The 121,896-nt window shown below is 43.1% G+C and overlaps 1 protein-coding gene across 1 annotated transcript; it reads right to left on the bottom strand.

Moving 5' to 3' along the window:
- Window positions 1-4,480: 4,480 nt before the first annotated feature.
- LOC124776054 (cytochrome P450 9e2-like) lies at window positions 4,481-68,427 on the bottom strand. Its single transcript, XM_047250896.1, has 7 exons — window positions 68,079-68,427; window positions 49,082-49,219; window positions 46,151-46,359; window positions 45,865-46,057; window positions 29,952-30,173; window positions 15,312-15,575; window positions 4,481-8,682 (listed from the first exon to the last, which is right to left on the bottom strand). Exons 1-7 carry the CDS (start codon window positions 68,320-68,322, stop codon window positions 8,516-8,518), a joined length of 1,437 nt encoding a protein of 478 aa, XP_047106852.1. The 5' UTR covers window positions 68,323-68,427; the 3' UTR covers window positions 4,481-8,515.
- Between the last annotated feature and the right edge of the window lie 53,469 nt (window positions 68,428-121,896).

Below are 121,896 nucleotides of genomic sequence, written 5' to 3'. Positions count from 1 at the left end.
TCTAAATGCAACTTGTCTTTATGTCAAATGCGCAACTCAAGTAAAACAGTTATTTGACTCTAAACAAAATTTACACTTATGTCGAGTCATGACAATACTGTTGGAGATTTCTCGAAAGCACAACAGCAAACAGCAAGCAGGCAGTGGCTAAGCAAAATTTCTGTTTCTAAATACATATTCAAACGACTGCATGAGGTAAAGCGAAATTATAGACTGTGAGGTGGGGAGAGTAACTATTCCTATGAAATGATATTCCAAGAAAACGATTTTAGAATGAAATATGTATTCGAAAGACAGAGTAAAGCTTCGCGTGATCTTCACGCATAGCATTGGTCTGAACAATAATATGCCTAAGAAAGTGAACAATGACTTAAAAAGGATGCACTGATAACAGCGAATTTCAATAAAAATCAAACAGATAAATCAATTAACATGTTGGTGCATGATTCAGGGAAGTGGGGTAGTCTTTCTGTCAGGTCTGAGCAAGTTAACTAACTGACAATAATCGTTCCTAGCTGTGCAATGTTGCTGTCTTTCCTCAAACTTCTTCTCTTCAAAAACAACAATACTTTTCGAAATACGTATTCCTTTCACCGCTCAATGAACACGTCATATTCATCCTTGCTGTTATTTGCCACATTCTTTATTTTTTTATTTATTTACATGTCAAGTTCCGTAGGACCAAATTGAGGAGCAAATCTCCAAGGTCATGGAACGTGTCAGTACATGAATTTACAACATAAAAGTAATAACAGATAAAAATAAATGTTCATGAACCTGAAAGAAAATCAGTCCATAAGTTTAAGCAAACGCTATCAGCAATACAATGAGAATCAGCTTAATTTTTCAAAGAACTCCTCGATAGAATAGAAGGAGTGACCCATGAGGAAACTCTTCAGTTTCGATTTGAAAGCGCGTGGATTACTGCCAAGATTTTTGAATTCGAGTGGCAGCTTATTGAAAATGGATGCAGCAGTATACTGCACACCTTTTTGCACAAGAGTTAAGGAACTCCGATCCAAATGGAGGTTTGATTTCTGCCGAGTATTAACCGAGTGAAAGCTGCTTATTGTTGGAAATAAACTAATATTGGTAACAAGAAATGACAATAAGGAATATACATATTGAGAGGCCAATGTCAAAATACCCAGACTCGTGAACAGAGGTCGACAAGAGGTTTATTGCCTGAACCGCCCGTTTCTGAGCCAAAAATATCCTTCTAGAATGGGAAGAGTTACCCCAAAACATAATACCATACGACATAAGTGAATGAAAATAAGCAAAGTAGACTAATTTACGTGTCGAAGTATCACTCGCTATCGATACCGTTCGAATAGTGAAAATGGCAGTATTAAGTCTTCGAACAAGATCCTGAACGTGGGCTTTCCACGACAGCTTCCTATCTATCTGAACACCTAGGAATTTGAACTGTTCAGTTTCACTAATCATATGCCCGTTCTGTGAGATTAAAACGTCAGGTTTTGTTGAATTGTGTGTTAGAAGCTGTAAAAACTGAGTCTTTCTGTGATTTAACGTTAGTTTATTTTCTACAAGCCATGAACTGAGGTCATGTACTGCACTACTTGAAATCGAGCCAGTGTTGCACACGACATCCTTTACTACCAAGCTAGTGTCATCAGCAAATAGAAATATTTTGGAGTTACCCATAATACTAGAGGGCATATCATTTATATAAATAAGGAACAGGAGCGGCCCCAACACTGATCCCTGGAGCACCCCCCACTTGACAGTACCCCACTCAGATCCCATTTATCTGGCAGATAGAATCACTACTCGACACACCACTACTGAATACGCCCATCACCTGCCACACTTCAGCTAAGAATGCATCAGACTGCGCAGAGGAAAAGACTGTGCCACAACAAGACCAAAGATTGTTTAACAGTAACGTAACTTCTTCCCTCTCTGATGTGCTCAACGATGACATACAAAAAACCAAAATGGCACAAACATCTAACATATCCTCCACCTCCCCCCCCCCCAGTAGAATTTGGTCTGAGGGTCATTCCAAATAGGGATGGGACGAGAACAAAATTATGGATATGAATATTGAAAACTTGTTAACAATACAAAGAGGAGAATAGTTTTACAAGAATATGAATTATAGAACTATAAGTAAAAAATTGATACAAAATTCAAGAACATATGAATGATTAATCTATAGAATTCACCACCAGTAGATTATTAATTTTTTTATAATGTCCATGAAACGTTCTGCACACAGTTATTTTGATAGTGTATATGACACATTTTGTACTGAAGTAGTTTTGTGATCTACACTGTTTTGGTATCGCACAGGAAGTAGGTCAGAGTGTCTATATCATACAAGGTCTACATTTTTGAGGCACACTGCCATATGGCAGTGGTAATTTCCATAATGAAAGTAGGCAGAAGCGTGTCCTTGTTAGAAACGACCAAACTTTCTTTAGCTCGTTGCAATAATGTCAGTGTTGTGCGACTTTTGTGGAAGCAGATTCACAATCAGTGAGACTAAACACAGTTCTCAGCTGACAACCCCACATACGCATAAACAATATAATGTCATAGTATCTGCTTGAATCACACTGTAGCTCCATTGATAACTCCAAAGCCATCTTGTAATGTCGAAGACTTGAAGTCAATTGCAGCTTGTATCAGTGAAGTATGCCAACATATGATAGAGTATTTTGGCGTATAATCAGTAGAAGTATTTCTTCTGCCCTAGCAGGTCCCAGTCATTTGTGGTGAATGGTCGATTAGTTACAATTTGTTACATTTACACTATACAGTTACCTATATTAAGACAGGCGTAATAAGATTTTACATCGTTGTATACATGGAATGTATATATAGTATAATGGCAATAACAGAGTTCTATGTCTATAAAAAAATTAAGAAAAAACTAGCGTCATGGTTTTACAATCATGGATAACAGAAACATCAGACAAGTAAATCATGTGAAACAGTGAGCAGTAAAAGGTTTAGTAGTAAGCAATTACGATAACTGTACAGAATGATCCTACAGAAGATTCTAACTCTATTCAAATTAATATGTTTGCTTGGACATCAATGAAATGCACCAAAATATAGGGAATAAGGTATAAAGAGACACATAATGTTAGTGATTACCCACAAGAAATAAACTCATAAGGATAGTGGTCCCACCCACAGATATATGAAGAACACAAATAGATAATTACGAAAAACATGGATTAGGTAGTAATCAAGTTTGACATCAAAGAATACCTTGTGCAGTTAGTCAAACGTCAGTCTATGTTTATACCTAAAATGGTCATAATTAGTATGCTATCTAGTTATATTTCATTCTTTAATTTGTGCACCTTTTAATCCTGTTCCCTATAATTTCATCAAACTTTCAACAAATACCACTCTTTACTGTACTCTTTACTTCTTTCTGTCATATGTTTCATACATTCTCATAAGTTCGTATTATTTAGCTCCATGGTGCTACCTAACCATTTGTCATCTTTGCCCTACCTAATCATTTGTTATATTTTCCATACATAACAATTTCCAAATTTCATTTTTGTAACTATTTCTTTGCTCTTTCTTCCCTTTTTCTCTTTTTTTCCTCCTTATACATCTTTTATGATTTCTTATAAACCGTAAATGACTTATGAGAGCTCCCAGCACTACTATATTTAACATAATTATAATGCTGATGGCGCTGCATTCTACAGTAAAAATGTATACAGAGAATATGCATGATGAAGAAACAACAAATGACATAAGTATGAAAGGCAAATACACCCTGAAAATTCCTGAAGCTAAAGCAGTGCGTATTATTACGTTACATCATATGTAAAGACAAGAAGACAGTCTATGATGTCATACAAGTTAGTAGAAAATAGATGTAATAGAATCCAACCCTATCCCATAGCAAAAGAGACTAAAGCTGAAAAGTAAAGAAAAAGAAAATCTTCATTAATATCCCATACACTTCCTGAATGTCTTTTCTCTTACTGTCCATGTCAACTTCATTTCAAAAATTTTCCAAACACTTCGATTATTATGACATCGTTTCATATAGTAATCTTTATCTGTCAGACAAAGAGAGGGCAGATTGGTTCTACAGATCAGAAAAAGTAAGGTTATTCAGTAATATAAACAAGAAAATAGACCCTACCACAAAGACAAATCTCATGAAATTCATCGAGCTACCATATATTAAAGAGTGTGTTACACTACAGAGCAGTAATCAAAACTGAACCACAACTTAGCAAAATATTTTCCATGGACAAATGGGGACAAAAATATACACTCCTCGAATTATTGAAACGTATAACTGTTACATGTTGTGTGGCTATGATGAAAAAAAGGACAGTATATGTCTAGTAAAAGGATTAGATAATTTCCTTTCCTAGATAATTTGCATCAGATAATTATAAGCTCCACATCAAAGAAGCAACTGCGTTGTCTTAAGTCACGTTACCTTCATTCACTATTATCATCTAGCTACTTCTTTTCAAAAACTTGCCTTTTATGCTTATAAACACGAAATACATTCACAGTGCATAAAATGAACTATAACAAGAAAAAGGTTCACTTTGGCCAAACCATTGCTCACTCACTCTTTCTGTACATTAATCATCATAATCATTGCCTCATTCTATTGCAATATGCATCATAAATCTCATAATTGTCATCTCATGTACCTTACCAACATAAATTTCATTATCCTATTACAACATTAATCATATTCACTGTCTTCGCCTCAATATAAGCTTAAAATAACAATTCCCTGCTCTGATTTCGTCCACTTATTTCCACATAAAGGACACTTCATAGCTATCATTGTAAATATTACATTTCCGTACACACAGCATCACTATCTCACAACCAGTCTGTATCTGTCATCAAAATTGGTAGACTGTGTTAAATTCTGTATTATTATAAATGTATTTCTCAAGTGAACAACACATTGCTGACTACCTGTGTAACATCTCAGAACTGGTTTAAAAAATAATCTAAATGTTCATTTTATTAGAAATTATTTACTTTTATTCAGTCTCTACGTGAAATTTCGACGTTCATAGCAGATTGTTTAGCGTATGCGTCATGGCAGCAAATCGCTCGAGTTGTTGAACGATAAATGAAGTTTGTTGCTCGAAGACAGTCGCCCGATTCTTGTCAAAAGTTGCCTGCTGCGCGACGGGAGTCGATCTGGCATCAGATGCAATAACATTGTTTACCGCTAACTGTTGCTGTGCGCTGTAGTAACAGGTGACACGTAGTTCTCTCGTCTGGGTCTAACTTTAGTATGTAGGAGTATTCTACATATGGTTTGATATGTGAGACATGATGAAGTCCCTTGCTCTTGTGTGCCTGAATCGGTTCAATTTCCACAACGTTGTCGTGTATAATTGTTCGTATCCTGTAAGGCCCCCTATATAAGAATTGGTTTTACAAGATAAAGAGTGAGATTTTACCAGAATTTTGTGTCCAACGTATAGCTATTTGATGCTTACTTGTCCCTACTGAGATTTCTTTCTTCTTTCTACAGCCTTTCTGATGTGTTTTTAGCGCTGTATCTACTGCTTCCTTATGTTGTAATGGTTTTGAAGCTGTAAATGGTATTAAATCCCTGATACGATCTTGTGGTTGTTGATTTTTGAGTGTAAGTAACGGAGATAACGATTTAGAATCGTGTGGCAACTCATTAAGGATATCTCGGAATGTGTGAATGTGTTTGTCCCAAGTCTGGTGCTGACGATGACAATATACTCTGCACAGCTGGTTAATTTATGGGCATAAAGGGTATGGTAAGGACTGGACTGAGGCTAATAGTGTAACATAGAGATGGGTCTAATTTTGTGATGTCGTGAAGTGCGTGCCAAATATTTGAGCGAAATTGTGGACCGTTGTCGGAAATGACTATATAAATGTGACCATCTTCCCGTAGAAAATTTCTGACAGAAGGTTTGGATACTGTTTTGGCAGTAGCTTTTCGTACCAAAAGAACCAACGAAGTAACTGGCAGAAATATCGACATATGTGACCTCCCGACTATATTTTATTTCTGTATGGAATTTAGCCCATCTTTACCTCCCACTCCATAAAATCTACGTATTACCAAAAATTATGTCCTCACAAACGGTTCTCCAATTTAAACTCATATGCTTAACTTTGACTAAAAAGAACCTAATATGAACTGTACTGTAACTGATTTGAATGCAACTTGTCTTTATGTTAAATGCGCAACTGAAGTAAAACAATTATCTGACCCTTGTCAAAATTTCCACTTACCTCGGGTCTTGACAATATTGTTGCAGATTTCTCGAAAGCACAACAGCAAACAGCGAGCAGGCTGCGGCTAAGCCGGATTTTTGTTTGTAAGTATATATTAAAACTGTTGCATACGGAAATGGATAATGATAAACAGTGAGGTGGTGAGAGTAGCTATTCCTATGAAACGATATTCCAAGACAACGATTTTAGAATGAAGTATATACTCAAAAAGATAGAGTGAAACTTCGCATGGTCTTAAAACATAGCATTGGTCTGAGAAATACTACGCTTAACAAAGTGAACAGTGATTTAAAAACGATCCAATGTTAATATAGAATTTCTATAAGCGTCAAACAGCTTAAGCAATAATTATGTTGACGCATGACTCAAGGAAGTGTGGTGGCCTATTTCTGAGCTGTGAGTAAGTTAACTAGCTGACAATAATTGTTCCTAGTTGCACAATGCTTCTATCTTACCTCAGACTACCACTCTTCAAAAATAACATTATGCAATACATACATATTCATTTCACCTTTCAATGTAGACGTCATATTCGTCCTTCCTGTTCTTACCATACCCTTTACTTAACAGATACAAGCACAAGTCAACGTAGCACTACTGAATACGTCCATGACTTACCACACTTCAACTAAGAATGAATCAGACTGTGCAGAGGAAAAGACTGTGCCACAACAAGACCAACTTCCTTAGCAACAGGAGATTTTTCGTGGAATTTCAAAAACGGCGCAGTAGATGGAGACTGCAGGGGAACAGGCAGTGTTCTGGCCCCTATACTCTTTAATATTTATATGAATGATCAACTACTCCCGCTGTACAAAAGGAGTTTTCTGTATACGGATGATCTCGCATTACCCATCCAGGGAAAGGATTTCCATGGCGCCGAAAATAAGCTGTCTGAAGCACTGGAAGCACTAGGACGGTTCTACAAAAATAATAAGGCCTAACCCCACGAAAACACAAGTCTGTCCTTTCCACCTAAAAAACAGACATACCAACCAACAACTAAATATTTCATGGAATGGCACTCAACTTGAACATTCATTTTCCGCAAACTATCTTAGGGTGACCTTAGATTAGACCCTAACGTTCAAAACGCATTGTCAGAACACCAAAATGAAAGTGTCCGCAAGGAATTATATTATAGGAAAACTAAGGGCATCTAACTGGATTGCACAGCCAGTCACTATTCGGATTTGGGCTTTGGCGTTGTGCTAGTCTGCGGTCGAGTATTCAGGGCCTGTCTGGCATAACTCCTGCCATGCTAGGCCCGTGGACTTCGCTTTGAATGAGACGTGCCGAGTAATCACTGGGTGCCTGTATCGTCTATCAGATATATCTCCGCCCGACATCAGGCGTCAAGCAGCTGCTCAAGCAGAAGGACATAGAGCCTTGACATCTGACACTCACCCATTATTTGGCCATTCGCCAGCACTGTCTCACTTGAGGTCCAGAAAAAGTTTAGTAAGGTTCTATGTAAACAACAACAACACAAACCAAAGGCTAGACATATGGAGAAAGAGAGTAGAGACTGCTCCTGTAGGCTGTAGACAACCAAAAGAAGAACTACCTCCCGGTGACAATGAGAGCTGGTGTACCTGGAAGTCCCTCAGCAGATTACAAACTGCTGTTGAGTGGTGTAAGAAAACTCTTGAAAAATGGGGATAAGCTGGAGGACCCTTAACTTGTGAGAATGGAGAGGAGCAGACGATGTCTCACCCGCGCAACTGCCGTCTGTGCCCGTCATCGTGGACCGAAGAAGAGTTGATGCTGGCCAGTTCTAGCGCACTGGACGTTGCCCGTTTCTGAGCGAAGACAATTTAATTCAATGTGTGTTAGTCTTTACTTAAGTGTATTTATGAATGTTCATTTATGTACAGTTACTTCTAACTGTGTGCTAACTGTAATGCTTTGAATGTAGCTCACGTTTAGACCGAAACAAGTTAGTTCTTGATTTCTTTGTCCTTTTTCATGTTTACATGTTAATGTCCACTGTCTACTTACATGTTTTATAACTGTTAATTTCTTTTAATTCTCTTGTAATTGATGCCTTTGACACGAATAAAAAATCTGAAGCCTTTACTTATGCACCATTGAGCAGTACGGTTTTGACCTCGCCTGATGTACGTTTGTGATTTGGATTACGCCCTGGATTGTCGAATACGCGGACTGCCACTAAAATTTAATGAAGTATCAGATTTCCTTTCCTCTCACTCTTCTGTATGATGAAGTGTAGGAACATTTTTCCTTAAGATCTTCGCCGAACGCCGACCCAGGCGCCACCCTTGATAGAGAGTGTCAGATTGTTTGGCTGGATCTGCAGAGGCACCGGCGTCTTGGCGACCACGTGGAAGCTGAACCTGGACACCAGGTACAGCAGCACCACCTTGGTCTCCATCAGCGCGAACCTCTGGGCTGGAAAAAATTAGAAGTGTCAAATACAGGAGACACACACACACACACACAGGCCCATCAGGGACATTTTCTCTACTGTTTTAGTATATGTCTGAGATTTCGTTTCTCCAAAGCAGTGTTGGTGTCAGCACAAACATTTGCTGCTCATCACATGTTTCACGTGACGGCTAGTTTTAATAGGAAAGTACAGTTTTTGGCAAAAAAAGAAAAAAAATATTCCGTCACTGACTGTCACGCGCACCAGCTAGTGACCAACATTTATTGCGTTTAACTCTTATCTCAAAAACTGAAACTGGTAATATCTTCCTAAAGACCAAAAAACACCTAGCAGAGGCCCTCAGTGTGTTCTTTCCACTTTCTACTTGACAATGAAATTCCCCTTGCACATTTAATGTTGACACCTTTGATTTTATGTTCTCTGAAATTTATTTTGACTGTTTCTGTGTGCTGAATCTGCCCTTACGATGGCTGTTTCCAGTTTCATCTCTTCACGGTTAAGGTTTGGTATTTCGATTTAGCGTCGTTACACTTATTACTTATTACACTTCTGTCTGTCTTAAACTGCCGTATACTTTTTTTTTTACTGAACGTATTTACATTCACTCCTTTAGTCAGTGAGTTGATCTGTTAATCTAAATACCACACGTATATATGGAGAACCGTTACTATCAGAATAGAAAGGAGCAGACAGAAACTTTGTATGTGTGCAAGAAGTTATTGAGAGCTGAGTGCAACTACTCCGTCAGATGGACTTTATGAAAGAATCGTGACGGAAAGAACTGACGCAGAAATAAGAGAACTTCAACACCACGGTGGATTTAGGGTTGGAAAATCCTGTGTGAATAAACTGTTTATTCTTAATCAACCAGCATAAAAGCTTTAGATACGTAAAATACCTACACTTGGTATTACTCGATCTAAAAAGTATATGATTGTGTACCAACATTCGAACTGTAGACGGCAATGGAGCTAAAAAATATACATCGAATGCCACAAAAAGCTTACAGAAAAATAATATGAGTAAAATTAAGACATTCACAGGAGTTTCGTATCACTTCCAAGAAAACAAGGGTCTAAGACAAAGTAGCTGCGTTTCTTCAAAATTATTCGAAAAATATGATAGCGAAACATTAAAACACTGTCTAGGAAGTGTAGGCAAACTTGTGTCCAACATCAGTAAAGCTATAAGCCTACGTAATTTGCTGTCTGATTATCACATGGTAGTCCCAGCACAAAATCGAGAAGATACTGAATGTCTTGTGAGGAAACCTCCTGAAGAACATATAAAGTTGGACCTGAAACTATACACCTCACACACAAAACAGAAATGAAATATTTGGTATTTAGGAGCCTCAGAATAGAAAAAATAAAAGCCTAAGGAGTTCTGATAGATGAGGAGAACTGTAACTGCAGAGGGAACAGGCAAAAAAAAGTGCTCTGTAACATGGTGATAGGAAATGCTACAGCAGCAGAAGTTAACCTTGTGAATCCCTAACACAGGCGAAAAGACAATTGTTCGTACGTTTTAACTACTCTCGGTAAAAAATTGAAATCAAGAATGAGCCGCGTAGAAAACAGTTATTTGGAGACAAAGATGCGGGGACATTGCACGGCATAAAGTTAAGATGACTGACATCAAAATAAGAATGAGAAGTGGAAAAAAAACCTTCGTTATGCTGTAGGGGAAAAAACGTTTTAGTTCTGTCACATGAAGATGCTGCTGGAGTAAGGGCTGTAACAGATAACTTGGGAATTGTGAAGAGGGTAAAAGCGATGTAGACCAACTAATTGATGGGTGAAATGAATAAGAAGAAGTTGAAAAATAGGTGGTTTTGTATCTGGGGGTATGACAAATGGCCTGCCCTGCTACAATAGAACTCGACTCGTAGGTAGAAAGAAAACATAACTTAGCCATCAGTCGTGTACAATACAAAGTAATAGCTGTCTCTGTCGATCAGCGCGTGCAATGAAACAGATCTTGGTGCCAGATTAGCACTGAACGGGTTGTCCGAAGAAATTGCAAACCGACAAGAGTATATTTTGCTTTACTGCGAGATATTTGGTTGAATACAAAAACACGAACATAAATACAATAAGATAGGGAAATTTATATTGTAGACAGCATTTTCTTGTGGTACACATAGAACTAGTTGTTACCAGCATGTGGTGTAGTCGAAAACGCAACACCTAACTGTGATCAGAATAATCCCTATTAAACTCAGGGTTAACACGTTCTTCCGCCGACCGCTTCAATTGTACGCTGCGACGGGATATACAACGTTGGCCTGGAAAGGCTGTTCAACCTGGAGGTGGAGTACATAGTTGTAAAATGTGAAGGAAAATTTCGTTTGTAAACTTCTCCACCGCTATCTGCGACCTCACTATCCGTCATTTTGACTGTTCGCCAAACTATTTCTACATTCTGCACATGGTATCCGCGATCACGTAACTCGTCAATTACCTGATAAGAGAAAGAAGTAGCTTTGTAGTCGAACAGGGAACGAGTGTAGGATAGCGGTGGGCTCTATTACCCGTGGAACGAAGTGAAAGATACTCAGGTCACATGGAAGTAAGGCCTGAGCATTAAGAATGTATTCTGGAAATGTCTCTCTACTGGACGGGTATGCCTTCTCGAACACTGAGTCCACAAAAAGAGCATCGAGACACTTTATTCAAAGAGATTTGAGAATGGTAAACTATTATTTTTGAAGCAATGGATATGGAGAATCCATATGTAAACCTTTTCTTAGTTCTTCTACAGCTTGTGATATAATTCTGATGGTGACGTTAGTTTCTATATCGAAAGATAAATAACAGTCATATGATTGATAGTTGTTTAATAAATTCTGTGGTTTTCTAACCTACAGTTAGTATGCTTTAAAAGTTGTTTTTGGTGTGGCACTGCGCACACTTTTTACTACAGCTTATGAATGAACCACTTTCTCGTATCTTTTATTATCAGCCGCTGTGTGCAGATTTACTTACACAGATAGCAACTTACAAATCGAGCTATCACTTTTGGTTCTCTTTTTATTGAGATCATGACGGAAGTATCCATTCCTTATCGATAGCAAGAAGCAATAAGTTTTGAGGGAAATGTTTCGTTAGTCAAAACTCTCCAAACCTGTAGTATGAAATTGAAAGTGGGTGTTTCACTTCTTCTAAACCGCCTTTTGAGGTAACTTAGTTCTTTTGATTGAAAGAGGATACCAAATTATTTGAGTTTTTCTCTCGAGAAGCAATGTTTTAATTAATAAGAATTACAACATAAATGTGAAATCATTAATTACTTTTCAAACACCTAGCCTAAATGAAATACTTCCTCAGATTCATAGCCACCAAAAAATGCTATCGTTTCATACGTATAATGACATTGCAGTTTTTATTCTGGGTACAATCAGGTTAATTTTGTTTTTTAATATTTCTGGTACTATAATCTCTACATATAAGAAAGCAATGTCCTGACTAGCAGAATAACATACATCATCGCCCAGTCCGAACAGCTAAGAATAGATACTTGAAATTAGGCGAAGGTGTGGTTTTTATACTGTAGGCGTCGCTTATGAAGGGATTTTTCGAAATTCCAACTCGAAGGAGGTTAAATAGGGGATGAAGTGTTCTTTTGAAAAATGACGTTGTTAAGGAAATTTTGAAGTTAGATCTATGAAAACTGGTATTTGGTTCCTACGAGTAGGTCAGAAATAAAGAAGTAGGTGTTGAACCATTTTTGGAAATTCAACCCTATGGGAGTGAAGTAGTAGGTAAAAACTTTTATTTGGAAATATATCATTACTGAAGAACTAGTTAAGTATTTTTTATGTCACATCTACGAACATTTGTATCTGACCACACGGTTACAAACTTTAAAAAAATATGCGTTTCACTGTTTTTGGAAATTGAGTCCCTAAGACCCTAATAGGGTCGGACTGAATCACTGACATATCATCGCCCAACCCAGACCACTAAGGACAGAATCTTGAAGTTTGGAGAGGGTGTGGATCTTATACTGTAGGCATTGCTTAAGAAGGGATTGTCCGCAATCCCACTCCTTAGCAGCTGAAATAGGGCATGAAAGGCGTATTGAAAATATGTCTCTCTTAAGGGAATTTTGAAGTTAAAAAAGTACGAAAACTAGCAATGGGTTTCTCAGTTCGAAAATAAAGAATATGCGTTCCAACATTTTTGAGAACTCAACCGCTATGGGGCAAAATAGTCGATGAAAGATTTTTTGAAAATAAATAATTACGAAAGAGCTACTAAAGGATCTTAAGCCTACGTCTACGACAACTGGTATTTGGCTTCTCGGTTAGAAATAAAAAATACGTGTTCCAGTTTTTCTGGAAATTCAACCGCTAACGGAGTGCATAGGGGACGAAAAGATTTAAAAAAATATTTCGTTACATTAAACAATATGTAAAGCTTTTCTTATGATACTTATGACATCTGGTATTTCACTTCTCGGTTAGATATAAAGAAATATTTGTTAGGGGATGAAAGTTGCTATCGAAAGAAGAAGTTGAAATTTGTAAAAAACAAAAAAATTCGATTAAAAGAAAAACAAAAAATTCTGCAGGCCATAGAATCTACGGGTTCGAAACAGCGGTCGGTAAGCTAGTATGCATATAAAACCAGTCCAATGATTATAAATGTGAATTATATTTTAAAATGGACTTCGGCTTAATGTAACAATGTATGAAATATTAATTAACGAAGGTACTGCATCGTCATTATGTTGCAAAGTTTGCCCGACGCACAAACCACAGCTTTTCGAAATCTGCCCTAGTTCTATCCTGAGATATGACGACACATTTTCAGTCATGTAACTCTTGGTGTACGCTACAATCTTGAGATCTGAAGACACGTTTGTTAGTCATGTAACTGCCAACGTGTGTCACAGAATGAAAGTTGCCAACACTGACTTCAAGTACGACCACTTTTCAGACAAAATTTCTAATAGTATCTGTTTTTGTTCAACGCGTTGAAACAACGCGTGTTTGGAATTTGAAAATCTTACTTTATTTTATTTGACTGACATAAGTGTTTATATAAGAAAACAAAACTCAAATGGGAAGAGAACAAGGTACCAGCACCTTTGGACTTGACATCAATGTTGAATAAGACATGTAAATATTTTACACAGGAAATAAGTGGGTGTAAGAAGGATATACATATACTTGGGGGCTCATGAAACATCTTACAGAAACGAAACGTGACGATATAAACGGGTGTACCTCAGCCGCTACGTATTTAGAGCCCGATGTAAGATGCTATATCTCTTCATACCACCAGAATATTCCTTATATTTCCTGACACCATGGTACAGTTTCTATCTATTTACTTACCACTGGCCTGAAGCTGATACTTAATAACCAACAGAAGCAGAGGTGACGCAGACATCGTCGAGCTGTCTAGAAAAGAAATTTGGACCGAATGTGGCCGGGTGTCAGCACTGTCGAAGACATCCCCTATTTCTAGTACACAGCCCACTGTGCGAAATGAGATGACGGGAGGATATCTGGATGTAGGGGGTATTCTGACAAGAACTGTGTTGCCAACGCGGAGAACTGTCGACAGTGACGTAGGAGTATCCAAAGGTATGCAAAGTGCACTGACTGTAATAAAAAAAAATTCCATAATTTTCACTACAGCAAACCAATTACCTCAGAAAATTTGTAAAATGGACCACGACAAGCAGCCAATCTCTAACTTTAAGAGAGTCTTAGAATGCAAATCCCCACAAAATGCTACACAAATACAAAATTTTGCTGAATGATAAATGACGTGAAGTCACGCAACCACGATGCCTATTACTTCAACAGAAAAAAATTATATTTTTATTATTTTGCTATTACTGTTAATCTTCTGTGAGACTCTTATTGAGATTCATAATTTCGTGATAGCCCAGTGTGACCTCTCCCACCTTTCGCTATAAAACTTTCATTTGTGTAAACCATGGCTTCGCCACAGGAACAGGCTTCGCTGTCCGATCTTGTACGTTTTCAGGCTCAGCAAATGCGCAGCTGCTTGCTGCCATCAATGGACTGGTCACGCTACAAACTGCGGCTACTTCGGCGCTTCCGACGCCACCGCCTCTACCGACGGCGTCGCCGCTTCGTGGCTTCAATCCTGACGTTGAACACTGGCCAGAATACATGGTCCAGCTCGAGGCACACTTCGCAACCTCGTACAGCGTACCAGGTACAGAGCGGCTTGCCTTTTTCACTGCCAACGCGGGTGTTGTATTGTACCGCGAGCTCGTCAAACTGTTTCCCAGCGCCCACCCAGAAACTAAAACTTACGACGACGTGGTTGATGCTTTGAACTGCCACTTCCGTGACAGTGTGAATGTGGCGGCTGCACGCTACAAATTCTTTCGTCTCCGGTGTGGCCCTACTCAGTCCAATAAATCTTGGTTAGCGGACTTTCAGGGACCAACTTCTGATTCTGACTTTAACAGCAAGGAAAAAAAAAAACAAAATTTTCACTTAGACCAAATGCTAAAACAGACAGCGGAAGACCAAGGAAATGCTATTAACAACGGTCTCTGTGACCGGAACAGACTACTCACCTACCCCTTAAACGAAGAGAGTGGTGAAGTAGTAATTTTCAAAATACACGACTTTGCTTACCGATACATACACGAGGTCCTGATCCGAAGGGCAGGAATGTAAAAGGCTTGATGCGGTGCTTGTTCTCTGGACTGAAGCGTTCCGGGTCGAAAGTTTCTGGGTCTGGATGGTACCTGGCGTCGTGGTGGATGCAGTACACGGGAATGCCGACGATCTCGCCTGGCCTCACCTGGACGCCTCGGCACACCTCCGTGTCCGGCAGCTGGTAGGGGTGCACACACACCCTGTCCAGCGCCACACCTGGCGTGTACATCCGTAGTGTTTCTGCGAACAGGAAAACAGCGCTGCCTTTGTCAAATCAAACGGGCAGTTTGCGCTTTTAGCCAGCATCCATATTAACTGTATGTCCATATTGTACATCAAAGTCCCACGACGCGTTTTTCTTTCTCTCTGCTGTGGGTAATGTAAGGAACGGCTATAGATACTTTGATAGTGTTTCCCTAATAGATAGGATGATTCACGAGGAAGGTTTGCACATACAAATTATTTCTAATAGAAATGACAAGTGTGCAATATATGCATTGTTATATGTTCCACATTTAACTAGTGTCCGGAGTGACGTATAGTGGCACTGAAGGAAGCTGTGAGCTGGTGAGCTCTTGAGGGGGCGGCATCTGGCGGGGGAAACTGTAAACAGCCGCCGCAACTCCAGGCAGCCACCAAGCTGGACCAGAACCTTTACACACTACAGATTAAATTACTCCAGCGCTTTTTTCTGTCTGCATGCGAAGACTGATCTCAGCAACTACTGATAAGGTTTTCATGAGGAAGTTTTATGTATGTCTGTACACATTATAAATTGAAGTAATCGTCGCGTTTCTCTGTCTCTATGTGGAAGATAATATTAGTGCTACTGTAGGGGAATGATGCAGTATTAAATGACAGATAGATTAATGCTCTAGAAGGTTTGTGTACATTACTAAGTACTATAAACAACTGGTCTGCCCATGGATACTTACAGTTAGTGACAACCATATGATGCCAAGGCAGGTTGATAGTTAACGATATAATTTGACAATAGTCCTGCATCATATGGATTTCTACTCTGCTGTCAACATTTCAGACTGTTATAAGCTTGCAATGTACACAAATGTCTTAAATGAATATTATTATTTGTATATTATTATTATTTTATATTAATTTAATGTATCTGGAGTTCAGTATGAAGACAGGGCCTTGGTCAACGTTTTTACCAATAATCTCGAAAAGTGGTTGACCAATTTACTTCAGAGTTTTACAAAATACTGTAATAAACGTTTGGACAGACGTAGGATCAGTATTTTTAAATACCTGCGATATGTAAGTATATATATATATATATATATATATATATATATATATATACATATATATAAAGAGGCCACATTATTAGCAAAAATATCGCTGAGTTCTTGACCGATTTACTTACACATGGTACATAAGTATACATTTAAAACATCTTCTATTAGATAAATACCAGCCTATTTAACGTTGTTACCAAAAATTTCGAAAAGTTCACGACCAATTTACTTTTAGTTTTTAAACAATACTCAATAAACTTTTGCGCTGACGTAGACTACATATTTTGGTATATATATATATATATATATATATTGTTTTATATATAGTCTGTCTTGCACGACGACGGCGACTGTATCTTCTGTATGGCATCTTGGCAGCGTTCAATGCAGTTGCCTGTGCAGCAGCAGCAGCGCGAATGATCCGCTCCGCGGTCAGCGCTCGCTTTTATGGCCGCGCAGTGGCGCGGCGAGAGATAAGGGACTTAGAAATATATATATATATATATATATATATACACTCCTGGAAACTGAAATAAGAACACCGTGAATTCATTGTTCCAGGAAGGAGAAACTTTATTGACACATTCCTGGGGTCAGATACATCACATGATCACACTGACAGAACCACAGGCACATAGACACAAGCAACAGAGCATGCACAATGTCGGCACTAGTACAGCGTATATCCACCTTTCGCAGCAATGCAGGCTGCTATTCTCCCATGGAGACGATCGTAGAGATGCTGGATGTAGTACTGTGGAACGGCTTGCCATGCCATTTCCACCTGGCGCCTCAGTTGGACCAGCGTTCGTGCTGGACGTGCAGACCGCGTGAGACGACGCTTCATCCAGTCCCAAACATGCTCAATGGGGGACAGATCCGGAGATCTTTCTGGCCAGGGTAGTTGACTTACACCTTCTAGAGCACGTTGGGTGGCACGGGATACATGCGGACGTGCATTGTCCTGTTGGAACAGCAAGTTCCCTTGCCGGTCTAGGAATGGTAGAACGATGGGTTCGATGACGGTTTGGATGTACCGTGCACTATTCAGTGTCCCCTCGACGATCACCAGTGGTGTACGGCCAGTGTAGGAGATCGCTCCCCACACCATGATGCCGGGTGTTGGCCCTGTGTGCCTCGGTCGTATGCAGTCCTGATTGAGGCGCTCACCTGCACGGCGCCAAACACGCATACGACCATCATTGGCACCAAGGCAGAAGCGACTCTCATCGCTGAAGACGACACGTCTCCATTCGTCCCTCCATTCACGCCTGTCACGACACCACTGGAGGCCGGCTGCACGATGTTGGGGCGTGAGCGGAAGACGGCCTAACGGTGTGCGGGACGGTAGCCCAGCTTCATGGAGACGGTTGCGAATGGTCCTCGCCGATACCCCAGGAGCAACAGTGTCCCTAATTTGCTGGGAAGTGGCGGTGCGGTCCCCTACGGCACTGCGTAGGATCCTACGGTCTTGGCGTGCATCCGTGCGTCGCTGCGGTCCGGTCCCGGGTCGACGGGCACGTGCACCTTCCGCCGACCACTGGCGACAACATCGATGTACTGTGGAGACCTCACGCCCCACGTGTTGAGCAATTCGGCGGTACGTCCACCCGGCCTCCCGCATGCCCACTATACGCCCTCGCTCAAAGTCCGTCAATTGCACATACGGTTCACGTCCACGCTGTCGCGGCATGCTACCAGTGTTACAGACTGCGATGGAGCTCCGTATGCCACGGCAAACTGGCTGACACTGACGGCGGCGGTGCACAAATGCTGCGCAGCTAGCGCCATTCGACGGCCAACACCGAGGTTCCTGGTGTGTCCGCTGTGCCGTGCGTGTGATCATTGCTTGTACAGCCCTCTCGCAGTGTCCGGAGCAAGTATGGTGGGTCTGACACACCGGTGTCAATGTGTTCTTTTTTCCATTTCCAGGAGTGTATATTACAAAAAGGTACGGCCAAACTTTCAGGAAACATTTCTCACACACAAAGAAAGAAAATATGTTATGTAGACATGTGTCCGAAAGGCTTACTTTCCATGTTAGCGCTTACTTTATTACTTCTCTTCAAATCACATTAATCATGGAATGGAAACACACAGCAACAGAACGTACCAGCGTGACTTCAAACACTTTGTTACAGGAAACGTTCAAAATGTCCTCCGTTAGCGAGGATACATGGCTCCACCCTCCGTCGCATGGAATCCCTGACGCGCTGATGCAGCCCTGGAAAATGGCGTATTGTATTACAGCCGTCCACAATACGAGCACGAACAGTCTCTACGTTTGGTACCGGAGTTGCGTACACAAGAGCTTTCAAATGCCCCCAAAAATGAAAGTCAAGAGGGTTGAGGTCAGGAGAGCGTGGAGGCCGTGGAATTGGTCCGCCTCTACCAATCCGTCGGTCACCGAATCTGTTGTTGAGAAGCGTAGGAATACTTCGACTGAAATGTGCAGGAGCTCCATCGTGCATGAACCACATGATGTCTCGTACTTGTAAAGGCACTTGTTCTAGCAACACAGGTAGAGTATCCCGTATGAAATCATGATAACGTGCTCCATTGAGCGTAGGTGTAAGAACATGGGGCCCAATCTCTTCTGTATGGCATCTTGGCAGCGTTCAATGCAGTTGCCTGTGCAGCAGCAGCAGCGCGAATGATCCGCTCCGCGGTCAGCGCTCGCTTTTATGGCCGCGCAGTGGCGCGGCGAGAGATAAGGGACTTAGAAATATATATATATATATATATATATATATATATATATATATATATATATATATATATATATACACTCCTGGAAAGTGAAATAAGAACACCGTGAATTCATTGTTCCAGGAAGGGGAAACTTTATTGACACATTCCTGGGGTCAGATACATCACATGATCACACTGACAGAACCACAGGCACATAGACACAAGCAATAGAGCATGCACAATGTCGGCACTAGTACAGCGTATATCCACCTTTCGCAGCAATGCAGGCTGCTATTCTCCCATGGAGACGATCGTAGAGATGCTGGATGTAGTCCTGTGGAACGGCTTGCCATGCCATTTCCACCTGGCGCCTCAGTTGGACCAGCGTTCTTGCTGGACGTGCAGACCGCGTGAGACGACGCTTCATCCAGTCCCAAACATGCTCAATGGGGGACAGATCCGGAGATCTTTCTGGCCAGGGTAGTTGACTTACACCTTCTAGAGCACGTTGGGTGGCACAGGATACATGCGGACGTGCATTGTCCTCTTGGAACAGCAAGTTCCCTTGCCGGTCTAGGAATGGTAGAACGATGGGTTCGATGACGGTTTGGATGTACCGTGCACTATTCAGTGTCCCCTCGACGATCACCAGTGGTGTACGGCCAGTGTAGGAGATCGCTCCCCACACCATGATGCCGGGTGTTGGCCCTGTGTGCCTCGGTCGTATGCAGTCCTGATTGAGGCGCTCACCTGCACGGCGCCAAACACGCATACGACCATCATTGGCACCAAGGCAGAAGCGACTCTCATCGCTGAAGACGACACGTCTCCATTCGTCCCTCCATTCACGCCTGTCACGACACCACTGGAGGCCGGCTGCACGATGTTGGGGCGTGAGCGGAAGACGGCCTAACGGCGTGCGGGACCGTAGCCCAGCTTCATGGAGACGGTTGCGAATGGTCCTCGCCGATACCCCAGGAGCAACAGTGTCCCTAATTTGCTGGGAAGTGGTGGTGCGGTCCCCTACGGCACTGCGTAGGATCCTACGGTCTTGGCGTGCATCCGTGCGTCGCTGCGGTCCGGTCCCAGGTCGACGGGCGCGTGCACCTTCCGCCGACCACTGGCGACAACATCGATGTACTGTGGAGACCTCACGCCCCACGTGTTGAGCAATTCGGCGGTACGTCCACCCGGCCTCCCGCTTGCCCACTACACGCCCTCGCTCAAAGTCCGTCAACTGCACATACGGTTCACGTCCACGCTGTCGCGGCATGCTACCAGTGTTACAGACTGCGATGGAGCTCCGTATGCCACGGCAAACTGGCTGACACTGACGGCGGCGGTGCACAAATGCTGCGCAGCTAGCGCCATTCGACGGCCAACACCGAGGTTCCTGGTGTGTCCGCTGTGCCGTGCGTGTGATCATTGCTTGTACAGCCCTCTCGCAGTGTCCGGAGCAAGTATGGTGGGTCTGACACACCGGTGTCAATGTGTTCTTTTTTCCATTTCCAGGAGTGTATATTACAAAAAGGTACGGCCAAACTTTCAGGAAACATTTCTCACACACAAAGAAAGAAAATATGTTATGTAGACATGTGTCCGAAAGGCTTACTTTCCATGTTAGCGCTTACTTTATTACTTCTCTTCAAATCACATTAATCATGGAATGGAAACACACAGCAACAGAACGTACCAGCGTGACTTCAAACACTTTGTTACAGGAAATGTTCAAAATGTCCTCCGTTAGCGAGGATACATGGCTCCACCCTCCGTCGCATGGAATCCCTGACGCGCTGATGCAGCCCTGGAAAATGGCGTATTGTATTACAGCCGTCCACAATACGAACACGAACAGTCTCTACGTTTGGTACCGGAGTTGCGTACACAAGAGCTTTCAAATGCCCCCAAAAATGAAAGTCAAGAGGGTTGAGGTCAGGAGAGCGTGGAGGCCGTGGAATTGGTCCGCCTCTACCAATCCGTCGGTCACCGAATCTGTTGTTGAGAAGCGTAGGAATACTTCGACTGAAATGTGCAGGAGCTCCATCGTGCATGAACCACATGATGTCTCGTACTTGTAAAGGCACTTGTTCTAGCAACACAGGTAGAGTATCCCGTATGAAATCATGATAACGTGCTCCATTGAGCGTAGGTGTAAGAACATGGGGCCCAATCAACACATCACCAACAATGCCTGCCCATACGTTCACAGAAAATCTGTGTTGATGACGGATTGCACAATTGCGTGCGGATTCTTGTCAGCCCACACATGTTGATTGTGAAAATTTACAATTTGATCACGTTGGAATGAAGCCTCATCCGTAAAGAGAACATTTGCACTGAAATGAGGATTCACACATTGTTGGATGAACCATTCGCAGAAGTGTACCCGTGGAGGCCAATCAGCTGCTGATAGTGCCTGCACACGCTGTACATGGTACGGAAACAACTGGTTCTCCCGTAGCACTCTCCATACAGTGACGTGGTCAACGTTACCTTGTAGAGCAGCAGCTTCTCTGACGCTGACATTAGGGTTATCGCCAACTGAACAAAGAATTGCCTCGTCGATTGCAGGTGTCCTCGTCGTTCTAGGTCTTCCCCATTCGCGAGTCATAGGGTGGAATGTTCCGTGCTCCCTAAGACGCCGATCAATTGCTTCGAACGTCTTCCTATAGGGACACCTTCGTTCTGGAAATCTGTCTCGATATAAAAGTACCGCGCCACATCTATTGCCCCGTGCTAATCCATACATCAAACGGGCATCTGCCAACTCCGCATTTGTAAACATTGCAGTGACTGCAAAACCACGTTCGTGATGAACACTAACCTGTTGATGCTACGTACTGACGTACTTGATGCTAGTACTGTAGAGGAATGAGTCGCATGTCAACACAAGCACCGAAGTCAACATTACCTTCCTTCAGCTGGACCAACTGGCAGTGAGTCGAGGAAGTACAGTGCATACTGACGAAACTAAAATGAGCTCTAACTTGGAAATTAAGCGTTTCCGAACACATGTCCACTTAACATCTTTTCTTTATTTGTGTGTGAGGAATGTTTCCTGAAAGTGTGGCCGTACCTTTTTGTAACAGGGTGTTACAAAAAGGTACGGCCACACTGTAGTGTCGGTAGCTGGACCGACACCGTGATGTGGATTGCTGAAAAGGAATGCTAAACTAACGCTGTGGCCGATAGTGCACGCTCGGCATAACGCAAACGGGCGTGAAGTCTGGAACATGAGAACTTATGAATGAATAAGAAGAAAAGTATGTAGATGCTTTTTACTTAACTTTTATTGATTCCTTGGAATACATCTCTCTTGAATACTCGTACGCTATAGGCACTGATACAAATGGCTCCTTGCTAGTTCGTAGCCAGTACTTAGCTGATGGCTATTCTGTCTCTCGGCTAATGAGAGAGAAAGGCTTCGTACAACTGGGCGGTAGCTTGGTTCTCGTACAACTGGGCGATAGCTAGGTTCGCGTACAACTGGGCGGTAGCTTGGTTCTCGTACAACTGGGCGATAGCTAGGTTCGCGTACAACTGGGCGGTAGCTTGGTTCTCGTACAACTGGGGTCGAGTCCACTCTCATATCACGAGACCTGCCTTGGTGGTGGCGCTAGGTCTGCGATCACAGTGGCGACACGCGGGTCCGACATGTACTACATGGACCGCGGCCGATTTAAACTACCACCTAGCAAGTGTGGTGTCTGGCGGTGACACCACATTCCTCCCCCGCAAATCGGCGAACGGTCGTGAGATAAGGCTTCCGCCCGCCGTGGGGAGGACCACATGTTGACGTATGCGATGAGGTGGGGAGCCTAACAACAGGCGAGGCTGTGCCACCCGCACCCGGCCATCCGGTCCGAGGGGAGCTAGGAAACGCCTGCAAAACTAGTCCAGGGTGCACGTCAACATGCGGTGTATGCGCCCGTAAAGAAACATGAGGGGCCGAAGTGTCGACCTCCATTGCGTCGGGGTAGCCGACGCGCGATGACGTCATGTGGTCCGGAGCGGGCGGGAGTTCCATGGCGGAGGACAGCTGGTCACGGGAAGCGATCGGCGGCGCGTGACCCTGGGAGGCGCCTGGCGGCTGCAACGAAGCGTCGAATGCGGTCGGCGCCGGTGGGAGAACAAGCGGCTGCGGCGGCGGCTGCTGCTGCAGCTGCGGCGGCGGCGGCGGCGGCGCGTCGCCATGGGGCAAAATGGAAGGCATCGTCGGTAACACCTGGGGATGAGGCGAGCCAGTAGATGGGTCCCCAGGGCGCTGACCGGACGGCACCGTCGCTGAAAGCAGACGGGGAGCGGCAGAACCCGAGCGACGACAGAGGCGCAGCTGATTGAGATGCCGACGCACCTCACCAGAGGCCCCCAAAACCAAATACATCGCGCGGCCGAGGCAGCTAAGAATGCGCCCTGCGAGCCAACGCCGTGAACCTCGATAGTTGCGATAAAATACAACGTCGCCTGGAGCAAAAGCAGGAGTCTGCCGCTGCACAGGAACCTGATGCGGCGGATGCATCAAAGACATCAAGGTGCGATGAGGACGACCGTGGAGCAACTCAGCCGGCGAGCGACCATCTCGGGGCTGAGAGCGATACGAAGACAAAAAGAGCAACAATGCGTCCTCCCGAGAGTGCGACTCTTTCAATTTCAACATCTGTGACTTGAAAGTCCGGACCAATCGTTCAGCGGCACCGTTGGACTGAGGCGAAAACGGCGCGGATGTCAGATGTTGAATACCATTGGCCTGGCAGAAAGACTGGAATTCTGCGGACATGAATTGTGGGCCATTGTCGGAAACAATAGTCTGCGGAAGACCTTCAATGCAAAAGATAGCAGACAACGCTTGGATGGTGGCGGAGGACGTCGTGGAAGACATCCGAACAACAAAAGGAAAATTACTGAAGGCGTCGACCAGAACCAACCATCGAGCATTCCAGAATGGACCAGCAAAATCAATGTGCAAGCGTTGCCAAGGGGAAGTGGCTTTTGGCCACGCAAAGACTTTCCGCGGCGGTGCGGACTGTTGTTCGGCACACGCCGGGCACGATGAACACATATTCGTAATCGCAGCATCGATTCCGAACCAAGTACAGTGCTGACGAGCAAGTTGTTTCGTTCGCACTATACCCCAATGTCCTTGGTGAAGAAGCCGTAAAACAGAGGACTGTAACGAACGTGGGACCACGACTCTGGACTGATCATTATCAGAACGCAACAACAAAACACCACGTCGAACAAAAAGTCTCTCCTTGTGAGCAAAAAATCGGCGAACCAACGGATCCTCGATCCGAGACTTTGACAAAGGCCATTGCGTAGCAACAAAACGTAAAACAGTAGCAAGGACAGGGTCAGCAGCTGTGGCTGTAGCTACACGACGAAAATCAATCGGAAACGATTCAACCACTTCATCGGTTTCCGAATCAATGAACATGCAAGCAAGTTCGGAAGAATCGAATGCTTGATCCTCAGCAACAGGCAAACGGGACAACGCATCGGCGTTTCCGTGCTTAGCAGTGGACCGATACAAGATATCGTAGCGGTACTGCGAGAGGAAAATAGACCAGCGAATGAATTTCTGCGCTGTACGTGGAGGTACAGGCTTGGACGGATGAAAAAGCGATGTCAAAGGTTTGTGGTCTGTGATGATGGTAAAGTGACGACCATACAAGAAATCATGGAACTTAGTAACACCAAACACGAGAGCCAAAGCTTCTTTCTCTATCTGTGAATAATTTCTTTGCGCAGACGAGAGCAATTTGGACGCAAAGGCAATAGGGCGATCATGTGAGCCAACTTTGTGCGCAAGCACAGCACCGATCCCGAAATCCGATGCATCTACCATCAACAAAAGGGGTTTCTGGGGATCGACTGGCGTAAGGCAAGTATTAGAAAGCAACGCCGATTTCAACTGGCGAAAGGCGCGTTCGCATTCCGTCGTCCAGACGAACGGAACACCTGTACGGCATAAGCGATGAAGCGGAGCTGAAAGGAAAGAGGCAGTGCGCGCATTCACTCACACCTTGTGATTCTACATTGTTCAATGTTCTTGCGACCCCATCACGCAATGCGTGGGGAACATTGCGCGCCCTGAAAAATTTCGGTTGCGCGTTTACCTTCAGTTCTAAATGTGCTTCATAGTTTTTAGCGCAACCTAAGCCCGGTGCAAAAATGTCTGCAAATTCGTCACACAGCCGAGAAACACTGTCTGTAGGCACAGTCTGATTCACTGATAGGACCTGATTTACAATAGACATGTTAAACAACTTAAATAAATCTAGACCAAACAAGTTCACTGCAGAAGAAGAACGAAGAACGTAAAATGACACAAGTTTTGTTTGCCCCTTGAATGTTGCAAGAAGGCTGCACTGTCCTAACACAGGAATTGTCTGTCCGGAATATGTAGTTAGCTGAACATTTGCGGCACGCAACGGAGGTTTGCCCAGTTGTTTGTACGTGTCGTGATTGAGCAATGAAACTGCAGCTCCGGTATCGAGCTGGAATGGTATCACTTGGCCTTCAAAGTCTAAGTCCACAAAAAGTTTATTGTCCTGCTGACGACAAGAGCGACAGTTTTGTGCAATTGGAACAGACACTGCTACAGAATCACTTGCTAATTGACGTGATTTCCGGCGACGTCGACGCACAGTTTTTGTGGGACGATCACTGTTACTGTTAGAGAAAGTGTCACTGGACGAAGTGGAATTAACGACATGAATGTCCATAGGCGAAGGTCCACGAGCCGGAGTGTCCTTGGTTCGATTCCGGCGCGAAGCAAAGGGCCTGGAATGATTGTGATTGTCTGATCTGAGCTTTTTCTGGCAAACGCTTTGAACATGTCCTTTCTTATTGCAGAAAAAGCAAATAGCTTGGCGTGACGGGCAATGTTCACGCGAATGTCTAGTAGCACACCGCGGGCATGATTTCACTGCATTTGTGGGCTGGCGCGGCACACCTGGCTTAGCACGCGGCGGCAGCCGTGCGGACGGCCGCGAGGGCAGTTGACCGGGCCGCGTTGCGCGAGCGCGCCCGGCGGGCCGGTTAATGTTACACACAGCTGGCGAAGTTGCAAAGGATTCCTGAGCACAGTCAAGTGTGTCCTGTCTATCCAATATGTCTATCACTTGTTGAAGGGAGGGATTAACTAGTTTCAAAATTTGCTCCCGTATGCGAACATCAGAAACGTTCTGTGCAATTGCATCACGCACCATTGTATCTGAATAAGAAAGACCACAGTCACATTCAAAGGCACAGTCCCTAGTAAGTCCTTGCAATGTTGCTACCCACTCCCTATTAGTTTGACCGGCCGTACGTTTTGTACGAAAAAACGTATACCGTTTTGCAACCACATTAACTGTTTCTTTGAAATAGACATCTAAGGCAGACAAAATTTCCTCGTATGACAAAGTTGCTACGTCGCGGCGGGGAAACAATTTCACTATCACACGGTATGTGGACACACCGACACAAGAAAGCAAAAACGGCTGCCGCTCATTACCTGGAATTCTGTAGGCAGCGAGGTGGAAGGCGAACTGACGAGACCACTCTTGCCAGGTCTCGTCGGCTGCCACGTATGGTCGAAAGGGAGGTGCAACAGCGTTCAGTGGCAGCGGTAGCGAAGAAGCGGCGGCGGCCGCATCGGTTTGAAGGGTACGTTGACCCTGGACGAGCTGTCCAAGGGCATCCAGTAACGCCTGCGTCTGCTGAGTCTGCAAGCGATAAAATTCGGACAGTACATCTGGAGAATGTGGCGAAGCCATGACACAAATAAATGTAAGCAATCAGAAATAAATGTAAGCAATCAGAAAAAGGTCCTTTTCCCTCGGCGCCAATAATTGTAGTGTCGGTAGCTGGACCGACACCGTGATGTGGATTGCTGAAAAGGAATGCTAAACTAACGCTGTGGCCGATAGTGCACGCTCGGCATAACGCAGACGGGCGTGAAGTCTGGAACATGAGAACTTATGAATGAATAAGAAGAAAAGTATGTAGATGCTTTTTACTTAACTTTTATTGATTCCTTGGAATACATCTCTCTTGAATACTCGTACGCTATAGGCACTGATACAAATGGCTCCTTGCTAGTTCGTAGCCAGTACTTAGCTGATGGCTATTCTGTCTCTCGGCTAATGAGAGAGAAAGGCTTCGTACAACTGGGCGGTAGCTTGGTTCTCGTACAACTGGGCGATAGCTAGGTTCGCGTACAACTGGGCGGTAGCTTGGTTCTCGTACAACTGGGCGATAGCTAGGTTCGCGTACAACTGGGCGGTAGCTTGGTTCTCGTACAACTGGGGTCGAGTCCACTCTCATATCACGAGACCTGCCTTGGTGGTGGCGCTAGGTCTGCGATCACAGTGGCGACACGCGGGTCTGACATGTACTACATGGACCGCGGCCGATTTAAACTACCACCTAGCAAGTGTGGTGTCTGGCGGTGACACCACACACACTTTCAGGGAACATTCCTCATATATAAATATATATATATATATATATATATATATATATATACTATTTAAAAGGGACACGTTATTGGCAAAATCAAGAACGATATCTTTTAATGTATATTATATACAAATAAATGCGTAATATACGTATAACTAGGAAACGTTACTAGCAAAAATCTTCAATAGTTCTTGACTGATTTACTTCAAATTTTTACACGATACGATAACGACATTCAAAAACCCTTTCTTAACACTTTCTTAATATATATATAAAATATAAATAAATGTGTAATGTATAAATGATAAACGTTGTTGCCAAAATTTCGAAAAGTTCTTGACCCCGCCGCCGCCGCAGTGGTCCGCGACCCCACGACGACTACCGCAGTCCACTTCACCCCTCCGCCACCCCACACAGAACCCAGGGTTATTGTGCGGTTCGGCCCCCGGTGGACCCCCCAGGGAACGTCTCACACCAGACGAGTGTAACCCCTGTGTTTGCGTGGTAGAGTAAGGGTGGTGTACGCGTACGTGGAGAACTTCTTTGTGCAGCAATCGCCGACATAGTGTAACTGAGGCGGAATAGGGGAAACCTGCCCACATTCGCCGAGGCAGATGGAAAACCGCCTAAAAACCATCCACAGACTGGCCGGCTCACCGGACCTCCACACAAGTCCGCCGGGCGGATTCGTGCCGGGGACCAGGCGCTCCTTCCCGCCCGGACAGCCGTGCGTTAGACCGCACGGCCAACCGGGCGGGCCAGTCAAAGTGTAACTGTTACCAAGTAAACACAGAAATCATTTTTCAGATTTTTACTCGGAAAGGTAGTAAAACATGTCGCCAGTGGCACAGAAATAGCAAAATGCCAAAGTTGTGAGCGATTGCGTTCATTCAAACGACGCAAGATGGTACTTGTAGTAACAAAACGTGAGCTGGCTTTGATATAGGGGAAAGTGAACAAGCCACCGAGTTACTGACTTTTCCTCTGTGGCCAAGCGTTCATTACAATGTTATTAATCCGGTATTAGTGTTAGTAGGAGTTCTTAGTATGACAAAATACCTCCGAAACCTTCCATACAAACTGGTAAGTCATGTTTTCCTTCTGTAACGAAATTTATTTGATACATTCAGGAGTAACGACTTCTTTTGCGTTTCATTAAGATCTAAGCGACTTGTATACTTCTCTTGTGCAGGCTACTTGTAAATGCAAATATAACTGCCGTAGTTGAAGAGAATGACGTACGGAAGCTGCACTCAGAGTTTTGGCACGAAAATTGGATAAATCAAGGTAATTTCTTACTTGGTTTAATCAACATTGCGCATATAAAACAAACAAGACTGTGTAATATCGACGATCCTGCTTTGAGCAGAAGATAAATATCTGCCCCTGACTCTGGCCATGACTGTATGGTTTCGGATGGTTTTAAAGGCTTTTGTCTACGCAGTGGTAAACAGTATAGTTGATAATGTCAGTTTGAAATTTCAGTGTCGGGGCACTCGTACATGCCTTGTGATCTATATTTCAGCAAAATACAGAATAGAAAAAAGGTTTCACAATCAGTGACATCTGACGAAATAGCCGATATGATTAGAGAAGCAAAGTATGTACAACTGTTCAATACTGTAAAGATTTCAGTGATTTTGCCTCGGTATGCGATACATTATTGCATACACTACCAGCGAAGGTCAGTTCTGCTTCCTGGACTAGAATTTTTAGGGACAAGCTACCCATCATAGAAACAGAAGATTCGTCCAATGAAATGGAACCGTGGAGAGAGCACAGCATTTTGATACAGGGCAAATCTGTCAAGAGCAGCTCTGCAGTTCGTTCTCTATGACCAGCTGGAAAAAAGCCAATCATCAGTGATGCTAAAAAAAGACCTCCTGGCGAAGTTGGACTACATGGACATCAAATATCGTGCATTTTACCGCAGTCTTTCTACACCATGATTATATTTCTTACACAAATGTGACAGATTTCTGTAAATATATTTTTAAAGTTAATTTAGAATTTTTGTAGTTTTTTGCAAATACAACTTCGTGTTTCATAGTGTCAAAACCATTTTTTTGCTTCTCCTGCAAAATTTGTGTTTGATGATGTACTCCATTCTCCGTGTCAGCGCCTCACTTGGTTCAAACTGAACTGTAGAAAATCGCCAGCGAAGTATATGAGCAGCGTATTAAATTTTCTTCCCTATCTCCTCAAAAACAGAGTTAAAGCTTACCGGAGATGACCATGTCGAGGTACTGGCAGGCCATGACCTGTTCGTAGTCGGGTTGGCCGCGATTCTTCTTCATGACGTCATCCACCTCCTGCTGCAATCTCCTTTGGACGTCCTCGTGAGTCGCCAGCAAGTAACTGCAGAAAGTCATCAACGTCGACACCGTATCGAAACCGCCAAAGAAGAACAGTACTGCCTGTGCCGCAATATCGTCATTGGTCAGACCTGTATCATGGGAGAAACAAAAGACTAAATGTTAAAGTCTTTTACTCCGCTGGATCAAAATAGAATAACAAAACTGAGGCAGTTCTCCTTCTATTCTTGAAAAGATATAAAACAGCGCAATGTATTTTGTCACAGAAATTTTCGTTGTCATGCTAAGTAGCGTCCTGATCTGCATGCATTAGCCCACGTCACTAAATTTACTAACCTCAATAGCCGATCTCGCTTATGTACGAGGATGGAAGACATTTCATCTGCGGGATTTAGTCAGCAAAGCGGTACTAGTCGATGGCCGAGAGTTTCTGATTACGAAGTTCAGCAGAGTTATTTGTTAAGCACATCTCGCCGCCATGCGTCATGGAGTGAGAGCGTATGTCTCTCTTGATCGTGATAGTCTGTCATATGGGAATCTAAGCTTGGAAACCCTCTCATCGATACCAGACACGCAAACGGAAAACTACATGTAGAGTCCCGACTGAACAAATTCAGCCTTCAAGGACGCCCCAGACCAACAGAGCCATTCTGGGTCGTCAAAGGGCGCAAACACCACTCCTCGGTGCAGTGGGTTCCTTCCGTGAGCAGAGACGCCGGCCTACGTCTGTTCCTCGCCGGACCCAGTGCTCACATGTTTTTTAAAGATATCACTTCGATAGGAATACTATAGGACTCGTAATGTAACAGTTTCTGCAACTTCAATGGACAACCTCAGGCTGCTTCGGAAGGACATGAGGATGAGGTACGATAAGAGCGTCTTCAGCAAAGACGAGGCAGGTACACTAAATAAACTGAAATGATTCAAGAATTCCGCTTCGCAGAAAATATGAGCACACAAAGAAATCGCAGCAAGGGGAATAGGGGCAGGATAAATTATACACAAAATGGAGGTCTGAATGAGTATGGGGCAGGCCTTCGGACTTATTTACCAAACACTATTCCTTCTTTCCTTTCCTGCAACGAATATGTAATCAAAATAATGTTTTTATCATCATTATCATCATGGCTGAGGCCGGGGAGCCTGTTCCTATTCACCAGCTCACCACCTTACTGCTCTTTCCAAAAACCATTAGTTTTTCCGTCAATGTTATACCTTTTTGGGTAGTTACACACTATCCATTCCCTGTACTATTCTATTTCTTCGATTATCTTCTTATGTCTTCATTGCTTATATAACGCAGTCTGCTACAATCTCTGACTCCTTTGGGAAACTTAACTTTTCTAGCTTAATCTCCGCTTGCTTGTTAGCTTCGCAGCTTCCGGTACAGAGACCCGGTTCGATTCCCTGTAACTCTCCAGTTTTTTTATGGGGTACAGAGTTCAGGAACAGGTCTACTCATCCCTTGTGAGACCGAATGAGGAGCTGCTTGAATAACGAAGTAGGCCATCATCAGGATTCGTCTACTACTGGCAATAACGGCTGTAGGAACCGTCGACATGCAGATCACGAGTGCCACGAACACAGATCGCTCCTCGTACTGCTGGTCGGAACAAGCCAGATGCCTGATCCGAAAGTGGTGCTTACCTTTTTTAATTTGGCTCCTGTTGTTGGCATTCGGGTTCCATATTTCATTGCCATACAGAAGAGAAAAGACTGCCCTTCCCGCGTAGAACTTTATCTGGGTTTCCGTAAGACAAGTTTTGTTCAGCGCTCATCCGTGCGAAACTAGCGAGCTATCTCTCAGTGTTTTGCTGGAGCACAAAACGTGCTACAGTAACTGCTCTCGATTGTTTCACCAGCTTCTGTAAGAACTAGATTAATAATACAGGCGTCAGACAACAATCTCCCCTAAAACCTTAATTGGTTATTATGAGCCTTAAGTCCGGCCTATGACAACAGACGTGTGTTTGTGTAGGATTTTAAGAGATTTAATCATATGTTTTGAAACGTCCTAACTTACCAGCTTTTCTCACAGCCAACTTCTTCCATCCTCTCGAATACATTGATATAAACGAGGAATATAATGTATATTTCATGATTAAATTCACGTCTTTTACTTCGAGTTGTGTGATAGGGTCTACAGACTGCATGTATGCATGAAAGACCATTACGAAATAATTATGTCGATCTAAGAACTCTCGTGATCTCTTATAGTTGTGTTCCTTGCATATATTTTATTCTCAGTATTCAAAGTAATGCAACGAATCTGACGGTTTCTGTTACGCAGTGATCTCCTTTCTTTGCAGAAGGTCATAAATGTCGCCTCGCTTCTTTCTTTGACGAGTATCTTCTCGTTAAATCAAAGAGTCTGAATTTTAAGAGATCACCTACGTATTTGAAGACTTATAAAATTAATCCTGTCTGTACCAGCTGCTTTCTTGATCTTTAGTTTGATTATTTTGATGTCATGATGTTTACAATTCTATCTTCAGTCTTGTCCGTATCTCTAAGTACTCATTTTTCACTGTGATTGTATCAGAAATTTCTGTATTGTGTTCCCCCTCAAATTGTTTGTTTCGTTGACCTGAGCCGGTTTTCATCATCTTTAAGGTCTAGCGCCACTACCTCGTTCCATCTTACATCTAATATCTTGTCAGACAATCTACGTCTGTCTTCATGCTTCTATCCGTTCCAATTTTTATACTTTCCTGTATCTCTACCCAACTCGATGTAAAACACTTCACTGTTCGTGCCACACTTCTTTGCAAAAGCTTGACTTACGGAGCGCAACAAGTGAACGGTCCGCAGAGTTATTAAGAGGACTGTCTTGTAAATGAAGTAGATTCCTTCTAATCTGAAACCATTTTCTGCAACCATGGTTGATCCAATATAATTATTCACTACAGTACCTTGCCCCTGTCGCTGCCAGCAATATTTTTCAAAATTAATCTACTTTACTTGTAACTCATTACTCCTAAAGCTAAAGATATTACGTTTACACGTTTCGTAAATTGTGCAAATTAACCTTTCTCCACGTTTAGAAGCAGTTGACAGCCAGGGACAATTCAGCCTAATAACGTGACCTGCTGTGACTAAATACTGGTCCACTTTTTCTGGCAATTCCTCAGCGTAAATAACCAGGACGCTTTCTGATCAAAATCGTTAATACGAGAGCTACTCGGAATGAAATCTGCAGTGGGCTCTACTAAATACTTGAATTGTTAAAGCAAATTTATTAGAAAAATCTTAAAAGAATGTATTTGCATTACGTCTCTACATAATCCCAATTCATATTTGATCATTTAATTTCTCTCTTAATTAGGGAACACGTTTCGGCTGCATAAAAGCCCATAGCAGCATTTCGAAGTTCTTTGTCAGGCTAAAAGGTTTTGTAGCCTAGTAACTTTTTAGTTGCTGTGAGGAGGTACAAATCTCTTGTTGCCAAGTCTGGGCTGAGGGCACATGTTCAGATGGGTCCCATTCGGACTGAAGCAAAACCCCCCTGTGCTTGATGGTCAGAGTGTGGCAGAGAGGAAATTTTGAACCCAAAGAGCTTTCCGATAAAACCGCGTGAAGTTATCCAACAGCTGAGGTATCGAAAAATCGTTTCTTCCTTGGTTTGAAAAACACATATTTCGTCACCTGTTGTTATTCTGTTTATTGGGACTTCCTCCTTCTGCATCTTTACGAAAATGCGAATACAGAGAACTATTTATTCGTTGCATTTTGTGATTTTCAGAAAGATGTTTCTGGCCCCAAAGAGCACTGCCATAAATCTGAGGAAAATTATCTGAAAGTTGAGATATCGTTCACTTTGAATACCATTCCGTTTATGACTACAGTTAGGCAAACACTTCTGTCCTCATGACGATCAATCGTCGTTTCACTCTTACACAAACATCATTGACGCATAGCTATTTGTCTCACCTCACTCGGCGCAGATTTCACACCTTCAATTGCAATTCTCATTTGGATAGCTTCCGCAGGAGGACAAACAGCAACGTGACTTTCTCACAATTGTAGGTCTAAGAACACTTACTCCGTTATTCAGCGACTGTTTCTTTCCATCCACCACCTCTCTCTCTGCATGAAGGCAAGACGTAGTTTCTGGATGGACCTCACGCGAAGCACGAACAACAGCTGTCCCCTCACACACCAGAGAGGCACGTCAAAATGCTTCCTTTGTATTTTTTAACGAAATTTTGTAAACGAGCCGTTACGAATGCTGTCAGAAACACACTGATCCAGTGGTCCAGTGGTTGTACATCTTCACAGTAACATACCATTGTGAATCATATTTTCTTACAATTTTCTGCAGAAGCGGTTTGCTGCAAATTGTTACAACAGTGCAGTTTCAACATTTGTTGTTATTGTAAAGAATTTAACTGAACTACCAGTATGTTCGTGACTTTCAGTCCATTTAAAAAACAGTAATATTGGCATTTCTATTACTAATCTCAGCAATACTAAGGGTTTGAGTATATCATAAGTTATCGATGTGAACATACATCTCCCAATAAGGATTTCGTATTTTGCCACAAAATTATGTTTGTTTATGTATAATGGACGTTTGTGTATTGAACCACTAACAGACTTAAAATTCTATTAAAATTTCTTGCATACATTGCGGTAAGACGAGATAAGAATCTATTGTAGGACTCTTGAACAATCGTAATTGTCCGTGTATATAGGGTACCCCAGACCTGTCACACATTCATTTTCCCCCAAAAAATTGCATGTAAGAGTTTTGACAAAAATGTGTTTCATTTGAAGAAAATAATAGAGTGAAATGCATCTGGTCTTAACAAGACTTGTGTTACAGTGGGAAAACTCGGTAATTAACCCGTATAACCTGTATATCTGCAACTGCGGCAAAAAGGCTGGAAAACAAAGATAATACATGAAGAAAACTTTTTACAAACTATAAAAAGTTCCAAAACCGGGAAAGTAAGACTGAAAAAATATGTTGATCATGAGACCGAATTCTGAAATTCGTCCCATCGTTATTGTCCCTTTAGGTACACTCCATCATCTCCACTGCGGTTCGGCCCCTGACGCAGAGTGCTGCCTGGGGTGACTAGCCGAAGTATGTGTGTGTGTGTGTGTGTGTGTGTGTGTGTGTGTGTGTGTGTGTGTGAGTGTGTGAGTAAGTGTGTGTGTGTGAGTCTGTGTGTCTGTAATTTCATCCGCAGGTAGGTATTAACTCACACACATGATTACAAGTGAATTATATGATTTCAAATGCTAATAATAAATCTATTAATCACTTGATACGGGCAAACTTTGGCCGGCCGGAGTGGCCGAGCAGTTCTAGGCGCTTCAGTCTGGAACCGCGTGACCGCTACGGTCGCAGGTTCGAATCCTGCCTCGGCCATGTATGTGTGTGATGTCCTTAGGTTAGTTAGGTAAGTAGTTCTAAGTCTAGGGGACTGATGACCTCAGATGTTAAGTCCCATAGTGCACAGAGCCATTTAAAAAATTTTGGGCAAACTTTAGAGTATATGCAGCGGTAAGTGTCCAAGTTTCACACGCATTGTTCACACTCCTTTAATATGTCCACCCACGGTCACATGACACACATCTACACAGTAACAAAATTATTCCCACTCTCGGTGTAGCATGTCTCCCCTTACGGTGAGCAGTGCATCATATACTTCCCCAAGGGACACAAGCGTTGGCAGTATATGAACTCCGTCTCTCACAAACCCCCACAGAAAGAAATCGCATGGTGCTTAATCCGGTGAACGGGGCGGCCACTGGAGAAGTTTGTTGTCTACTCTCGCAGCACGTCCAGTCCAGCATTGTCGCAGAGCACTATTAACAAGCTCTCGTACATTACTGTGAAAATGGGGCGGAGCACCGTCTAGTTGCAAAGTGTATTAATCATAACTGATGTTCAGTTGAGATAACAACCAAGAAACATGTCTCGAGATGAGTTACACATCATCGTGTTATGTGCACTTTCTCGTGCGAAACTGCACAGAAACCGTTCCACTTTTGGAAAGTCACGCTGATACTGTATCAGGATAAGTGATTGTGTGCGTTTACCTTGCCTCTTATATAGCAAGCTGCTTCATCGGAGAAGACCGCTGTTTCTACAGAACTGCGGCTCTTCATAAAGAGTCCCGCCTTTTCACTTTGTCTGCTGGTGTAAGGGCCTGTACGAATCCCACTTGTACGGCTTAAACCAACAGCCTTTACGCTACGTCTTCCAGGCCATGATCATTTAGTTTAACAATTTACTGCTTGCTTTCGTAAGTGACTTGTGAGGATTTCGGTGAGACGCCTCGAGCACTCTGTCAACGTTTGCGTCAGACACACCACGAGGTCGACCAGGACTCCCCATCAAAATTCTTCTGGTTTTCGCGAACTGTGGGTACCACCTACTTATGTTATTCTTGCGTGATCTTTCCTAAACCGTGCACGAAACTCACGCTGCACTGTAAGCACATATCTGGACAACTCAAAACGGAACTCACGTGAAGCCGTACTGGGACGCCATCTTAGAAATAGACGCTACTCGTGCGCAGTAATCATAACAAGCGAACAGTGGGTAACGCATAAATAACTAGGACAGTTGCCGCCTCTTGTGCTGTACTGTTTCCCCATGTAAAGCAATACATACATTTATTGCTAATTTTTAAATCTGTACCTTTCATTTATAAACAGCTAGTACACATGTAAGTAGGCTGTTTTGGGCAGCTGGCTGTTACCAGCGCGTAGCGTTGCGCAGTTGGACGTGAGCCGCCAGCAGTGGTGCATGTGGGGAAGTGAGATGGCGGAGTTTTGAGAGCAGATGATCTGGACGTGTGTCCATCAGAGACAGTAAATTTGTAAGACTGGATGTCATGAACTGCTATATATATTATGACTTTTGAAGATTTTGTCCCATTTGTTGTATTAATTGTAATAACAATGCACTGGTGTCTGAAACATGTTCCTCTATGCTTTTCGGCAGTGCATTTGCACCGGCAACATTCACATTTTGACAAGCAGAAAATGTGTCTTGACTTATCAGAGCAAACGGTGAGGACCCAAAACCTGAATCTACAGTATTTGCGAGATTGTGTCCTGTCATTTCGGATTCCTGAGGCGAGCTGTTGCCGACCGATCGATCAATAATGCTTCCCTGTTCACTAATTGTTTCACTGTCTACGCCATTATTTGCAGCCCGCTCCATTTCCCTATGCACAGTTACCAAATTAGTACTTTGAACATTAGTTAATTCATTACTCGGCGGCGCTAACGCACTGCTTTCGTCTTCACTGTCATTTCTCAGTTTACTTTGGAGCCTAGTATTACGTTTTTCACACGCCATTATTGTCACAATATTTCACACGTTAACACAGAAAAGCACAATTTGAAGAGCAAAATAAGAAAACACATTAACATAGCACTGAAAACAATATCTCGTTAATTGCAAGCGCAGCTGCGAAATACTTGGTGCAAATGTACATGCATGCCACAACTGTTTTACTGTACAACAATGAAAAACTACAACTACAAAGAAAATTCTCTCTATAATTGCGCGCTAGCAATAAAGGATAGCTACACTAATTACACAAACTAGAAGAAAAGATCAGAAGATTCCAGTGAGGTATCCTCGGCTAAGGGTTGACATATGAAACGTCCCCTTACAGGGTGTATACGTGGACAAGGAAAAAAATTCCCGGATTTTTCCCGGATTTCCCAGTTAAAAATACTCTTTCTCCCAGATGAAAATAGACTTTTCGGCGTTAAGTGACAGTATACTCTTCCTCCGCACAGTAAAACTCATCAATCCTTTGAATTTTTATTGTTTTACATACAGGAGTAGAATTCCCCGACACTTTTGAAAACTAAACTCAGGGGAGAAAACAAGTTTTGAAAGACCTTTGATGTGCAGCAATTTGTACGCTGCATATTTTCGTATTACGAAGGTATAAATTTGAATTCCACTAAACACCGCATGTTACTTTCCGAAACATTGAAATCGAGCTTGCGATGGGCTTTTGTAAGCCCGTCATAGCTCATGTCACGTGATCTCGCCAGCTGATGGCAGCATAGGACACATGGTGTAGTCAGCCAATGGCAAGATCACTCTTAAGTAGCGCGAAGACACAAATAAGAAAAGTTCATGGTTTAAATTAAAATACGTACCATTCACATATAATATTGGTCTCCAAGATTAATAAACTGGACGAGGAGCTAAGCTTCCCCACATAATGTGGATCTTTTTGCGCGTGTTACACTTTAAGATACAGCACATAAATGTGTCACTAAAATTTTTAATAACGACGTAAATGTCTGATCTTCTGGGCTCGAAATTCTTCTAAATGGTCGTCCTCAAAGAGTTGATTTTTAAATGAGAGTCAAACGCTTTGTGATTTAAGAAATCCATTGTACATTCTCGCACATAGTTCACCTTGCGTAAAAGCAAATCTGCTTTGAATGTAATGCTTTTCAAACGACCATTCGCAATATTTTCCCGCGACCTGTTCGTTTCAGGAAGAGAGCGCCACACAACAGGCGTCACCGCGCTTGCGCAGCTACGATGACGCTGGAAGCCCATATGTTGGTACGTGTAAAACATTAGAAGATCTTACATATGTCATAAGAGAAACAAGACACCATACGATACTTCAAGAGCGTCGGAATTTCGTGAACCATACTAAAACGCATAATTCGGCTTAAAATACACATTCGTATGTAAATTTTCTTGGAGTACCAGTACTGTATTATCTCCTGTTTAGTTCTTCGTTATGGCATAATGCCATACGTGCACTTGAAATGCAGTGAACAGTTGAAACTAGCCAATAGTTTGAAATTAAACACTTCGATTCACATAGATTGACTGCCTCAGCAGAAAAGATTAATTTTCAGCGAAATCTCTTCAGCAAACCGGCAAAAATAACTTCATTGTTCTGTAAGGCGATTAATGCTTGACTGTCAGAAACGTTGGGATAAAATCTGAAGCTGATGACATATTTTAGCCTTCTGTAATCACGCGAACGTATTTTAATTCATTTGATAGCTCCCGGCCACAGAAATCCGTTTTGTTACCATTTAACGTGAGCGCAATAAACGAAGAGGAAACAACAAAATCACTGAACGTAAACACAGGCCACGTGGAGACTCCCCACCACACCTCAGACTGCTCTGTGCATCAGCCCCAGATTTACTGTATTTCCGAACCGGGGCAATATTAAGTAGTGGCGCCCAGCCACACTTCTGTAACCAGAAGCGGGAGAGGGTACTACCCATACGCGACTCAACTGCGCGCGCGCAAGAGTCCGCCCGCAACACATCAAACGAATCTAATTTAAACAGTTGTCACATCACGCTCATCGGAGGCAATTTGTTATAAAGCAGTGCATAGTCTTCCTAAAGCTTTTGACATACATTGCTGTTAGCAGACGCTTGTATGAGCACTGTTTTGTTTTTGTATACGATGCATTTCCTTTGCAACTTATTTTTTTTTTTTTTTTTCTCGTTCATGTTTTGTTGCTGCAGTGTTATTCTGCAGTAGCCGCATACAGTAATATCCTTTGTTAGAGTATTGGTTCTTACCAGTCAAATCACTAAATTTAACTGAAAACCAAAACAATGAAAATTTCCCGGAATTCTAAACAATTCCCGGGTTTTTCCCGGTTTTCTCCCGGATGAAAAAATTCCCGGGTTTTTCCCGGATCTCCCGGTTGTCCCGGGTCGTATACACCCTGCCTTAGAATAATTAATGAATTACTGTGCTCATAAACCTCTTACATTATTTGATTTTCAAACAGCTGAGCAAAACTGAACGTACTCAGACATTACTCTCTTTACTTACTCTGATCAACACTAAACTGACACACAATATTTTTAGCGCAACGCAGTCTGACTTTTAATAATCCCTACAAAAGAATGGTCCTGACTAACACTAACCTATACCTTTCACAAATCACTTACCTCACAAAAATCTTCGTTACTCTAACTACCGTAATACAGCGAGCGCCACTACTGCCAGCTAAATAAAAGATTCAATCTACTGAAAGCACTACCTACTGATAGGCATAGTCAGCAAATGAAAGATTTTGATAGAGAACACACAATGTATTTACCTTAATAGTGTTCAAAAGTAATAATATATATATCAGTTCATGACATCCAGTCTTTCAAATTTACTGTCTCTGATGGACACACGTCCAGATCATCCGCTCTCAAAACTCCGCCATCTCTCTCCCCACATACACCACTGCTGGCGGCTCACCTGCAACTGCGCAACGCTACGCACTGTTAACATCCAGCTGTCCAACACTACAATAGCAAACAACAATGCAAACCAGCCACAGACTGCACACAGCACAGCCATTGATTTTCATACAGAGCGCTACGTGGCGTTACCAATAAAAAAAACCTAAACAGCCTACTTACACACTGAGGTGACAAGGACCTCCTTTTGCCCAGCACAGAGTAGCAAATCGACGTGGCACTGGACGCAACAAGTCGCGAAAGTCCCCGGCAGAAATATACTGGATTATTATATACTGTGCATATCTGTGAAATACGCTGGACTGCTTTACTATTACATTTGTATTGGCTGTTTGTAATTTACCATACAACATTTGTATTTACTGTTTTGTTAAAGATAGCTGACTTCCTCATTACAAAATAATGTAAAATCAATTTATTAAAAATTACTTGCAAATATGTTCTCTTGACCTGTCCAATATCGTATGTACAATCTTACAATTCTATGATTTGTATTAACTGTTTTGTTTAAGATAGATAATTTCCTTGCTGCAAAATAATGTAAAAATCAATTTGTAAAAATTACTTGTAAATAGCTCTCTTGACCTGTCCAATATCATATGCACAGCTGTACAATACTATGATTGCCTGGATCAATAAAAATACAGTGCAATACAATACAAATACTGGGCCATGTTGCCTCTATAGAAGGTCATAATTGAGAACGTGTTGCCAGTGCAGAATTTTGTGCACGAACTGTCATCTTGATTACGTCCCATAAATGTTCGATGGGCTGATGTCGGGCGAACTGGGTGGCCAAATAATTCGCTCGAACTGTCCAGAAAGTTTTTCATACCAACAGCAGACAACCGCTTCCCGGCGACATGGCACGCTGTCATCCATAAAAGTTCCATCGTTGTTTGGGAACATGAAGTCCATGAATGGCTACAAATGATCTATAAGCAGCCGAACAAAAGCATTTCCACTCAATGACAGGTTTTGGACCAGAGCAGAGTTCCACGTAAGTACAGCCCACACCACTATAGAACCACCACCAGCTTGCTCTGTACCTTGTTGACAACTTGGGTCCATGGCTTTGTGGGGTCTACATCGCACTCCGACGCTACCATCGGCTCTTACCAACTGAAATTGAGTCTCATCTGACAAGGCCACGGTTTTCCAGTCGTCTAGAGTCCAACCGATATGGTTACCAGCTCAGGAGAGCGCTGCAGGCCATATCCTGCTGTTAGCAAAGGCTCTCGTGTCGGTCACCTTCCGCCACAGCCCAACTGACGCTAAATTTCGTCGCACTGTCCTAACGGATACGTTCGTCCCACGTTCCACATTGATTTCTGCGGTTATTTCACGCAGTCTTGGGTGTCCGTTAGCACTGAAAACCCTACGCTCTCAGTAGTTGAGTAAAGACCGTCGGCCACTGCATTGTCCGTGTTAAGAGATAATGCTTGAAATGTGGTATTGCCGGCACAGTCTTGACATTGTGGATGTCGAAATATTGAACTCCCTAACGATTTCCCAAATGTAATGTCCCATGGGTCCAGCTCTACCTACCATTCCGCTTTCCAAGTCTCTTAATTGCCGTTGTGCGGCCATAATCACGTCGGACACCTTTTCACACGAACCACCTGAGTACAAATGACAGCTCACCCCATGCTGTGTCCTCTTATACCTCGTGTACACGATATTACCGCCACCTGCATATCTGCACCTCGCCATTCCATGGCTTTTGTCACCTCACTGTGTACTGAAAACGGTTCTGGCAGGCCAACCATGAATTCACGGCTAAACTCGTTCTACTGGTTATTCACTGATGAATATATCTTTTTATTGTATCGTGTAACGGCGGAAGGAAGCAGATTCCTTATCCCCTACAAGACACGGTAATTAGGAAACCTTCCGTCAGCAACATTACGAGACACGAAACTCTACTGCAAGTACGCTAGAAAGTGCAAACAGCTTGTGCAAAGGGAACGTTATTTCATCACCCTCGTTGTCTATGAAGTAATTCCACATGTGCGGCAACATCTCCCAGAGAGACGACCTTTCCCCGCCATTTCCCACCACCCAGTTGTCTCCTCGCCTCCCGCCTTACCGCATGCTTCCTCTTCAACTTGCTGATGTAATGGCAGTTGACATTCTTACAGCGATGCGTGTGCCTTTGCTTATATCAACTTGTTGATATGTGAGGAGCTATCAAGTGAAAATGAGAGAGACCAATCACCATAACTGTTAATATATTTTTCCCACTATGAGATAAGACGCTTAATGGCCTTATGGAAAAATGTTTACAGTTGCCTATGGAACTACGATTGTATTCAGGCGTGCACATCTTCGCTAGAAGCAAACTGACAGGCACGAACGTCTTTTTTACGGGCTCCAAAAATATGGAAATCACGAGGGGAAGAGAGGAGGATGTGTACGGGCTTCCCAGTGCAACTTCTGCAGCATACTGCAAACAGTCTTGGAAACATTTCTGCGGAACCTCTCTCGTTTTCATTTCACTGACCCTTTTAATTCTGTCTGATACTCACGTAGAGCTCTCAGAGGTGGGTCGTCAATCTCCTGACTGGTTTCATGGGACCAACCACTAATTCCTCTCTTGTGCCTTCCTATTCACCTCAGAGCAGCAATTGCAGTTCATGTCCTCAGTTATTTGCTGGATGTAACCCAGTCTCTGCCTTCCTCTACAGTTTTCAGCCTCTACGGCTCCCTCCAGTACCATCATGTCTTCAAGTTTAGTTTTCACCCTTCACAGCTCCCTCCAGTACCATTACGTCTTAATTGATTCTCATCATCCTGACCCCTCTCCTTGTCAGCGTTTTTCACACACTCTCTTCCTCGCCGATTCTACAGATAATCTTCTCATTCCTTATTCTTATCAGTCCACCTAATTTTCACCATTCGTCTCTAGCACCACATCTCAAATTTTTCGATTCTTTTCTGTTCCGGTTTTCCCATAGTCAGTGTTTCACAGCCATGCAATGCCGTGCTCTAAACATACAGTCTCAGAAACTTTTTCCACATGTTAAGGTCTATGTTTGATGATAATACATTTGTCTTGGCCAGCAACGCCCTTTCTGCAAACGCTACTCTGCTTTTTATGTCCCCCTTGCTCCGTCCATCAGCGTTTATTTAGCTGCCTCGAAGCAAAATTCCTTAATTTTATCTGCTTCGTTATACCCAGTTCTGATTTTATGTTTCTCACTGCCCTCATTTCTCCTACGTCTCATTACTTACGGCTTTCTTCAATTTACTCTCAATCTATATTCTATACTCATTGTGTTCAACAGACCCATAATTCTTCTTCGCTTTCACTAAGGATAGGAATATCATCACCGCATCTTATCATTAACATTAGTTCACCTTGAATTTTAATTCCTCTCTTAGATCTTTCTTTCATTTTCGTCTTTGCTTCTTCGATGTATAAATTGAACAGGATGAGCGAAAGCCTGTACCCCTGCCTTACACCCTCTTTAATCGGAGCTCTTCGTTCTTGGTCTCCCACTCTTGCTCTTCCTTCTGAGTCCTTGTACATATCGTATATCCCCGTCTTTCCCTACAGCTTACCTATATTGTTCTCAGAATTTCTAACATCTTGTACCATATTATAGTGTTGAACGCTTTTTCCACTTCGGCAAATTCTATGAAGGTGTCTTGTTTTTTCTTAAGTCTTGCTTCCATTATCAAGTTCAACGTAAGAGGTGTCTTTACCTTTATTAAAGTCAAAATGATCATCATATAATAGATCCTCAGTTTTCTTCTCCATTCTTTTGTATACTTTTGTTGTCAGCAGCTTGGATGCTTGAGCTATTACGCTGACTATGCAATAATTTTCACACTTGTCGGCTCTTGCGGTTTAATATATTCTACACACCAAAGTGAATAGTCATTTTGTGGCCACTTCGCCCAATGATGATAGAAATTCCGATAGAATGTTATCCATCCCTTCGGTCTTACTTGATCTCAAATCGTCCAGTGCTCTTTTAAATTATGATTCTGATACTGAATCCCCTATCTCTTCCATGACGACTTATGTTTCTTCTTCTACGACGTTATCAGACAAGTCCTCCTTCTCTAAGAGGCCTTTAATGTACTCTTTCCACCTACTCGCTCTCTCCTCTGCCTTTAAAAGTGGAATTCCCAATGCGCTCGTAAAGTTACCGCCCTCCTTAGTACTTCTGTATCCCACTTCTTTGCGCTTTGATTCTTCCTGACTGGTCTCTTGAATTTCAGCCTATTCTTCATCATTATTAAATAGTGATGTGAGCCTAAATCTGCTTCTCGGTACACCATACAATCCAGTACCTGATTTCGGAGTCTCTGCCTGCCCCTGATGTGCTCTGACTGTAATCTTCCCGCATCTACTGGCCTTTTCCAAGTACGCCTCTGCCTCTTGTGATTCTTGAACAGAGTATTTGTTATATCTTCTGGTAAACCTTCCGGGATGTAAGGTCGTGGTCCATGAAACTCTTCAGCTCCTAACGTTTCGTCCAGAGCTGCGCTGGACATCTTCAGAGGGGTGTTTCTCCTCCGGTGAGTCTTGCCAACAGTCGGCAACAGTCGGCAAGACTCACCGGAGGAAAAACACTCCTCTGAAGATGTCCAGCGCAGTTCTGGACGAAACGTTAGGAGCTGAAGAGTTTCATGGACCACGACCTTACATCACGGAAGGTTTACCAGAAGATATGTCATCCGGTCGTGAAAGCCTTCAGAGTATTTGTTGTTGCTAAGTGCGCCTTCATAAGTTTAAAGCAGCAATGTATGGACAATAAGTTGATTGAAGTACGTGTGCTGTCCGGAGTTTACGTTTGGAGGTAGTGTTAGAGCCTAGTTAGAGAGGAAAGATTCCGGACTCTGAGATGGGAGAAGGAGCTGGCTTAGAGATGGTGATGGGGAAATGACTTCACTGCCATTTAAAGCGACAGTTCGAAGCAACAGAGTGCCGAAGATTTAAATTGATCCAAGAGCCCTTCCTAACTGTATCTGCCAGTGTGTTGTCCTAAATTCTCATATACTTTGGAAGCCAGAATTCCACTAGAAAAAAGTCCTGAATGGATTCTCAAGAGTGCTCTGCAATGGACGGCTTACGTTGCCCTAATGGAATCAGAATAGATGGAAAATATTGCAGCTTGAACGTTTCTCGAGTTTACCATTACGCACAAGATTACATGCAGACATGTTATTACTTAATAAGATACTTGATGCTCAATATCAGAAGAATACTGAAGTAAGTCTTTTTGCAATGTTTCCGTCATCACTTATTTTAATGATAGTATGAAGAATTATGGCGCACCTAGTACTGTAATTACCATGGAAAGGGTAGTTAGTTCTAATTATCAGTGGTATCAAATATCAACACAGTGGCCTGAGTTTTTATCGAACCTCTAAGAGTAACACGGCCAGAGAACATTAACACCGGCTGTAACTTGACATTTATTGGCCACAAGAACAACAAATCGTACTATCGTTGGTTCCAAGACAGAGATACAAATTACTGCGAGCACTTTAAATTTGAACTGTAATGAACCAACATTTCATGCCGACACCAACAAAACTATGCCTCAAATAGAACGAATAATGGGCTGCACTTACGTTTTCCTTTGCCTTCGGTGCTTCCGTCCTTGCCCGCCTCTTCTGAGCGCAGTTCGCCACGACGCGCCTGCATGAGCAAATGGATGACGTCGGGGCGAACTATTCCCTGCTTTTCACGAGTCTCGATGGTTTCGATCACCGTGGATTTGAAAAACTCTGTTGCAGTCCGGTCCATGAATGGTATTCCTAGCAGCTACCAAAAACAAAATGTACAACGTGCAGTTAGAGCGCAAAGAAAATGACTAGCACAAGTCGACATAACGCACAACATTATGGGAATATTCACCTGCATGAGTTTCGGAAACAGCGTGTATCCGATGCCGACAATCACTTTGACGGTGGTGAGGTCGCGACCCATCCGGTAGAACAAGTTGTCCGGCTGCGACAGCGAGTCTACTTTGATACCGAACGCTGTCGTTGCGATGACGTCATTGGTGATGCGTGTGAAGAAGTCTTTCATCTCCAGTACGAGCAAGTTCTCATTTCCAGTGGAAACTTCAACAACGACATGAACACCATGCGGAAAACATTATGTAGTACCAGTATTGCCTGTCCTTACATACGTATCTCGTTGAAAAACAATGTCGAGCTACGCTTCTATTATTACAATCATACCTGTTTAAGACAGATCCAATTGCATGTATTACTTACACTTATGTACGCATAATGGCACATAATGCCCTGCAGTTTGCAACAACTTCAGAGTGTCGGCTTAGGAAATCCTGCTGCATCTTTGGATATCCCTGTTGTGTTCTTAACCTCAGCAAGGGTGTGTACATTGAAGATCGTAATTCCGTTTCTCACACCGTAGGGTTGTCATAAGCAAATGATTATTCATTATGTGATCAAAAGTATCCGGACACCCCAAAAACATACGTTTTTCATATTAGGTGTATTGTGCTGCCACCTACTGCCAGGTACTCCATATCAGCGACCTCACCAGCCATCAGACATCGTGAGAGAGCAGAATGGGGCGCCCCGCGGGACTCACGGACTTCGACCGTGGTCAGCTGATTGGGAGTCACTTGAGTCAGACGTCTGCACGCGAGATTTCCACAGTCCTAAACACCCCTAGGTCCACTGTTTCCGATTTGATAGTGAAGTGGAAACGTGAACGGACACGTACAGCACAAAAGTGTACAGGCCGACCTCGTCTGTTGACTGACAGTGACCGCCGACTGTTGAAGAGAGTCCAGACCATCATACAGCAATTCCAAACTGCATCAGGATCCACTGCAAGTACTATGACAGCTTGGCGGCAGGTGATAAAACTTGGATTTTATGACTCATAAGCCACACATCATGCTGGTAAATGCCAAACGACGCTTCGCTTGGTGTAAGGAGCGTAACATTGGAAGATTCAACAGTGGAAAAACGTTGTGTGGAGTGGCGAATCACGGTACGCAATGTAGCGATCCGATGGCAGGGTGTGGGTATGGCGAATGCCCGGTGAACGTCATCTGACAGCGTGTGTAGTGCCATCAGTAAAATTCGGAGACGGTGGTATTATGGTGTGGCCGTGTTTTCCACGGAGGGGGCTGGCACGCCTTGTTGTTTTGCGTGGCACTGTCAAAGCACAGGCCTACATCGATATTTTAAGCACCTTCTTACTTCCCACTGTTGAAGAGGAATTCGGGGATGGCGACTGCATCTTTCAGCACCATTGAGCACCTGTTCATAATGCACAACCTGTGGTGGTGTGGTTACACGACAATAACATCTCTGTAATGGACTGGCCTGCACAGAGTCCTGACCTGAATCCCATAGAACACCTCTGGGATGTTTTGGAACGCCGACTTCGTGTCAGGCCTCACCGACCGACATCAATGCCTCTCCTCAGTGCAGGACTCCGTGAAGAATGGGCTGCCATTCCCCAAGAAACCTTCCAGCACCTGACTGAACGTATGCCTGCGAGAGTGGAAGCTGTCATCAAGGCTAATGGTGGGCCAACACCTTATTGAATCCCAGCATTACCGATGGAGGGCGCCACGAACTTGTAAGTCATTTCAGTCAGGTGTCCGGGTACTTTTGATCACATAGTGTAGGTAAGTGGCGTGATACGAAAGATGAACATGAACCGCCGAGCATGTAATGTTCTATCAGATACAGTAGCTTTAAAAGATTTTATTCGTCACCCACACCTGCTCTCCTGTAAATGCTGTATCACAATCGCGTGTCGTGACAAGTATGACGGTTGTCCAGAAAGTAAGTTCCGAACGGCCGCGAATTGGAAACCACGGTGAAAATGAGAGACGTTTTATTTGCGACAGTTAGCTATATATTTACTATAAAAACTGTCTTGATCACGATTTATTTATTAAGGTGACCGGTTTCGACCACTACTGTAGTCATCTTCAGACCATTGAGTAGGAACCTCTTTCTGTTGGAGAATCAGCAGAAAGAGCTTCCTACTCAATGGTCTGAAGATGTCCACAGTAGTGGTCGAAACCGGTCACCTTAATAAATGAATCGTGATCAAGACTGTTTTAATAGTAAATGTTTGTAACACATTGATCACTGTCACTCCCATAATGTACTCAAAAGTAGTTAGCTATATCTTCCAGCTTTTTCTGTACATAGTCGCCGCACCAACAAGACATCTGTCGTAGCATGGAACCAGCTTTCAAATAACCTCGCCGCAGAAGACAGGTACCTGTACTGTCCACCAATATTCTGCGCGGTCCGCAACTCGTTGCCTGTGCCAAACTGTTGTCTTTGTAGCCAGTGCTTCATGTGAGCAGAGATGAAAATCAGAGGGAGCCAATGGATACGCTGCAGGAGCCTCTACATTGTCCCAGCAGTCTACGGTGGAGGATTGTCTTGAAGTAGTAAGTGAATGACAGTTACGTTACGTGGGGTTGCGTGAAATCAAGCGAAATTTCTTGGTAGGCATCCTTACGTGGCGGGAGATACTATTTTCTAGCCATCTTTACGTGCTAACTGTGTGCTCAAAGCTGCTAAGAGCGACATGAAGCGGTTGACGGGATTTCTAGTCACTGCCCACACATCTTCACCGAATTTTCATCGTGGTTTCCATTTCAAGACCAACCGGAACTTACTTTTTGAACATTCATTGTATTAAGGAAACATAAATCGTGTGTCTGCATACCATGACTAACAACAAATTTTTCTTGGATGATCAGTTTCCTTTGTAAAGCTACTGATTAATGATATTTTACAGAGATACACTTATTTTGCAAAGTAGGTACGTACTCACCATCAATATCACCTGTTCGTTTCTCTAAGTAAGCAACAACTTGTTGTCCAATGTCTGCTATCAGCATGAACATATTCTTAATTTTCATCGTAGTAAAAGCAGGGCTCAGCGTGGTTCTCATGTCATGCCACTCTTTTCCTAAAAATAGAACAGTTGATCAACGTGCTTTCAGGACTCACATTTGTTCATGAATTAAACTACATAACATTGGAATAGCAGATATTGCTTAGTGAGGATCATGCTTTCATTAAAAGGTGGATGGCAGTAATGAAAACATTTGATTGTTGTAAGTGTTTCATCATTAGTTTTATCCAGTTCTAAGACACAATTTTGGTTAATACAAAATATTTTATTTCCCAGTCAGATTTAATTTTGTATTTCACGTTTATCGCATTAGTAAATCTCATACATACGTCTGAAAAAAAAATTGAACGTGGAGGTTCCTTCCAGTGAGTACACATCGAATGTCAATGCCATATCTACATCCGCTAAAAGAATTACCGGAAATAGATTAATAGGTGTTAGACAAACGACCGTTTAATGGCAGCAATAAGAAAAGCTAATGACAAAGCATTTCAAAGAGAGTATAAAATACGATTTCCTAAATGTTTGCCATAGTTGTTTATACTGCCCAGCTAAGGAGAAATAGATCAGTACGAGTTGAAACACTCAGCTGGAAGAACAAAATTCGTATTTTGAGCCCGGTGAGGCTGTTGCATGCATAAGACAGCCACAGTGGGTGAGGTGAATCAGTCGTCAACCATTTCCTGTTGTGAGTTGTGTGAGTTGCTGGATGTATTTAGTGTTGAGGTGAGTTTCATTAAATAGCTACTATGAAACATTATCCGCAAACGATTTCGTTGATCACTACCCATTGTCTACTTCGCTAGTGAAGATACACTGCCCTGCCCTAATCCTTACAAAGGCAGACATCCATAATTATTAAGTATATCGATGTGTAGCTTTCGTCAAGTTATAGCGGACAATGTGGCGGATTTCCCGACATTCGCAAATAAAAACAGCACCGAAAACCTCCGTCCGTCGTCAAGAGGAGATGTTCTACAAACGGGCTGACCTATTGCATCAAATTTAAGAAAGCACGAAACTCAGGTGTGGTTCTTGCGTTCACCTGTGCGCTTGAAGCTCATCAGCCTGTGTCCTGCTGTTGTAGCAGCGTCGCGGTTGTGTGCTGGAGAGTGTCCAGATGGTGCCAAGCGCTCAAGATCTCTCTTTACAAAGGTTGTAAGGAAAAATTCTCGTAATTGTAAGTGTGGAGATTAAAATACGCAAAGGAAAAAGGAAGAACAACTGATTAGAGAAATGATACTAACATTTTAGCAGCAGTAACACTCAATACAAATGTCGCTAAGAGGCGTTAGGAAGCTCGAGCGGTTCCCTCAGACGAGTGTTACGCGGACGCTACATTCGGTCGCATTTCGTGCTCTTCACATTTCGGTGCTTCTACAACTTCACGTCAGGTACTTCGAAAACTGGTTACAGTTCTCCGAATATTATCTACGAAAAGAGCAAAATGAAGTCCCATATTAATGTAAAATTTTGTGTATGGAAGAAGCATCGTTTACAAACCATGGGCAAGTCAATCTTCGCAACATGCGTTAATGGTCAGTTCAAAATCTGCGCTGACTCAAAACAGTGGACAGAACGACGCTCTTGGTCTGTCAATGTTTGCTGTGTGTTTTCCAAGACTTGCATCATTGGCCTCTGTTTTATGGACAGGAATCTAAATAATTACAAGCGTCTCGAGTTTTTGAGATATGCTGGTGACGCAATTACTGCAAGAAATGCCACTCGGCAAAGGCAATCGGTGCGGTATATACGTAACGGATGTCCCTCCCTTTCCCCAACTGAGCTGACAAACCCTCTTAATAGAGGAGCATCAGTAGAGTAGTTCAGGAAGCGCAAAACGATCTGCACACCCGCCAAACTTAACACTTCTATACTTTTATCTGTGGAGAAAATTGAAACAAGAAGATTAAAAGGAAACATCGCCGTCTACCGAAGGCAGGAAATGCTTCATAGCACGGGTCTGTGCTGCCGTTACCTCCAGGTGAAATTCAACGTGCAGTATTGCCTCTCTGTAATCACTTGATGACGTGTAGCAATGCTCAAGGTCAGAATTTTGAGCACTTCATATGACAGTCATGATAATGAACGCTCCAACCGTGCCTGAGTTACATGCTTGCTTACATTTGGTATATAGCAGGGCACACGTCTGTAAAACGTCTTCTCATGACGGGGGGACAGTAGTTTGTGACGCTGTTATGTTGATGCTATACTGAGGGAAAACAATATGGCAACACCAGTAAGGAGTAGTGCGATAGAAACGAAAGTTGGTAGGGGTCTCACTACATCTTGCATGCCCTCAGAAAACAAAATGGTGATGTGGTGTGGTGGCCCTCAACAACGTACGCCGAGTCTCAGAGTTGAAATATTAAAAGTTTTGGCTGGTTTCGTTGTCCAGGGGCTGGGATACGTAGCTGCCGCATTACAAGGCAAATACTGCTGAGTCTACAGTATACAACATGAATGTACACATGAATCGAATGGTCGAAGGTTCCTATCACTCAATAATTGCGAATTTTGAATGTTACATAGAAATTTATAAATGAAAGATAGCAAATAAATAAATTCTGCAGGTACTATTTTAATGACTTTAAATGATAGCTACCATAGCAGAAGTACCTATAAGAATGCCTTTTATTACTGCAAAACACTTATTGGTGTCGATGGGCCAGCAATTACATAAAATATAAGTTGAATAACAGGGAAACAATAGATTCCTACTTCACTAAATTAGTTATGAACAACATAGCTCGCGACATATTCACTTCTAAACGCATACTATGCCTTCACTGCAGAAGCCACGGAAATCACGCAAGAGCACAAGTCGGCACTCCGAAATACCGGGTGATCAAAAAGTCAGTATAAATTTGAAAACTGAATAAATCACGGAATACTGTAGATAGAGACGTAAAAATTGACACACATGCTTGGAATGACATGAGCTTTTATTAGAACCAAAAAAATACAAGCGATCAAGAAATGTCCGACAGATGGCGCTTCATCTGATCAGAATAGCAATAATTAGCATAACAAAGTAAGACAAAACAAAGATGATGTTCTTTACAGGAAATGATCAATATGTCCACCATCATTCTTCAACACTAGCTGTAGTCGAGGAACAATATTGTGAACAGCACTGTAAAGCATGTCAGGAGTTATGGTGAGGCATTGGAGTCGGATGTTGTCTTTCAGCATCCCTAGAGATGTCGGTCGATCACGATACACTTGCGACTTCAGGTAACCCCAAAGCCAATAACCGCACGGACTGAGGTCTGGGGACCTGGGAGGCGAAGGATGACGAAAGTGGCGGCTGAGCGCACGATCATCACCAAACGACGCGAGCAAGAGATCTTTGACCCGTCCAGCAATATGGGGTGTTTTTTGTTTGGTTCTAATAAAACCCCTTGTCATTCCAACCATGTGTGTCAATTTTTACCTATCTATCTACATTATACCGTGATTTATTAAGTTATCAAATTTATACTGACTTTTTGATCACCCGGTATTTCTCTCCGCGCGACCAAGCACAAACTGTTCCACTCTCGAAGTTTTTCCTGCGACTCTCGTCCATCGCGCCATACTGTCCAGAACTCCCTCGTGTCCGCTTTGTAACAGTCACTGTGATTGGCTAGAGCGCTCCCGCCCTGTCTTCAAGCCAATGCACACTCACAAACATAATGAAACACATTCGAAATATTGAAATTATAATAACTTGAAACGAAATAAATATTCCTACAGCTGGACCATAAACACGCTCAAACACACATTATTAAATACATAAACAAATTTAATAAAAATATCTCAGAGGAATAGAACAGAAGTAAGCCAGTAACCTACGTCTCTGTTCATTCTAAAACACAGTAAATAATTGACCAATTTCTTCATGAATAGTATATATCGGACATAAACAAAGACGCAGATGAATAAATATATTTATAAGCATGCTGCTACCGTTTTTTCGTGTAACTGTGGAGTACTTATGACCTGACGAGATTAATAGTAATTGACCACTTTGGCCTCCAATAACTCATGTACTATTCAAGTTACATGCCTGTAATTCATACCAATTTTGGTTTACATTAATAGTCTTCTAAGGACACGCCAATCGACAAATTTGGATGAACAGTTTAGATTTCGGAAATTCGTTACTGGGTGTTACTCGTGGAATTTACAGTCAGATACTACACATTAAACTAATAAAGTATTGAAAATCTGATTACACCATCAGAATCTTCATGCAAATAATGGTAATGTACATCTTTCTTTTTGAGGTATCATGATTCCTCTGACTACTACTAATTTCTGTATGAACTGTGAAATGTCTGCCATTAAGGTTTCACAAAGGCCGCCATCTTTGGCCCTCCCGGCATGCCTCCTTCATCGACACAGCGTCACCGTGGAACTGCCGGCCACGCGGTCCGGCCGTTGTGCGGCATCTCGCGGCTGCTGACCAGCCGCGGCTTGCCGGGTGGCCGCCGACTCTGGACTCTGAATACTTTCAGGGCGCCCGTTAACTCACAACCTGAAAGACGATATCTCTTCCAGTTTCGCACTAGTCGCGTAAGAGTGCCGCTAGCGGCGCCACTGTGAGAACACAAGTCAGGTTTGCTTTAGGTACACGCTGAAGCGGTTGTGAGCGTAGCTACCTTTGTGAGTGCCGCGTGGCTCGTGCTGTCTGTGACCAAGGAGCAGGTCGAAGCACCATCGGCTTGTGCAGACTCTCAACAAGAGTCTGCCTGGGAACGAGAAGTGAAGTGAACGCGCCGCCTACTGGAGTTGGTGGGCGAGCAGTCAGCCTGTGTACTGCAGTCACGCGCGTCTGACTGCTGAGCTGCGAGGGCTGCATCGAGCCACGGGCAACAAGTGCACGCTGGCCGTGCATCTAGTGCAGCGCTCTGGGGGCTATGCCTGTCTCTTGTTGAAGCTCCGGTGTCGAGAATAACAATAACTGGCATGCCTTCAACTGCATATTCTATCGCTGAGATGGGCACTGATGGAAAATCTCTTCTACATGTGTTGATATCCGTGATATTTTCTCTGTCGTTTCATCTGAAAAACCCCTACAAATATTCCTGACCGCTTCTCCGCTCCGTGATTCGGTCGTTCTTAGTTTATCGGTCATTGTTCATTTTGGTGTGCAGACTCGTCTGGAACATCTGTTACGATCGGTGCATTATCCCTCCAGTTCGGATTCATCTGCAAGGGTTGTGTTCTGCAATTATTTAGTCTATTCCAGTGCTGTGCTTGCGCATGGAATGGTTGAGATTATTACTCCAATGCTTGTTACGTGGGTTGTAATTCTGTTTGTTGTTAAGGACAGGGTTAGACCTGCGATTGGGTCTGTTCGTTGTCGCTGTAGTTACTTTGTCCATCGAGGCTGTTACCGAACTGATTCTGAGGTTGGCAGTTACAATTACAATTACCTTCATTCATAACGTTGATGTTATTAGCACGGCCATTGTGTGCATTTGGACCTGACATACACACATCAAAAAAAGTTTTGCATCATCCCGGTTCCCAGAACTCCTGAAGATAGACCTTGACTCTGGATATTGTACCACAAACACAGTCCCCTTGACTGTTCAGAGATGTCGAACGTTGCCTGTGGATATTGTATCACAGACACAGTCCCTTTGACTGTTTAAAGATGTCACTAAACCCGCCCAAAGATGTAAACAACCATCCATGAGCACCGCCTATTAGACGGAAGGGGTCCGACAATGGATCAGTTCCAGTCATTCCACCAGGAAGGATGTACACGGCTCGTGTTGTCTGTAGTTCAACCATATCTAGACGGTCAATACTGTGGTTCGATCGCGTCCGCATTGTTACTTTGTGTCAAGAAGGACTCTCAACAAGGGAAGTGTTCAGGCGTGTCAAAGTGAACCAAGGCGATATTGTTTGGACATGGAAGAAATACAGAGAGACAGGAACTGTCGATGACATACCTCGCTCAGGCCGCCCAAGGGCTACTACTACGGTGGTTGACCGCTACGTACGTTCAAATGGTTCAAATGGGTGTGAGCACTATGGGACTTAACTTCTGAGGTCATGACTCCCCTAGAACTTAGAACTACTTAAACCTAACTAACCTAAGGACATCACACACACCCATGCCCGAGGCAGGATTCGAACCTGCGACCGTAGCAGTCTCGTGTTTCCGGACTGAAGCGCCTAGAACCTCTCGGCGACCTCGGCCGGCTCCGCTACCTACGGATTATGTCTCCGAGGAATCCTGACAGCAACGCCACCATGTTGAATAATGCTCTTCGTGCAGCCACACGACGTCGTGTTAAGACTCAAACTGTGCGCAATAGGGTGCATTATGCGCAGCTTCACTCCTGATGTCCTTAGCGAGGTCCATCTTTACGACCACGACCCCATGCAGCGCGGTACAGATGGGTCCAACAACATGCCGAATGGGCCGCTCAGGATTGGCATCACGTTCTCTCCACCGATGAGTGACGCATATGCCTTCAACCAGACAATCGTCAGAGACGAGTTTGTAGGCAACCCGGTCAGGCTGAACGCCTTAGACACACTGTCCAGCGAGTGCGGCAAGGTGGAGGTTCCCTCCTGTTTTCAGTGGCATTATGTGGGGCCGACATACCCCGCTGCTGACTCATGGAAGGCGCCATAATGCGATGCGTGAATGCCATCCTCCGACCGATAGTGCAACCATATTGGCGAGGCATTCATCTTCATGGCCGACAATTCGCGCACACATCGTCCACATCTTGTGAATGAGTTCCTTCAGTATAACGACATCACTCGACTAGAGTGGCCAGAATGTTCTCCAAACATGAACCCTATCGAACATGCCTAGGATAGATTGAAAAGGGCCCTTTATGGACGACGTGACCCACCAACCACTCTGAGCGATCTACGCCGAATCTCCGTTGAGGAGCGGGGTAATCTGTACCAACATTGCCTTGATGAACTTGTAGATAGCACGCCACGACGAATACAGGCATGCATCAATTCAAGAGGACGTGCTACTGGGTATTAGAGTTACGGTTGTGTATAGCAATCTGGACCACCACCTCTGAAGGTCTCGCTGTATGGTGGTCAATATGCAATGCATGCAATGTGTGATTTTCATGTGCAATAAAAAGGGCGGGAACGATGTTTATGTTGATATCTGTTCCAATTTTCTGTACAGGTTCCGGAACTCTCGGAACCGAGGAGATGCAAAAATTTTGTTGACGTGTGTATTACAGTTTCCTTGTCCACAACATGACTCTAAAAACTCCTGGATGGAATCGACTGAAGTGAGTATGAACATAAATTCACCCACGTTTTTATCATTTGCATGAATGAGTTTGTAGCTTATCCTGGGAGGAATTTCGACTTCAAGATGCGCGGAATATCTTTATTAGTAATTGGCTAATCTCAATATCAAGCCTTTTTTAAGTAGTTCTAAAAGTAGCGTCAGAGACTACCATTCTTGTAAGAGAATACTTCCACATAAAAAATTTCTTTTTCTAAGCGCCTAAGCGCTCTTGTATACCTCGAGATCAGTACTTCGACCAAAACGCTCTCTCAAACTCTTCAGAAGTCTGGAAAATCTGTCTGGCCACAATGGTTGGGACTGGCGGCGCTTAAGGAGCTTCTTCCCCACCAGCATAAACGTATACAAATTTATCAGTGACAAAACACCGTGATCTGTGTCGTATTATATGCACAGAACGACTGATACATATCTTTGCATTGTTAGAATCCCATGCGGTGCCGGAAGTCTGTGGTTGTCGCGCCCCGTCACGCATCTCTGTTTAGGTGTCTTTAATGGCCTCTCGGATCTTCTCTGCACCCTTAGAAAATTGTCGACAGATTGTAATACATTGGTTTTCCACCGATCAAAGTTAGAATCTCTTTAAATTCCCTCTCAATTGGCTATCTGAAGGTAAATCTTCGACATAAGTTAGCTACCGCTTGCTAATTCTGTATAACGATCATCCACACATAGCATGAGAAACGATCTATAACGGTTCGCAACTGGTGTCTGGCTAAAACGTCCTGTAATACACATCCCTATCATTCCAAAGGGTTTACTGGTTTCTGATAACTTCAGGAGCAGCACACGTCAATTGCTTAATCTCCCCATTCTGCACATGCCATACAGTTTTTAACATACTGTTCTACATCTTCTCTAGGCACACACACCACAAGTAATGTTCAGCTTCTCTTTGGTCCACGGTTTTACATTTTTAGTGACTTGATAACAAATGATCATATCATTGTTTCACACATCTCGCAGCATGACAGAAAACACAATGTGTGACTCAAAGTCACACATGGCATACCATCCATTCTATGGCAGTCTTATTACTGAGGTCATTTGCATTACTGTGTTTCTTGCTAGGTTTATGAATTACTTCAAAATGAAACTTTTTCAACTTCTGTGGCCATCATATAAGTCTATTCGACGGATTCTTTAATCCCAATAACCACTTCAACATTGTGTGATCCATTATTACCTTGCACTTTTTCCCATACGAATAACAGCGGAAGTGTAACATGTTAGATACCACGCTTAGTATTATCTTTTATGTGGCAGAATAGTTCCTGTCTGGTTTGTTCAGTAATTGTTAAGTTACATAGTGGCTCAAGTAGGGAATGTTTAATTATAGCCACTATGTATTTATTCATGTAACGAATAAGAAATGGTTCAAATGGCTCTGAGCACTATGGGACTTAACTGCTGAGGTCATCAGTCCCCTAGAACTTAGAACCACTTAAACCTAACTAACCTGAGGACATCACACACATCCATGCTCGAGGCAGGATTCGAACCTGCGACCGTAGCGGTCGCGCGGCTCCAGACTGTAGCGCCTAGAACCGCTCGGCCACTCCGGCCAGCAACGAATAACAAAGAATTATTCTATACATCAGGTAATTAATAAATCAGGTACTTAATTTCGGTTTTTAGTAACCGTCTTCAGACTTATAATATACAGAGGCCAAATGTCCCACAAAAATACGGATATTACAAACTGAAGGCAACAGAAATCAGTTTGAACATAAACTAAATATTCAAATAACACAGTTTTTTAAGTCATGTAGAGTCGACACTGTAAAAATGGTACACTTACAAGAATGAGCCAAAAGAAGCTTAGTCATATAAATTTTAAATTGTAAGTACCATATGTATGGTAGTAGCGTAGATGCTCACTCTGTGGGGAAATGTATTGTACTGTCATGCAGAAGCGACTGGCCTAGCTACTAGGTGTCACTACTGCACAGGTCACATGACTTTCGCATTAATTATTTATTTAATAAACAAATGAACAAATCGTAACTTAGAGCTAACATGTTATGTTACAGTTTTAAGGAGAACAGAGGTTGTTATTTAGCATTACTACGGAAACAGACTTCTATTAAAGTTAAGTGACTGCGTGACGGGATTGAGATGTTACAGTCACACAGAACTAATTCAGAGTAACTGTCCTACATATCAATTATGTAAACAAACTACAGATATGAAGAATTTTATCCACAGTATTAAAAGCACTGCATGTGGTCAAGAATTTGTGGGTCACTAATTCTCTTGAGTAGTTGCAGCTCACCCTTAAACAAACATGCATGGCAGCAACCAAACTATTCTCAGATGGGCAGCTCAGTGGTATCTATGAAGAAGCATACTCCACTGTAACTAAAGACGACACACTGGAGTAAGTTGCTGTCGAACTGGGATCTGGCCAGTCTGAGGAACTACATCGGCGAATGTTTGCCGTTCTTCACAAGTTTTCGGATGTTTTTGAACCTGGAGTGGAGAAAAGACAGATCACGTGGTCCTGGTAAAACACAGTATCAACACTTGGTCTCATCTACTAATTATCCAGTGCTTCTATAGGGCGTCGCCAGCTTAACAGCGGTGATTTGGGAGCTAGTGGAGATGATGTTGCGGGGCAAAATCACTGAACCTCCAGAGAGTCTTTGATCCTCTCCAGTGGTTGTTGTGGAGAATAAGGACAGCACATGGCGTGGCATTTCTGCATTGACTACTGATGACCGAACAAAATCACAAGTCTATGCACTGCGATGCACTGGTGATACAATAGACTGCTTGAAAAGACCAAAGTAGTTCTCAACTAAGGTAACTTAGAAAGGCTGCTGGTAAATGAAGACTAACAAGGCTGACTGGGAAGAGGGTGTAAGCATATTGTCATATCGCTGGCTTAGTTGTGGAGTATCTTTACGGGCAGCCGCGTCTGTAGTGAGTCAAGCGCAGAACACGGAACTGTTATGTTGTGTAGTGTGTAGCTCTGCATGTGAGAGGCTTTTTAGTATTCAGGTTGAAGAGTTGCTGCAAGTGCTGTTACAGAGTGATTTCAGGTGTGCCGGAGGGGAGTATCGTAGGACCGTTGCTATTCACAATATACATAAATGACCTTGTGGACAACATCGGAAGTTCACTGAGGCTTTTTGCGGATGATGCTGTAGTATATCGAGAGGTTGTAACAATGGAAAATTGTACTGAAATGCAAGAGGATCTGCAACGAATTGACGCATGGCGCAGGGAATGGCAATTGAATCTCAATGTAGACAAGTGTAATGTGCTGTGAATACACAAAAAGAAAGACCCATAAGCATTTAGCTACAATATAGCAGGTCAGCAACTGGAAGCAGTTAATTCCATAAATTATCTGGGAGTACGCATTAGGAGTGATTTAAAATGGAATGATCATATAAAGTTGATCGTCGGTAAAGCAGATGCCAGACTGAGATTCATTGGAAGAATCCTAAGGAAGTGCAGTCCGAAAACAAAGGAAGTAGGTTACAGTACGCTTGTTCGCCCACTGCTTGAATACTGCTCAGCGGTGTGGGATCCGTACCAGATAGGGTTGATAGAAGAGATAGAGAAGATCCAACGGAGAGTAGCGCGCTTCGTTACAGGATCATTTAGTAATCGCGAAAGCGTTACGGAGATGATAGATAAAACGCAGTGGAAGACTCTGCAGGAGAGACGCTCAGTAGCTCGGTACGGGCTTTTGTTGAAGTTTCGAGAACATACCTTCACCGAGGAATAGAAGGGAGAACCGACAGAGGTACTCAGGGTACCCTCCGCCACACGGTCCGTCAGGTGGCTTGCGGAGTACGGATGTAGATGACTCTGGACTGGAAAAGGACGTCATCAGGAAGCTGTACCCCAGAGCACCGGCACCACCACGGCTATATGGGCTCCCTAAGATCCACAAAGACGGAGTTCCATTGCGACCCATAGTGAGCACCATCAACTCACCGACATATGGTTTAGCCAAGTACCTAGCACAACTGCTCAAACCGATCGTGGGTCACTGTGAGCACCATGTCAAGAACTCGGCGGAGTTTGTGAAGGTACTACAAGGCTTTCGCCTGGATAAAGAAGATCTTCTTGTCAGCTTTGACGTCACCTCACTCTTCACACGAGTAGCGCTGGAAGACTCCCTAGCGCTGCTCGAAACACGCTTTAGTGAGGACACAATAAAGCTGTTCCGGCATGTGTTAACAAACACCTACTTCAAGTGTGGAGGCAAATTTTATGAACAAGTGGATGGTGTAGCCATGGGGTCCCCCTTAGCTCCAGGCATCGCTAATCTTTACATGGAGCACTTTGAAGACATAGCCCTGGACACCGCCCCATTGAAACCGAAAGCCTTTTACAGATATGTGGATGACACTTTTGTCGTGTGGCCACATGGCAGAGAGAACCTGCAAGACTTCCTGCGACATCTCAACAGCATACACAGCAACATACAATTCACCATGGAGGTGGAAGAAAACGGAAGCTTGCCCTTCCTTGACATTCTAATCAAGAGGCACCCTGATGGCACCTTGGGTCACGCTGTGTATAGGAAGAAGACACATACGGATTTATACCTTCATGCACAGAGTTGCCACCACCCAGCACAACGCAACTCAGTGCTTAACACACTTGTGCACAGGGCCAAGTCTATCTGTGATGATGACAGCCTACCTGCAGAGTTACAACACCTAAGGGAGACCTTCCGCAGCAACGGTTACAATGAGACGCAAATCTCGCGCGCCCTACACAAGAGCAGGAAGGTAGACACACCAGAAGAAGAAGATGAGACCAGATGCCTGGCATTTCTACCATACACGGGACCGCCAACAGCCAAGATTGCCCGCATTCTGGAGAAACACAACATCAAGACAATTTTTCATGCCCCAAGTAAAATTAAGGACATACTTGGCTCAGTCAAAGACCACCTAGGACTGCTGACTCCGGGCGTATACAGTATTGAATGTGAATGTGGTACGAAATACATCGGACAAACGCAGCGCTGCATCACGCAGAGGCGCTCGGAACACATTAGAAATGTACGCCTTGGTCAGACAGAAAAATCTGCGGTAGCGGAACATAGCCTTAACGAAGGACACACCTTCCTCTTTGAGGGTACGAAGAAGCTGTGTGACGCTAAAGGATTTTGGGATTCAGTTTTCAAAGAGGCTGTAGAAATTCGGTTGAACAGCAACCTGATCAATCGAGACACTGGTTTCCAACTCAGTACAGCTTGGAATCCCGCAATAACTAAAATTAGAAGAGAACGCTCCGGCACGAGGACGGTAGCGGCCACAGACGTATTAGGAACCGGCAGGGACTCGACGCCCGGTCTGCGCCGCGAACCCCCCACCACTGGCGCGGCGGCCGATTCCGCAGGTACCTGATTGGTCGGCGCCTGGAATCAGTCACTGGTCCAGGAGCCTTTATAGGACCGCGCAACACAGCATCTCGACACCCCACATAGACGAGGTCCACAGGAAGGTCTGCGCCAGAATGTCCATTCTATACCCTATCCTGAACACAAACAGCTCCCTTCCCTGCCCAGTAGCAGTAAATGTTTATCAGGCCCTCATCCGGCCAGTAATGGAGTATGCGTGCCCAGTCTGGGGATACGCGGCGAAGCAGCACCTGGACAAACTCCAGAGGCTGCAGAACCGCGCCCTCAGAAGGGCACTGCATCTACCTCTCGGATTCCCCACAGACGACCTGCACGCCGCAGCCGAAATCCCACTCCTGAGAGAGCGTTTCCAGGATCTGGCAAGGGCCTTCTATGAAGGTACTTCCAGATCCGGAAATGCACTCATCCACTCCCTAGGTCGGTATGACATGTCCCGCGATAAGCATAAGCGCCCTATGACGATCTTCGACGACATAATTGAAGAGAAAATCCCAATACCCAATCCCCAATCCAGTTCCTTCCCATATAACACCAATCTTTTCGCCTACCTCAGGCAAGTACTAGCCTCACTCACAACAAACATCACAAGTCACAGACACCAAAAACTATAGAAAAATCACACACACACGTTCACAGGGGAGTAAAAGCCGAAAGGCTACAAACTCCCCCACACACACTTCCCCAAAGAGGGGAAAGTAAAAGATGTGAGCAGCAGCATCTCGACACTTCGCTTGAAGATGATGGGCACGAAACCCTTCGAAACGTTGCGAGAAGACGACGCCTTTACTCGGCTGATCACCCGAGAAGATTTCACGAAAGGAAAACAATGTCGTAAAGTTATGTTTGATTAACATTTAATGTATTTTCATAGTTATAATTGTTTTATATGTGTAGTAATTAACAGTGTGAGTGTTGTATGAGCGAAGAAGAACAGAAGTAAATGAAAATTGTTTTGTTTATTCACGCAGTACCAGTTAAACTATACAGGGGATTTACTATAATTAAATGTGCAGTCAGTTTATGGTACTAATAAATCGTGAGTAGAACACAAATTAATCGGTAATTTCAGAAAGAGTAATTTTATATTTGATACTTTTCTAAAGTTATTTAATTAGCAATTGCTGTAGAAAGAAATGTTTTACTATGATTGGTCATTGAAGTAAAGCGCGGGTTAGCGCGGAAAAATACTGCAACCTGATTTGCTGTTTGTGATATCAGCCAATCAGAAAAATGCAGGCTCGCGCCAATCTATGCTGGGAACAAAGCCTCTGGTGTGATCTAGGAGTCGGTCGGGGCTGAGTGTTCGAACTAGTAACATGTCATTGAAAGCAGCTCCGACGAAGGTACTGTAAAATCGCGGAAAAATGCTAATTACGAGTTCGCGAAGTAGTACAAAGCGTATTTAAGTGAACGGTATAGTGGAATTCGTGTGGAATTTCGGACGGAATATCAAAATTATTGCTTTTGACTGTTAGTTAAAACCACGCGGCGTGTTGTGCGATCTAAGACTGGAACAGGTATTACGTGTAGAGCAGAGTGCACAACATTTGAGCGAGCATTTTCATAACTAGACGATCCGGTGAACTCTATTAACTTCGTTAACGGGTGTAAATACCATAAACTGGCTACGTGTGTGATTGTGGTGTGCGTGGGAACTTTACATTGTGTAGACACTTAGTACGGACTTGGCAGTATTAACTGTGATCTTTATCGTAAAAATACACCTTTTATTTCAGTACTAGCCACATCCCGTTTACCCGACAATTCTATGTATGTTGCGACCTGCAGTAGACAGTAGTGGTCTAGTATTTTCTACTGCAGCTTTCAGCTAGACAAATGAACATTGCTGGACAGTGGCAGGGCGGTGAAAGAGTAACGTGCCGCGCCGCAGTGCGCTCGTCTAAATGATGTTTTGTGGACTGTTAGTCATCCGTTAACTGGGATAACACTTCTGAACTGGTATGTAAACAGTGCAACCTGCGATTTTCCTCTAATCGTCTCAGAATATAGTTGTTCATACCAGACGTCGAACAGCGTTGTGTCTTAACATTGAGTGGCTCCCCTAAACCCGCTCGCATATTTCGACAGATGATTTCAGGCAAGCCAGCAGCAGTGTGGAGCAGAACAGTACGACCGCCGTGGGATTGCCAGGTACGTGGTGTGGACAGGGCGTACGGTCAAGCAACGAGAAGTCAGTATAAGGAACCCCCCTCCCCCCCCCCCACCCATTCGTACTCCTGGGCGTGTTACAAGGGTACCTCCAAAACACCTGACTGTCTCTGTGATTCAAAGTTATGCCATCTGAACTATGTAATGCTTCAGCCACCTCTGAGAACATGAGAAACAGCTTGCTTCTACACTTCAAATAGACGATTTGTCTTTGTTTTCTGTATTACAACATTGTTGTTCCAAAGACATTTGAAACACATCTAAGCCACCTGACAGTTGTGTTAAAGTGTGATCAACCCGAAGCCTCCAACTGAATCCAAAGAAGTGCCTCTCTGTCACCCAAGAAATGAAAAACTTGAGGCAGCTAGTGACTAGCATTGGAGACTATTGTGATCCACAGAAAATAAGGGCAACCATATTCTCTGACTCATTGGTTTTCTCGAAATGTGGTCGAACTACTGGTGATTCATAAAGGACTCCTGTGCTGAGGGATATCCATTCCAAGAAGTACTATAGGGAGACGCCAAATTTTCCTGGAAAGAAGTGCAAGAGAGATTTTTCCGTGTTCTTAAAAAGGCACTAACATCTCCAGTTCTAGCACTGTACGAAGAGAATGACAATACAGAACTTCACACTGATGCTAGCAGTTATGGGATGGATGCAGTTCTGATGCAAATTCAGGAAGGTGCTGAAAACGCGGTAGCTTATGCTTTCAGAGTACTCTCCAAGCCCAAGATGACCTACACTTCTACCAAGAAATATAACCTTACATTTGTTTTGGCCATCGTCAATGTCCGGTTATATTTATTTGGCAAACCATAGAGCATTGTGACAGATCATCATTCTCTATACTTGTTAACTAGCCCAAGAGATCTATGTAGTCAGGTAGCAAAATGGATTGTGAGGCTTGAGGAGCACGAAGTCAGAGTGGCTGCAAAGCAAGGACGTTGACTACCTTTCGAGGAAACCTTTAGCACAACTCAGCAATGTGGATGAAATATTAGGCATCACTATATCAAACGACGTTTCTGCTGAAAAGAGGGAAGATCCAGCACTCCTGAAAACCATAGAAGCCTTGAGCAGGGAGGCGCCTACCAAAGGAGAATTCCAATTAACAAACAAAACGCTCTGAATCATGAGTCAGAATTGGTTGCCCTTCGTCCCACGTCACTGTAAGGAATGCCAGTGATGGAAGCACATGTCGCAGTTGCCTTTGGGACGTCTGACACCAATTCTGCCTGATTACCTCTTGGGACGCTCCCAAAGTCGACAGAAAGGAATCGAAGAATAATGGTGCACACTGACTGCCTCACCCGGTAAGCTTTCACCAATGCTGTGCAGACTGCCTAAGCTCCGTAAATAGCAAGATTCTTTGTAGAAAACAGCATTTTGAAGCACGTAGCTTCCTTGCGATAAACTCTGATCTCGGCAACATTTTCGAGTCAATACTAGTTTCAAAGTAATTTAGCGTTGCGACATCACTCTCAGGTTGACAACTCCCTACCTGCTGGACTGCCTCACTGAATGCTTTAATAAGATGTTGGAAGATATACTCTCAACGTACGTTGATGTCAGACAGAGATACTGTGATGCAGTATTAGTCACCCTGATATTCGCGTTTAACACAGTGAAGCAAAACACTATGGGCTTGACACCATTCTTTCTGCTCCACATTCGTGAGACTTAAACGATAATGGACTCAATGTTTCTGTTTCAGTCAGATAATATTCAAATGCCTACGTGAAACACCCCGTCACCATTCGTGCGGTAGCGTTCTCGCTTCCCACGCCCGGGTTCCCGGGTTCGATTCCCGGCGGGGTCAGGGATTTTCTCTGCCTCGTGATGGCTGGGTGTTGTGTGATGTCCTTAGGTTAGTTAGGTTTAAGTAGTTCTAAGTTATAGGGGACTGATGACCATAGATGTTAAGTCCCATAGTGCTCAGAGCCATAGTGCTCAGAGCCACCCCGTCACCAGGACCGAAAAAGTAGGACAGCGACTCTCATACGGTTCCTGGAGACCCAGGGAATGGACTGAGAGCGCTATAGCGCCAAGCACAGGCCAGTGACGTGTTATGGAGTTTTACGCATATGCAGAAAGTGTTGTTACTGCAAAAGTTACTAGAGTGCTACTTCAGGTCGTATCATATCCTTCATTGTTTGCTGGAAGTCAAACACGAAGTCGAGTATTATGACCCCTCATCAAGAACAGAAAGTGCAGCGACGTCTTCCACGTCCGCTGTATGAAGCCCCAGTTCAGTACTGAAGCTCTGATCGACGATACGGGTTTCTCATTATTAAAGGCCTCCTCGATGAACACGAAACCTCAGTGAGATGGGCTATCGGTATGTGGGATGTGACACGAGCCAAATCCGTGGATCATCCAGCGCTACCATGAAGAGTACCAGTGACAAGCCCAGCATCCAGGTTGCTGTAGTCGGCTCCAGTGAGAATTTCTCAAACAATGGGTCACTGTTTTCCCAGGCCACGAAACAAAGCTACAAGCAGTCGTGCACGCAATGTGGAGTATCGGTTAGCGTTGCTGTCTGGCGTGCTACGGCTTGCCAGTTAAAATCCAGTCACCACCTAACATTATTTATTTACTGTTTGTCATTCCTAGAAGGTTCTCGAAATTTCATGTTTTCATTGCATGCATATACTGCAATACTCGATATTAGTATAAACAGAAAAACTCTGTGTTCAGGAGACAGTTCTGTCTGACCACTGATGTCTGACCACTGATGTGCGCAACAAATTCGCTTTCAATGCTAAGTGTCCATCATTGACAATCCTGCTTTCGTATTTGAACTTGACTGTGGTTACAACGTGTCAATATGTTGTTGGAGCCCATTTGATAACGGCGATAAAAAATTCATAATTATCTGAGAATTGGCTAACTCTTTATCGCCAAAAAATTGTGAAAGAGTAGACTGGTAGTCACTGTAAAGTTCATATGTTGAGTTGCAGACAGGCACAACAAAAAGACTATTTACGCACTGAGATCTCACCCAAATCCTGCCGGCCGCGGTGGCCGTGCGGTTCTGGCGCCGCAGTCCGGAACCGCGGGACTGCTACGGTCGCAGGTTCGAATCCTGCCTCGGGCATGGCTGTGTGTGATGTCCTTAGGTTAGTTAGGTTTAAGTAGTTCTAAGTTCTAGGGGACTTATGACCTAAGATGTTGAGTCCCATAGTGCTCAGAGCCATTTGAACCATTTTGAACCCAAATCCTTCTTCAGAAAAGGACACATACATACATTCACAAAAGCAGAAACATCTCGCGCAGTCATAGCCATTATCTCTCAGCCGCTCTTGTCAGTCCATAAAATTGCAGAAATAAGAAATACCAACAGCTGTACATTTAAAAAAATATATTAATTACACGACCAGTTTTGACACTACGTTAGTGTCATCTTGAGGCCCCTTTTCAAACTGAATGGTGATACACGATACTCAGTGCAACAGGATAGGTACCATTTATCTTCACTGGTCTCATGAGTTTCTATTTACTCGATGCGTGCACCCCAGCCATCTAAATTACAAGGACAAGGTTTTCTGTTTCTTTCCTAGTTTCCTCTTTCATCAATTGTCACCAGGTACTTCAATAGAGAGAAATTAACCTGCTTGCCATTAGTTTGAAGTATTAGTTGCAGGCAGTCACGTGGAAACTTACCTAGCAACGGGTACAACCAGTAGCGCATTCTGGACAGAGCGGCTGGAGTGGAGGTAGGGGTCACGTGTGGATGAGATGTGCCTGCTTGTGTTAACGTACGTGTGCTTTCTTTTCTGTAGAAAGCTTTGGCTGAAAGCTCAGTCTTTTACAGTCTTTTTGTTGTGCCTATCTGCAACTCAACATGTCATCTATACAGTGAGTGGCAATACATCATCTTCATAATTTTTGATATTCCAGCTTTGATTTTTTTATTTCTTATTTTCTTTTTTCCTTTTTTCTTACTAAAAACAAACAAAAACATTTAACTGCTGCGACGTAATTTATTGGAACTTTCCGTCCGAGGTAAAATAGATACTATATGCCACGTAGAGAAAATAAGTGTAATCAATACTTACCTTTCAATGCGACAAGCATCTTTTGTGCGAGTGGATTGCTCTTTTCTGCATTGATGAAATTCATATGGTCAGTAAAGTGGTCAAAATCCTTGACAGTGATGGAGCGTATCAATTCGGGATCTCTAATCAGTAGGACAGGGATCGTAAACGAGAAGACACCTGCATAGGGGTGTGGGTCCAACTTCTGATAGAGTTCATTGAGAATGTCAGGCATGGACTTCCTGCAGAACACCACGTCCAGCATGTTGCCCACTACTGGCAGAGGCGTCACGTATGGAACTCTGCGGTCAGCGAAGACACCGACGCAGCGCCGCCACCAAAGGATGAACACTGCCGTGGCTCCCAACACCAGGGATACCCATAACGTCCAGCAGTCGACAACCATCTGTGGGGAAACACGGAATGTGCTTCTTAGGCATGCGATCTGTCTTTCCTGACTTTCAGTGATACCGTGTAATGCCACGGGGAGGAATAAGTACTGGACAATTTATTAGCGCCGTATTTGAAAGTTAATTTAACATAGTCGTGAATCTATTATGATAGCCCTCTTATGAAGCTCTGTACATTAATTACATGGGATCATTATAGATAATGTCCTTGCATGAGACAAATTATAATCAGACACTTTAACACAGATTAGTCACTTAATTACGCATTTCCAATTCAATGAAAACGAAATGACCAAGTTGTATTAGCTGTATAACGTAATTTAAGTAAATCATACTTGCGTTTACATTCATAAATCTTATCTGTTATGGGATACAGTCATATTGACGAAATTTACCCTAAGCAGGAAAACTTAATAGCTTACTTTAAAGTGTGTGGCCAAAGCAATTAAATTTTTTCCATCACACACAAAAATAGAATTATTTCATTAATGAGAATCTCTTAATACCTTCCCTGCGTTTGCAATTAATACTTTGTAGCAGACAGGACAGTTTGAGGCAGATGTCTTCTGGGTTTCTTTAGACCATTTTATTACTAGGTAGTGTATGATCATGAGCTGGTGTCAAACGATTTGAGTGTTAAACACTGTGTACACAAGATGGAAACAAATGCGGGCGCCAGGTACTGCTTGTGTGTGATTGCAGTTATGGGTCTAGATCGAACCGGGAGTTTAATCTGGCCATCTTCGCTTATCGTGAAGCTCAAAATGCTGAATGACTAACGGATATTGAAGGGCATCTCCTCAGTCGTAACAACAAAATACCACGCTTTAGGAAAACCATAGCTTGATTCTAAAATTACCTCTACACATGTGCTATATTTTTTTCTGGCGAGCTTCATTTCTTCTTTCTTCAAATCAAATTCCTTTTGAACAACTTACGTTACTAATGTTCAGCGCCCTCTGTTTTTCAACTGTTGGAAAACACACTCGCTTACTCGAGTGTTTCTTCTTAAAGCATTTGAGAGTTATGCTTAGTTTTTCTGTACCAGTAGCGTCTGCTAACTCTGTGTCCTGTTGGGTAATAAATATTTGGTCTCCGGATGTGCTCATCCACTGTACTCTACAGGGAGGAGACAAAAGTCGTGCGATGGCTCCCATTAACGTATTTGGCCTCCTTTCGCCCGGCCTACTGCAGCAACTCGGCACGGCGTGTACACAACAAGTCGCTGGGAGTCCCCTGCAGAGATGTTGAGCCATGCTGACGCTACAACCGTCTGGTGCAAGATGTTTTGTATGAACTGCCCTCTCGATTAGGTCCCATAAATGTTCGATGGGATGCATGGCGGGCTATCTGGTTGGCTAAATCATTCGCTCGAATTATTCAGAATGTTCTTCAGTCGTATCGTCAACAATTGTGGCCCGGTGACGTGGTATCGTTGTTTGGGAATATGAAGTCCGTGAATGGCTGCAAATAATCCCCAAGTCGCTGGACACAACCATTTCCATCCCCCACCAGCTTGCACATCTCCTCGTTGACAACTTGGGTCCATGTCTTCCTGGCGCCTGCGCCACATCACTCTCTACCATCAGCTGTTACTACCTGAAGACAGGACCCACCTGACCAGTCTACGATTTTGCAGTCGTCTAGGGTCCAACTGATACGGTCATGAGGCTAGGGGAGGCGCTGCAGGCGATGTCCCGCTGTCAGCAGCGGCACTCGCGTCAGTCGTCCACTGCGATAGTCCATTAACGCCAGACTTGGCCACACTGACCACACGGATACGCTCGTCGTACGCCCCACACTGATTTGTGCGGTTATTTCACGCAGTGTTGCTTGTCTGTCAGCACTGACAACCCAAAGCAAATGCCGGTGCTCTCGGTGATTTTCTGTAGTGAGAGGAAAATGTGGTGTAATCGGCATGCTCTTGACACTGTGGATCCCGGAACAACCAGTTTCCTAAACGCTTTACTAAATGGACTGTTCCACGCATCGAGCTCCAATCACCATTCCGCATTCATTGTCTGACCTGAGTACAAATTACAGCTCCTGTCAGTGAACTATCCTTTTTACGCTGTGTACGCAATGCTGCCGCCATTTGTATACCTGCACGTCGCTGCCCCACGACTTCACTCACCTCATCGTACTGCTGACTCTGCGTGAAGCAGCTACTGGACGTCCTGCAAGTGCAGCAGCGTACTGGGAGTTTCACCTGACTCCCAGTGTCTCGTGAGTTGCTTTCTTTACCGTTTACAGGCCTGCCCACGCACGCTTTTAGAATGCATAGACATTGTATAGTACTTGTCAGACATTACAAAGAGCCACAAATAACTTTTTGTTTGTGCTCCCTTTCTGTCTGTGACGGTACAAACCCCGTTACTAGACGAATATTTCCAGTATGCAAGGATTGCTTCGTGGAGAGCGAGCGCGCTACACGGTGCGCGATTCGCGGAAGCGCGTGGCGCGCCCGCGCGAGATTTGCAGCGATTGGTTGGATGGTCTCCGCCGCCGGGCGGCCACGTGGCCCGCAGCTTGGGGCATTGTTTGGTTTTTCGCGCATTACGCGAAAACTACGTAACTTACGGTGAAGAGTCATGCGGCAGTGGAATGTGGTCAGCAATATGCACCTTCTGAAAGATCGATCTCTATTTCAAGTCACGAGACGCAAAAGTTATAGTAACCTCAAAATCGGTTAATATCACGAATACTGAAACATTAATAAAAATAGTAAATAACAACTTACAGGGATGAGCGAGCATTCATTAAAAACGTTTCGTCAAGCGGATCGAGTGCCGTAGTCATATGTTAAGATTCAAAAATAATTAAGTAGGTAAAGAGCAGTAAACAAAGTTTGAGGCAAAATTGTTTATAAAATTCAATAGAAAATTCATGACGTAAAGAACGGCACTATATAACATTTTGGGTGGCATCACACGTATTTTAAACTCGTTAAGTTATACTATACATCTAACTTGCAATGGTTTTCATTGTTTTCAAATCATTATTAACATTTATCGCCCATAAATAATTAATTATTATAGGTATGAAGATTTTGAGCAGTGCAATGTGTAGATCGCTATAGATTACAACTAAAAACAGTGCTATATGCAGTTCCATGTTAAAACTTTGCAGCACAGATGTAAACAAACAAATTTGCGCTTAGAGGCGAGGTTTTGCAAAAACTAAAACTTGATATACGGACGATAGAATAATCCTAGAAATTAATGAAACGCAGTAAGGTAAGATGTACGTTATAGCGTGGTTACGATGGTGTAGTTATTTCTGTCGAGGGATGTAAGTATCAAAGTTTGTAACCTTAACTGGTGAGACTGGTACTTAAATAACCAGGGTGTTGGACATCCGACCCTATATAAGCGAGCGGCCATCTTGGCCAGGCGTCAGATTTTGGTCAGTCGTTTTGGAGGGTGGGTGGCGAACAAGCCCCACTTGAGGGTGGCCCATGTAGTCATTTGAGAATTCATTTTCGCTCCGATTTATTTCGTCAAAGAGTATTGTTTAATAGTGCAAATGTGCAAGCATATATTTGGTGAACTGGAAAGTGCTACGATTATTTGTGTGAGTACGAATTACGAGGTATACATCGTCGTAAGTGAATATGTGGCTTTAATGAAATTAAAAAAAGTTAATTAATTAATTAATTACCTTTTTTTTAAAAAAATGTCTTTTTTGATTTTATTTTTCTTTCCTTCTGTACGTACGAGCTTTGTTGTAGAACCTCTTATTTACGTGTGGTAATAAAAATTCATTTACACAGAATTAAGTACATTTAAAATTACGTGAATTCATATTAACTGATTAAGAATATTTAGTTGAGAATTAAATCCTTTATATAATTCGGCCTTGGCACACATTTTCTAAATGCAGTGGTTTTTTTTTAAATATTTACTGAATTCTTTCCCGGCGTTAGCTATGGAACACAAGACTGTCTCTATTAGCAGAAAATGGTTAAATATTGCCACTCCGACGTTTAATTATCACTGATAAAACACACTTCACTATACATTTAAGTTATTTGAAAGAACCAAAATTGTTAAATTTCAACGTTAACTATCCGCCTATGAATGCACAAATGTGAAACTAGTAAATAACTCCGTCAGCCTCAGGATCGCTGTAAAAGAAAAAACATTTTCTTAATTCACTGCTAATTTTGATCTGCTCCCGATTTACGGGTTTGGTTAATTTTTCTTAGCGGAACAATTTTTTAAATGTGCCGCTGCTGCAAATCGTTCGGTCGCGGCACAGCCCAGCAACACCGCTAAAAACGCTGAAAATTCTTTAAAGAAATCTTATAGATGACATGGGCAAGCTAATTTACATTAATAATACACACTTTTGATAAATTATAATGTATTTAGACCACAACAATAAGTCAACTTACATTAGTTTGTAATTTCTCCTCTAATGGCGGCTAAATCTAGATACAGACAGAAGAAGTCTACCCATTCATAAAATGCTACGTCACAGCTTGCTCTCACTTTCAGCTCTACCGGGAGACGACAAAGAATACACACTACGTGGTGGTTTTTATATTACTGCTGACCATTAACATCACTTTGTAATCTTACAACATTATTTTCCTCTGTGGCTGAATTTTACATTTTTGTTATCGCAGATATTGACACATTTCGCAATTACATTATGAGTATAGAAATATTACAATCATAAATCCATCGAGAATATTACTACAGAAAATATTACAATAATAACGAATGTCTTTTACACAATATTAAATAATATTTTTTGTTAAATAATTACAGTATATACAAATTGCTTCATAGCAGCGTATATGGTACAATTAAATTTTTGTTTATTAATAGTGTGAGTTTGCCAGGGAACGTTACATTTGTTTAATAGTGCAAATGTGCAAGCATATATTTGGTGAACTGGAAAGTGCTACGATTATTTGTGTGAGTACGAATTACGAGGTATACATCGTCGTAAGTGAACATGTGGCGAACTGTGATTTCGCGCCAAAACTGTTAGAACAAAGAGGACAGTGAGACTTGTGGTTCTGTTCGAATTATTTCAATAATTTTCGTTTATAGCAGCCTACATTACTGCTGTTGGGGGCTCGGAGTGAAATTATTATTAAAGTAAAACTGTAAACCGTCTCACCAGTGCTAATTTCACTATGTGAAAGAAAAGAACAACGCCAATAAATAGTGATTGAAATGTGTCGTGAAAAACTGATTTTAGTATAATAATCGCCTAGTTCTTGTTTCCTAGCATAAACTGTACTTATGTCTGAGTGAACTATAACAAATGCGCGAGTGTCGAAGTGTACTAATGCACTAATGCACCAAGTGTGGAAATCATCTCCTGAGACTTACGTGAGAGCCAAAATCAAAAATAACATTTTTTAACCAACATTTGTATATGCTCATACGTAACAACACTCTGCAACCGCACTTTATTATTTACCGCCCCGTCCCATGTGGGACATTCGTTTTGGCCTGGAGGGAACAGGAATCGGTAACACAGATGTCCTAATTGTACTAATTTGCTTTTTCAGTTAAGCCATTGACTTTTTTATGGTTCTATGCTTCTTTTTTATTTTAATCTGATTCTAATGAGGACTAACAGTAACAGCCCACTTCGCTGTAGGAGATCAGATGGAGTCCGGCAACACCAGACATTTGAACGGCCGTCGTTCCAGGTACAAATCTAGTGTCTGTCAACAGCCGGGCCACGGCGGGTACACCGGTTCCTGTCACATCGCCGAAGTTAAGCACCACAGAGCGTGGTCAGTACCTGGATGGGTGGCCACCTTGGTAACCCGCGTGCTGTTACCAATTTTCCTTTTGCCTTCACAGCTGAGGGGTCATGCGGGGTGGCGGCGCCGTGTCCCTGATCTCCAGTCTCGGTGCTGATGTCCTGGAATGAGTTCCAAACCCATCTGCAGTGTCTCTCGAAGTTGAGGCATGCCACACTGTCGGTCATCCGCCAGTCAGACGTTAAGCTCGGCGGAGCTATTGGTGCTATTCGAGAGGAGAAGGCCACGTGCCAACACCGGCTTTCACCACCTCCCTCCTCTCGTTATCATTCGCCAGACATGTGGCACCGCGCTATGCACACACACACACACACTCATTGCAGTCGCCTACACTTAACAGTTACGCTTAAACAACATGCGATGGTAAGGTGCCTATGGGTGCAAAGGATAGAAAACACCTTTCCAATGCAGGGGACACAGTCTGGGCTCCCAGCCATATTTACCGTACAACTTTACTTTATCTGCTGTCTTACCACAGTGCCGACTCATAGGGCTGCAGGGGCGAGGTCAAATAGAAGACAATAAACCCGTTTTGTTCGCATGGAAACTGGAAGTGTTGCTTTTGGACATGTCTTTCTTTTTCCTTCGACCTTGAACTTTTGTTTATGGAAACGATTAACGGCAGGAGTTGGTAGAGACCATTTGGAGGCGATGTAGTGAGTGCTTGAAGTGTACTTTTCCTCTTTACTGATCAAACGTGACAATTTTTTTCCAAAGTAATTGTATTACTCCCTGGCATTTAATAGTGGAGCAGGAGATATGACAAATTTCACCCTGTCTCGCGGGTCGAAGCGAGGATGTCGACCACTATTTAGGTCGGTATAGTAGTGTAGCAGTGCATAAAGCTAAGCCAGGTCCACTGATTAATGCTTCTGAGTAAATCCTTGGGGCAACAGGTGGGGTGACAACTACACAGTTTCGCAGTCGCAGCCACGAATCGGAACATGCAACGACACCACGAAAGCTGCGAGGCTGACGATCTATAGCCACATATCTGTTCATAGTTTACTGTACCTTCTCGATGTCATTGCAACCGGATAAGACATTCAAACTACACGTGCACTACTGATTATACCTATTGTTATCTAATTTTCCACGTGACTGCCTGCAGATAATACAGCAAATTAAGGGCAAATAGGCTACTTTATAAACGGAAAATCTATTCAAGAGTACTAGGATAAGGGGGTTCTGAGGACACGTTTGATATCAAATTGATATCCTAATTAATTAAATTGTTCAATTAATTACAGCCACCGACCCCCAGTACTGGTTGATGTCACGTGTTTTCCTCGGGCATCATGTGCATCCCTGCTCCATCCCCCTCCCCACCCCTACCCCTCCCCCACCTAAGCTATTGGCGCGAATTTCGCATTTTTGCAGGACTTCTGAATATTCGCGGCAAAATCAATTTTCGCTATAAAATTCTATTGCCACTTCAGAGGACGTAATATTTAGTGCAATTGTTGATGCAATTTGTTTATAAAATGAGGATAGGTGGTAGAAATCGAAAACAAAGATCAGAGGTCGGGAAATCATGGAATTATGCAGTGCGGAGGACATAATTTGCATTTGGTAGGACAGAGGTACTCTTATTTGTCTTCCGATCGAATTGCATACTGTGGTCACTCTGCCATGTGCTACACTAGGCACGCTGCATGGTTGTTACCGTCTTGCCAGGGGTCTTGCTCGGACAGCAGTCTGTCGTTAGTGCGGCCTGCCCTCCGCTTCCACGCAGCGCCACAGGGGGCCCTGCAGCAGCCGGCCAGCAGTCAAAGAGAAGTGGCAGGTGACTGTAATGTGAGCCACTCTTCCCTAGGAGCGAAGTGGTTGGCATCTACCGCGAACAATAGATTTGTTTTCAGAGGTTAGCATCTTCCTCCCACAGCTGTGCCCTAATGAACTACGACATGTATTACGAGGGATGCAGCTGGTGTCAGGCTATCTGTTTGTCCCAGAATGAATAAAGGGCACTTTTCTAAAGATAGCAAAAAAAAAAAAAAAAAAAAAAAGGTTCAAATCGCTCTGAGCACTATGGAACTTAGCTTCTAAGGCTATCAGTCCCCGAGAACTTAGAACTACTTAAACCTAACTAACCTAAGGACATCACACACATCCATGCCCGAGGCAGGATTCGACGCTGCGACCGTACGGTCGCGCGGTTCCAGAGTGCAGCGCCTAGAACCGCTCGGCCACCTCGGCCAGCCTCTAAAGATAGCAGATGTGTCCAATGTTCCAGCCACATGCAGTCAGTTGCCAGCAAACAAAGGATGTTTCTGATAGCTCTCTCTATATGTTTGTCCCAAAATTTTTTTGTGTTCACAGCAGCATTGTATTTCTCAACCACCTGCACGAAGCTTGCTTGAAGAAAAAGAGCGCAGGTTATAACTTGCTGGCATGGCATTCTGAGTTACTGTTGGTCCTCTGCAAAATAGAGGGTGGAGCCTGAAGGAATATAAAGCCCAAACCCCACCACAAAATTAATCAGTCTTTGACAATACGTACCTGCGTACGTGTGATTCTCGCAGTATCAATATGAAATTGTAAGCCAGTAGTGACAGTGGCGATAGGAAATGCCCGAACATGGGGCATTTGCTATGGATATGTTTATAAAAAAATTATGATTCAAACTGCGACAGTTATAAAATTTCGTAGCAAAGTATTCAAATTTTTTCCAGATTGTGATACATTCTTGTAACAAGTGGTTATAAAGGTTGTTTCCTTTTGCCATTGCAGCATTCATACCCGAAAAGCTGGCTGAATTAGAGCGTGAGCTGGAAGCTGAAAGTCACTGGCAAGCCGAAGAGGTTGTGCTACCATCATGGAAGTACATCTCAAAATTGTGTGTGTGATAGTTTACATTTTCAGGAAACATATCATAAAGTATTCAAAACGTAACGAGTGCTTGTAACATTTCTGCTGCTGTTCCGCCATTAGAGCAGCAGCAGCTGGGTGGTGGAAGACAACAACAGCAGCAAAATGAAGAGGCTGTGCTGTCATCGTGGAAGTAGATCTCCACATTCAGTGTGGTAGTTTACACGATCATAAAACAGCTCTTCATGTATTCAAATGGTAACAAGTGCTTATAATATTTTTGATCTAGCTGTTGCAGCATTAGAACGGCAGTTGATTGACCTTGAATGGCTATTGGAGACCGAAATGCGACAAGAATGTAAGTACATTTGTAATATATTGCGTTAGGCATGTTTTTCATAGTACACAATTGTTGTACATGTTTCTCCTCGTACACCATTGTTGTAGATGTCGCTATGGAACAAGAGGAAGATGCGAATCGCCGGCAGGAGTGGCCGTCCGGTTCTAGGCGCTACAGTCTCGAGCCGAGCGACCGCTACGGTCGCAGGTTCGAATCCTGCCTCGGGCATGGATGTGTGTGATGTCCTTAGGTTAGTTAGGTTTAATTAGTTCTAAGTTCTAGGCGACTGATGACCTCAGAAGTTAAGTCGCATAGTGCTCAGAGCCATTTGAACCATTTGAGGATGCGAATCCAGCAGGGATATGTGTCGAAAACGATGACCAGGAGACATCATTTGCATCTGGTATTAACTTTCATTCTCGTTGTTATGTATAATCGATACCTCGCTGTAGGCAAATTCAGCACAGACTTTTTTTGTTGTTGTTTCTTATAATCAATGTCTTGTAGTAGACAGCTTCCATGAGATATATCAGTGGCTCCACAGCAACAATTCCAGAGAGGGTGAAATACCGAAGTGGGTGGATCAGATGGCGGCTACTGAAAGACAGTTCCATCTCGCGCTTTTGACTGGGTGGGAGAATTAGCTGGAAGATGGACTGAACTCCTGCATCCTGGGACCCAGAGTGTAAAAGGTGATTATAATGCAACTATCGTCGTTATTATTCTGTAATATTGATGTACTTAATTGTTGTTATTTGTTTACAGCATATATTTAAAAAGAATCTTGAGTGTTGCACTTAATTTTTTCCGTTGTTCATAGGTTACAGAGGTGCCACCAACACTACCACCAGACAACAGGCTGCCGCGGCACGGGCACCTAGAGGTGGTTGTGGGGGGAGGGGGGGGGGTGCAGGCTTTCACTGCCACGCAGAGTGCCACTTGTGTCTGTGGTCTGTGCCTGAGGCAGCGGCCGCTGCAGTGCCCGCCCCCACACCGTGGCGCGCCCCCTGGCGCCTGTGGGTGGTCCAGTCGGAGCAGTGACCTCCGACTGCCCCGAGGCTGGGGCTGGTGAAACCACCGGCACGCAGCAGCAGCAGCAGCAGTGAGTGCCCTCTGCACAGCCTGGGTCCTCACACAGGAGCTCACCACAGCCACCTCCTCGTGCCATGCCCCTCCTGTTCCGGCTCTGTCTGTTCACCCCCACTGTCAGCAAAAGCTACGTGTGCCTCGGCGCATACCCCTCACCCCAAAAGGCGCTTCTTCCCTAAGGCCGTCATCCACTGGGTGGATACACTCGTCTCGAAGCTGTAGTGTCAGTGATAGTGAACCTGTGGCCAGCTGCAGTGCACTGTCCCGTCCTGATAGTGAAGGACACCCTGATTAGCAGCGTCACGATAGCTCTAGAATACTCGGGGTTGCTAGGGCCTTGGTGCAGCATATCTCATTCACTAGAATTGAGCAGAGAACCAGCCAAGGGGTATTGCGACCCAGTTAGGTTTCTAGAAGCATGCCTCCCGGTGCTGGAGGCAGAGCTCCCCAAAGCCCTAGATGATTCGAGATGTAATGCCATTAAATGTGATGCGGTACTCTGTTGTGAGTTGACTCACTTATGGAAATAAGGAAGTTTCTGGCAGTTGTAGTCCATATGTGTGTACGTGTGAGGCCAGCTATACGAGAGCACTGGTCTAAGAACCCTGTTGTGTCGTGTAATTTCTGTCCAAACATCTTGAGCCGTGACAGATTTCTTACTATTTTGAGAAACTTCCACAATAGTGATAATTCCTTAGCTAAGAGGAAAGGAGAAACTGCCAATGACCCACTGCACAAGGTCAGATCCCTCCTAGATAATGTGTGTGCTAATTTCCAACGTGCATATACACCATCTCAAAAAATTACAATAGATGAAGGCATGTGTAAATTTCGAGGTCGTGTGTATTTAAGACAGTACATGCCACAAAAACCAAATAAATACGGTATGAAACTGTACACGTTATCCAAATTTGACACATGTTACATCCGGAATTTCTCTGTTTACGCGGGTGAAAGGCCTGACACAGTGACTCTGGTAAAGATATTGCTTGAAAATGTCAGGAAAAGGCTACACTTTGTTTACAGACAGATTCTACACATGTCAATACTTGCTTCAGAAGTGGAAGCTGCAAAAACTGCTCTTGTGCGAACAACAAGAAAATCTCGGCAGGGATTGCCTCTTGCTATAAAAGATCTGAACCTTCAGCGAGGTGAACTTATTTTCAGGCGTAAAGGAAATATGTTAGCACTGTGTTGGAAGGACAAAAGAAATGTGCATATGATAAGTACAAGGCAGACTGCTGAGATGGTCACTTTCACTGATCAGAGAGGAAGAGAGAATTCAAAGTCAGCCTGTGTATTACACTACAATAAAAACAAGTTTGGTGTTGATTTATCAGATCAACGATTCTCATACAGTGCATTTGAACATCGAACTGTGAAGTTGTGGAGAAAGTTGGCATTTCATGTTACACTAACAGCGATTGTAAATTCCTGCGTATTGTACCATAAGGTTACTGGAAAACGCCTCACAGCATCTCACTTCATGACAGTTGTCTGTGCAGATCTTGCACAAAGCAAAGATCTTGAACCCCGACCTCGTCCACCTGGACTCTCAAGACTATCAACTGGAAATCATTTCGTGGAAAAGATTGAGACAGGAGTAGGTAAGAAACAGAAACGATAACAGTACGTAGTGTGTTCTCTGAGAGGAAAAAAACTGACTGGAAAAGTGTGGCAAAAAGACACAAGCTACCAGTGTAGTGAATGTAAAGTAGCATTGTGCAAAATGCCGTGCTTCAAAATTTACCACACAAAGAGCAGAACTGCATCCTAAAATAGTTACAGGAGGTTACTGTAGGTAAGACATACAGTATCCATCATAATTACAATTTTTGTGTAAAATAAAAAAAATTTCCTTCTAGAAAATACAGTGATTATACCTTTGACCAATTTTTCCTTTTTTCAAAAACAATATTTTAATAATAGCGCTTGTCAGAAGTATGTATTAATTCAAGAGAAAGGTATTATATATGGTTTTAAACAAGAATGTCTAGGTTTTTCAATAAGAGTAATTTTATTGCTATAACTGAAACCTTTCATGAGCTGTAGTAGTTTAAAATACGTTAAAATCAGCCAGTCTTTATGGTAGACACCCACGCGCAATGTTAAGAACAAGTAGGCTTTAATTAATGTCCACAATAAAAGGATAATGCTTGTTTTTCACGGTAAATCCTGGCTTGTGAGAGAAATTACAATGTACATCTAGAGCATACATGCGCAAAAATACGATCCCTGAGGAGTACAACGCTGACGGTAGTGAGCTTCCCGTAAAGATTCAGGACATGCTAAAATTTGAGGAACAAAATCCCGGAATATCAGTTCACGTTTACGGCCTGAAGAAGCAGAAAACAAACCTGATGAGTGGAACGAGCATGCCATATTTAGACCACTCCATTTTCCGAAATACGGAGGTCAGCGTGATATTCTTTAGCACAGTTCACATCCTTGAAAGGCCTCTGTAATGCAATGCTTGCAGAGAGGGTCTCTATTATACCAGCATCTGTTGTGTATGCTCTGAATGCGACATCTTTAAATAAGATTATCATAGACACCTTGAATGTCAGCAACTACGTTCACACTCCAGGTCGTCATTGTAAAATGCTCTAGGTACGATACAGCACTTGGTGATTTATGCAGCGCGTAAGTGAACAAGTTGCCGACAGGGTGTTTACTTATGGAAGGGCAAATGGCACCGGGTGGCAGGCAGCAATGTTGTATCAGGAGACCTGTCCCCGCTGACAACAACCACAGCATTCAATGTTTGCAACAGTGTTTCGTCTTTAGTCTCAAACAGGGTCGTTTCAGGAAGCAGGAAATCGTGAAGGGCATACCTGAAATGTTTGGACACGAGGGTGGGAAGAAAAAGTGATTTACACTGTGCGAGGCGAGTGCCGTGTCAGTGCGAGGCAGTTGGCCCGTAAGTACAGTGTGGGAAAGACGACCGTACGTTCTTGTCATTCCCCTTATCTCCTACAGCCTGTACTAGGGACGACTTTGCACTTCAGAAGCGGTTTCGTCACTACTTTCTTCACCAGGCAACAACGATCCTGCGATTTGTGTCATACATTCCGTTCACAGATGAGGCCATGTTTGCACGGAGTAGTGTCTCCAGATTTCATAATAGTCATGTGTGGGATAGTATGCAGAGCCCCCAGGGTGTGGTGACAGCGAATTATCAGCGTCGGTGCAGCCAGAATGTGTGGGCCGGGATAATTAGCGACCATATTTTGGAACCAGTCTTCCTACCACGTCGCCTAACTGGCTGGAACTATTGTCCTTTCTTCTGGGTGACTTTGCCTAATCTGCTGGAAGAAGGGGTTATGTGGCTGCTATGTGATAGCGCTCCAGCCCACTTAGCCATTAACGTCCAGACGCTTCTAAATCGCGTCTTCCCTCGTCGACGGATCGGACAAGGGGGTCCAGTTGCATGGCATGCTCATTCACTGGATCCCAAACCTAGTGATTCCTGGTTATGTGGTCTTCTCAAAAGTGTTATGTATGCAGTACCCATTCTGTATGTGAAGACACTGGAGCGGCGTATTCGTGCTGCCTTTGACACTGTTTGGATGCAGCCTGGCCGATGTAAATGTGTGAGACAGAACATGCATCGAGGCACATGGAAACCATTTTCAACACATACTGTAACTCTGGCTGCATGGTACAGCTCCTATTACACTACAGTCTCTGTAACAATGTGTGATTGAATAAATGGTCTCTAGCATGGAAACCTTGCATTTCCGGACATAAGTTCGTTATGCCTTTTATGTTCTGTACCCTCTCATCGATCAATCACTAGAGTTTGTACACGGCTCAAAAAATCACCCTGTATAAACGGGTGCGTAGACCACAGCCACCTCATTAGCATAACACGTGTGACAGGAGACGCATTACAGGATGAGGCAGTATTCTCGACATACTACCACTCGAATTACATATTCCTGGATATAACTACTGTGGACATGGAAAAAACTTTAAAATCGATTGGCACACTGCGATAAGAGGATGAATATGCTCCACGAAGCGGGTATGGAATACGACATCGCTTACACTGCAAATAAGGATCCTCACACAGGAATGGATTTGACTATAGGCGAACGCATTGCAGCAGTTGCAGTTGAAAAAACTAAGTGTGGTAAAGTCAAGCTGGGCTTTGGTGTGAAGTAGTTGAGCCAAGTTATGGGCGCTGCAAGTAGGTCGCTAAGGAAGAATATGACAACCAAAGGGAGCATCAAAAATTGCATCCTGACAGCGATGTATGAAGCTAAAAGCGCCCTGAAGCAGAAAGGAGCGAGACAAAGGAGATCAGTTAAACCATCCGAGATCCTACCAACACCGGGTGAAAATATTCCCCGCCGGCCGTGGTGGCCGAGCGGTTCTAGGCGCTACAGTCTGGAACCGCGCGACCGCTGCGGTCGCAGGTTTGAATCCTGTCTCGGGCATGGATGTGTGTGATGTCCTTAGGTTAGTCAGGTTTAAGCAGTTCTAAATTCTAGGGGACTGATGACCTCAGAAGTTAAGTCCCATAGTGCTCAGAGCCATATGAACCATTTTTGAAAATATTCCCTTCCTCATGTTTGCCCTACAAGGTCTCTCGGTGGTGGGTTCACTGGCTGGGGGAACCGCGGCTGTTGCCAGGACAGTCAAGGAAGCACTAAACTCCCAGGAGTAACTGCAGGGGGCACGAAGACATAACCGCATGATGGAGGCAGCAGCCATTGGAAATGGGCTGTACCTGAAACCACACAAGAAAGGACTAGATCTCTTCATAAACAAATACGAGGGTTGGAACTTAAATAGTGGCAACTATTTATTCACAACCGATACAAAAGAGTTACACGTTTGCACTTGTTACTGTCCTTCAAAGTAGTCACCAGCGTTGTGTAGAACCCGTTGCCAGCGATGTGGAAGGCGTAGTATACCGGTGGCACGCCCTGTTCTGTTGATGGTGCGAATGGAGCTGTCTGCTGCCTGTCGAATCTCTGGAACAGTTCTGAAGCGAATGCCACAAAATGGTTCCTTCATCTTCGGAATGAAATCAAAGTCACAAGGACTTAAGTCTGGGGAAAACGGTGGATGGTACAGTACTTCCCAGCCCCATCGACCGAAAAGAACAGGCACAGCTTGCTCTGTATGCTGTCGTACAAAATGATGGGTGGGATGCGCAGAAAGTGTCACCGCTTCTTTCGCAAAGCTGGTTGCTGGTGATAGTGACCTTGGTTTGATTTCGAAGATGAAGGAACCACTCCGTGGCGCTCGCTTCAGAACTGTTCCAGAGATTCTGCAGGCTGTAGATAATCTCCATTTGCACCATCAACAGAACAGGCTCTGCTAACGGTACACTACGCACTCCACATCGCTGGCAACCGGTTCTACACAACGCTGGTGACTACTTTGAAGGGCAGTAAAATGTCTGAACACGTATCTCCTTTGTATCGGTTGTAAATAAACAGTTGCCACTATTAAAAGTTCCAACCCTCGTAAGAGCCCCCTAACTATCCTAACAGACAAGACGCTTACAAATACAGACCTGTTTACGTTCGTTAAGAAGTATTTCAACATTCCGAGGTGTGTTTATGCGGAATACATTGCCGAAGACTATGTGGAAATGAGGAGAATGCGTAATGGTGAATGTGGATGTAGCTTGAGGACCTGGAACTCACAGGGTAACAGATGGTAAAAAATAGCAATATCGCTTACTGTTTCGAATCATTCGGCGATTTTGAACCTCCAGAAGAATTACAAAGATGCTTCACAGGCAGAAGACATGTGTTCTACAATTTTCGACGGTACCAAGACTTTAATACATTCCTGTGTGATCATCTGTGCTTCATGTTTCTCCTGACGGTAACGAATGATATGTAAGGACGGGTATCAGGTGTCCATTGACCAGCTGATGTTTAGATGCAACGCCATACGCTCTGACTTTAAAAGGACGATTGTGTGTGTTACGTGCAAATTACTTCCCACTAACTGACTTACGCATTGGAGAATGCAGTACAGCGCTGATTGGATGGTTCATATGGCTCTGAACACTATGGGACTTAACATATGTGGTCATCAGTCCCCTAGAACTTAGAACTACCTAAAACTAACCAACCTAAGGACTTCACACACATCCATGCCCGAGGCAGGATTCGAACCTGCGACCGTAGCGGTCGCTCGGTTCAGCAGCAAAGTGAAGAGGCTGTGCTATCATCGTGAAAGTACATCTCCAAATTCAGTGTGGTAGTTTACACGTTCATAAAACAGCTCCGGACTGAAGTGCCTAGAACCGCTCGGCCACAGCGGCCGGCGCGCTGATTGGACAGGAGACATACAACACCAACCCAAAAATCACAGTGGCTAACAATAAACTTCTCCTGTAAATTAATAGTAAAAATCAAATTGTGGAAATTGAACTTGATGCATACGATATTGACGATTTAAAAGACGTTTTAAAACACTCTGGAAACGAGACTGACTTTCGCGCAAACATCAGTACACGTATATGTGAAATAAGGGCGGTGAATTCATGAGCTAACTTTAAACAGAAACGTTAAATATGCTCACTACTGGTACTGGGTTCTACAACGGGACAGATTTTGGAGACGGACCCCAGTAAATTTTACAAATCTTATCAGGCCATGTATATTCTTCCTGTCAGTATAATGCGTGTTGAGTGTAACATTGCAACGAACTCATATTTCAACGATAGACTGATTCATTCAATTTGCGGATTCATCCTTTGCATTGGAACAAGCTATAAGATTGTTCATATTCCTACCAATACTGTATACTTTCCAGTGACAGTGCGGACATTGTGCTACCTGAACTGCGCGTTGTGGACCAGAATAGCCAACTTGTCGACTTTCGTGATGAGGAAATCATTGTACGACTACATGTAAGACAGGATGGGCGTACGGTACAAAAGCAGTCCACACAGTGCAGAACACATCACTTCGCAGCAGAAGCGCCGTCGCTCAGTATATCCAACCAGTGGAATATGATGAGCAAATCGCAGCCCAGGAATGCTCCTCACATAAACCATTTGCTTCAACGACATTTAACAAGGACGACGAAATTAGGGTTGTCATCCAGCATCACAACGCTTTAACTCTTCCATGCAAGAGTTTCATGTATTTGGATGGCGAATTTAAGAAACAGGATGGCAGTCGTACCGTGGGGTCAAGGCTTACACGTAATGCTTTGGCATTCCTGTTCCAGGAAATCTGATATGAACTTAAGGGGGTAGAGATTGATCGTACACGTAATGTAGGCATAGCATCAACCCTTAAAACGTATGTCTCATAATCACCCTCGGATTTGAATGGTTTAGAAAATGCAGCATGATTCATAGACGGCCCGATGGGCAGAACAGCAGAAGAGTACCTCTAAAAAGCATTATGGGTTACTTTGAGGACTTGCAGCGAATTATTATGGATGCTAAACAGGAACTTACTCTGATAAGGAGTACAACGGATAGAAACTCATATGTTCAACAAGCTCAAGAGGAGAAATTATAAGGAAAATGCCACACTTCACTGTGACACATAAGGAGCAATTCGACAACTGTAACTTAAATAATGTCGGAGTCTACTTGAATTCTGAATTCTATCTGTACAATTTACTGATACAGTGGGACCAGAGTGTATACAGTCTAGCATTTGACATGTATGCAAGGTTCTGCGCTTATTACTATGAAGGTGTTAAAGACGAAGGATGCCTACCATTGTGTACAACCCTGTATCAATACGTTCCACGTTGAGTCAACAAGAGAAGTGAATAGGATACAACACTACCAATTGCTACGGCAAGAGAGGGCGCTAGGGCACGATATACGAGGAAGAGCTGTACCCTCTAGGAGAAAACCATGCATTCTGTGACTGTGGCTGCGTGGTACAGCACGTATCAGACTGCAGTCTCTGTAACAAAGTGTGACTGAGTAAATGGTCTCTAGCATCGAAACCCTGCATTTCTGGACATAAGTTCATTAAACGTTTTTTGTTCCATATCCTCTCATCAGTCAGTCCCTAGAATTTGTACATGGTGGGAAAGATCACCCTGTATAGAAATCCGTCAGCATCGATCCAGCTGTTTTGTGATGTGGAATAACCAAGCCATTTAACTAACGCTCTATTCCCTCGACGCAATATGACCCTCTCTATGAGATACACGTCTGTTTCTGAGCTCTTCTATAACTCTTCTGTGTAAATGCATCGTGCAATTTCATTACCACTGCTGTCGTTTAAGAGGTAGGGTCTAGGATTCGTTCTCCGCACTTTGGAAACTGTGAATATCACAGTTGATCTGTTTGTCACTTATGACTTTTCAAATACTGTCTTGTGTTTTGAAATACATAATAAATCACCTACATTAAATCACTGTTTGCGTGGATCTAACATTTTAATACGATTGTATGCTGTATCAAGAAGTCTGTTATCATGAAATTCGACAGGTCTTTTTTTATTGTGCGATATGTGCTTCGATTATACTGTGCAATTATTTGATTGAGCTACGAAGATTGAATAGCATCCACATTTGCGCTTTCACTGCCCTGTGCAGCCTTTCCGCAATACTCGACTTCAGATGGATGAATGTCGAGTAGTGATGTATTCCTTTCCGCTCAATCAGTATTGAAATGTCTATTGTAAAACTCGCCACCGTGATCTGTTTGAAGGCTGTCTGGGCTTTGATATGTCCCCGCCTGTTCAATTGCTCAAACACGTGCGCTACATCCTTCCCTGTTTTCGCTTTCATGGGTACTGCCCAGGCGAATATGGAATAAGTATCAATGACCATTAAAATATATTGAATCCGTTATTTACGCGTGAATATTCCTGCATGTCTAGAAGATCGCCTTCCTCAGATCGTCCAAACCTTTATTCATAACATATCTAAGAAGATATATTTTGCGTGCTGGTTTGTGCAGTTCTTGAACTACACTCTCCACGCATATTCAATGATACCTCTCCCTCTAAGCTCAGAAATTACTGAAAAAACTTCATTCGAATGAGCTGTATTACCAGCGGCAGCTGATGCCATGAACAGTCATAGCCGATTTATTAGCTCACTGGGATCATTATAATATATGTACTGCGGGAGTCGATTGCTCACTATTTTATACTGAATGTAAATACCATCACTGTTGCTATTTTTTTCACCATCCAATATGGGTTTTATTATAGATTTGTATTTCACATTGCTTCAGCTTTTCAGATTCTTGTGCAGAACAGCCAAACGCTCTATTTCACGATACATTTCCAGATCTTTTGGTGAATAATTTACAGTTTCTGTGCGTGTTAGGAAAATAAGGTTCAGTAGACCAAATGTTCTTTGACATTTCGCATCCCCGATCCATATTGTTTTAAAATTTAATGTTATAGGCTGCATGGCCAACTTGTATTGTTTTTCACTGACATCAAATGTTTTATCTATCCTAGTGTCGCTGTGATGGTTAATGAAATTGGCCGTAGAGTGATTGTCGTCGTTGTGGGATTTCGGTGAGAGTTCATTAGGGATTCAGTAATGGGTTTAAAGGTTTCTCACAGTTTCTGCTCCCGCTTCAAATGCTCTAATCTCAGCAACCGTAACTTCTCTCGAATGGCCTTCATGCTTAATCGATATGTGGTTGTATACTAACCGAACATCTGTGCAGTGTGAGGTTTTATATATCTGCTCTTCTTCTTCTTCTTATGCTGCTCCCGCTTCTCCGTGACAGCTTTTTTCCCTTCAATGAAGTCGCCTACTTTCTTTTCGATTGCATTAACCCGATGATTCAATGTACTGTTCAGTCTCAGAAGGGTATGGCAATACATCTCTAGTTCCTTGTGTTCAACTTCAACTTTATGTTGAATAGTATGAATTTTCGCGTCCATGTATGAGCGCATGTTTTGTTTGTGCACATCCATCCTATCATATTGAGCTCCCAGCATGCATGCAAATTTATCCATGGTGATGGGTATACTGACGTACTGACCCGTTCCACGGCCATATATATAGCAACTCTTGGAAGTTCGATCTATATCTGCCATCATTCAACTTTCTTATTTTACCAATAATGAGAAACCCATACTGTGTGTGATTTCAGCAATTTGTACATAACTTTACAAATCATTGAACGACATATTGGCTCCTAAGTGAGCCCGGTAAATTCGTTTTAAATCACAAATTGACCTGTTTGAATGCTATAATTAGGTTTGCATTATCCCTCTGCAGGTGTTTCGGGATTCTGGAATATGTCTGACAGATAAATACATCAACAGCCATTTGGCGACCAAAACAGAAATATCGTCGAATTTGGTCCTGGGTTTTCCACAGTAACATCATCAAATATTAACACTGGGTTTGTGTATGTCACGCCATGTACACCCTACAATATCCCCTGTAATAGTTGGTATTTGGTCTGAAAAAGCGTTTCTGAAAATACACATGCATGCTCAAAGTGGACTCCATCCGGATGTGTTAGCAGTGACATGAGAACATCTGTCTTGCCACAGTTCAATGGACCTACAATTACTGTACATAGTCGTATGTAGTCAGGAAGGAGTATGCCATTCTTCTTCTGGTCTTCTTGCACGCCGAAACAGCTCCAGTCCCTTACAACAAAGTCTTCATGCTTCACCCACCCTGCCATGATACCTACTACTGCAGATACTGACATGGAACGGGTTTTGATTGAAAATGATGAACATTATGCCCTGCCATGATACCGACAACACCAAGTACTGACGTGCAATGGGCTTTCATGGAGAATTTAGTTAAATATCATAATTTTCTGCTGTTGCATGTCTGCAGTGGAAATATTGGTAGCAACACCTTTAGTGGTAACAAATAAAACACATACAAGGTTACACACATTTTTATTCAGTAATTATGCATGGGATGCACTACATCAACAGGTTCTTTCTTTATCTTAACACCAGTACAGAATATAGAAAATAAAGCCTTCTTGTAAGCACAGAATTCAACATGTAGTTCTCTCAAACTTATAAGGTGTACATTGGTTTCCCTTTACACCATACTGAGACACTGCTCGACGTTGTCTACGGGCACACTGTTTCTGTGGAGATACTCTGCAATACCCCTACACACAGCTTTAACACAAGGCAACCATCTGTTTAGTCATTCCGACAATATGAATTTCATCATCTGTAGACTGAACAAGCTATGATGGAGTGCTGTAGATAAATGGATGTGCCAACCAATTTCACATGGAGTGTAGAGTCATTGTACACTGTTGTAATGGATAGAGTTAGAGCAGCACAGTAAATGTCCAAAGGGAGAGGCTCGGATGGTACTCGGTGGTCAACTGCTGCTTGATGGTGGCTTTTCCATGACACAGTTCATCCCATTCCACCTCCATAAATTGCACTTTAACACTTTTAGCTGCATTCTTGATCTCTGTCACAACACACCAGGCTCTATCTGCAGATGCTTCTATGCCAATGTGTAAATGCTTCGAACCGCCAGCGGTTAAATTATACACAGAAGTGAGCAGTAGTGTGCACATAGCTCAAGCGGTATCCTCTCATCCACTACATCCTCACTTTGTCCACGCCGTATCAAGGAATATTCTGTGATGACGCCCATGGTCCAGTAAAAACCTGTGTCACGATAATTGGGACCCACAGTGCACTTCTGTGAGTCAGGGGCTGGCTGGGTGTCTTCAGCTGATAATAACAGCTCATTGTCCTGCTCCAGCAAGGTGATCAGGTGCGCAACAGGATTCCAGGACGCAGCCACTGCTGTCGGTCCAGCCAGGCTGGGGCACATAGCTGCTGCAGATCCTGACAGGCTGGGGGCGTTGCATCCACTGATGAGTGAAGGAGGAAAACTGTTACATGCGATAATAGCAGCACAAAAATTTCATCTCCCTCACACGACGGTAAGCACAGTCATTAAGACAGGAGTACTTCCGCGACTTCTTCCTGTTCTGCTTGTGCTGCTGCTGCTGGGCAGCACTGGACATTCCAGTATGGCGTTTCATGCTGACTGCAACTGAGGCCGCAGACCTGCTGGGCCCGCCTTATATCGCCGATATGATCAGACCCTGCATTCCTAGGGGCTACTGCCAATTTCAAGCACCTCTAATGGTATAAGTGTGTTGTCGGTGCACTTGGCATTTTGAATTTCCCGCCAATTACCGTGTGGGCGGTCGGATAGTTCAGCACAGCCTTGGGGCCCATTTCTGAAATTCTCGCCAAAATTCTAAATTTCAGCCAAAATTCGAAAGTAGGGTAGGTGGGGAACGGAGAGGGGATGAGGAGGGAGTGGGGACCCACATGCCAGCTGAGGAAAACCCAGGATGTTATCTGGGGTTGGGTGAGTGTGGGGGGTAATTAATAGATCAATTTAATCATTTTGCGTATCAATTTGATATCAAAAGTGTCCTTGGAAATCACTTACCCTATTACTTTCAAATACCTGGTGAAATTTGAGGAGACAGGAATCTTGACAAGAAAGGAAAAACTGTGTCCTTGTAATATTGCAGCATTTGAAGTTAGATGGCAAGAATGGTCACATCAGGTGAACAGAAATCGATGACACCAGTGAATATGCAAGACACCTGTGCTAATGCACTGAGAGTTGGATAACACCATTCAGTTTGCATTGGGGCCTTAAGATGACAATAATGTAGTGACCTAACTGGCTATGTAATTAATATACATGGTGACTGTAATTAAAGTTAAACTTTCAAACTGCTGTAGAAATAGCACCACTGGTCAGAATGACGTCGAAATGCAACAGAATATTGTCAAAGAAGGTAGAAAACGTATGGCAGAAGAAAAATACATAGTTACAAAATGTAGCAATAGATGGCGCTGTTAGCATCATGATTTAATAGTGGTCGACTACCAGTGACAAATGAATCATACATCAATGCCTAAGGTGTACATGTGACATTAAACAAACTGTACTACTCAGTGTGCATGGGTTTACAGGCGTGACACTGTTAGTTACCTAAGTCTATCCACCACAGCAAGGCCGTATCACATTGGATGGGAAAAATAGTGTTTTAATTTTCCTAAGGCCAAAAACCGCATAAAAAGCCTCAATCAGAACGCCCTGCCTATCAATTTTCTGCGTCTGGTCGTTTCCTTTCCCTCACGCCGTCCATCCTATGTTACCCTCCATGACATCAACTCCTGTATCTATTATCCCATTGCTGGCATCACCTGGGCTCTGTCCTCTCCCCTCTCCTCTATCTCCTGTACACTGCTGATATGCCCAAGCCAACCTCTTCTGTCCACCTCCTCCATTACGCTGATGACACCGCATTCCAGGCTCTCTACACTACACTTCAACAGTTGCAACGCACCCTCCAAACCCACCTTGACCAGTTCAACACTAACACTTGGTGTAACCAGTGGTTCCTTCATATGAACTTCTCCAAATCCCTCATCCATCCTATCCTATGTTATGCCAGCATTTCCTGGATCTCTGCCCCCCCCCCCCTCTTGCTTTTATAAGGCCCTCCAAATCCTAGAACGCCATTGCTCCTCCTTGCCTTCTGTATCTGCTTCCCCCACATGAATCCTGTATGACCTCATCCCCTTCCCCCACCTCCTCCTTTTCCTCCAACGTCTCCACATCCTTTACACTGTCTGCAGGCTTGATCCCCCCACCCCCTGGTTTCCTCCTTCATCTCCACCCCGACTTGTTGCCGCACCTCTATCGTTGTATCCCTCCCTCTCTCCACCTCGACAGCCTCCATCTCCTTCAACAGGGAAATTTCCAGAACCTCCCCCTCCCAGATGTTGAACTTCTCCATGATCTCTACTCTTCCTTCCAACTGTAAGCTGGCCCTCTCCAGGGCCCCCCTTCCCTCTCCTCCTCCAAGAGTGGATTTCCCTGCACCCCCTCCTCAGATGTTTTCCTCTCCTGTCCCTTCCCTCCCCAGCCCTCCTTCGGCGCGATCCCACCTCATCCCCCTTTCTCTTCCCTCCTCCTCACCTCCATTTCCCTTTTCCCTTGTCCCCCCATCCTTGTAGATCCTGCCAGGTTTTTATTCGTTATCAGTGTGCTGCGTTAGTGTTGTGTTATACAGTGTTATCTAGTGACATGGTTTTAATTGTGTGCTCGACTTGTTTATTGCCCATTACTGTTCCGTGCTACACCATCCATCACGTGGCTGTTTTAATCTTTATGCAACATTTTATGCTCTGGCTGTACTTTGCCTGGTGCCTTTTAATCTAGTCTGTGTTTTTTGTGTAAAATACTTTTTTAGATTTATATCTCCGTTTTACAGTCACCGCTTGTTATGCTTTCTTTTCTTATGTTCCACCTTTCTTGTTTCTATTTTCCGCCGTGTTTTCTTCTTTACATTGTTTTATATGTCTTCCTGTCTATTTATGTCTCTTGGCTGAAGAGCAGCGCTTATGCTGCTGCCAGCCTGCCCCTGATGGGGAATGGAAATTACAATAAAGGAAAAGAAATCAATCAAAATGAAATCGGATTATTAATTTACGAGCGACTGGAGCAAAATATGTTCAATATGCTGTCCACCATTTCCTGCAACAAGTTGAAATTCAAAAACAGCATCTTCAGAATGTGTTGCGCAATGAGTGCCTTCAGTGAAACTAAGTTTACTATCAGAACACTAAACACAACATCTTTCAGATAGCCCCACAGTCAGAAGTCACACGGATTAAGATCAGGTGGTTGGGACGGCCAGGCTGTAGGGAAATGGTGGCTGGTAATTCCAGCATTTCTGAAATGGCATTTCAGCAGCCACATTACTGGGTTTGCAGTGTGCGGAGGTGCACCATCTTGTCTACAAATGATCCCATCCACACATCCACGCTGTTGGAGAGCTGGAACGATACGGTTGCGCAAAAGACATTCATAGCGCTTACCAATGGCAGCACTTGTCTCTTCGAAAAAATATGGCTCTATGATAAACAATGGCATAAACCTGCACAACAGTGACCTTTTCAGGGTGAAGTGGTACTGGTTGATTTGCAAGTTTATTTTCTGTTGCCTGTATTCGACAGTTCTGTGTATTGACATATTCTGTCAGACTGATGTGGGCTTCGTCTGTCCACAAAATCTTCAACAGTCATTGTGCACTTCCATGAGAGCAAGAAATTCTAAAGCAAGCGTTTCTCTTGCTGTCAGGTCAACTGGAAGCAATTCGTGCACATGGGTAATTTTGAAAGGATAGCAAAGAAGGATGTTTCGTAGGATTTCAAGCACCGTGCTCTTGGGTACGTCCAACGCTTGGGCAGTTCTCCGTGCGCTACACGTTTGCACACCACCACTCGTCTCCTCATGCATTGTTGTGGTCACTGCTTACTCTGACGTCGAATCAATTCGTTTTCTCCATCTACCAGGTTGCACACCTAAAGAACGCGTCTTTTCGAATTTCCAAATCATTTTCTCCAGACCAACGGCAGTCATCGAACTAACGCCCTTTTTCAACTACTTCAGTGCCCGGAAGTTCTGCAGAGCGACGCGTGCACAGTCATAATTCTTGTATTACAGCTTTATAAGCAGAGCGCGATCCTGCATAGCGACAGTCACGACGAAAGTCGCAGACGCGAAAGGAGGAAAAGCCGTGTACCCAGCGTGTTTATACCAGCTTCAATGGGCCGTGCACATGACAGGTGTTTTTACTTACGTATTCTGTCACATGCAGCGCCATCTACTGATCAATTTTCACACTATTTTTTTTTCTTCTGCCACACTTTTCCCCCCCTTCTCCGATAATTTTCAGTTGCAATTTGACGTCATTCTGACCAGTGGTGTTATTTCTACAGCGCTTTGAAAGTTAAACTTTAATTATAATCACCCGGTATTTTACAAAAGTGCGGCTGTTCGTGTTCCTCATTTCTACAGGTCTACGACCATCCGCAGTCCCACGCCTGCTTCAGTGATGGATTCTCTGAAACTGAATTTGCGGCACGTCGGGCCATACGCCCGACCTGCCTCGCTGTCTTCTTGTAAGCAAGTACCCCGGCTACCCCTGTGTAATAATTCCAACGAGGTCAACGTCTCGATCACATCCAACGCTATTTTTAGGGAAGCAGATTGTGTCCTGCATTGATTTTGAACAGCTAAGGTTAACGCAATGGCTATTTTTATTTTTTATTTTAACTATTGCCTCCGTAAATAAGAGATTACCCTGGTCCTAAAGCTGCTGGCTGTGGTTTAATTGCTGAAACCGACCGTTCAACTGCTCCAGAACCCAATGGTAGGCCTATACTGTCAGTAACAACACCTGTTAAGTTAAACATCAGATCACCTGATCAGCCGTGCTTCCCAAACCCGCTCAGGCCATTTGAGTAAATACGCCCACGGAAAATGATAGCAAACAAACGAAACAGAACTTCAGCAATATTTTCAGACGCTCCAGCGAAAGATGCGTTGCAATACGGACAACAGGTGTCCACTGACAGAAAAGAAAACCTATTTTCTAAAAGACGTTGGCGTAGTCACCCTCAATTACATAGAAAAAACTCCTCAAATACAGCGCAGAAACGAAATAGGCTTTTCTAAGAAGCTTGTCCAAGATGCAGAAGATGTAGATGAGGACACACTGTGTCTTACGTGTCTTAAACCATTTTCTCATAATAATCCAGGTGATGAAAGGATTCAGTGTGTAAGCTGTAGGCGGGGGCACAACTGCCAGTCTTAAAACTGACGTGAAAGCATTTTTTTTTTTTTTTGAATCTTCGAAATGTGAAGATGTCATCGGGCGTTCAGACACAGAATGATAAATAGTCTGGACTTACATTTCTGTCAAACTGGTAATATAACAACGATCACACGATGTATTATTGTAGTTTTTGTGATAAAGCTGTAAGCATTTGCGTTAAAATGAACTGTGACTATTGAAGTCGATATATTTTCAATTAAATAACCAATGTCGTAACCAAATTAAATAATAAAATCACAACTGTTGGGCCACCTTGCCCCGTAGGTGGGGTAGATTGGGCCACGTGGTATTTCTGTGCTAATGTTCTTTTTATGAATATACAAGCAGTGAGAAGTCTTAATTACTTAGGTGTAAATGTGCTGAAGCAATGTACCAATGTTTCGACACAAAAAAGATTGTGGAAATGCTTCAAATATAACCTGCTAAAAAATCAGGAAAGAAGTGCTCCACCGTGTCCCTGTCTCCCCTACAGTGAGTTGTCCGCCGAACTGGCATACACTACAGCGACATCATTCAAACATTCGGCCGCAATAGCGAGACACAAAACGATGAAATTCTGTTTTACAAACTTCACAGCCACTTGCGGCAAAGAAACTGAATTTAGCTATACTCCTGAAGAATTTGTTAATGATATTACCATACTAAACTCCGCCTGCGGTCACTTGCCTCGCAACTGTCACTGCCGGTCCCAAGCCCGGATAAAAGAGGAGGGTTGGGCATTGGGCTAACAACCTAGTCCTGTAAATAACTCTTTGTTACGAAACACAAACTTTCCGCCGACGGGGATGGATACAATGGAATACGAAAACTGCAAAGGAAAAACGGTATACGGTTTAGAAATTTTGATTTTGGATCTTGGAATGTTCAGAGCCTGTATTGACCAGGAACAATCCAGACTATGGTCTCAGAAATTAACCGATATGAACTGGACCTGGTGACGGTACAAGAGACAAGATGGCTAGGAGAAGGGACTCACAAAGAGGATGGATACGCTCTGTTCTACGGCGGATGTGTAGGTAAACACGAATTCGGCGATGGTTTTGTAATACACAACAAATCAGCAAATTCGGTGAAGGAATTCAAAGCTCTTAACGAGAGAATATCCTACATAGTACTTGGAAACGAGGTGTCGGACATCATATTCATCAATGCCCCAACTGAGAATAAAACAGATGAGGAAAAGGAAGAGCTCTATGACCAACTAGAACAAACCAATTGCGAGCACAACAACTAGAAATATCAGGGTAGTGCCGGGAGATTTTAATGGAAAAGTAGGAAAAGAAGAATTCTACATACCTACTATAGGAAGGCACAACTTGCATGATGAGACCAATGAGAATGGTCAGAGGATGGTCAACTTAGATATCTCAAAGAACCTGAGAGTAAGTTCGACTTACTTCAAGCACAAGAGAATACGTAAGGGAACGTGGTGTTCACCGGATGGGAGAACCACCAACCAGATAGATCACATCTTGGTGGACCAGCGCTACAGCCACAGAGTCAGGGACGTGAGGTCGTATAGAGGAGACGGCTGTGCGTCAGACCACTTCCTCACTGTGTGCAGGCTTAAACTCATGTTCACCTACATGCATAAGAAGAAGGGGACGCTAGAACCTGCTCTGAATGGTTAGAAACTACAAGAAAGTGCCATTAAAGAACAATATGCTATAGAAATCAAAAACCGTTTCGAGGTCCTAGAGACCCTAGAACCGAGAGAGAATGTGGAGGAAAGACGGAAAGAAAGTCCACGGTACTCAGTGTAGCGGAGGATATATTGGGAAGAAAGACGGTAATGAAGAAGAGGAAATGGTTCGACGAGACGTGCCAGGAAGCTACAGAGATGAGAGAGAAGATGAGAGAGAAGTGGCTAGCTGACAGGGAGAATCAGCAGAAAAGGGAACATTTTATAAACATCAGAAGGGAGACAAAGCGAACCCTAAGGGCAGAGAAGAGAATATATCTGACCAGTTTGCTAGAACAAGATGAGGCAGAGAGCCAAAACAAGACCTCAAGGCAATTCTTCCATACAAAAAAGTCGGAAACGTAGATTTCAGAGGCTAGCTTTTTTCATTAGAGATAAGAAAGGCAACTTGATAAATGACAACGAAAGAATTGTAGAAAGATGGAAAGAATACTTCTCAGAACTGTTTAATCACCCGGATGAGAAATTACCAGCAAACACTACGGAGGAAAGGAAAGATGAAGAAGAATTGGAAGTTAGTGAAGAAGACGTGAAGATCGCAATCAAAGGACTCAGAAACAACAAAGCCCCAGGGGAGGACAGAATAACATCAGAATTAATCAAGGAGGTGAGAGCTTACACTTAGAGATATATAAACTGATCCAGTTGAAATGCGAGAAGGTTCAAATGGCTCTGAGCACTTTGGGACTCAACTGCTGAGGTCATTAGTCCCCTAGGACTTAGAACTAGTTAAACCTAACCAACCTAAGGACACCACAAACATCCATGCCCGAGGCAGGATTCGAACCTGCGACCGTAGCGGCCTTGCGGTTCCAGACTGCAGCGCCTTTAACCGCACGGCCACTTCGGCCGAAGCAAAATGGAATGCGGAAACTACAGAGGAATTAGCTTGTTGAATGTAACGTATAAGTTGCTGTCCATCATTATCCTCAGAAAATTGCAACCATTCATAGAGAACAACATACAAGAGTACCAAGTTGGCTTTCGAACAAATCGATCGACAATAGCTCACATTTTCACACGAAGACAAATGTTTGAAAAACACTGGGAATATGATAAAGATACCTACAGCCTGCTCGTCGATTTTCAACGTGCATATGACAGCATCCACACAAATAGCCTATACAATGCAATACGTGACTTCAGAATTGTGGTGTCACCGCCAGACACCACACTTGCTAGGTGGTAGCCTTTAAATCGGTTGCGGTCCGTTAGTATACGTCGGACCCGCGTGCCGCCACTATCAGTCATTGCAGACCGAGCGGCGCCACACGGCAGGTCTAGAGAGACTTCCTCGCACTCGCCCAGTTGTACAGCCGACTTTGCTAGCGATGGTTGACTGACAAATTACGCTCTCATTTGCCGAGACGACAGTTGGCATAGCCTTCAGCTACGTCATTTGCAACGACCTAGCAAAGCGCCCTTACCAGTTACTATTGATGCTGTAAAACAGGTACCGTCAAGAGCGATGTTCACAATTTATGGATTAAAGTTAAGTATTCCAGCAGCTACGTTCGTTTTTTGTTAGTCTCATTTCCTTGACCTGTTCCAGACCTCACGCCAGCCTGCGTGAGCTAAAACGCGTGCCTTTCGGCTTCCTCTCATAGTGGGTTGGCTGTCTTGCCAATCCACAACAAGAATCCATGAGAAGCTAGTGAGAATGGTGCAAGCTTGTATGGAAGGGCCAAAGGCAGCAGTACGTTTCCGAGGAGCCACATCAGAAACATTCGAGATTCAGACAGGCTTCAGACAAGGGGATATTCTCTCGTGTGTTGTGTTCATCTCATGTTAGAGAAAGTAATAAGAGTGTAGGCAACAGGAGTGGGCTGGTGCAGAGATGGACAGCAACTTCAATTGTCTTGCATATACAAATGACATAGTACTACTAAGTGAATCAAAGCATGAGTTGAAAGGAATGTACCAGAAATGGACAATTATGCACAGAAGGTAGGGCTCAAAGTGGATCAAGACAAAACAGAGGCCATGCAATTAGGAAGAAGACAAGAGCAGGACGAATTTATTGAGATTGGTGGCAAAGAGATTCAAGAGAGTACACCAGTTCAAATACTTGGGATCTTGGTTTACAACGAACGACAACATAAAAATGGACATCAAGGACAGAATAACAGTGGGAATGAAATGCATGCATTCCCTCAGAGAGACGCTCGGCTCTAAATCAATCTCAGCTAATACTAAGACGAAAATCCAAAACACAATGATGTGCCCAGCAGTAATGTACGGTTCAGAAACATGGAGCATGACTAAGCGAGAAAAGGAAAAATTATTAATATTGGAAAGAAGAGTAATGAGGAAGATATGCGAACCAGTTTTAGATAACGGAGAATGGAGGAGGAGGAAAAACGAGGAAATCTACCTTCTGATGCGACAACCAACAATCCTACAGAAGGTAAAGAGCAAAAGAACACAATGGGTGGGCCATGTAGCCCATATGCCAGTTGGAAGACAGGCGAAGATGGCACTAGAGGGAAAACCAAACACCAAACGCCCCAATGGACGACCAAGGCAGCGCTGGATGGACGAACTGGAAAAGCCCTGGGAACTGAAGACACCTCGAGGATCCGGTCACTAAACAGGAAGGAATGGAGGCAGTTTGTGGAAGCAGCGTGTGGTCTGCACTGCCTGTGATCGCTGGATATCTATCTGTAATAGTTATTTCCGAAAGAAAAATCGAAAACTAAAATTAAAAATGTAACTTTTGACAAATTAGTATTAAAAGAACCACATTGGCTAAAGATTTTTGTTGTGTGCTGACTGAACCAGGGCCAGCTTAGAGCTCAAGCGAGACAACGCAAAACTTACGCAGGGTGTATCGTAAATATCAGCGAAACCAAACCATTTTCATCCACACCAGATTTAGATTTATTTGTAAAGGTCTAAACAAGTGCCCAAGTAACGGAAACTAATGTATGAAGGAGGGAAAGGGGAGGGGTTGTCAAATGATATGGCGCTCTTTTCGTCTGCAGCCGTTAGCATTCTGCAGTTGAAAGCTGGCAGCGCCGCCGCGAGCTGTCAGGGATCTACTTACACTGTGTACGATATAACAGGGTGATTCAAGAAGATATGCAAATATTTTAATATGTTATTCTACAAGTGAAACTAAAGAATAACGTTCATATAAACATAGATCCGCAAATGTTTAGTTATGGCTGATAAAAGGTTTTGCCTGGAAGTTAGGAACTTCGCTAATATGAAGCCATCGCAATACTCTACGATGTTAAAGGAAAACACGATTTCCATTTATTTTGTTATTACTGGTCTGATGAATCTGATAAAACATATTCCAGACGTGTATCTCCAGTAGTTTTCCAGAACCTCCAGACAAGCAAAGCTTATTATACAAGTAAATTTGTTTACTTTCCATTAGGAATGTAGGAACGTTTATGTCATTGTTGGCAACCGTTAGTTGTTTCAGTCGTTTCCTAACCTTGAAATGAATTAGTTTTCTGTATTTTTCAGTGAAAGAACATAATAACAACTGTGTATTTAATTAAAATCACATAGTAACTGGTGTATTTTGTAGATTATTTATGAAATAGGGATGCCTTTCAAAATTACATTCTCTACAACATCTGTTGAAAACTTTGTGCAATTGCCTGGAAGTTAAGAAACAAATTGGTCGCAGTAGGCCCACTTAATAAATTAAAAATTTTACGATATTACTTATATGCTTAGCTGAGTGTTCTGCAAAACTACTGCAGATACACGTCTGGGACATGTTTTATTACATTCACCAGATCAATAACAACAAAATAATCGGAAAGCGTGCTTTACTTTAACCTCCTACAGTTTTGTGATGGCTTCATATCAGCGAAGTTGCTAAATTTCAGGCAAAATCTTTTAGTAGACGTAACTCCGTAACTACACATTTGCGGACCTATTTTTATATAACTTATTTCTTTAATTTTACTTGTAGAATAACATATTAAAATATTTGCATATCTTCGTGAATCATCCTGTAGTACACTACCTTTTTTCCTCTCCTCGCTTTCAGAATCAAGCAGATATGGTCTCATTTTCTGTAAAACCGTCAACGCCTGTCTGCTAATAACACGACTGTCAGCTGTCTTCTTAATTTATGTTCACAGAACACAAAAAATTATATTTGGAACATTGTATCAATATTTCACAATTTCGCAGTAGTTAGGAAAAATTAAGTCAATGTAGACGTGTTGGAAATTTTGTGATTCGTGCACATACTCCACATCAACTTAAAAAGGAAGTTATAGATAAACTAGACGTATTATTTATGTACGACTATTTAGTTATCTTCCGTTGGCTTTCAGTCGGCGAATCAGCGCTCGCTCCGCAGTGACAAGACTAGATTAGATTAGTGCTTGTCCATAGATCATGAATACGACATATCGTAATGATGTGGAACGTGTCACGATAATAAAAGGTGTCTATACAAGATATTACATTACACAAAATACTACATGACACTCAATATTTTTAATTTTTTTTGTGGGGGTTGGAAAATTACCCACTTATTATATCCAAAAATTCATCTAATGAGTAGAAGGGGTTGCCATTAGGAAATTCTTTTAATTTCCTTTCAAATGCTACGTGGCTATCTGTCAGACTTTTTATGCTATTAGGTAAGTGACCAAAGGCTTTTGTGACAGCATAATTTACCCCCTTCTGAGCCAAAGTTAGATTTAACCTTGAGTGGTGAAGATCGTCCTTTCTCCTAGTCTAGTAGCCATGTACACAGCTATTACTTTTGAATTTGTTCGGATTGCTAACAACAAATTTCATAAATGAATATATATATTGTGAGGCTACAGTGAAGATCTCTAGCTCCTTAAATAAGTGTCTGCAGGATGATCTTGGATGAGCTCCAGCAATTACACTCCTGGAAATTGAAATAAGAACACCGTGAATTCATTGTCCCAGGAAGGGGAAACTTTATTGACACATTCCTGGGGTCAGATACATCACATGATCACACTGACAGAACCACAGGCACATAGACACAGGCAACAGAGCATGCACAATGTCGGCACTAGTACAGTGTATATCCACCTTTCGCAGCAATGCAGGCTGCTATTCTCCCATGGAGACGATCGTAGAGATGCTGGATGTAGTCCTGTGGAACGGCTTGCCATGCCATTTCCACCTGGCGCCTCAGTTGGACCAGCGTTCGTGCTGAACGTGCAGACCGCGTGAGACGACGCTTCATCCAGTCCCAAACATGCTCAATGGGGGACAGATCCGGAGATCTTGCTGGCCAGGGTAGTTGACTTACACCTTCTAGAGCACGTTGGGTGGCACGGGATACATGCGGACGTGCATTGTCCTGTTGGAACAGCAAGTTCCCTTGCCGGTCTAGGAATGGTAGAACGACGAGTTCGATGACGGTTTGGATGTACCGTGCACTATTCAGTGTCCCCTCGACGATCACCAGTGGTGTACGGCCAGTGTAGGAGATCGCTCCCCACACCATGATGCCGGGTGTTGGCCCTGTGTGCCTCGGTCGTATGCAGTCCTGATTGTGGCGCTCACCTGCACGGCGCCAAACACGCATACGACCATCATTGGCACCAAGGCAGAAGCGACTCTCATCGCTGAAGACGACACGTCTCCATTCGTCCCTCCATTCACGCCTGTCGCGACACCACTGGAGGCGGGCTGCACGATGTTGGGGCGTGAGCGGAAGACGGCCTAACGGTGTGCGGGACCGTAGCCCAGCTTTATGGAGACGGTTGCGAATGGTCCTCGCCGATACCCCAGGAGCAACAGTGTCCCTAATTTGCTGGGAAGTGGCGGTGCGGTCCCCTACGGCACTACGTAGGATCCTACGCTCTTGGCGTGCATCCGTGCGTCGCTGCGGTCCGGTACCAGGTCGACGGTCACGTGCACCTTCCGCCGTCCGCTGGCGACAACATCGATGTACTGTGGAGACCTCACGCCCCACGTGTTGAGCAATTCGGCGGTACGTCCACCCGGCCTCCCGCATGCCCACTATACGCCCTCGCACATACGGTTCACGTCCACGCTGTCGCGGCATGCTACCAGTGTTAAAGACTGCGATGGAGCTCCGTATGACACGGCAAACTGGCTGACACTGACGGCGGCGGTGCACAAATGCTGCGCAGCTAGCGCCATTCGACGGCCAACACCGCGGTTCCTGGTGTGTCCGCTGTGCCGTGCGTGTGATCATTGCTTGTACAGTCCTCTCGCAGTGTCCGGAGCAAGTATGGTGGGTCTGACGCACCGGTGTCAATGTGTTCTTTTTTCCATTTCCAGGAGTGTATTCTGATTACACCCTTTTGTGCAATGAACACTCTTTTATTCAATGATGAGTTACCCCAGAATATGATGCCATACGAAAGCAGAGAATGAAAATAGGCGTGGTAAACTAATTTACTCAGATGCATATCGCCAAAATTTGCAATGACCTTAATAGCATAAGTAGCTGAACTCAAACGTTTCAGCAGATCCTCAGTGTGTTTTTTCCAGTTCAACCTGTAAGGGGTCCGTAGGCCCTTACTATAAGTTTTGCGACAGCACAGGTCGACAGGACAAACAATCGATAGTGTGTGTCGGGTTGCGAGAGCGAGAGCGAGTGTTGGGAGAGGAGTGTGGTACGCGCTGTGGGCCGAGCCGGGTGGAGGTCTGTTGCTGGAATGCAAGACCGTACCGACAAAGGGAGTGGCCGTCGCCGTGGATTAACCCCTTTGTGTTACAAATATACGGAAAGTGAAAAAGTATAATTACTAGTGTGTTCAGTGACATTTTTGTGCCGATATTGTAATTACCCGTCTACTGCGCCGGCATCATTTGGATTGCAGTGTTGGATTGTAGTGGTGAATTACAATAATTGAAATTGCGTGTGACGATAATGAATAACGAAAGGGCCTGTGCTGAGATTAGCCGTTATTAATTCTGTACGACGAAGGCAGTGGCTGTCTCCTTACTTTGTGTTTTTGTGATGAATATAGGTTGTTGATTAATGAAGCTGTGTTGTCATTCTTCTTGCCACCAGACATTTTATTATTACAGCATTCGAGAAGGACAAAATGGAATGTAACAACTCCGTAGCAGTCCAATCCGACTGCCAGCCCCATTAGGTACACGGTCACATTAATTAATGTCTGTTTTGGGCTGCTATCAGATCTCGATCGAGCGGGATAAGTAAGTAGATTGAACCGGAGTGTTACACCCTTGGCTTACCGTGAAAGGACAAGTGCAATTTTCGGACGAATCGCAAAGAACAATAGATAATTTTATCTTATTTAACGCGAAGAAAATATTTTTCAATGTTGGATCGGGACAGAACATAAACTTTAAAATCGCGACAAGAACAGTGCATTTTTTGAACAATACGAAGTAATAGCATCTTTCGATTGTGACTAAACTTTTTTTTGCCATATTAGATGAAAATAATAGTGTCAACAAACTGTGTTATAATGTGCAAATGCGTAAATCCGCGCGAAAAACTGTGAAAACTGAACACCAAAGAAAGACACGTGTGAACATTAAAATAGCAAAACGAGCCAAGAATTCGTCACGAAAGATTTAAACAAGTGTTTAGTGGTAATATTTTGACTGAAATTGCTCTTTGAATAGTGAAAATCGGACAGCTTCTTGTGGACCCATAAACTGTTATGTGGACGACAATTTGTGTAGCGACGCAATTGTTGAGTGACGTCACACAGACACGTGTAGCAGTTGCGCCAAAGAGCTTCAATCTGCGAGGTGATTTCACACATCATCGCAACTACCTGTGCAAGGAGTAGTTCAAGCACAGACGCACTACACCGAGCGCCGTCCCGACATCTAGCAACCGAACTACAAACTACGCCCGCCTGCAGCGCCACGGAGCGGCCGGCTGAGAACTACGACGTCCCACCACAGCGAGACCTCACGCGGTTCTGGCGGCAGTACAGCGCCACGCCCACTTCAAACGTCAAAACATCGCGACTCGTGGTAACGTCGGTTGGTGAGTGGAGACGACTGGTTGACATAACATTAAATTGCAATGTGCAGTTTTCGCGGTAAATAAACGTTTGTAAACTGAATTGCGTGTTAGGAAAAGTACCCAATTGCAGTAATTTCCGAAAAGTTTGCGAAAAATACTCTGAAATTGAGCATACTTATTTATGCATACTGCGCTGTCTAAATGATAATTATACAGATATGCTTATTGTTTTTGGGGGATTTTATATGTATAGATTTTATGAATAGTATGATTTGTCTTATTTAAAACATTTTACATACACTATGTATGTGGAAATTGATATTTGAAGTGATTAGGTTTTGAGAGTTGTTGTGTTCGATGCTCTTGCATATTGTATCAATTTAGGGATTAATTGAAAAATACTTCAGGTACGATTAGTTTCATGGTAATTAGGAGTGTTTTGGGTTACTAGAGGTTATTCTATATTACCTACCTGTGCATTAAAAACAAACAAACATGTCTACTGACGATAAGTAGGTTTGTGAGGCAGTAGTTGAAAGGAAAGGGGTAGGACAGGAAGACAGAGATGATTCAGGAATCAGTGATTATGGATTGTCATTAGATAGCCCATTCGCACATTCAACTAGTTATCCTGAGACACCGGGACAAACGACGAGGAATAAGTCAGTTTCAGAAGATGCAGATAAGTGGTTAATGTTGGTTAACTTGATACAAGAAAATAATGCATGATTAGAGAAAGGTTTACAAGAAACTAGAGAAGAGGGAAAAATATTACGAGAATCATTAGAGAAGGGTTTACAAGAAACTAGAGAAGAGGGAAAAATATTACGAGAATCATTAGAGAAGGGTTTACAAGAAAATAGCGCATCATTAGAGAAAGGTTTACAAGAAGCTAGAGAAAGGGAAGAAATGTTCTGCAAATCATTAAAGGAAGATTTACAAGAAACTATAGCACTAGAGATCAAAACATCGCAGATGAAGATGGAATGTAATCTGAAGAAGGAAATGCAGGAGTTACAAGAACGACTGAAGATGGACATCGACGAGAGAGAGAGGAAGCTACAGAAGAGCGTAGACCAAGTCCAGGGAGACATGGAGAAGATGGAAGAAAAGTTGACAATAAAGATAGAAGACGATGTTGAAGAAACTAAAGCCAAACTGGGAGAAAGGATCGCCGAGGTGACGCAGATGCAGAAACAATGCAATGATGCAGTTAAGGGGATAGGAGATAGGCAAAACCAACTGGCTGTCAATCTGAGAAATGCTATAGCCGTGCAACGGGAAGAGGATAACAAGAGGGTTGCAATGGAGGTCAGGCAATTACAACAGGGAGTGCAGCAATTGGAGAGCAAGACAGAAGAAATTGATAAACGAATTAGCAATGCCACTTTAACCGTTGGGGAAGGTAAAGTCGTTACTTTGATGAGCAGTGATAATCGGTACGTCCAAAATAATACAGGGCAGAAATTTAGACCGAAAGGAGGGTTGCACCCAATGATATTTATGAAGTGGTTAAAAGGAGTTTTCCCAGCACATCTTAAAGACTCAGACAAGATTCAATTTGCAATAGATAGAATGGAAGGTGAGGCCTTCACTTGGGGAGTCAGGAAGAAGGAAGGGACTACTAGTTATGGTCAGTTTGAAGAGGAATTCTTGAAGAAATACTGGTCCAAAAGTCATCAGTGTGCAGCAATTGAGGACCTACTCCACCGCAAGTCACTTAATACATGGAGAGGAACGTTGAGAGAGTTTGCCGAACATTTGTGGGAATTGAACAAGACCTTGGAACAACCCTTGAGTGATGACGTAATGATATCAGCAATAAAAAGAAGAATGAGCCGGAGAATGCAGGAAACTGTATCCGGGAGCCTAATTAAAGATAGGGAGGCCTTGATGGAAATACTGGAACAGTTGGAATCTATTCGATCACAGGAACGCAATCAGGCTAATGATCAAAACTGAGGGGGAAGTAATGACCCAAGGAATCATTTTGGTAATTCATCAAATTATAGAGGAAGAGGTGGTGGCCATAGGTACAGGAACCATGGTGGTGAACAGCAATGGAGAAATGATTGGAGAAGGAGTGAAGAACCAAGAGATCATGAGAGAGGATGGGATAGGCGAATGAATGACACAGTGCATATAGAAGAGGCGGAAGGACCAGAAAACTGAATGACACTCCAGATGAGGTCCAGTCAGGAGTGAGAGCGACAGGGACCAGAGTAAACCTACTAAGACACGACAATGGTGGAGATCTGAGAGAAGATCTACTGGAAGAAGGAAGTAGGATTCCCAAATAACCCATGCTACCCATGATAGGAATAAGGCTATGTGGACTGAATGTCGAGGCATTAGTCGATACAGGAAGTGAAGCATGTGCAATATCCAAGAGGTTATATGAACAGGTACTAAAAGCAAGCATTAGCTTGCCTAGTTTCCCGGTGAGTGGAGTGAGGATTGTGAATGCATTGGGTGCAAAGAGTAAACCTATTAAAGAACAAGTGTTGATTACCTTAGAGATAGAGGGAGAAGAATACGAAGCAACATTCTTGGTGGTGGCCGGATTGAACACATCAATTATTTTAGGGATAGATTGGTTGAACGAAGTTGATGCAGTAGTGAATTTTGATGAAGGTACTATCAAAGTTAAAGGAAGAAAGGGAGAAGAGATTAAGGTTTGCTGAGGGGAGTGCAATCGAAGAAGAGGAGGAATTCAGAAGGATAAATTTGTGTCATGAAGAGGAACCCACCACGGGATACGGGGAAGAGGAACTAGAAAAAGAAGTGTTAATGTACCTTGAGGGATTAGCACGAGAGAATAGACATGAAGAGGATAAGATCAATAAAAAGTTGGAAGATATGACACACCTAGATGAGGGGACAGTATTATGCAGGCGTTGTAAGGTATGTTCTCAATGGCCAGGTATCATGAAAGGGGTGGAGTGTAAGCTAAAGATAAAGTACCATAAACCGTTCAATATAAAACAGTATTCCGTTCCCCAGGCGAAACGAAGGGCAGTAGATGAAGAGATACAGAGGATGATGGACCTTGGTGTTATAGAAAGGGCCAACAGTCAGTATAACAACCCCCTATTTGTTGTTGATAAGAAAGATGGAAAGGTGAGGATAGTTTTGGATGCGCGAACAGTGAACAAAATCATCAAGCCGGAGCGGGACAAACCTGAGACTATAGACGAACTGATTCAAAAATTCCGAGGAGCAAAGGTGCTTAGTAGTATCGACTTAACTGCTGGTTACTGGCAAATACCATTGGCCACAGAGTCCCGCCAGTATACAGCATTTACTTATGGAGGGAGGTGCTATCAATTTAGAGTGTTGCCATTTGGGCTTAATGTGTCAGTGTCTGAATTCATAAGAGCGATGGATAAGATACTAGGCAAGGAGTTACTTAAAAAGGTCACCTTCTACGTGGATGACCTCTTGATAGCAAGCGAATCATGGGAAGAACATTTGAGTAGATTGGATGCAATCTTGGCAGCTTTTGAAACCGCAGGGGTAACTGTAAACCTGAACAAGTCGGAATTTGGCAAATCAAAGATAAAATTCCTGGGCCATATAATATCTGAGGAGGGTATCTGTCCTGATCCTAGTAAAATGGAGGCTATTAGAAAATTTCCGACCCCCCATAGTAAGAAGCAGTTGCGAGCATTCTTTGGGGTCTGTGAGTTTTATAGAAAATTTGTCAAAGGATCGGTACTTAATGCCCCGAGTATGAGGGAATTGACCAAGGCGAGGATGCCGTGGCATTGGAGTGCAGAGCGCCAAACCGAGTTTGAGAATATCAAGGAAGCACTATATAGTGCAGACATATTGTACCACCCGGATTTTTCCAAGGATTTTTATTTAGGAGCAGACAGCTCTGACTATGGACTAGGAATACATTTGTACCAAATGGAGAAGAGCGGAAATGGTGAGAGTGTAAGAACAATAGCGTTCGGTAGCAGAAGTTTAAATGCTTGGGAGAGGAAATATTCGATTACTGAAAGGGAGGCATTGGCGATTGTGTGGGGGTTTAAGCGTTTCTGGTATTATTTGGCCGGGAGGCATGTGAAAGTCGTGACCGACCATAAGGCCCTTACATTTCTGACCACAAGCAAGTTGAGGCATAGCAGACTAACGCGATGGGTCCTGGCATTACAAGACTATGACTTCGAGATAATTTATGAACCAGGAGCAACACACATAATACCGGATGCCTTGTCAAGATTACCAGCTGACTCGAGAGGAATATTGGTGGACAGGCCAGAAGGAGAAGGAGTTAGAATTAACCTGATGAAGGGAGTACAATATGAAGAATTCATAAGGAAATTCCTGAAAAATGTGCTCAGGGAACAGAATGAGGACGGGAAATTAAAGACAATTAAAAACAAATACAGGTGTGCAGGAGAGGAAAGGATTCGCACATTTTATTATATTCATAATGGGATACTTTATAAAAGAAACAAGGAGAGTGAGGAGAACTGGAAACTCTGTGTGCCTGAGCATGTGGTAGAAAAATTAATTTGGTATACGCACTATAATAATGCGCATTATGGACCGAAGAAGTGTCTGGAAAAGTTGAAGTTAGATTGTGCATTCAACAACATGGGAAGGCGTATACATAAGATACTGAGTACATGTGACACCTGTCAAAAATCCAAAACGACTACAGTACAGCACAAAGGATATATGCATACGATTATACCAACAGCAATTAAGGACATAGTTGCAGTGGATCTCTTTGGGCCACTTCCTGCCTCATGAGGGAATTACACACAAATCTTAGTAGTGGAAGAACTGGTTTCCAAGTACATAAAATTTTACCCGTTGAAGAAAGCTACTAGTAGAGCCATTATTAACCATTTTGAGAAAAACTATTTTCAAAAGGTGTGTATTCCTAAGCGAATTTTGAGTGATAATGGGTCACAATTTAGGTCAAAGGAGTGGACAGAGATGCTAAATAAGCACGGAATAGAGCAAATTGCCATTTCTAGGTATAGGCCAGCTTCTAACCCAACAGAACGAACAATGAAGGAATTGAACCGTTTATGCCGAACATACTGTCATAGGAAGCATGGTTCGTGGAAAGAATATCTGGAAGAATTTGAGCGGGTCAGGGATCACCTCCCACATGATTCTACAGGGTTTGCACCATGTGAAGTATTGCTCAATCAAGAACCCGACAGTATTTTTCGTGAGTTGCTGGTCTACCCACCAGGAAGTTCATTGACTTGGGAAAGGAAATTGGAGCTAGTGGAATTAAGTATGAAGGAGAAGGCTAGGAAGAGACAGGAAAGACACGACAAGCTAGTGAAACCGATAACTTACCGAGTGGGAGATTTGGTACTAGTAAAGGTTCATGCAAAATCAAAGAAAATAAACTCGGAAATAAATAAATTCAACCATGTTTATAAGGGACCATATAGAATTATGAAAATTGGTCATCCTAACACTGTGGAGTTGGAGTATGCACGGACAAAGAGAGTGCATGGTAAGGAACATGTGGAAAACATAAAAAGGTACTACTCACACGAGAACAGGGATAACCCAGATGAGGAAGAGGTACAAATTGAAGAAAGTTAGGTGTAGGGAGCTAGCAACTTTTTTGCTGGTATACCAAGTGGCGACTGGTACACTCCCAGCTGGGTGAGACTTTATTTCTAATTTCAAGTGTCACTCCTCTATCATCTTTCTCTATCCTTAGGTTAAGAAAATTAGTGTAGTAATTAGGATTGGTAGTGGCCATCCAAGTAATTCAGTCAGGAACCATGTAGTAAATTTGTAGTAGTTGCTGTTGATGTAGAGTGTGAGATGTCAGAGAATCAATAACTTAAAAAAAAGCTCAGTTTACTGTGAGTAAATAACCAAAATTAATAATGCCAGAAGGAATAAAATGAGAACCATATCAGAAAGCGAATGTTTACATAATGTCGTGGTAAGCTACTTGGTTAAACAAGAATTTGGGTAATCTTATAGAGTTGTTTTATGAGGCATGAAAAGGTCAAACTGTTGTAAGAAAATTGAAGTAATGTATCAGCTTGTAAGTAGATGAACATATAAAGAAACAAATACACAAGGAGATAGTTGTTCGGATAAATGATGTGAAATATGATGAATGGAGAGGCTAAGGAGCCTGAAGTAGTATTTTTATGTGGTTATTGCAGCGAATATGGAGAGTTGTTGTAGGTTGAAGATATGTATGCAGTTGAAGTTGCTGTTAAGTTGAGGGAGTTATGTGTAATGATGTATATTGAGTATGAGAGGTTTGAAGTGTTGAAGTGTATGGAGGATTGATATAGGTTGAAGATATATATGTATTTGCAGTTGAAGTTGGTGTTAAGTTATGTGTAATGAAGAGTATGGAGTATGAGATGTTTGAAATATTGAAGTATGTCATTTAGCACATGAGCAACATCTGTTTGCAAGTTATTTGTAGGTATACATGTTTATCTGAAGTATGCTGATAAAACAAGGTGCAACTAATGAATAATTAGTAATTCATGTATCCAATTAGCTATCAGAGTCAATTATGGTTATACGTAGGTCAAGCTTTAGAAGCAGAATTCTGGCACTGAGTAATGAATGACAAATATCCATATAGTGGATTTAAATTAGTGTGAATATAACAGGAGATGTTGTACCTCTCAACTAAGCTTTCTGGATAACAATTCACATATGGAAGTGATGTTTGGCAAAATGAAATGATCAGTAGTTTAAAATTTTTCATTGGGTGACCACATTAGTTGTAGTGTTGCAAATAATTATGTAAGACATGCTTAGCGGTACAATGTAGCATTTAAATTTATGGAATCTGTAATGAACAAGTTGTGAATTTCTTCCTTAACTTTTATAAGTGTTGGCCAAGTGAGTTATAAATTAGAGTAATAGTAGTATGGACAGCACAAACCCCGCTGAAAGGACGGCATACCAAAGGGGTAGCTGGCATTCACCTAGTTGTTTTCTTGTCTTTGCTGTAGCAATAAGTTGTGAATTTCTTCCTTAACTTTTATAAGTGTTGGCCAAGTGAGTTATAAATTAGAGTGATAGTAGTATGGACGGCACGAACCCCGCTGAAAGGACGGCATACCAAAGGGGTAGCTGACATTCAACTAGTTTCTTTTCTTGTGTTTGCTATAGCAAGTTATAACAGATATGTAGTTAATGACTCGTACAAACCGTTGAAAGTGAAAAGTTTTTGGAAATTTTTGATAAGATAAGTTTATAAAAAAATATTTACCATGCTATGTTAAGTAAGTAGGATTGATGTTGTGTGTTATTTGGACAATGCCATATTTTTGAGATGTAATAACTTTTTGTAGAATATTATTGTAGAGGCAGCCCACTACCGGAGTCAAGGATTTTCTTGGTGATTGTAATTTCGTTACTTATTTGCACTGTGTGTTTTGTTCATATGTAGTGATGTCTAATTCCCTAGCCGATTCTTTTACGCTTGTGGCTTCAAAGAAGTTTTCGAGGGCGGGGATGTAAGGGGTCCGTAGGCCCTTACTATAAGTTTTGCGACAGCACAGGTCGACAGGACAAACAATCGATAGTGTGTGTCGGGTTGCGAGAGCGAGAGCGAGTGTTGGGAGAGGAGTGTGGTATGCGCTGTGGGCCGAGCCGGGTGGAGGTCTGTTGCTGGAATGCAAGACCGTACCGACAAAGGGAGTGGCCATCGCCGTGGTTTAACCCCTTTGTGTTACAAATATACGGGAAAGTGAAAAAGTATAATTACTAGTGTGATTCAGTGACATTTTTGTGCCGATATTGTAATTACGCGTCTACCGCGCCGGCATCATTTGGATTGCAGTGTTGGATTGCAGTGTTGGATTGTAGTGGTGAATTACAATAATTGAAACTGCGTGTGACGATAATGAATAACGAAAGGGCCTGTGCTGAGATTAGCCGTTATTAATTCTGTACGACGAAGGCAGTGGCTGTCTCCTTACTTTGTGTTTTTGTGATGAATATAGGTTGTTGATTAATGAGGCTGTGTTGTCGTTCTTCTTGCCACCAGACATTTTATTATTACAGCATTCGAGAAGGACAAAATGGAATGTAACAACTCCGTAGCAGTCCAATCCGATTGCCAGCCCCATTAGGTACACGGTCACATTAATTAATGTCTGTTTTGGGCTGCTATCAGATCTCGATCAAGCGGGATAAGTAAGTAGATTAAAACGGAGTGTTACAAACCCCTCATCAATGTATACACCTAAAAATTTTGAATATTCTGCCTTAGCTACCGATTTCTGATCGAAGTCTGTATTTATTAATGGTGTCATTCAATTTATTGTGTGGAACTGTATATACTGTGTTTTGTCAAAGTTTAATGAGAGCCCATTTGCAGAGAATCACCTATCGATTTTTGAAAAACATCATTTACAATTTCACCAGTTAATTCTTGACTGTTGGGTGTGATAGGCATACTTGTATCATTGGCAAAAAGTACCAGCTTTGCATCTTCGTGAATATAGAATGACAAGTCATTAATATATATTAAGAACAGCAGAGGACCCAAGACCGAACCTTGCGGCACCCCATTCTTGATTGTTCCCCAGTTTGAGAAATCACGTTTTTTGCATATTATGTGAACTGCTTATTTCAACTTTCTGCACTCTTCCAGTTAGGTATGATTTAAACCATTTGAGCTCCGTCCCATTTATACCACAGCACTTGAGTTTATCGAGAGGTATTCCATGATTTACACAATCAAAAGCCTTTGATAGATCACAAAAAATCCCAATGGGTGACTTTCGGTTACTCAGAGCATTTAATATTTCATTAGTGAAAGTATATATAGCATTTTCCGTTGAAAAACCCTTCTGGAAACCAAACTGACATTTTCTTAAAACTTTATTTTTACAAAGGTGTGAAGCTACTCTACAATACATTACTTTTTCAAGAATTTTGGATAAGGCAGTAAGAAGAGAGATTGGGTGGTAGATGTTGTCATCAGACATATCCCCTTTTTTATGGAGTGGTTTAACAATGACATACTGCAGTCTATCTGGGAAAATACCTTGCTTTAGAGAGCTTCAGAGAGCTACAAGAGAGCGGAGCGTAGCCAACGCCACCCTTTCCCTTCGAGGCGTTGGCAAAGCATAACGAGAGAACCCAAGCCCGTACAGTAGGCAATTTGAAGTACGAACAGCTCTCACAACTTCCTCCCAGGTCGTGTGAACAGTAAAACTACGTGAGACAGGAAGGAATTACAGACACTGCCTACAAGAAGGCATTTATTTAAATCAATGGGGAAAATTAAAAATTTGTGCCAGATCGGATTTCGAATCGCGGTCTCCTGGTTACTAAGGTGATATGCTGTCACTGGTCTTTTTTTTTTTTAAGTCTCATTTTGTTCGCTTTCGTTCGTTGTATCTGCTCGGGGCGGATGTCGAAAGGCACATATCGTAGTTCGTTGTTGATCGGTGAACTCAGTGTTTTTATTACAACGGGCAGTTAACGCTCTGACGCAACACGCTGAGCTACCGTGCCGGCCCACCAAGCTGCCCGCACTCGGTGCAGCTGGACGGACTGCCCTAACACCCCTACCGTCAGACCCATATTGTCAACTTACACACACACACACACACACACACACACACACACTACTGATTTAGTTCCCCCTGCCAACTATCCTCATTAGTCGCGGCATTTCGCCGATTCCCGTAACAGTTCGAGTCTGGTATGCACACGGACTGAAGAGATCATCGGCCGTCCTCGACCTAATTATATATCTATGGTCTCTGTTCTTTCGGACATTTCCGAAAGAACAGACACCACCGTTACGCCTCCTTTGAGTTGACTGCAGTGATTTCCGTTCCGCCAATGGCACAGTGGCTGCCATGCAGCGACGTTCCGAGACGGCGTATTGCCCTTCCTGACTGAACTGCCGCTTGGATCGCTTACTCTTCCCATTGAGTCCAGTCGCCGCAAAAACTGGAGTTCCGGAGACTTTACACTGGTGCAAATACGGAGAAGTTATTTAAGACTGCAAAGACTGTTGTTACCTGTCTGAACAAATTTCGTCAGTACCCTTGTCACGCGCGTCGAATTTCACAAGACAGTACGAGTAAGCAATGTGAACGTACTATACTTTCACTAAAAGAGGACTCACCATAGCGTCTGTCGAGGGCCTCAGAACTGGCGCCTTACGAGCGTCGAGCGGCTGCTTACAAGACGTGCGCACTGAGCCCACTTGGTGGGGAAGTGGTGGGTGGGGGCAGGCCTTGGAGTCGCTGCAAGGTCGTTTCGATTCTCCTCGGTGACACACACACAGCTCAGCACGCTCCGCATAAGAACAGAACTGGCAAGTCTTCTGAGATCCTCACAAAGTACGCAACTTTTGCACAGCATTTAATGGCTCATGATTTTAAATTATTTGAAGGGCCAAAGTTTCAAATCAGGTAGACAAGAGATGGCGAAATTTTCTGAAGTGAGGACTAATACATCACCATGTCGTATGAGTTATAAAGACGCTGAAGATATGTCACATGCGAGATGTAGATGTTTTGAATATGTGTGATTTTCGACATATTAGGTACTGATTCTCATTTTTTTAATATGTTGCATTCGGAACAGGAAATTCTTATTATTTAAATTTGACCTATGAGAAGTCTGCCGTTGAGCACGTCTCTTTCGTCGCGTTGTTAGCTGTTAATAACAACAGCCCACTTGTTAAAACCTTGTTTGTTTGTTTTTGGCGTAGCTCGTAGCCATAACATCAGTTAAAAGTACTCACTAGAGAGTATCAATTCACACTATTTCATTCATAAAATTGGTACTCAGATCACAAGCCGGTACTAAGCAAAGAAGGGGAGGCTGCAAGGTGCAACGGATAAATAGAGGGGCTATACAAGGAGTATGAACTTGAAGTCAATATTACGGGAGATCTGGTACGGCGAGGATTGTTTGATAGAATGCTGAAAGAGCGAAGCCGAAACAAGGACCTTGAAATAGACAAGACTCCCGCAGGATTATTGCGTTCCTTAGGAGAGTCAGTTATGACAGCACTATTCACCTACTACGTAACATACATGAGACAGGCGAAATAGCCTCAGACTTCAAGAAGAATGTAGTAATTTCAATTTCAAAGAAGGCCGGTAATCCCAGGTGTGAATATTACTAAATCATCCCTTCACTAAGTCATGGTTGCAAAATACTGACACGAATTGTTTTCAGAGGACTGGAGAAACAGCCCGAAGACGACATCGAAGATGATCAATTTGGGTTCGAGAGAATTGTAGAAACACACGAAACCGTACTGCTCCTAGGAAATTCCTCTGAAAATAGGGTGACGGTAGGCAAAACTACGTTTAATACATTTGAAGATTAAAAAATAAATTGTCAATTGACTGGAATACACACTTCAAAGCACTCAAGGTAGCCGGAATAAAATACAAACAGTGAAAGGTTATGTATAACTAATACAGAAACCAGACTGCACTTAAATGGACGAAAAAACACGAAGTACTAGCAGTAACTGGAAAGGGAGTGAAAGAGGTTGTAGCCTAGCGCTCGTATTATTCAGCCAAGGAGAAATATGGTAAGAGGTTGTAACACGCCCGGGAGTACGAATGGGTAGGGTACTTTAAACTGACTTCTCGTTTCGTGACCGTGCGCCCTGTCCACACCTCACGTACCTGGTAATCCCGCGGCGGTCGTACTGTTCTGCTCCACACTGCTGCTGTCTTGCCTGAAATTATCTATCGAAATATGTGAGCGGGTTTAGGGGAGCCACTCAACGTTTAAACACAACACTGTCCTATGTCTGGTATGGACATCTATATTCTGAGACTATATGGAAACCACAGGTTGCTCTGATTACACTCTAAATCGTAAATGTTTATCCCAATTAACAATCTTGATGATTAACAGTCCAAAATATAATTCAGACGAGCGTACGCGTAACCGACACGACGCGGGTGATTGTTGATGATGCGGTAGCCGAATGATCGAACGAAAGTTCTTACGCTCGTCACACATACAGATGTCTGTTAATAGTCCTCCTTGTCACTAGTAATGATGTAACACTGTTCGTGTAGTTAATTTTTCAGTTCTCAGTTCTCAGTTGTACGAGCGTGCGCGTAACCGTCGCGGCGCGGCTGATTGTTGATGATGCGGAACGCAATGATCGAACGCACGTCCTCACGCTCGCTACAAATCACTGGCACTTGATTGCACTCTTATGTGGTAAATAGTATTACTGATTCACATTTGTTCATTCTTGGAGACCGAACACGGCGCGGATGATTGATGCTATGCGACACGCAACGAGAGGATACATAAATACGTTATTAACGCCACTGCTCATTTTCAATTGCTTTTTGACGCACTTTCCTCTGAACCATTTCCATATGACATCACTTTACTATAATAGCACTTGTAGCAACACTTCAACCTGAATAGTAACAATGCTTCTACATGCAGAGCTACACACTACACAACATAACAGTTTCGTGTCCCGCGCTCGACTCACTACAGACGCGGCTGCCCGCAAAGATACTCCACAACTAAGTCAGCGATATGACAGTACGCTTACAAGGTTCGTGGAAAGGAACAAATAATTTGGTATTTGTTTGATGTGTGCTGATGACACTATTATTCTGTCAGATGTGGCATAGAATTTGGAAAAGCAGTTGAACAGAACTGATAGCGTCTTTGAAAAGAGGTTTAATACGAACAAAAGAAAACAATAGAGAGTAATGGAATGTAGTCGAATTAAGTCAAACAATGTAGAGGAAATTAGATTAGGAAATGAAACACTAAAAGTAGTAGTTTAGATTTCTTATTTGGACAGCAAAATAGCTGATAATGACCAAAGTAGAGAAGTAGAGAGGATATAAAATGCAGACTGGCAGTAACGAGAAAAAGACAAATTTCGTAACATCAAATATAAATTGAAGTGTTGGGAAGTTTTACTTAAAACCCTTTGTCCAGATTGTAGCTTTGTATAAAGTGAAAGGTGGTCGATAAACAGTACAGACAAGTAGAGAATAGAAGCTTTGGAAATGTGATGCTAAGGCAGAGTCCTAAAGATTAGATGTGTGTGTAACGCTACTGGAGGCGGTAGAATATAGTAAGGGGATATTAATCAGCAGTTGAGATCAGTTCGCTGCTACCTAACCATCAGAGACCTTAAAATTCTATATGGCTCATCTGTAGAAGGCGTATAGCGCGGGTTCTTCATGCACTGTGGCTTTAAGCCCTTATAGAAGCATGGCTCTGTCATGAGGTACATAAATTTCAGATAGACGAATCAGAGAATTAAACAAACATATTAATAAATTACAATTTGTACAGAAACCAAATGGCAGTTAAAGAGTCGAGGGACATGAAAGGGAAGCAGTGGTTGGAAAGGGAGTAAGACAGGGTTGTAGCCTCTCCCCGATGTTATTCAATCTGTATACTGAGCAAGCAGTAAAGGAAACAAAAGAAAAATTCGGAGTACGTATTAAAATCCATGGAAGAGAAATAAAAACTTTAAGGTTCGCCGATGGCATTGTAATTCTATCAGAGACAGCAAAGGACTTGGAAGAGCAGTTGAACTGAATCGACAGTGTCTTGAAGGGAGGATATAAGATGAACATCAACAAAAGCAAAACGAGGATAATGCAATGTAGTCGAATTAAGTCGGACGATGCTGAGGGAATTAGATTAGGAAATGAGACACTTAAAGTAGTAAAGGAGTTTTGCTATTTGGGGAGCAAAGTAACTGATGATGGTCAAAGTAGAGAGGATATAATATGTAGACTGGGAATGGCAAGAAAACCGTTTCTGAAGAAGAGAAATTTTGTTAACATCTAGTATAGGTTTAAAAGTCAGGAAGTCGTTTCTGAAAGTATTTGTATGGAGTGTAGCCATGTATGGAAGTGAAACATGGACGATAAATAGTTTGGACAAGAAGAGAATAGAAGCCTTTGAAATGTGGTGCTACAGAAGAACGCTGAAGATTAGATGGGTAGATCACGTAACTAATGAGGAAGTATTGAGTAGGATTGGGGAGAAGAGGAGTTTGTGGCACAACTTGACAAGAAGAAGGGATCGGTTGGTAGGACATGTTCTGAGGCATCAAGGGGTCACCAATTTAACATTGCAGGGCAGTGTGGAGGTTAAAAATCGTAGAGGGAGACCAAGACATGAATACACAAAACAGACTCAGAATGATGTAGGCTGCAGACGTATTGGGAGATGAAGAAGCTTGCACAGGATAGAGTAGCATGGAGAGCTGCATCAAACCAGTCTCAGGACTGAAGACCACAACAACAACATTAATAAATGGATTGTGAATATTGAAAGAAAAGCATTAAGAATACGGTCCTGTAGGAGAATAATGTGGGCTATAACCAAAGGGTTAATGTTAACCGTCAGTTCATTGGCATCAAACATAAATTCATTCTGAATGCTGGCCTCACGCAGGTTGTTACTGAACACAGCACAGAAACAAGAAACCCAAATGGTTGTATCTGCAGAGCAAGCGGAGCGTACGCAGGAAGTAATGAGCGTAAACTGAAGGAATTGAGCCGTGCAACAAATCACTTGAACTGCACCAAGGTTCTGTAGTTCAGCAGTTCCACGTAAGTCTTCATACAGTGACAAACTCCACCTCGGGTGATATGTTAGGTCACTAACAGCCCTTCTGTGAGTCAATGGCCACAAGCACTCATACTCATAAATATTTCTAAGTCCCAAAATGGTGCACATCCAAAAATCTGCTGTGAATAGGCTCAGAGTCGACAGAAAAGTCTAAAGCCATCACCCATCCACTCGGTAATATGATTAAGAGATCCAGCATATAACCTGTATCCGGATCTCTGAATGGTGGTCTGAAACCAACTCTTCGAAGATTTTCGATTCAGGTGCTATTTTCGGATACTGTTTGTCATGGCCATAATTTCCGATCTACTGATTTACGTTTCCTGACGCATTTGTACTTTTGTACTGCAAAGAAATGAAAGGAGCGAACTTAAAAAAAAGTAAATATACTGCTGTTCCTGTAATGCAGTTCAGGTAAATCAGTAAAGGAAGTCAGGGTGGTACGAAATATTGAAATACAATTTACTGTAAGATTGTAAATAGCTTAAATAATGCACCTATGAATTGAATGGAGTTCAATTCACAATATGTAGTAAAGAAAAGTTGTCAAAGTTATAAAATTACTTTTCCTTCTCGTTTTACAATGCAGCCTCCCACTTTTCCTATTCTGCCCCAGGAATGGGACGCAGTAGGGGATGAAAAATTTGTTTTTCTAGCAGTATACAGTACTGACGAAGAAGAATTTTTAAAAAGATTTTTACAGTATTCACGAAGCAGTTCACAACCTTCTGGCACTATCTTTTTTCAACTGGCCTTGATTACTCTGCATCTCATCATTTCTTCTTTCAGTTTTCGTGTTTCCTCTGTCTCCCTCTCAACTCCTTCTCACTTTTCATTCTGCATGGAGTCTTTCAAAATTGCTGTCCAAGAGCATCTGAGCTTTGCCAACTTTGGCAGTTCAAAAAGTGTTATTAAAAAGTTGATTTTGTTTGTCGGGCTACATTCTATCTGTTCTGTGCACTTTTCAGCTGCTAATAAATACAGATATTATACACCACTTTCAGTACTTCATTTCTAATATACATATCAGACGACGTGCTGCTGTCAGCTGTCTCTGTGGGGAGAAAATTTGCTTTCGAGGAAACAGTTCCTATTGGAAGACCATATTGCAGTCCCCTTAAAGGCGGTGGTAGCGGAGTTCATCTTGGATCTCTAGACGCATGGTGCTCTAAAAATCCTTGCCACAGAGTAGCAACATCCCTCGGGGTCCAACGCAGCCACGTTCGCACCCATAATGCAACACGTGGGTTGACACTTTCTGGCATAGTAAACTCTGGATTTCGAGTCTCGGTCCGGCACACACTTTTAATCTGTCCGGACGTTTCACATCAGGCACCCTAAGCTGCGAAAAAACTCATGCTGACCTGTTTTCCATGAACCACGAATATAGTGGATTCAACGTATGGTAAGAGTTTGGCGGCATAGGCAGCAACAATGCTGCATTCTTACTTCCACAAACTTATAACATCAATGTTTTCCGTATGAGCTGAATATCCATCTGGTATAAGAACAGGCGACTCTTTCGTAGACATTGAAAATTCAACTTCTCTTGTCCACACTAGAAATAAGTTTGATATCATGCAGCCTGTAGTTTGTTCATCAGACCATTCGCCCTGATTTTAGCTGCAATTCAAATTCTTGTTTTATTTCTTCGTGGAATAACAAGCATAAGAGACCTATACGCTATTTCAGTACCGGTAGTCACTGGCGTAGCACAAGTAAACGTTTTTCCCGCTTCTGCCGATGGTAAACAGTCTGTGTGTCGCTTTTCTTATGAGCTGCATTCTCAGACCAATTCTTAGATTTATTCTAAAGCCTCTTTCTTCACAGTTGAATACGAGGGATGGAACTTAAATAGTGGCAACTATTTATTCACAACCGATACAAAAGAGTTACATATTTGCAGCTGTTACTGTCCTTCAAAGTAGCCACCAGCGTTGTGTAGAGCCCGTTGCCAACGATATGGAAGGTATAGTATACCGCTACCAGAGCCTGTTCTGTTGATAGTGCGAATGGAGCGGCTACTGCCTGTCGAATCTCTGGAACAGTTCTGAAGCGAATGCCACGAAGTGGTTCCTTCATCTTCGGAATGAAATCAGAGTCACAAGGACTTAATCCGGGAAGTGTGGTAAACGGCACAGTACTTCCCAGTCCCATCTACCGAACAGAGCAGCCACAGCTTTCACTGTATGCGCCCGCGCATTGTCGTGCAAAATGATGGCTGGGTTACACAGAAAGTGTCGCCGATTCTTTCGCAAAGCTGGTCGCAGGTCATGCTCCAAAAACGAACGGTAATACTGTTCATTGGCACACCGTCAATCTTGATCCAAATCCGTTGTCAAATACTGACATCGTTACGTTAGACCGCCCGCTCACAAGTTGCTGTGTTTCCCTCGATTGTGCAGACGCCAGTGACGTGGGACGGGCGAGTTCATTTGCTCGGAGGTAAGGTACGTATGTCAACAACGTGTGCTATCATTGACAATAGCAGATTCTATTGAATAGTGTTCCACAGCAGTG

Source organism: Schistocerca piceifrons, chromosome 2, assembly GCF_021461385.2.
Source record: "Schistocerca piceifrons isolate TAMUIC-IGC-003096 chromosome 2, iqSchPice1.1, whole genome shotgun sequence".
NCBI classification, from domain to species: Eukaryota; Metazoa; Arthropoda; class Insecta; order Orthoptera; family Acrididae; genus Schistocerca; species Schistocerca piceifrons.
This window is presented reverse-complemented; position numbering and strand designations above follow the sequence as displayed.

Coding starts and splice junctions, on each gene's coding strand:
- LOC124776054 (XM_047250896.1), bottom strand. CDS start 68,322: ATGCTGGACGTGGTGTTCTGCAGGAAGTCCATGCCTGACATTCTCAAT. Junction 30,174..45,864: donor CACCGAAGGCAAAGGAAAAC/GTAAGTGCAGCC, acceptor CCCATGATACAG/GTCTGACCAATGACGATATT. Junction 15,576..29,951: donor CCTCGACATGGTCATCTCCG/GTAAGCTTTAAC, acceptor TCCTGTTCGCAG/AAACACTACGGATGTACACG.